Genomic DNA, 142,905 nt, shown 5'->3' on the forward strand with positions numbered 1-142,905 from the left:
CCCTTCCTAGGAGCTCGGTGTTAAGTCCAGCTGGGAACGCTCCCCCACCCCTCAGTGTAACCTAGCCTCTAATCTGGAGAATTTATTTAGTTTTATTTACGAGACATGCTTTTTGGCTGATTAGCTCTTCCACATCCTACTGAGCTGCATGTTCTCTAACATGACCTGGATAACAAACCAACCAGCCAAGTCCCAGAGGTGGGAGTGGAAGGGTCTGGGGCCAAAGAAAATCAGAAGCAACTGCCAATCATCACGGTTCCAACAGGCAGCACGCCCCGCGCGAGGTGCTTGGCGCACATCGCACGCACCCCTGCAGTCCTGCGGGACGGGCCTCCTCACACCCGCCCACTTCACAGATGAAGAACCTGAGGTCGTGGGGCTCGGGAACCTTCCCAGGATCATGTGCTAGTAAGTGACGGGTCGGGGCTGGGACCCCTGGTCTGAATTCATCTAGAACCCACGCTGTGCCCACCCATCCCAGCCTGTGGCCCACCTCCTGACCCAGAGTCCACTTCTCTCCTCAGTGTCCTCATGGTGTCTCTCGGGTAAGAGAAAGGATCCTGAGGCCCAGATCTAAAAGCAGGCTTAAGGATGGAAGGTGACAAGAATCAAACACAACTTCAGTACTGCCTGTGAGCTTTATTGATCTGGGCTCAACCTGCCTGAGTCCCAGGATCCTTGAGAACAGAGATCCCAGCATTTCTGCCCAGTCCCAGCACCTTTTTGCCTGACAGCATCCTTACCCTCATCTTCCCTTGTGTGCCCTCCTGTCCAGCTCTGGAACTTGACCTGCTGGCTTGCTCATCAATGCTGCCCCTTCTGAAGTCTGCAGCCTGCCCCCAGTAGAATTGCCCAGAATCACCTGTCTCCCCTAACAGAATTCCTACTCCTTGCAAAAGTCCCCTGAAGGTTTGTCCCTCTCCCTGGAACGTCTCCGATGGCTAAAATCTCTTCAAAATTGAACATGACCTTTAGATATTTGGTCATCCTATTGGATGTCTTCAACATGTTCTCCATGTGTTTTCCAAGGGAGTGGTGAGTCGAGTCTGATTTGGCCCATAATCTACCAATTCTTGGGATATTACCCTTAAGTTAGAGAGAGGGTTTTCGAAAACACTTGATATTTACATTAAGATTTTAATGGGAAGTCTTCTTTGAAACTGGCCCCTGGACACATTCACGGATGAATCAGCTTACCTAGGTGATCAAAACCCAAAGCTTCCTTTATTAGTCCACTCAGGGTGCCATAACAGAATACCATATTGTGTGTGGCTGAAGCCTCACACATCTATTTTTCATAGTTTTGGAGACTGTGAAGCCAGAGATCAAGATGCCAGCATGGTTGGTTCCTGGTGTGAGCTCTCTACCTGACTCATAGATGGCTGTCTTCTCCCTGTGCCCTCACATGGCAGAGGGAGAGAGGGGAAGCAAGCTCTCTAGTGTCATTTTGTATAAGAGCACTGATCCCATACTGAGGGCCCTGCCTTCATGACCTCATCTAAACCTTTTACTTCCCAAGGGCTCCATCTCGAAATACATCACACTGGAATGGATGACGAGGGGATTCCACAGTGCTTATGTCTCACCCAGGGAAGCGAATGCTGCCAAGGCCATCCATGGTGGAGCTACTCCTACCCTGAGATGCCGCCTGGTCCTAGACCCTGAGTCATTAAACCCAAAATTCCTCAGCGTCTGATGAAGGCCCAGTTTAGGTGCTGCCAGGTCAAACTTGGAGCAGGAGAGAGCCTAGAACAGCAGACAACAGGGCAGGATGTTGGCGGAGGATCAACCAACCCCACTGGGCCAAGGAGACGACAGGCACGTCCATCCTGAACTCCTTCCTGACACTCCCCTGCAGCCCTCCCTCCATTGCCTGTGTGCCCAGCGTCTCCAGTGACACCTCCATGTCTGCAGCTCTTTCCACATGGCCCAGATCTCCCCAGATGCAGGGTTTCTGTAGACCAATCAGGAGGTCACAGGCCCTGGCCTCAGCTCCCTGAAAGACCCTCATCCTGACTCATCAGCTGCTTTGAGGACTGTGTCCTTCATCTGCAAGCTGGAAAGTCACAGGCTTTGTCCTTTCAGAACGTCTGGAGGAGCCCTCTGGGCACAGACTGAGAGAGCACCCGAGGGCCCCTAACCATTTCTGGATCAAAGGCAACGTCCTTCCCCTCCTTGCACATAGGCACACATTGGACAGGGAGAGGCCCAATCACTCCTTCTGTCTCCCAGAGACTCTGAATCAGTTTAAAGGCAGTTGGAGGGCACCCCTCAATTTGCACTGGGCTCACCCGTCCCCTGGGGTGAGAAGGCAGGACCAAGGATGGTTGAGAAGGACGGTTCCTGGCTCCTCACTCCCGATTACAGGCCCCTCTGAGAGCTGCCCTTCCAGCCACTGTGCTCAGGTAGGGGGTCTCCCAGATCAGCAGTGCCTTCCACCCTGGCCGATGCCCCCCTCAGGTGGCACTGAGGGCTCTCAGGGCCCAGAGTCAGCCTCTGGACAGGAAGGGGCCATCCCCAGGCCCTGCCTACAGCCCCCTACTTACAGTCCTCCACCTCCTGCCTGCTCCCAGGACACATGACTGTGCAGGGGAGTGGGACAGAGAGGAGGCGCCCCTGCCCTTCTGGGGGCCGCCTTGCCCTGGAATTTAAGTGGAGGACACCCCCCCTGCCTTTCCCCACCCCCACCCAGGGCATGAGGGCTGTGGAACTCCTGCTGGCCTGCCCTCCTTCCATCGGCCATCACACACCCCCGGGTCACCAAAAGTCTCTCAGTGCCTACACCAACCCCAGCCACTGTTGGCTGGCAGGGGACACTGATCACAGGCAGGTGGACAAACCCCCCCACCCCGGAGTCCTGCACTGAGGTCCTGGCAGGGGCTTCTGACCTCACGCCTGGACCCTTCTGTGGCCGGCTGGTCCTTGGGACTGCACACGTGACCTCCCTGAAGGATCTGGGTCCCCTGAAAACACACAGTGCTACCAGGGATCCTGTGGCTTCGGGTCCTGCCTGCGGTCCCCCCCATCCAATGTGCAACCACTTATTCCTGGGGGCTCCCCCAGTTTCCTGGGACCCAGCCAACCACTGGCCGTGCCCACAAGTCCTGTCACCTGGCTCCGTCCAGCCCAGGGTACCACACAGACCCTCTTGGACCCTGCTCTAACCATACTCCAGTGCTGACTCGAGGTCCCAGGCCACTGTCACCTCCCCCTACTCCCATCCCCAGTAGACCCTTCCCTCAAATGCCCACAGCAGAGGCCAGACTCAGCTGAAACTTTCAATGAAATCTATTGAAGAGAAACATTGACTGAGACCACTGAAGAGAGGGAATGACCACACAGACAGGAACTTCTAACGGCCACTAAAGCCCACAGGTCTTGGCCCCGCCCCATTTGGTGTCTAACATGGAAGGACTCATGGTGGTCGGTGGGGTCTCTTGCAGGTGATGGGGGGCCCAGGGAGTTGCTTTGGGCTGGGCTGGCCCTTCCCTCCACCCTGCTCCCCACCTGGGGTGAGGTGGCTGCCTGGCCTGGCCTCTACCTGCCTCCAGGCCAGGGGGGCCCTGGGCCTGCTGAGCCTATTGACCCGAGGAGGACTTGGGAGGGCTCATCTCCACAGCCCTGTCCTCATTTCCCGGGTCCTCTGGGATGGGCTTGAGCCCCTCCTCTGGTGGCCCCTCACCCTCTTGATCTCCTGCAGGGGCAGGCCCTCTGGCCCATAGGCAGGACCTCCTAGGGCTGCCCTGGGAGTACTGCCCATCTGGATAGGTGTGGGGGCCCCCAGGGCCTCTGAGGTTCCTGCCTGACCTAGGCCCATAGAAGTGGGGTTGTGGTCGTGATGGACCTCATCGTCTAGCTCCTCCACCTCCTGCTCCTGCTCCTCCTGCTCCTTCTCCTCCACCTTGCTGTCCTCTACCTTAGCTTTGGCTCTGGCATCAGTATGGGCATTAGTCCAGGCACCAGCCCCTTCCTCTGCCTGGGATCTCTCACTCCTGGGTAGACTGGCCTCCCATGTCTCAGACTCTCGAACAAGCTCCAGCACCTCCAGGAAACTTGGAGACCTCCCAACCATTCTCAGCTTCTTCAGTGCTTCATCCAGTGGCCCACTGAGGTTGGCTCTGGTGAGCACCTGCCTCAGATGAACGTGGTCAGCTGAGGCTCTGGCCAGAGCCCCTCTCTGGATGGCTTTCTGCAGCAGGACTTCCAGCCGCAACACGAAAGCAGAGAGTCCCTCTCCTGACTGCTGTTGAGCAGTCAAACAGTTCACACAGATGGTCGCCTGGGACTCATTGTCTCCAAACACCTGAATCAGAGCCTCCAGACAGTCCTGGGCAGTCCTGCCAGGGTTCTCTGCCAGGAGCCTGCGCACGAGCTGCAAGGCCGTCCCCCGAAGACCTTCCATCAGCCTCCGCCTCCTCTCCCTTTCAGCAACCCCCTGCCACACGTGCAGCATGTCAGCGGTGTGGTCTAGCCAGGCCTCAAAGGACTCCTCCTCGGGGGCTGGCTGCTCTCTTCCGGAGAACATGCCTAGGCGCTGGTACCGCATGGTTTCCACCCAGGGCTGGATGGCCTGACCGATGGATCGGAGCCAGCACATCCTACGTAGCCCCAGCCCCAGGGCGCCAGCCACACTCTCCACCGTCTGTCCCTGTTGCTCCAGAAAGTGGAGCACACGACGGAGAAACTCCTCTCCTGAGCAACTGGGCACAAAGACCATGTTCTATGGACCCCCAGTGCCCGAGATTTCTCTGGGGACCAAAGCATAGTTGACTTCCTGGTCAAGCTCCACCAGGGCCGGAGTGGCATTATCCTCCTCTCGAAACACTTTGCCCGGTATGGTCAAGTGGCCAATGGGCCACAGGGTGCCCTCCAGGGACTCTTGGAGTTCGGCTTCATCACAGTCCTCCGGGATGCCCAGGATGAGCAGGCCCCTGCGAGCGCTGACGCCCATCCACCTGCACCAGTCCCGCAGCATCCTCACTGCCATCGCTCGAATTTCCGCCTGGGCGGGGCTAATACTAAGGGTAGGAAAGGTTCCCGGTGCAGACCGGGATGGCACTCAGGGGTTGGGTGAACTGGGGCAAGAGACTAAGACTCAAGAGAGAAAGACCCAGGACTCCACAGCCTGTGAATGCGAACCGGACAAGAGCGAGGTTAAGGCCGCCCCGCCCCCGCCCCCGCCCCCGCCCCCACCCGGTGCTGCCCCTCCTCCCCCCACCGCGCCTCTGCGGTCCAGGGTAGACGCCCCCCCCCCCGCTCTCCGCCTGCCCCTCGGGGACCACAGCCCCTCCCCACGCCGTCCCCGTCCCCGTCCCCGTCCCCGTCCCCGCAGGCTGTGGCAGTCCCGCCGAGGCTGGCGGAGGGCGGTGGGGGTCTCCCGGGGCCAAGCGCACCCTCCCGGGGTCTGGTACCTTCGTCTCGGTCGGGCTCCTTCCTGGCCGAGGTCCCAGCAGGAGGGGCCCGGGGCAGCTCTGAGTGCCCACAGGGTCCGGCGCCCCACTTTCCCCCGCTGTCTCCCGCTCCCGGCCCCTGTCTCCCCGCCGCACGTGGACCAGCGCTCCAGCGCCTGCTCGCCACCGCTCACTGCAGTGGGGACCCAGGGCGGGGGCGCAGTGGCAGCGGAGCGCGGACCCTCCGCGTCGCCCTGGAGACCGCAGGGCCATTGGAGTGCGCAGGTCACGCTGCCCGGCTGCCGCCACCGCCGCAGACGCCCTTGGAACCGCGGGTGATGTCACCTGTGCCTTCCCCCGCCCCCGAGGGGGTGCGGGCACAGGTGGGGACCCCCGGGGCCCAGGACCCGGCCCTGTCTCCTGCCCCTCCCAGAACGTGTCCTCAGGGAGCCAGCATGTCGAGGGGTGCATTCGCCAGGGTTCCCACCACCAGAGAGCAGCTGGGCGCCAGGAGGTGCGTTCATACCGGGGCGGGGGGGGGGGGAGCAGTGGAGTGGAGTATCCCTCTGGGCCTTTTTTACCTGCTCTTCCCCTCCCCCTCCCCACCCAGGACGGGTCCTGTCCTGTCCCAAGGCTAGGTGAGGAGCACCTCGTCCAGGTGTGATTCCCCAGAGCAGATGTCACATAGGTGCATGCGTGTTCACACACACCACCCCAGTGGAGGGTCCACCGTCCCCACGTTGCCCTCCCAGCTCGCCTGGGGGGCCTGGAACCGCAGGCACCACCACTGTGGGTGCTTGACCGGCAAAGGAGTTTCGCTGCCCCAGTGCCAGTGGCCAGCCCTAAAAATGATGACCTAATGTCTGGGTTTGGCCTGTCCTTTCCCATTTTGTGCGCTGCAAGTCCAGTGTCGGGAAACTACTTTCGCCACTTGGAGCCCAACCCCTTGGACCTTTCTGCCTTTCCCTGGGAACAGTGGGCTGTGGGTTGTGATGTATCTGTGGGGTCCCAGATGGAGGTGTCAGAAGGAGAGATGGTGTGATTGACCTTCAGGCAGAGGACATGGTGGTGCGCGTGCTCCTGCCTACTTTTTGAACTACATACTTGCCTTGTGTGGGCAGGGCTCTCCTCCACCACACAAGGAAGGGCTTGTGTGATGCCCAGGCAGGATGCACTCACCCAGCCAGGACTGAGAATCCACCTTGTACTGGGTGTGGGACAGAACCGCGTAAGTGTCTTCTCACCCCATATTGTGATGGTGTATTCTGCTTGCCTGCCTGCCAGTTGTCAGAAACCGAGTAGAAATGATCCCTAAGGGCTTTTCCCTGCTCAATCTGGATAATCATTCCTACAATGTCTTCATAAGAGTTATTTCATTTACCCCCCCCATCAGAACCCTGGGAGGTGGGTATTAACATTATCCTTATTTGACTCATGAGGCTCAGAGGACTTGAGGGACATGTTCAAGGTCATGCACCTTTCTGCAGGTAGAGCTGAAGATGGATCCAAAATTGGTCCCCATTGCCTTTTGAGTAGACTTGGGACCTTTTCTTCTCTGGTTGTTTTATCCACATTAGAATTTACTTCCCTTATTTCTGTCTATTCATAGTCCCTGTGAGAAGGAAAAATCATCCTCACATTTACTCAAGAGGAAATTGGCTCAACTTCACATGTGTAGGTTTCCTTTCAGCTCAATCACACAGGAAGATGGGGAAATCATCTAAAATTGTCTCCCTCCAAAGGTGATGATTTGCTTTTTGTGGCATATGGAATTAGACCTTGTCAGGAACGCTTTCAAAGTCTACCATGTGTGTCTTTTCCCCTAAAAACATCTAAGAGGTTACTCAGAATCCATCTCTCATAAAATACTTGCTAGCCAATTTCCAAATCACCATTTTGTGATCCTAGAAAGGCAATGAAATAGCATGATGATCTAGAGGACTACATCCTGGTCCCAGTTTTGCCTGAGGGCTCAATCATCTACTCAACTTACAGAGGCAGAAAGTGAAGCTCAGGATGAAACACAACCAGCCCAAAGTAACAAAGTGAGTAAATGGCAGTTAAGAGACATTGAGGAGAGATGACAGTACAGCTAAAGCAGAGGGGGGCATCCAGAATTTCTCTGGGAAGAGGCATGTAGAGGTCCAAGCCAGGTGCACTGAGGCAGATCTGTGGATGTCCTGGATGTCAAGAAGAAAGGATTTGGGGACTCCAAGTTCAAAGTGAAAGATTTTAATATGTTCAGTTTGAAAGTTTTTGCAATTGGGGTTAACCTTTGTATGATTATGGAGCTCCTCCACTCTGTGCCCAAAGGACAGTGAAGAATATTGTCTCCTCCACTCAAACAGAAGACCATTAAAGCCAGTAAAAATGTCTTATTTGCTTTTATGTCCCCATTGCCTTGCATAGTACTAGCACAAAGGCACCAAAATTGGGTAACTGATGGATAAACGTCTCTTATAAGGTGGAAAGTTTAATAGACAGTGAAGAAAGCCATCTCCACTGGGATGACCTTCCCCTGGCTTAGACCAGTGGCAGAGTCGTCCAGGGGGCAGATTACTGGAGAGTCTGTTCTGCTGAGTCTGAGATAGGCCTGGGAATTTTTTACAAGAGCTTCTGGTAATTCAATACTTTCAAAAATACATTCTGCAATATTTAACATCCAAAATGTATAAGGAAAAGTGTAACCAATACTCCTATGTGTAGTACCTAAGAAATAAAACACTGCCACCAAAGGTTCACCCCCTTGTGTACTCCTTCCCAACTGTCTCGCACTCTCTGCCCCACAGAGGGAAGCACTGGTCTGCATTTGCATTTCTTTGTCCTTCCACTGCAAATAAATCCTTCAACAATTGGTAGTATTGTGTTCTCATGTTTTAAGCTTTACATAAATGGTATGTTCTCCATATTTATCCATTTTATTAGCCAACCATTATGTTTGTGAAAATCACCATTTTGATACATGCAAATCTGATTCATTAATTTTCACTTCTGTATAGTATCCGTTATGGTGAATGGATATGTGTGTACCAAAATTTATTTATCAATTTTTCCCATTGACAGATATTTAAGTTGTTTCCCATTTTCAGCTATCACAAACAGTGCAGCTCCGAATATTCTTGGAGAGTTTCACTGGGCTTGTACCTAGCAGTGGCATTGCTGGGTCAAAGACTGTCTTCAGTTTTAAGAGAATGTCTTCAGTTTTAAGAGATATCGCCAAATTGTTTTCCACTTTGCTATACCAATTTATACCTCCATCAATCTCCATATCATCATGAACATTTTATATTGTGTGACTTAAATATTGCCAGTTCTGAGGGATGTCAATTGTTATTTTATTGTACCTTTATTTTGAATTTCTCTAATCATAAATGAGGTTTAATACCTTAGTTAGGGGGCTACTTCTGATTCTTTTTGTTTGAAATTCTTAATAATGTTTTTTCCCATTTCTTAGTTGGGAAGTTTATCATTTTTAATGCTTCATAGGAGTTCTTTACATGATCTGGATACTTCTACCTATTAAGTTACTGTTGCTGTGTGACCAATTACCCAAAACATACTGTCTTACGGAAACCATTTTACTCTGCTGACAAATTTGTGAGTCAGGAACTGGAGGAAAGTTTAGCTGGGAAGTTCTTTCTTGGGATTTCTTATGTGGTTGCAAATGTGATCTGGGAATTTAATGATCTGAAGGCTCAGCTGGGCTGGACACCCAATATAGTTCACTCACATGGCCGACAGAGTCACGTTTTTGGTACTCACAGCCAAGAGCATCCTAATTTTTACAGACACCCTCTGAATCACCATTCTTGGGTCAGTGAAGTTTTTGATGTGGAGTATAAGAAATTTCTGTGTCTTCCTAAAATCACATGGTGAAGTTCTAACCCCCAGTACCTCATATTGTGACCTTATTTAGACATGTATCCACCATTACAGTATCATACACAGTAGTTTCACTGCCCTAAAAGTCTTCCATGTTCCTCCTATTCATCCCTTCCTCCCCACTAAACTCTGGCAACCAGTGATCTTTTTACTATCTCCATAGTTTTGCCTTTTCCAGAATGTCATAGATTTAGGAGTCATACAGGATGTAGCCTTTCACATTGGCTTCTTTCACACAGTAATGTGCAATTAACGTTCCTCTATATCTTTTCATGGCTTGATAGCTCATTTTTTTTTTGTGGTTCTAGAACTTCATTTATGACACTCAGCAGTTAGTTCTCATCCACATTAACTGTCTGTAGATTTTATTTTTTTTTTATATTTTTTGTTTTTTGGTATGTCTTGTAAATTTTTCTGGATATCGAGGCATGATGTACTGGGTAAAAGGAACTATTCTAAACAGGCCTTTACTAATATGGTGGTGAGGTGTGAGGGGAAGGGAAGTATTCTACAGTCCTATGATTAGGTCTCAGTCTTTTAGCAAACCTGTGCATCTGCACTGTGAACTTCATTGCTTATCAGGTAATATTTTTCCCCTTTCAGTGAGACAGAATGGCTAGAGTGGGCTGGACTTGGGTATTTCCTTTCCCTCTAGGTCAGATAGACTCTCATAATACACCAGCAGATGAGGAATGGGCTTGTTAAGAAGAGCAGAGCGCTCTGGCTATTTGAAAAGTATTCCTTTTGCCCTACCCCTGCCAGAAAAGCAAAGGGATTTTTCTCAGATATTCACTGTGGGAACCTGGGCGGAGGTAAATATTACATTTCCATGGGGGCCCACCTATGAATGGTCATAGAAATATGGACGCTAAAGGTGATTCTGGTGAGGGTTCACAATGAAAAAGGAGAGCGGGAGAGAAAACAAATATCTTCTTTGGGAATACATAAATAATCATGATAAAATGTTGGCAGAAATATGGATGGTAAAGGTCATTCTGGTGATTTCTCAGACCAAAAGGAGGAAGAAGTTATTGAGTACTAAAGGAAAGGAGATGTTTGTTATAAAGGGGCAAAAAACTTAGTCGAATTGTGGCCCAGTGTTTCCTGGAAAGAGAATTTTCAAGCAATACGATTGGACATTTAGCAGAAGAGATTTCTGAGTGATGTGGCTTGGATCCTCACTGTTGCTTAGAGTAAAATTCAAGGAGAGAGAGATGAAAGCAAGCAGGAATTACTGAGAAAAAGGGAATCAGACTTGGCAATTTATTACCCAGAGATGGGCTCTAGGTCCCTGTACCCCAAAGAGACCTGGGAGCCACCTGATTTGTGCACGTGCACAGAGAGGGCTGGTCATTTGTTGTCAAGCAGAGGTGGACTGATCACAGGCAGGTTGACAAACCCCCCCACCCCGGAGTCCTGCACTGAGGTCCTGGCAGGGGCTTCTGACCTCACGCCTGGACCCTTCTGTGGCCGGCTGGTCCTTGGGACTGCACACGTGACCTCCCTGAAGGAAAACACACAGTGCTACCAGGGATCCTGTGGCTTCGGGTCCTGCCTGCGGTCCCCCCCATCCAACGTGCAACCACTTATTCCTGGGGGCTCCCCCAGTTTCCTGGGACCCAGCCAACCACTGGCCGTGCCCACAAGTCCTGTCACCTGGCTCCGTCCAGCCCAGGGTACCACACAGACCCTCTTGGACCCTGCTCTAACCATACTCCAGTGCTGACTCGAGGTCCCAGGCCACTGTCACCTCCCCCTACCCCCATCCCCAGTAGACCCTTCCTTCAAACGCCCACAGCAGAGGCCAGACTCAGCTGAAACTTTCAACGAAATTTATTAAAGAGAAACATTGACAGAAACTACTGAAGAGAGGGAATGACCACACAGACAGGAACTTCTAACGGCCACTAAAGCCCACAGATCTCAGCCCCCTCCTCCTCCCGGGGTCCCTCACCAGGTGTCTCAGCTGCCCCCCACCATGCTGTGGCCCTCCCCGCGTAGTCTCCCTTCCTGAGGGCCCCACGGTCAGCCTCTGGCCAGGACGGTGGACCCCAGCAATGACCGCTGCCCCCAGGGCACCCCTCCACCTCTGGCCCACGTGCTGGGGCCTGGCCCTGCCCTCTGGCCCCCACAGGACAGTCCAGGACACTGGAGAACACGGCGGGGAACGCTCCCCCAAGCCCAGGACAAGGGGTCACGAGGAGCAGCGATGGCAGATCACAGCACGGTCCCCGAGGACCCTCCGCAGCCCCCGACCTTCCCCGGCCCAGTTCTTCCTTCCCGAGGCCACCAGGTGGGCGTCGTCCATCTGTCCTTCCCGCCGTCTCCTGGGACCGGGCTGGGGTCTCCGGGCTGGGCTGGGGGTACTGCTCAGAGAAGAACACACACACATCTCCACAAGAACAAGCAGCGGTTGGCCTAAATCTACTCCGACACAGCGGACGTGGAGCTCACGACACTGGGCCAGAGCGAGCAGAGCCTTGGTGCCCTGAGCTCAGGGCACGTGGCCGGGCCCAGAGGTGGCGGCCCGGGTAGGAGGGACACCCGGCCTGGGTCCACGGGCACCTCAGGGCTCTGCACGGGAACGGGGGCTGGTGTGGGGGTGGTGAGGAGATCACTATGGGGCCACAGAGACACAGGCTTCCTATGGGCTTCCTAGTACAGGGAGCAGCCTGCCCCAGGGGACGGTGACTAGGGGCCCCTCTCGGAGGCCCAGGCACCTTGACATGGCCCCTGACATCTCCCAGGGCAGTGTGGGGGCAGACGTCTTCAGGTGGCCCTCACCAAGGCCGGGGCTGGGCTCTCAGGGGTGCTCCGAGGACGGCCGCCCGAGTTGGCAGGGTCTGGCGGTGGCCTTGGCATTGGCAGCTGGTGAGCTGTGGTTGGCCAGGTCAGTCCCAGGTCGCCTTGCCTGTTCTCTGCACGTCTCCAGTGGCCATACACAAACACAAGAACGAAACACCCCTCCCTCCCACCAACGAATCCTCCACCCTCCTGCTTCTCCACCACTACCTCCTCCTCCTTCTCCACCTTCACCTCCGCCTGTCTCCTCCTCGTCTTCCTCCTGCTCCTCCTCTGTCTCCTACTCTCCCTCCTCCTCCTCCTCCTCCTGCTTTGGAACAAGTTTCCCTGCACACCCACTCACACCAAAGCCTGTTGTGGGGTACTGGCCCACCAGGTACCCAGGAGCCCTGCCTGCCAAGCTGAGCTGCAGCTCTTGTCTGCGCATCTTCTCCTTACAGTCTTGGTGCTCCTTGCCCCCACGGCCCTTCCTGGGGGCAGGGGGAGGAGACTGCCTGTAGGCCGGTGCTAGGTCCCCGGGGCCGCTGGGTCTCCTGCCCTCACTGGCGCAGAGGCTCCAGGGTGCTGCCTTCCTGGGGCCCCCCTGGAGCAGTGTAGATGATCCTGAAGATGGGCTGGACCCTACGAACCCCTCTCCGGGGCATCGCCCCTCTGCCACGCAGCTCTTCCTCACCGGTGCTGGCTCCTTCTGGCAGGGATGGCCCCGGGGAAGGCTCCTCTAGGCCCCGCGTGGCCTGGGGGCCTGTCAGCATCATTAGCTGAGAGCCCACGGGGTGGGTGTTTGGGGGTGGCCAGAAGATGGGGCCGAGGCCAGAGCCCTTGGCCGCACCCTCTTCAGCCTCTGCTGCACTGGGGTCTCTGTCTGAGGCTTGGGCAGCCTGTGTGCTGGATGTGGCGGCCCTCTGTTTGCGTCGCCAGTACCTTCCTGAGCTGGTTTTGGCTTGGATGGAGTCCTTTCCGGCTGGTGGAGGCCGACGGGGCTCGGCCTGGGCCTGGCTGCCCTGCCCCTCTTCCCCACTCAAGCCCCTTGCTATTTTTGTGCACTGCCCCTTTCCCTCATTAAAAATTTTCCATTGCCTGCAAGGGGAGAGGATGCCTGGATCTGTTGAGCCTAAGCTTCCTAGGGCTCGGGATGGCTCATAGCCCCAGCCCCTGTCCCGTTTCCCGACTCTTCTGCTGCAAGCTGAGGACTCTGCTTTGGTGAAGGTTGGTTCTTGGCCCGAGGACACGCCCCCTGGCTGGGGCCTTCCTCCCCGGTACTGTAGCAGCAGGACAGTCGCCTGCGCTTCAGTGTCGGGACAGCCCCTTTCTGGATGGTCTGAGCGCTCTTCTCACTAAATGGCCCTGCCTGTAGGATGACCTGAGGTGTTGGGACAGTGGCCTCAGCCACTACGTGCCTGCCCGGTGCCTTGCGGCCCCTTCCTACTTGCTTCTGCCCCTCCTTGGTCACAGCCATGGTGGTCTCCCACTCCTCTTCATCCCGAATGAGCTTCATTAACTCCAGGAAGGTGGGAGCGCACCCTCGCTGATCCAGGAGCTCTAGCTTGCCCCGGAGGGCAGCAGTCATGGAGGCCCGAGCCAGGATGTGTTTCAGGCGAATCATGTCTGTGCTTCTCACTGACAAGGGGCTGTGCCGCACGGCTCTCTGCAGCAGGGGCTCTAAGCGCAGCAAAAACCCCGAGATTTTCTCCCCAGACTTCTGAAGGGTCTGGAGGAACTTAAACTGTGAGGTTCTATAGTCCTCTTTATTCCCGAAGATCTGCTTCAGGGCGTCCAGGCACTGCTCCACAGTCATGGCGTCATCATTGGCCTGGAGCACCCGCATGACGGACAGGGCAGAGCCGCGCAAGCTCTCCACCAAACGGCGCCTCTTCTCTGCCTCAGACACTTGCCACATCTGCATCATCTCAGTGACCTGCTCCAGCCAGGCTTCAAAGTTCTCTTCGCCCGGGCTGGGGCTAGCGCTCCCTGAAAACACTTTCAGTTTCCGGTACCACATGCTTTCTGTCACAGGCTGCCAAACGGGTAGCTTGACTTGAGCCAAGCCGTCTGGCTCTATGCCCTCGGTGGGGGTGGTGTACCCCAGGGTCTTGACCACATCGACCATTCTCCGGCCCTCGTCTTTCAGGAAGTAGTTCAGTCTATGGAGAAATTCATCATCCGGGCTACGGGGTTTCACCACCACTTCCCAGGCACCTCCCTTTCCTAGTATCTGACTGGGCATCATAGCATAATTGATGGTGTCAGCTAATTCAATGAAAACTGCCTTAGCATTGTCTTCCCTTCTGAACATTCTGCCCAGCACCCTGTAGTTGCACAAGGGCTGTAAGCCTGCCTTCAAGGTCTCCTTAATTTCAGCCTCACTACACTCCACAGGGATCCCCACGATCAGCAGGGCCTTCCTGGGGTCCAGGTCCATCCCCTTGCACCAATCCTCCAACAGTGACAAGGCCATCGCTCCCGCTTTCTATGGACCGATCTAACACCGGGGGCAGGAATCAGCTCACAGTGTTGGACCAGGACTCAAAAAATCCTGAGCCAGTGCCAAGTATGAAGGCAGAATCGTCCCAGGTTTCCACAGCCTGCAATGCAAACGGGATGAGAGCATCATTAATGCCCACCCTCCCACCCCCACCAAAAGCCCCTCCTCTTCCCCCACTTCCACTCACAGGGATCCCTGCTTCTCAGGGCTTCCCCAATCATTTGGTGGAGGGGTCTCTTCAGGCCAAGTTACCCCCAACTCATCCCCTCCCTGCTGACCTCCTCTTGCTGTGGGTTCCTCCTCAAAGTCCGAGAACTCTGCTGTGTGTACTGGAGGTGCCTGTGGTGGAAAGGCTAGAGTCAAGAGGTGGGGCCAGATGCCGAGGAACACTGCCAAAGCCCTCCAAGCAGGAGTGAACAGGAGGCTGTCCCACTCCCTGGCTCAGGGCTCTGCAGGCCCAGGGCACCTGATACCCTCTTCACTGGGGCGAAGGTCGGAGGATGGAGACGTGGCGTTCCCTCCTTTCTCAGAAAATGCCTGACAAATGAGAAAGATGGCTGGAGTTCTGCACCATGCAACGAAACTGGTGGGTGTGGAGAAGGTGTGACAAGCGGCAGTGTTGCCATGGATACGAAAAACAGCGGGGACCCCGAGTTTCCGTCACAGAGGAGATTCAGGTCAGGGAGCAACAGGTGATGTCACCAGCCTCCGACCAAAGAAGTGTCTTTTGTTGTTGTGGGGGGAGGGGAGCTGGAGGGTGGGCAGCAAGGACCAAGTGCTGAAAAACACAAGAGCTTATGGTTTCAAATTGTGTAGACACTAGAATCAGGGACCGAAAAGGGACCCCAAAAGGGTCTCCAGGACCACACTGCAGGAAACAGACAACTCTCACCCTAGGTGTGACCTTACCCTGCAGACCACCCCTCCCCTCCTGCTTTTTGTCAGTTTTACAGAGGCCCCTCCCAACATAGGTCCACTTCACAGCTGCTCACCTGCTGCTTAGGGCCCCCCTGACAGCTGCGGGGATTCCACCCACACACTCAACAGTACGCCTGCCCTCTAGCTCTGACCACAGTCAGGCAGTTCCTGGTCCCGGGGTGCTGGGTACTGCTTCATTGGATCTGTCCAAGGCAAGGTAGAAGTATTTCACTATGATTCTGCCACAGACACCCCTGCTCAGGCCGCGCCAATTCTGAGTCTACAGAGGTGCCCACAAGTACCCTGGTATAAGGAGCCAAGAAACGGCTCAACTGGCAATCGGTATTAGAACAGAAGGGACCTTACAGTAAGATTACTGCCCCACCCTCAGGTCCACCGCCGCCCGCAAACCTTGCCCCCACTGTCAAGTTCCACCCCTCCCCAAGCCCTATCCCTGCCACCGAGTCCCGCCCTCACTGAAGCTCAACCTCTGTCTTAAGTCCCACCCCTCCGGAGCCCAACCCCTTGAGGCCAAGCCCCACCCCCACAGAAGCTCCATCCCTGCCCCCGCCAAGTCCCACCCCTTCCCAAGCCCCACTCCCCTGAGCCCAACCCCTGACGCCAAGCCCCACCCGCATGGAAGCTCGATCTCTGCCGCTACCAAGGCCCACCCCTTCCCAAGTCCCATCCCCTCCCAAGCCCCACCGCCACAGAAGTTCGACCCCTCCCCAAGCCCCACCCCCACCCTAGCCCAACTTCTGCCACCAAGCACCGCCCACACGGAAGCTGGATCCCTGCCCCAGCCAAGTCCCATCCCCCTCCTAAGCCCTACCTCCACCTATGCCCAAGTCTCAAACCCCTCCACAAATCCCTAAAGAAGCCCTGCCCCCACCCAAGCTATGTCGGGGCCTCTTTTTAAGGCCTTTCCCTGCCCCAAGCCCTGCCCACACCCGAGTCCAACTCCTGTCCCGAAGCCTCCCACCCTTATTCCCCTGCGCTCCGCACACACACCTAAGCCCACCTTCCTAAGTCACCCCACCCCTCCACACACCCCCTACCTCAAACACCCCCTATTCCATTGCAGGAATACATCTGGTCAGTAGAAGCTGGTGGAGGCCAGGAGAGGGGTGGGACTGAAGACACTTTCCCTCCAGGGTAAGGCTCAGAGCCACTTGTCCTGACCGCAGTGGCTCTGGGCGGGGTTAGGTGTGGAAATGGCAGGGAGCTGGTGGGGTGCCATGCCTGACCCAGCGGGATCCTACTTCCAGCCCCTAGCCCCTGGGATGCCAAGCAAGATGGCGAGGATCACTGGGAGGAATCCCATGCGGTTTGGGTTGCTCTCTGTGCCCCGGGCCACAACTCATACCTGCTGGAGATGCCTCCAGACCAGAGTGCCGCAGCACCGCAACCACCCTGCGCCTGTCGCCTCCGCTGCCGCGGTGCAGGCTGGGCCAGGAGCTGGTGGCGGGAAGAGGTTGTGAGGTGACAGACTCCCCCCCCCCCCCGGGACTGCACACAGCCCGCTCGCGGCTGCGCCCTAGCAGCGTGTCACCCACCACCCTCTCGAAGGGGGAACTCCGTGCCCCGCCCTGCGCCCCTGTCCCTGCTTTTCCCCCGGGCGACAGGGAGTGGGAATCAAGCTGGGGGCGCCTTACGTTACCGAGCTGGGCCGAGTCCAGACTTGGATTAGCTCGAAGAAGCCCGCCAGGCCTGCCACGTGCTGTACCAGGCCTAGCAGTCCTTGCAGTTCCTGTTCCTCGTGTCTGTTCCCCATTGGACGGGATCTGTGGCGTGACAGTCACCAGCCGCTGTCCCTATTTGAATACTCCACGCAGTCTGCACAGAGCTGAGTGCAAAAGTAAAGCCCTAGCGGGTGCTCACTAAAGGAAATCCAGATCCCAGTTTATCAGGCTGTTTTCTAGGTAAAAGAATACAGCTGCTTTCTGTGAAACACAAAAGCATGAAAATTTGCAGGGTTCACCAAAAGGTAGAAAACTATCAAAGGAGTTCACTCTCCCATTATACTCTCGACTTCACGACCAAGCATTACCCATCTAGTACCCAAACTGCTTCCCGCCCTTTTCCAGAGGCGATTTCTTCCACAAAAGGACGGCTGCAATGTTTGCCCAGGGGCCCGCGAGACACTAATGCGCTGCTCCGGATAAGGGCGTGGGTGAATCTCAGTTTAGTGCCCTGGAAGGCATGCACAGTCCCCGGGAGATCTCGATAAGAAGCCAAGCTCTGAGTCAGGAGGGCTGGGGCGGGACTGAGATTCTGCGTTTCTCGAAAGCGTGATGACTGATGCGGCGAATCCTTGACGGACGCTTTGAGCATCACGGCTCCGAAGCCTGTAGTCACTTTTCAAGCTGTGGGACTTTGGTGACAGAATAAATTTCTTTTGCTTTATTTGGGACACAAAAGAAGAGGCTTTTTGGTAAAGTCTTCATAAAAATATGAAAAGCAAACCAAATTTTAAATTAAAGATTACTAAGCAAGATATCTGCAGACTCCCCTTTGAGCACAGATACGCGCTACGTCTGGGAAGGGGAGCACAGACCTGAATACGCCTTCCTTAATTAGAAGGAACTATTGAGAGGCCGGTTAATCACTCCGGTTCCTGTGCCAAGCAAAAGCGCTTACCTGCTGCTGCCAGAAAGTCGCAGACCCCAAGTAGGGGTCTACCTACCCTACCTACTTTTACCTGAGGACTCTCACAAGCCCCCACTCAGCCCCCTGGCATTACAGGTATCACGAGCTGTCACAGAGGGTGATACCATGGGAAGACGTGTTCTGACTGTGATCCTAGAAAAGTGGAGGTTAAGAAACACCTCTAAAAACATATATTGGTTTCAAGTGTACAACTTAATGATATTTGTATATGTTGCAAAATAACCACCGTAATAAGTCTATTTGACATCTATCGCCACACATAGTTTTTTTTTTCCCTTGCGATGAGAATTTTTAAAATCTCCTCTCTCAACAACTTCCAAATATACAATATAGTACACTATTATTAAGTATAGTGTCCATGCTGTCTATTACTTCCCCGGGACTTTTATTTATTTTATATGCATGTTTTTGTGTGCCCATATGTGTACGTAACATTTCCTACCCCTGATGGTATTACCAAATGAGATTATAAAATCACCCCAAGGAGCTCCATTATTATTGGTTTAGAGATAATTAAGTGCTTTTATAAATTGAATACTCAAAATTCTCAGAAATTAATGAAAGGGAACTCATTCTCACAAAACTTTATTTCAATAGTAATTATATTCCATGTGTAGTACATCAGCCTTAAAGATACTTTCCAAGATCTTTTGGTAACTGAAAACCGTAGACTTTGAGAAAAAATAAACCTTAGATTTAGACTAAATAAAGTATAGAAGGTATGCAGAATGCGTTTTTGTTAAAGAAAAAGAATAATTTTGTCCGAAAGTAAAATGACTGGTTGTTCCAGAATGAGAAAGATGAATGTGTAGGACAAAACCTGGATGGATGTGGTTCTCAGAAAAGGGATTTTATTTCTTGTGGTCAATGGTAGTTAAAGTTCAATGGCTTTATTTATAAGGTTTTAAAGATGAGCTATAATATCAAATAGCACACTGATGCAAAACTAGAATTTCGTTTTCTCTGTTAATAAGGTGACATGTTTCTTAGATTATTGGTGTGCTCTCAATAAGAGTTAATGAAAAGCTTTTCTTTGCTTCTTGAGTAATCTGCCTAGAAAGCAAGGATTCTTTCTTACCAGAATAATTTTCTTTGCTTTATGTTCACTTTATTATAGCCTTAATTACTTGAGAACCAAGTCTCACTTTTGAAAGAACTAAGGTTCTTTATAATTGCGTTGCCTCCTCTATTTACTTTTAAAATATTTTGTCACTTTGGTAAAGTAGATAGACAAGTAGTGTTTCTCGCTGAGCTATCATCTTATTTAAAGAAATATTCAAAGCTTCTGACAACTTCTTAATTTTACCTTCCACACTCAAATCCTTAGTGATATATCCTTGGTCTCAAGTTTTATTTGTGTTTTCCAAGAGGGATCCTGGAAAATCACAAAAGAGATTTCACTTTATAAAAACAGAGGTGCTACATATAATTAGGCTAATTTGATATGTCGAGTTTCATGGGCGGCTTTATCAAATCACACACCTGGCCACACCCTTTCAGCGTCTGCTGCGTTGGGGTCTCTAAGGCTCGGGCAGCCCGTGTGCTAAATATGGTGGCCCCCTGTTTGGGTCACCAGCACCTCCTCAGAGCCCCGTGCTTGGCCTTCACTGAGCTGCTTGTGGCTTGGTTGATGGAGTCCCTTTCAGCTGGCAGAGGACAAGGAGGCTTGACCTGGGCTTGGCTTCCCTGCCCCTCTGCCTCGCTCAAGCCCCATGCTGTTTGTGTGGACTGCCCCTTCCCCTTCTTCCAATAACTATTTTGTCTCCTGGGCCCACAGTAAGAAGCCTTGCCTTGTTCTCCTGAGCCTACTTCACCTTAGCTTGGGATGGGTCTTGTCCCAGACCCAGCTCTCATTTCCCGACTGAATGGCAGTTTGTCTCTCCTGCTTTACCAAGAGCAGGCTTGCCGGGTTGCTGCACCGTGCCCTCATGTGGCCGTCTTCTCCACGGCTATTGCAGGACATGTGGTGTTTCTGTTTTCCTGAGCCTGGAGTGCTGGCCCTTGGCACAACCTCCTTTCAGTGGTGGCCTCTGCCCCCTCTGCGTCAGGAACCTTGGGAAGGCCTGGCCTGCTGGGCACATCCAGGGACAGGGAAGGACACTGCCCTGGAACCGCTGGCTCTGGCAGATGAACTTATGCCTGCTTCTGGCCACTCCAGCCTCTCTCTGGCCTGAAAGTGGTCTCCCAGTCCTCCTCCACATGCAGGAGCCTCACCAGTGCCAGGAACCTAGGAGGCTTCCTTTGTTGTTTCATCAGCCTGTTTTGAAGTTTGTCAGTAAGGGTGGCCCCACCCTGATTTTCATTCCTTCGTAAGAGTGTTTTTTCTCCTTCAGCTCTCTGGAGCAGGTGTTCCAAACGTAACACAAAGATAGAGACTTTCTCACCTGCCTCCTGATATGCCTTACAAAATTTCACATGGGCAATTTTACGGCTCTCCACAGGTCCAAACGCCTGCCACAGTGTTGCCAGGCACTCCTCCACAGTTAGGGCAGCATTGTGGGCCTGGAGCCCACTGACCACCTGGAGGGCAGGGCCCCGCAAGCACTCCATCAGCCAACGCCTCTTCTCCCCTTCAGGCACCCTGTAGCACCTCAGTGGTGTGTTCGAACCAGGCTTAAAATACCATCACCCCTGGGATGTACATGGTGTTCCCAGAAAATACTCTCAGTTCTCGGTACCTTTGTTCTAGCAGAGGCTGTGCGGCTGTCCCCGGGGCCTGGGCCCAGGTCCAGAAATCAGGTGACATGGCCACTCTCGGAGCAGGACAACTGGTGTCTGATCCAAGGACTCTGTTCATGTCTGACATTGTCCACCTCTCCTCCTCTAAGAAGCGGTTCAGTCTATTGAGAAAGTCGCCATCTGAGCTACAAGGTTTTGCAACCACTTTTTAGGGCCCTCCCTTCCCTGGTATTTCCCTGGGGTTCAAAGCATAGTCGGTATCTTGGCTAAGCTCTAGGAGAAACCCTTGGTCATTCTCCTCCCTCCTAAATATCCTGCCAATGACCCTACACCTGCCCAGGTGCCTGAAAGTGTCCTGAAGAGTGTCCTCAAACTCATCCTCACCACAGGCCTCAGGAATCCCCAGAATGAGTATGGACCTCCAGGTGTTCAGATGTCCCCCCCCCCCACCCCGCCCCGACACCAGTCCTGCAACAGGCTCAAAGGCATGTTTCCTAACTCTGCGGAGTCTAATTTAGGGGAGAATCATCGGTGTGTGATGCACATAAATCTGGGCCAACTCCCAGAGCAACAGCAGATGGCCCAGGACTCCACAGCCTGTGAATGCGAACCGGACAAGAGCGAGGTTAAGGCCGCCCCGCCCCCGCCCCCGCCCCCACCCGGTGCTGCCCCTCCTCCCCCCACCGCGCCTCTGCGGTCCAGGGTAGACCCCCCCCCCCCGCTCTCCGCCTGCCCCTCGGGGACCACAGCCCCTCCCCACGCCGTCCCCGTCCCCGTCCCCGTCCCCGTCCCCGCAGGCTGTGGCAGTCCCGCCGAGGCTGGCGGAGGGCGGTGGGGGTCTCCCGGGGCCAAGCGCACCCTCCCGGGGTCTGGTACCTTCGTCTCGGTCGGGCTCCTTCCTGGCCGAGGTCCCAGCAGGAGGGGCCCGGGGCAGCTCTGAGTGCCCACAGGGTCCGGCGCCCCACTTTCCCCCGCTGTCTCCCGCTCCCGGCCCCTGTCTCCCCGCCGCACGTGGACCAGCGCTCCAGCGCCTGCTCGCCACCGCTCACTGCAGTGGGGACCCAGGGCGGGGGCGCAGTGGCAGCGGAGCGCGGACCCTCCGCGTCGCCCTGGAGACCGCAGGGCCATTGGAGTGCGCAGGTCACGCTGCCCGGCTGCCGCCACCGCCGCAGACGCCCTTGGAACCGCGGGTGATGTCACCTGTGCCTTCCCCCGCCCCCGAGGGGGTGCGGGCACAGGTGGGGACCCCCGGGGCCCAGGACCCGGCCCTGTCTCCTGCCCCTCCCAGAACGTGTCCTCAGGGAGCCAGCATGTCGAGGGGTGCATTCGCCAGGGTTCCCACCACCAGAGAGCAGCTGGGCGCCAGGAGGTGCGTTCATACCGGGGGTGGGGAGCAGTGGAGTGGAGTATCCCTCTGGGCCTTTTTTACCTGCTCTTCCCCTCCCCCTCCCCACCCAGGACGGGTCCTGTCCTGTCCCAAGGCTAGGTGAGGAGCACCTCGTCCAGGTGTGATTCCCCAGAGCAGATGTCACATAGGTGCACGCGTGTTCACACACACCACCCCAGTGGAGGGTCCACCGTCCCCACGTTGCCCTCCCAGCTCGCCTGGGGGGCCTGGAACCGCAGGCACCACCGCTGTGGGTGCTTGACCGGCAAAGGAGCTTCGCTGCCCAGGTAGCCAGCCCCAAGGAGGGTGCCAGGTTTTGCTCACTCTAAGTCCAAATCTCAAGCGTGGGCTTCTGCTACTTAGAGCTCAACCCCAGGGCCTGTGTCTTACTCTGTGTCCTTGGCAAGTCCTTGCCCCTTCTCCAGGCCTTAGCTTAGCAAAAGGACAGAATTGGGGTCTCTGCCTGATGGTGTGTACGGGAGAGCTGGTCTGTTGGGAGTTGGGCGCTCAGTGTGTTCCCTGCCCCCTGTGCCCTTACCAGCCTAATAGACTCTGAGACATCAGTCTCTCTTGGTCTCTGAAGGCAGCATGGGTGTTGGGCCTCCTCAGAGACCTCTTGCTGGCTTGCCCCTGGTCTCCCATCTTCCATAGGTCCTTCCCCTTTTCCATTGGCACCTAGGCTAGAGAGTGCACCAGACAGTGCTGGCTGGGCTGGAAAGAGAGCCTCCAGTCCCTGTGGGTCTCACCACCCTGCACCTTTATGGGAGTCTGGGGCCATGTGGACAATGTCTCCACCCATCAGGTGGCACACGGGTTCTCTCAGGGTCACACGTCTGGGTGTTGTTGCTGCCCCTGCCCCCATTCTCTTTCCTTGCCTGGCATCCAGCCAGACATCCTCTTCTGAGACTTATTTTTCCTACTCAAGGTTTACTGGTCGAGGCTTCCCCAAGCATCCAGCTCACTCATGCTCCTGGTTGAATCACAGCCCCAGTTTATTTGTCTATGACCCCAAGGATGGGCATTTAGATGGTTCATAGTCTTTGGTGGTTACAGACGCTGCTGCCACTAGCAGCCTGCACATGCCTGTCAGGGCCACTTGCCAGCTCAGAAGTGGTTTTGCTGGGACTGTGTATTCTGTGGTTGTGCCCATGACCAGGAATTGCTAATCTGCTACCTCTCATGAGTGGCTGAATCCATGTTCACTCCTGCCAGCGGCATGGGAGCCGTCTGGTCCTGTGTACCCCACAGCCTCAGCAGCCTTTGGCCTTGTCCAGCCTTGAGCATTGGCCTACCCCACAGGGAGAAGCACTGCCTCGTTACTGTATGCCCTGCATTCCCCTGGTCCGCGGTGAGGTCGGGCATCATCTCAGAAGTTCGCCAGCCATTCCCGGGTCCTCTTCTATGAATCTCCTTTGCTTAGTTCCTCCCCAACACTGAGAAGCGTTGTTGGCCTGTTTCTAGAAGGTTCCTAGCATCAAGGCTGAAGGCACTCTCATTTCTTTTTACACTAACCCATTGCCCGGAAGCAGGCTACATTGGAGCTGGCCTTATAGTTGGATCTTAGCTTGGCCATATGCGCTCACTCTCCCAGCTTTCCTACCTCCTAGGTGCTAAATGCTGGGTAAATGAAGAAACATGGGGGTTCTGTCCCAAACCAGCTTTCCCAGTTGGTCTTGTGCATGGCTCCCTCCCTTTCCCACCCTTGAGTGCCAAGCCTGCCTGTTCTCAGCCAGGCAAACTGCTCCTGTTATCACTGGCCTCGAGAACTTCTGTCTGCCGAATCCCGGCATTAGTCCTGTCATGGCCTGCACCCCCACATTGTCCTCTTTCTTGGTTTCCAACATGATCTGTCTGTGATCCTTCCTCAGAGAGGGTGTTCCCCTAGGAACATATGTGGGACCCATGTCACCAACTGGCCAGCTGCTCTTCAGGAAGACTCTCAACTCGTGTCCCCTCTTCCCAGCTGTGTCTCTTCCTGCTCTCCTTCCTTCCATAGGGGGGCTGACTCCAAGTCCAGGACTCTCGGGCTCTGCCTCAGGGCACTCTTTCCTCTCTCTGCTAGGGTGGGCTGTGATGTCTCCACCGCCTTTCCTTTGTCACCTCTCAGCTTTCCTTTGACTCTGCCTCCCAGCACAGTTGACCCTCCTTCCTTCTCAAAAGCCTTTCTTTTCCCAGCCTCTGTCACACCCTCCACCTTCAGGCTGACCTCCTCCCTCTCAGCCAGCCTGAGATCCCTGCAACAGCCTCCTCCACTACTTAGAGTTCAGCATGCTGGAGGCGAATTCCGAGTCTCAGCTGCTGGACCCTTGGCACCTCTGACACCACTCTCATCCAGGGGATTGTCTGCCTGCCGATGGCTGCAAATGGTCTGTCTCTGGGTGGGACCTCTTCCCTGAGCTTCATGTGTGCTCATTCAACTGCCCACTTGGATGCCCACGGGGAACTCCAGAATGAAGGTGTCCAAACCGGAGCACTTCATCCCTCTCAGTATGCTGGCTTCTTCCCCAGGTTTCCCCTAAGGGCTCTGCCTTCTACCTGGCTGCTGAAGCAAAGAAGCCAGGATCCTTTCTCCTCTCTCCTTTGCTCCTCGCCCCCAGTCTAACCCATCATCTGATTTTATCTACTCTAGTCGGTGACTGCTACCCCTCTCCACATCTCCATGGTCCTTAGCCCTGTCTCCTCCTCTCCCTGCCTTCACTCCCCTTTCTCTACTTCACTCCCACCCACGTGACTGCTAGGGCCGACTCTCTGCAACACTACCAGACTGCACTCCCTGGTGGCAGATCCTCCCTGTAGCTCCCCATCTCCTTAGAGTAAACCCCATAGTCCCCCTCCTGGCCAACAGCCCCTCCCCCCTGGGGTTGGCCTCCTTCTATGCTCTTCTTCCCACGCCACCCACTCCCAGCCCCTCTCACCAGACTCCTGCTGCACTGGCCAGCTTGCTTGGCCCCGGAGAACGCCCAGCTCGTTCCCATCTGTGGCCTTTGTCGTTCCTCCTCCTCTGTGTGGGACAACCTGCCCCAAGTACTTCCTACAGTGGCCTCCTCCTCCTCACTCAGGTCTTAGCTGAAACGTCCCCCCACTCTTGGAGGCCTCCTCTGACTGGTTACCCATATCAGGAGCGGGCCCCGGAGCACCCTCCACTCATATTCATGAGAGCAGAGTTGATTTATGTGTCATCATCTGATAGATGCTAGTTTGGGCTTTTGCTTTTGGGCTCAGGGCCTCCCTTCTCCCCTCCGATGGCAAACCCCACCCCGCCAGGAGAAGGAGCTTGGCTGATGCTTCTCACCCTGGCATCTGTAGTGCCTAGAACAGAGCCTGGCCCACAGGAGGCCCTCGGTGCCTCCTTTCTAGCAAGCACCTGAATCCGTCAACCTGGTCCCATCTACCTAGGACCTTTACCCCAAGGGCTGCAGGGAGCTCCGATGGGTTTGAAGCAAGGTGATGGTGAGGAATGGATCTAGTGTGGTAAACCGGATGGCAGGGAGGGGAGCCTGGAGCAGAGAGGGCTTCTGCAGCAGTTCAGGCCAGAGAGGGAGAAGGCCCAGGTAAAGTTCAAGCAGGGTTCCAGATTTCCCACTTGTGTGTGGACCTGGGGACGAGAGGGCCCTTCTCTGACATGAGGAATGAGACAGCAGTTGCCTTTTCTCTTGCCTTATGGGAGAGAAGGTGTTGAGAAGGGGATGACAGGGTGGGGATGAGTTCTTGTGGCCATGCTCGCATGTGAGAGTCCTGTGTAACACCCAGATAGGCACACACTCTGCCCCCTTCCTCCCTTCTCCACCACCCCACCCCCACCGCGGCCCCATGGGCGGCTGGTCTCCCTGGCACAGGTGAAGGAATTGTAATTGTGCCAAGCCATTGTGCTTGGTTCAGCCTCCAGGGTCTTTTGGCTTGGCCCCCTTGACTGCCAGCACGGGGCCCTGTGCAGAGCACAGCACCCAACTGATGTTGACCACGTGGAGGAAGACGCACAGAAGCACTTTGCTGTGAGTCTGTGTAGAGATGCTAACTGTTGGGAGTAAAGCCCAGGGAACAGCCAGTCTCACTGACCTCAGAGAACACGGGCAGGTGTGGCAGCAGAGAGAGTCTTGATGTTTCTCTCCACTTGTCTGCCTCCCAGCTGGGTGACCTGGGAGGTGTCCCTCAACCTCTGAGGGTTCAGTGGGAGCGTCATTGGCTCACAACCTGGGAAGGGCTTTTCTGCACCATGATTGCTGGGGGCTCAAGCACAGCCAAAGAGGCCCCTCCTGTCTCCTGTCTGGGAGTTGTCCCACTTCCATGCATTTGCCTGTACTCCCAGAGCCAGCCCACTCTGGTCTCTGACTCCCTTTTTATAGGCAGCAGTCTTGACTGCCTGTGTGGAGCACAAGCCTCCTGCTCTTTCTAGCTGTGGTGATGTGGTTCCGGCCATTCCCTCCTACTGCTTACTCAAGTCTCTTCTCTTCCACGACTGCTTCTGCGGTAAATCCAGCCCACTCCGCTCTTTCACCTGAATAATTGTTCCCAAAGCAGATTTTTCATCTTAAAGCCTTAGTATCATTCGGTACATGCTTGCTTACTACATTAAAGCCAATTAGTACCTGGGTAGTAATGATGCAAACTTAGGTTATCTTCATAACAAACTTGATATTTAAAAATTATTTTTCATATAATTCTGCCCATGGCTCATTCCCTTGATGTCAGAATTCTACATTTCTACAGGGGCTACAAGATAGAACTCTAGACTGCAGAGCAACCATGTCACTGTGGCATCAGATTGAACAAATGAGTGGATCCGAAAGAGACTATGTGTGGGAATCACACACACGTGTATGTGCACTATAAATAAAGGGAACAGCAATCATAACTATGGGAGGATGATCAAAAGATGCTATTAGAATATTTAGCTATTTGGAGGAAGAATCAGTGAAGATCCTGAACACATGCCATACTCTGAAATATCTATCAAAAGGATTAAAGGCTAAATATAAAGAAAAATATTAAAATAAAATACCAGTGAATACTTACATCCTTCTGGATAGGAAAGAATATTCTGAGCTTAAAAGCAATGAAAGAAGTTACAGAGCAAAAATCTCAATAAATTCAACAATATAAAATTAAAGAAAAATCTTTACATCAGGCATCATAAGCACAACAATGTAAGTGGTGGGTGGAGCAAAACATCTGAAACAAATGTAATGGACAAAAGGTTAATATATGAATTGGTCTTAAAATGTGAGAATAAAAGTACTAAGCCTCCAACAGCTAAGTGGGTAATTGATAGGTAAGGGCAATTCACTAAAGGAAAAATACAAATAGCCATTAAGTCCTGCTGTAATTAGTCACAAAAGAAATGCAAATAAAGAGACGATAGCTTTTCCCATTCATAAAAGAGCAATTAAAATGGTAATTTGAGTGAAAACAAAGGAGCACTTTCATTTGCTGACAGTAAGAAAGCAAATTGGTATTGTCTGCCAAAAGTCCTGCTACAGAAGATCAATAGTCTTAAAGATGTTCACATTCTCTGACCCTGTAGTAATGATATTTCTGAGATCATCTGAAATGCAAATAAATATTCATGTAAAAATACTTAATCAAAATGTTACAAAAGCATTAAATTGTGCTAGATATGATATGATAGCATATGATAGAATATATCAATCATGCAAGAATAAAGAGTTGAAGAATCCAGGGGAAAAATCCAAAACATGAAATTAGGCACATATATAGCATAACCTTAACTATGAAAAACAGCTAAAAGAAACATGAATTCTTATTATGTACCAGGCACTGGGCTGAGCCGCTGGGCCTGCACTCAACTCCACTGCATTCTGAGTCCTCACAGGAGCACCGTTATGCCCCCTCCTCTCCAGTTGAGAACACTGGGCACAGGAAGGTTCAGAGTCTTGCCCAGGTCCCCCAGCTCCTCAGTGGAGGCCCTGGGATCCAGACCAGGCTGGCAGACACCACAGTTCAGGCCCTGGAAACACAGCTGTGAGCCTGGCTGGAGACGCGTGGTTAGCAGTGACAGACCCGGAAACACAGCTGGGGGATGCAAGGCAGACTGCGAATGGTCACAACGGGGTGGTGGCCCTGGTCTTCCGCTGCCACCTGCTCCCAGGCACGGCCTGTTGCCCACCCTCTGCTGGGGCAGGTGTTGGGGTGTCTCTCTGGCGTCTCCTGGGCTGTCACCCTTTCCTGGTCCTCAGGGCCCCGCTGGGTATCTCCTTGTGCGTCATTGTCTCTGCAGACGGCCCAGCTGGCTCTCAGGCAGCGCCAGCTTGTTTCACCCAAGGCTCCCTCGTCCAAGTGTGAGGACCAGCCGGGGTGGCCAGGTCCTCCCTCCTCCTGAAAATGGGAAGGAAGACAGCGAAAGAGGGTTAAGGGCTAAGGCGGAAACGAAACAGGCCATTGGGCTCACCTTACTGAGCCCCTGTCCTGGAAAGCACACTTGATGCCAGACCGGGGCCAGCAGATGTGGGCTCTGACCCCCGCTCCCAACCCTGGGGGACCCCGTGCCCTCCTCGGCCTGCCGTCTGGTGCTGCAGCTGCCCTCAGGCCACGAGATGAGGAGACCAGTGCCAGGGCCCTGTGGAGGGAGGCCAGGGGTGAGGTGGGACACCCAGAGCAGGGCGGATTTGGGGGTGTGGATGTGAGGCACAGTTCAGGGAAGACCTGGGCCCCACCCCTCCCCCACCCTTCTTGGGAGTCAGGCCCCACAGTGGAGGCCATGGAGCAGACTGAAGGGGCCTGGCACAGTCTTGTAGTCGGAGGGGTGCCAGGACAAGTGGTGGGGGGCAGGATGAGGCTGTGCAGGGAGATCCCCCTGTGGGGCTGGGGTGGGGCTGAGCTTGACTGAGGGACGCCTTTGACCATCTCATTCCAGAGCCTGCGGGGTCCTTCCTGGGGCAGGAACTGGTTCTGGGGGAGGCCTGGGAAAGGCGCCAGATCTGCAGCAGGGCCTGGGGTGAGCAAGGCAGAGCCGCTGCCCACACGTGGGCTCCAGACCCCTTGGCCCCTGCCAAGGGGTGTGGGCCGCTGCCCCTCAGCCTGCAGCACCCGTGTGGTTTGAAACGAGGAGGTCCTGTCCCCCGAGGCTGCACTTGGTGTTCCCAGGACTGTGCCTCCTTGACCCGAAGCCAAGCTCATGGCCTGTCCTTGGAGGCCCTCAGCCTTGCTGGGCACAGCCCCCAGGGCAGCTCCCCCACAGCCTCCCATCGGCATGTGTATCTGCATCCTTGGTGGCTCTGGGACAGCTCCTCCCTCTCCTGGGGCTCTAGTGGCACAGCTCCCAGCTGGGCCTGTGTCTCAGACCCTGTCCCTGTCTCTCAAAGATTTCCCGAGGGACCTTAAGTTCTTGGTGGCTGTCTCCAGGCCAAACTTGGTGCCCACCCTCTCCCCACTGACGTCTGTGTGCGTGCCTGTGGAGCAGGGCGGTCTTCCATTCCTCTGTTATTCAAGTACAAAGGGGTGGGGACAGCATCCGCACTGCCTTAGCTCAGAGGCACTGTCTGTCCAGCCCACCTTGACCAGAGCCGAGGCTCCCCTTTCATGTTGCCTTCGCCCCATAGAGGGCCCAAGTGTCCCCTCTGTTGTGGGGGCTCAGGAGTGCAGGGGTCATTGGGCAGTGGGGGCAGGGCCTCTCCCTAAGGCCTCAGAGAAGCCAGCTGGGCCCTGCCACTCATAGGAAGAGCCCGCCCTCCTTCCCCAGGCTGGCAGAACCAGGTTTCTCTTCTTTCGCTTCTTTGTCTCCAGCTGTGTTGGGCTCACCCCTTCCTCCAAGACCCTTGCTCTGCATGCAGGACCCAGTCCTCTTCCTTCTCTCCAGTCTCTCTGCCTTTGCTGTAGCCCTCAGCCTAGTGACTTGGGTGACTTGGGGCTGGCAGTGGGGCCAGGGGAGGGGAATGCTCCAGAGGGAAGGCAGAGGACTTCACAGTGGGACAGAGAAACACTCAGATTTCATTCCTACATGAACTTGTCCCACCTTCCCCCAGCCACCTACACAGAGGCACCATGGTCTGCCCTCTAGTAAGTATGTACATCAAGCATTTTCTACCTTGTCACTGATACTACTCTCCCCTTTCATCCAGAGCCTCCTCTGGACCACGCCTTGCACCAATTGCTGGGGGTTCCACAGTGAATGCCCGCTCCAGTGGTTCTTGCAGGCTATAGGGGGAAAGGACAATAACTCAAGGAAGAAAAAAGTCTATATAATTACAAATCATGGTCAATGTTCAGGCCATATGGGCATCATGGTAGAAGTGAAGAATTTATAGTAGAAAGACTTTGGAGAAATGACTGTTTGGGTGTAATGCACATTTCTGTGGTTAGATGAACACAACATAATCTGCACGTAATTCGAGTCCTGGATCCTGGACATTGTTATGCTTCAGCTTTCTCTTTGGAATGCTGGGAATGAATGCTGGCACCTACCACATAGGCTTAGGGTGATGATTAAAGTAAATGACATGAGTAACACATCCAGCACGGTGCCTGGCCTATAGTCCTGCCCAGTAAATGTCAATGACGATGATAATGACAAGGAAAGTTTATGTAAAGAGTTGTTATCTATGCCAGGGTGGTATTTCTAGTCCAGTTACTAGGGTCAGGTGAGTGCATTTCCCTTAGTTAGCAAATGAAATGTTTTCTAAGTTAAAAATTGATTTTTGCCTACTCTTTCTCAAAAAATGTGTATCTTAAAATTATTATAAAACATACCAAAAAGTATACAAATCATGACTATCAGATCAAGGATTCTAAAGTAAAGTATAATTCGTACTCGGGAGAAAACATTTAAAGAAGAAATAGCACCAATATCACACAACCTCCTCAAAGAACAGAAAAAGAAGGAGAATGCTGTCTGACTCATCCCAGGTGGTCAACAGAATGTCGCCAATAAAGCCTGGCTCAGGTATCTTAAGAAAGAAAACCACAGACCAATCTCCACCAGGAACATCCTAAACACAGCACTCACATTCCCTGTCCAGTGAGTTCCTGAAGAACCCACCCTTGATGAAGAAGTTGGGTCTTCTCCAGGAATGTAAGTTGGCCCACCATTGGAAAATCAGTGTGATTCATCACATCAGCAGGACCAAAAATAGAAATACTGTGATAATCTCAATATATGTCTATTTCTTCAACAAAAGTTTTAATGAAAATTTTCAAAAACACAAAAAACTCAGGAGAAGAGCACAGTGAATTCCCATTTAACAATGATTAAGATACTGGGTTTTTTTAAATTTCATTTTTCTTTGTGGATATATTTTTAAAGTAAATCCCAGACTCTTAAAATTCTCTTCTTTCCTCTATTCTGTTTCTTTCCTTCTTCACACCCTCCCCTCCCAAGGTCTCAAACATTTGTTACAATTCAGTTAAGATATTGTTCTTCATTGAGTGTACATTCATGATTTAATGCTCATGTACTGTGTGTGCTGGCCCCTGAGCTAGACTCATTAGCAGAAAGAGAGATCCCCAAATTGGAAAGACTTGGTACCAAATGTGTGGGTCCTTGCCTGATGATTGAGAAAGAATGAATTCTCAGCAGAGGCAGAGGGACAAAGTGAAAGGTTCCTTTATTGGTCAAAAGAGGGAAAGGGAGAGAAATTGCTCAAGTAGGGAGCCATCAGCCAAGATGGCGGATCGAGACAGCTGCAGCTCCGGATTGGGCCATGTAGGGCTTTATCTGGGAAGCTTCTGCCATCATATCCTCATTCTGGGAGTGCTGGAGCCAATCTCCTTTTTTTCCCTGTCCTATTATGGCTTTGTTGGCTGTTGTGATGGCACTGGTCAACTGTCATGGTGCTGGTCGGTGTGTCATTCAACATGCTAATGCATTACATTGGGTGTTCAATGAAGCTTAAGGTCTACTAGAAGTTGAATTCTCCACCATCTTGGGCAATATTGGTTCCAGCTAGTTCTTGTTTCTTCTCTTTACAGCTTTCTCCTGAGACTTAGATAAAGGTAATTGGTTTTTAATTGAGGGAGGGGCAAGGGTATGATCTTGGGGGCAACAGCCTCATTAACATGAGGAGATGGTGAACTCAAGTCCCCCAAAGACCGTCTCCCTAGATTCCACCCTGTCATGAAGGCTTCAAAAGGAAAGGGGGGAGTAATCTCAGTTAATCATTGAGATAGGGCATCGGGGTCATCACCACCCTCCACTGTGTGCAGGCTTGTTGTGTAGGCTTGTCAACTCCTTGTGAATTTTCCCTAGATGCTATCTTGTTCACATGGTTTGTTCATGAGATTACTGAAGGGGAGGCCAGGGAAGACTTCTGATCATCATGCAGTCAGCCCTTTCCTGCTGGTGACAGTTACAGTATCTGTAAAAGGACTCAGGAATGTGCATCAGACAGTGAGTCTGTGACTCTATTGTCTGTATCATCAACTGCTTGGGCTTGCTATTTCATGACTCCGGGAGGCCTGGAAGACTTCCGCTTTTCTATAAACAATAGGCAGGGGTTGGCGGGGGTGGGGGGGGGGCCGCAGGGTTCTGCTCTGTCTCAGGCTGGGGACACAACAGTTAGTACGACTCACAGGCTCTCATTGTCCACTAGGTTGGGAGCCCCTGCTCCATTCTCCCATAAGTTTCCATGCCTCTAGCAGTAATAACACAGTTGCACAGCATTTTCTTTATGTGTGTTGGTCCCAGTGGACTATCTGAAAGTAGAGGCTGCTACACCTTTTCTGTCTGCATACCTGGGCCTAGTGCAGATTTGGCAGGAGAGTACTCGTAAATGCTTTTAGAAGAATAAAGGATGTTTATTTGAGGGGACAAAAAGGCTGAAGGAAGCTGTTTGTTTCTGTTTGGTTTGGTTTTTAGTGGAGTTTAGTGGAGCTCTGAGCAAGATTTTAAGGCAAAGGCTAGAGGTTAGTGAAGGTGAGAGGTTCAGGATGGTAGAAAGAGGCCAGTAGCATCAGTGATGTTACACCCTGAAATATAATCTGTTAAAGGGGTGAGGTCTGGAGTACAGAGCTCTGGAAGTTGTTAAGGGGGTTGAAGGGGGCTCTCTGACATCCTAATTTCTCCCTGCTCCCACTTGTCCTTATAGCAGTCATGTGTTATTATTAAGTGTGTCATTCCACACGAAAACCCCTTCATGTTCAAAGTCTCATTTTATCCTTTCCAATGCCACTGAGGGTACTTGAGTCTAACTACCCAAGTGTCTTGCCCATGTCTCACAATTATTAAGTGGCAGGGCCAGAATGTCCACCCATGTCTCTCCAAAATTCACTCTCAGACACTGAGATATACCTGGATTGCAAGGGAGAAATCTAACACAATCTGCCTAGAGACAAAAAAAAGGAGGCATGGGAGACAGATATCTTATCCGGACTAATGCTCAACACGGCCCACCCTTTCCCCTCTCCAATCTTTCATTTCCAATAGTGAAATGCCAAGATGATGGAGAGCAACCTTAGGAAAAGTTTACCAAGAATAAGGAAGTGAAATGATACTCTTCAGTGAAGGTCACTGCAGGAAGTCAAGATGCAACTCTATGATGATAGAATGGGTGGTTTTGTAGTACAGGAAGGAATCTGGGAGTTAGCCATTCCTCACCCAAGACACTGGTGTTTTTACACGAGTCAATGGAATGCTGAAGGCATACGGAGGATAATTATTCAAAGCAAATAAATAGTAAATGGCATCCTGGTACTTAAACCAGGCAGTGTGAAAGCATGATCAGAGTCAATAAAATCTTGAAGACTTTGTTTGTCAACCTTAGATAAAAGACGGAAAATGTATGATTAGAAACAGAAATAAAAATTGCAGAGCAGGCAGTGAACCAAGGTAGGTAGAAAAGTTACAATGATGTAGGGAGAGTCTATATCTCTATTTCTAACCAGATCTCTATAAGTATATCTTTATATCTATATCTGCATCTCTATCCAGGCAGCCGTCTACTTATCTGTCATCTATCTATCTACCTGAGTAGAGAGAGAAGGATGAAAGGAACTGGTACCCCCAACTGAAAGTGGTACATTATGTCTGAGTAGTGGAATTATGTGGGAATTCCATTCCCTTCTTAAATTATATTTTTCATGAAAGTTTTTACACTGAAGATTCATTTATTATTTTAGTAATTGGGACAAAGACTTAAAGGTAGAAGTTCGTTTAAATCAGAGTGCCTCCTATTAGATTACTAGTGGAAAGTAGAATGCTTTTCATTAGCCAACTTCTGGAAGGCTAACCTTAAAAATTCATTAAATGTCCTTGGTACATTATAAGAAATAAGAAACTTGCTATAATGATCTATAGATAGGAGTCATCCGATGCAAGTGTTTTCTGTAGTTGGATGAGAAGTGAAAGGCACCAGTTTAATTTACCCTTAAAACTTTGATACTGAAGGCTCTAGCTCAGTGCTAGAAAAGTCAAAAGATGATATAATTCAATCTTGATTATTCGTCAGGCAGATACTCCATTCTTACCCTTTGTTCTTTTTTTTCATGATTTTTTTCTCTTTTTCACATTTTTGGTCCTTTCTTAACATCCATGGACTACATTTGTGAAACCAAGACACTAGTGTCAGGAAGCCAGTAGATGGAGATGTTGAGCTGCGTCTGTTGATATCAGCCAGGCTGTCATTCCTTGACAAATACAGTGGTTCCCACTTCAGTGGGGTTGAGAGCAACCTGGAGAATTAGTTTAAAATGGAGATTCCCAGTGCCCACCCACAGAGTTGATTCTATAGGCCTTGGATAGTGCTAAGGAATATGGATTTCAGCATGCCCTCTGTCCTATGATCCTGATGCAGGCTGGCCCACGAACCACACCTTGAGAAACTCTGATGTAACTGGCAGTTGTCCCCTGGGCGGGCATATATGGAAACGCTAAGAGAAAGAGCATGAATCAAGAAGGGAACCGAGTAAAACCAAGTCCTGGGGAGCTCTGCCATATAATTTCCCACTGGAGGGGGCAGACCTACTGAAGATACTGAGAAGTGACCAGAAGGACAAGAGGTAACAGAAGAATGTGTAGTTGTGGAAGCCAAAAGAAGATAGAAGGAGGGGAAAGAAAACCAAGGGAGTAGTCCACAGTATTGAATGCTGCTGTGAATTGAGTGAGATGAAGACCAGAGAATATTCATTTGATTTAGCCACATGTAGGCATTTGGTGACTTTTGGGTGAGGGCCATTTTAAGAGATGTGAGGGCCCACATTGGCTTACAGTATGTTAGAGAACACCTGGGAGGTGAGAAAATTGAGGTAACAAGCACAGACAAGTCTTGGTAGACCTTGGACTGCTAGGAGGAGGAGGACGGGGGAGGTAGATTGGTTGGGTGTAGGGCCCAGGGACATTCATTTGAGTTGAAGGAGATTTGAGTATGTGCAAATGTTCATGGGACGGGTGGAAAAGAGAAAGAGAGGCCCAAGACAGAGGACGGAGAGAAATTATGGATGAAATATTGGATGAGGTTCCTGGAAGACAGGAGGCCATGGGACCTAGAACACAGGGGCAGGGCCCTCTCTCCTCTGTGGGACAGGTTTGATAGCAGAAGTCTCTAGGGTTTCTGTCTGAATTGTTTGCTCAGAAAAATAGGTTGAGTGAGTGGCCGAGCATGGCGGAGGATTTGTGAAGGGAGGGAGAAGGATTAAATGTGGAGCAGAGTGGAAAAGGTTGAAAATGGCAAGTGGAGCGAGTGGGTTGACCACATGGAAATGGGATAACTTGGGGGCAATTTGAGGGCCTAGTTGAGGCTGTAAATCGTCAATCCACTGTGGTACACGTTGACCATATTAGGCACTTCTCTGCACCGTGGCAGGAGCCAGCAAAGGAAGAGAGAGCTGCGTTTTCAGAGAAATTGGATTTTACCCAACAAATGCAGCAAAAGCCCAGGAAGTTATAGAGAAGGGGCTGACTGAGATGCTAGACTTTTACTCATGAGAAGACAGGAGGGGCCCTTCGATAGAGGAAAAGGAAAAAGGGCAGTGGAGTGGAACTTCTGATGAGGCTGGCAAATGGTTACAGTGGGGACAACCAGTCTAAAAGTGAGCTGGAAGGATAGGAGGTCGTGGTTCAAGTGCAGGATATCTGAAGGAAGGGTTTGGAAGATGGAGCCACTTCCAAGCGTAGCCCTAGAAGTTGATGGACTTTGAATGGAGTAATGCAGGAGCAGTTTTTAAAAGACGACATTAAAGGAACTGAGATACCAGGGAATATGGGCAGGAGTTGGGGTGAGAAAATGTTCCAAAGTGTTCAGTGAATGTACACAGGTCACCAACAGGTAGATGGGAAGGCTGCTTCAGAGGTCTTCCTAGAAGATGAACGTGGCAAATTATGCCTTTGGTTCTTTTAAAGATAATTGTTAAAATATCAGTTAGCTCTGTACAATTGTGTCCCTGTCAAATCTTCTGAAGGTGGCTCATTTGTTTTGATGAGTGCAGTTATGCATGGAGAAGCAACAGCAGCAAGAGAAGGTCATGTTGTTTGTGCATTTAAAGGCTAGACAGACCAGAAAGGGAAGATTCCAGGCAATGGAAAGGATGGAAACTGGAGGAGAGGAGATGTGTAGTGGGGAGTGAGCAAGTAAGAGAGATAGTGGGGGAGAGCAGGCAACCACCACAAGGCTCTCCTTTGGGGACTTGGGGGAGAAACAGAGCTCTGCTTACAGGGGAGGTCTAGGAGGTTTTGCTTGGTGGCTTAAAATAAAAATAGTCTTTTAGCTATTGTTTTTTTTTTTTCCCCAGGGCTTGGCAGGGATGAGTCATCATGTCTGCTCTGAGTGTCGCCGTCACGTCACCTGGGGTTGCTCAACTTGAGGGTAGAGAGGATTCCCATTCAAGACGTCTCGCTCACATGGCTGGCAAGCTGAGGCTGGTTATTGCCTGCAATCTCAGCTGGGGCTGTGGGATGGGAGCATCTGATTCTGTCCCTGGGTTTCTCCATGGGCTACTTGGGCTTCCTCAAAGCATGGTTCGTAGGTTGCAAGAACGAGTGTCCCAGAAGAGCAGGGTGAGATTTCATGACACTTTTATGACCTAGTCTCAGAAGACACAAATTGCTGCTTATGCTATACTGTCTTGGTCAAGGCAGTTTGAGGCCGCCTAAGTTCACAGAAGGGTATGTGGGTTCCACTCCTTGATGGAAGCAGAGCCAAAGTCACACTATGAGAAGAGCATGTGGGAGAGGAGCTGGTGCTGTGGCCAGCTTTAGAAAATGCAATCTCCCACAAGCAGTTAAGTGGTCAACAATAATAACGGTATAACTTTTTGAATAACATAATTGAAAAGGTGGAACTAATTAGTACATATTAAAAACTACAGCATGATACTAGAAAATACACATTCTAAGGGATACAAAAAGCATTTACAAAAATCGAACATGTATTAGGTCACAAAGAAAACATCACTAAGTTCAACAAAATAGAGATGTTACAAACCACATACTCTGATCATAGCACAGTATAACCAGAAATTATAAAAACTAAAAGATCCCTTCTCCGAAGACACTGAAAAATCTTCCATTAAAGAAATACCAGGTCAAACTGGAGATATGTGCAGAATTTATACAAATTATAGGAAGACTACTACATTTCAGAACAAATGAGCTATATTTAAAGCATTGGTCAGAGTAAATGCAGTCTTGAATACTCACATGTACGAAAGTGAAAGAATAAAAATAAATGAATGTAATTTTCAATTCAAGAGCTCAGTATGAAACACCAAATTAAGACAAAAGAAAGCACAAAGGAGGAAACAACACTAATATATAAAAGTAGACGTTAATGAGGGAGAAAAAAACCTAGATCAAGTGAATAAGTCAAAATTCTCTTTAAAAATGAATGAAACAAAGCACTAGGCAATTTAATCAAGGGAAAACCATACATATGTATGGTACAATGGAAATAACAATACAGAAGAAATTTTGCAAATCAAAGGGTTTACTTTACACGTGTCTACTGAGATGAATCTGAAAAACTAGATGAAACACATAATTTTTTGAAAAAACAAAATTTGCTGTAATTGACCCCAATGGGAACCAAGAGCTTCTTGAAGAGATAATGTCTAAGAAGAAAGAGAATTATGAAGAATTTAACCTACATGAGATCACTAGGCACAGGTAGTTTCATAGGGAATTCCTTCAAACTTTTAGGACCATACAGTCCCAACACTATGTGAGTTGATTTAGGGCAAAGAAAATGAAGGAAAACGTTGGATTTATGCTGACAGTGTCAGCGGCATAAATTACAATTATTGTTCAGTGTCCCTTAACAAACACTAATGTAGAAGCCCCAAAATAAAATACTACCAAACAGACTCCAAAATCACGAGAGGAAAATACACCAGGTTCCAAGCAAGGTTTATTCTGGGACTGCAAGGTGCAACATTAAGAAATCTTTTAATTTAGCATTTTAATAGGCCTAAGGGAAAAATTATGTAATTATTTGCAGAGATGCTGAACAAATCTTTGACAAAATCGGACAAAATTATAATAAAATGGAATCATACATAATTGGGAAAACCTGAGGCATTCCAACCACAGTCAAGAATAGTCTAAAAATGCCCAAAATGTCCATTACCACCTAATACTGTCCTGGAGGTTTTAAGCTATGCAATGAATGAGATGACCGAAATAGAGACTAACAAATGGAGAAGAAGGAAAATTATCTCTAGTCCCAGATAACATGATAATATACCAAAAGAACCCTAGGGAATTGGGGGTAAAACTAACTGAAACACTAAAAGATTCTACAATGATGTAGGGTATAAAATGAAGATGCAGAAATCAAAATTCGCCACATGCACACGCACAAAAATGAGTTAGAAGATACAATGAAAGGCAAAACAAACTTCATTTATAAGAGCAGCAAAAAAGGAAAACATATTCAGGAATAAAATGAAGGCTTATCCAAAATCTACATTTTAAAATGCTGTAAAATGCTTCTTAAAGACACAAAAGTAGAGCTGGACTAGTGGGAAGAAATGCCTTGTTCCTTGTTAGGCCTTTCCAATCATCCTCCATGTGTTAGTTCTCGCGAAGCTCATTTATAGATTTAATGCAATCTCAATACGAATATCAAAAGTTCTCCCTACTTCACAATGACACCTGCACCCCAATGTTCATAGCAGCACTATTTACAATAGCCAAGACGTGGAAACAGCCTAAATGTCCATCAACAGATGACTGATAAAGAAGATGTGGTATATTTATACAATGGAATACTATTCAGCCATTAAAAAGAATAAAATAATGTCATTTGCAGCAACATGGATGGACCTAGAGAATGTCATTCTAAGTGAAGTAAGACAGAAAGAGAAAGAAAAATACCATATGAGATCGCTCATATGTGGAATCTAAAAAAAAAAAAAAAAAAAACCCCAAAGCATAAATACGAAACAGAAATAGACTCACAGACATAAAATACAAACTTGTGGTTGCCAAAGGGGCGGAGGGTGGGAAGGGATAGATGGGATTTCAATATTGCAGAATAGATAAACAAGATTATACTGTATAGCACAGGGAAATATACACAAGATCTTATGGTAGCTCACAGAGAAAAAATGTGACAATGAATATATATATGTTCATGTATAACTGAAAAAGTGTGCTTTACATTGGAATTTGACACAACATTGTAAAATGATTATAAATCAATAAAAAAAAATGTTACAAAAAAAGTTCTCTTTTGCCCTGCTGGACATATCAAGATGATACAATACCTATGGAAAAATGCAAGTATAGGTACAAAAATGATGAAAAGAAAGAGCTTCGAGGGAGAACTGCCCAACAAGATATTACAGTATGTGCCAAAGCCTCTATAATTATGATAGTGTGGTGTTTGAATATGAGTAGACAGACAAATCAATGGAAACAAACAGAAAGTCCAGACTAGATCCAGTAACATATGGAAATCTAGGGTATGATAACAGTGGTATTCTGAATCAGTGTAGTGTGGGCAAACACGGACGTTTTACTAAATGAACCGATCATGAGGAAATTAACACTTTCTACCTTAAGTTTAACATTAACACTATTCAGTTAACGAAGATGTGAAGAGCAAATTTCCCCATAGGGGACATAATACAATTGGATCTCTATCTGATAACAACCCCCCCCCCCAAAAATCAGTTCTACATGAACAAAGATTTTAAAATGCAAAATAAACTTTAAACACGTGACTTGCAAGAAAAAAAAGGAGAAAGATGTTATGCCCTGAAATAACTAAAGTTATTTTAGTTTATTTTTCTTTGGTGGGGGGGGGAGATAATATGGTTTAATTATTTCTTTTTAGAAGGGTTATTGAACCTTTTAGAAGAGGATTGAACCTATGACCTGGTGCATGCAAAGCATGCAGCTCTACCACTTGAGCTATAAATAACAAAGAAAGAGACAGGAAACCACAGGCATAAAGATTAGTATCCCAATATATAAATGACTTCTATAAATTTATAAGAAAACCGTCTTACCAAAGAGAAAACTCGCCAAACTCACCGAGCGAGACCTGTCGTGGAAAAGGAAATTGAAATGGCCAATAAGCATCAAAAGAAAAAAGAGCTCAACCTTATAAGTGACTGGAGAAATGCAAAAGAATACCCCACCCCACCCCCACACACGTAATTTTACACCCACTAAAGTGGCAACCTGAAGTCTGACTGCACCAAGTATTTGGTGAGTCTAGGCAGCCAATGAGCGCTCAGCCAGCCGGTGGAGGAAGGGAGGAAACAGTTTCGCCGTACTCACTAGCCTACGACGACGACCCAGCCGTCCACTCCCTTAAGCTTGCAAAACATGTTGCGCGTGGGCCAGACATTAGAATATCCCCAGCATCACTGCTTTTCGGGGCTCTAAAGCAGAAAGTATCCCGACGTGCAGGAACCAGAAAACGGAGGAGCGAACTGAGGCGTGGTTCCACAACGGTCTAGGATGCGGCGGGGGAAATGAAAGCACTGTGGCTCCAGGTCCTAATACAGATAGCGCTGGTGACACCACGTTGAGTGAAAAGAGCAAGGGGCAGAATACCAGAGAGAATGGGCTGCAATTTAGCGTCACACGCAGACAGCGCCAGAGTAAGCAAGGATGGTGAAGGATGCACACACGTGTCCTTAAAAGACGAAAACCCAAACCTGGAAAACGGAGGTGGGAGGGCTACCCCAGAACGCGCCTGCGGATGGGCTATTCCTCCGCAAGGGGAAGGGGTGAGTGGAGAGGACCCCAGGAGGAGGGTGACTAGGAGTCACCAGGGGGGTGGAGGCTTGAGCACCTGTTCTTGGCTCCCGTGTCCTCTTGTGACTTCCCAGGAAGAAGGCCCGGGAAACGCCCTCTGAACGGAGGTCCTGGAACCCCCGGCGCGGGTCCCCAGCCCGGGCACCTTCCGCGGAGGGCGGTCCGGCCAGGGGGCGGGGGCTCGGGCGAGGCCCCGCCTCCCGCGTGCGCGCTGTGCCGGCCAATCAGCGCCGCTCCCGCCCAGGAGAGGCCGGCCGGCTCTTGAGGGCTGTCGGGAGGCCCTCAGAGGAGCGTCGCGGAGGTCGCGGTGTGGAGGTCGTGGTGCGGCCGGGGGCGGGGGCGGGGGCGGGGGCGGGGGCGGCGGCGGGTGGTGGGATGGAGGGAGCGGCAGAGAGACGGAGGGGCCGCAGGGAGCGGGGACGGAGGGACCGTCAGGGAGGCCTGGAGCAGCAGCGGCGGCGGCGGGGGTGGGGTGGGGGTGGGGGTGGGGGTGGGTGGAGGCCGGCGGGCCACACTATGCGACCTGGGCCGGCCGGGCGGCGGGGGGATGGGGCGTCTCCTCAGACGTGAGGGGACCCGGCTGTGGAGCGGGGGCGGCCAGGCTGGCCGGTGAGGTGGCGTCCCCCGGGGCTGCCACAGGACGGGGCGAGGCCCCTGAGGGCGGGGGCGGGTCGGACGGTCCCCACGTCCCGGGAGGGTGCGGGCGGGTGCACAGGGGCCGTCCGCCCGCGGCCCCCGTCCTTCCTGCCCGGTGGCCCGGCGGGTCAGTCCGGGCCCGCGAGGTCGTCCTGGGGCCCACTCGGCGTGTGGGGAAGCCTCCCCCTCCTACCTCCCCGCCCCGACCTGACCGTCCCGGGCCAGGCGCAGACTGGTTTATCCCCCATCCGTCCCGAGGGACCCTTAGTTGGGTCCTGCCCGTGGCCGGGCCTCCCGCCGGGAACCGAGGGCCAGGGGCGGCCTCTGTCCTTCCCTCCGTAGGGGCCAGAATCTGGCGGAGGGGCCCGGCACTCAGATGTCCGCGGGCGCGGGGTGGGTTGTGTGTGGGGCGCAGGCGCCAGCCCTCCGTCCAGCCGCGGAGGAGGGGCTCGCAGTCACCACCTGCTTTGTCCGCTCCTGGTCCAGCCGGAGACACGCGGGCACGCACACTCTGATGTGCGCAGAGGACCCTTGCCGGGCATCGCTCGTTGACCCTGTGCCCGTTTCTTTAAGTTTGTGCTCACAAGGTGCAGGAGAGCTGTCTCTGCCTGGGAAGAGACACTTAGGGATGGCGCCGGCTGAGAGGAAGCGCCTGGGGAGGGCTGCGAAGGCCCCGATAGAGGCTCAGGGTATGGCAGCCTGTGACTTCGGGAGACAAGAGAGAAGAGAGCCGCGTGGGCCAGAGGGTGTTCCGGAAGGTACGTATGGTCCATCGGACACCTTTGCGGATAACAGCGCACCGGGGCTTTCATATGTCTGCTTTAACAGCCCTTGGTGGCACTAAGCCTGAAACTCTCCCCACTGAGGTTATTTCTCCGTGAAAACTGATCAAAATATCATACTTCATTTTAAAAATGTTTTCCATTTTTATTTCAATGCAGGAAACAACCGAGTCATTGATAACTATGGGGAAATAAGTTCTCCAGGAACATTTGAGGAAGATGTGGGGTAATGTGTTTAATACTGTTTTTGCTTGCCCGATAAGATACTTTAAGAAAAGTAAAGGTGGGCTGAGGTAACAAGTATTGTATGCAAGACACTTGGCATGACATATTTCTGTCAAAACAGGCGGGATATTTTAGGTACCCTTAACTAAAAACTTAATGTAATTTCTTTACAGGAATGAATTACAGAATATGTTGGAAAGTTTTGAAGGTACGCTTTAGGAGAGACTGTGGTGAAAATAAGTTGTTTTAAACCTTTATAACATTTGTAATAGGAAGTGTTAATGCCCTGTTCTCAGATTCAAGATTTTCCGTAAGTATTTAGTGGGATTTGGCTTCAGAGATTTCCTTAGTTTCCCTTTCTATTGCGGATGTGGAGAGAATAATGCTTACCCATGGTGAGGTAAGAGCGATGCTTTTATTTTATACATGGGTCCGTTTGATGGACTCTGGGATATTAGAAGAATTCGAATGAAATCATCTCTTTCCCACTTGGTATCTCAGAGTGAGGTATATATCAGTTTTTAATCCGAATTTTTAATTTTCTCACTCTAGCTATTTTCTGGGACTTTACCAGTTCTTTTCCTTGGTGCAGAAGTTTCCCTGAAGACTGTAAAATAAGCCTTTCTTGTTATATTTACATTACCTGTGTAGTGGAGAACTAGAGGCAACTTTGCTAGCATGCTGGCGATGTACAATCAGAACCATAAACTTAAAAGTTTTAGATTGTTCTGTCAGATATCAGATACACTAACTGGGTTATAGGGCGAGACTCTTATTAACAAAGGGTCCGAGTCAGGTGTGAGACCTCTGAATGGATCATTCATACAGGCAAGGTGCTTAAGTGTGAGCTGTCTCATAAATTGATTCTTATTCAAGGTAAACTGGATGTCTAAAATATTTGTGTAATAGTGCAGCCTGTCCTGATCCCTGGAAAGTAACTATTCGTGGTAGAGCCATAGCATACAATCAAATGCTTAGGAAAGCATTTTTAGAAGTATTAAACATTTTACAAATCGCAAAGCTTCTTTTTTAGAATGATATGAGAAAAAGTCCTTTTTTTTTTTTCTCTTTAAAAATGGATATAGAAGGTGTTTCTGAGTAAATTCCTTTTATTTCCTTAAACTCTCCATGGTCTTTGTCTTTAACTCAGATATACTTAAAATCTTCACTGGCTAACTTTGAAAAATAATTTTCTTTCCTTTCCATTTACTTATTTTTTTCTCTTTTGGACACTTTAAAAACAGAATGATACTGTGTGTTTCATGTATTGAGTTCCAACAGTAATCCATCTGAATGGATGTCCTTCGATTTGGAGGATATTTTATAAATGTATTAAAAACTAGCCTTTATAACTGTTTTCTCACAAGAAAACGGAAGACTGTCTTTGAGATCCTTTTTACACATTTTGGAAAATAGTAACTTTTGTTTCTTTGCTCTTTTTCCATGACACATTTTTTTAAAGACGTGCAGTTATAAAAATTTGAATTGAGGTACTAGTAACTGAAAGATTTCACAGAAAGAAAGGAAGGGTAAAAAAATCTTGATTTTTGACATGATACCTTTTTTAAAATGCTAATTGTCTTTCCAGCACTGCTGAATCAGCGTTAAGTGTTAAGAACTGCCTTTATATGTGTTTAATATAGGTGACATTAAAAAGGTTCTTCATGCAAAGAGAAAAAGATTCTTAATGAATACCAATGCTTCTGTCAAAACCATTAACCAGAAAATTGAGCATGTTTGGAAAAGCCAGGAAGAACAAAGGTAACAAACATTGTTGGTTTTTAGAGCCAGAACCTGTGTGTCATTTCTTACTTCCTGTGAGTACAGATCAATTAAAATAATACTGTTAATACTGTTATCCCCTGTGTATTGGAGTCTCTGTTGGAAAATATATGTGGCTTGATTTTTATCTAAGCAAATAATTCCTTTAGTCTTATAACCTCATAAATTAATTGAAAGGAGAGGTATTACTAGAGGTCAACTAAGACAACTATTTTTCTCCTTTCAAATTGTAATTGAGTCTTCTTAGTATTTAAGAAAAATTTGCTTTCCTTCTTGGAGTATGCTAGCTAAATAAAAGACAAATGTCTTGGGATAGTTAGCTGTATTCACTTATGTAGAAAAGGTGAATCTTATATTTAAATAATTTTAAACTTTACCTTTATTGGGGTCACCATTCTTTTGTACAAAATCTTTATTGTGGCAGGGTGGGGGGAAAGTGAAATATTCCCGTTTGGAAAGCTTGTAAGTGGATATGATATCCTCATTGAGTCTATTTACCATGTCACAACCAGTATGTTATTCAGTAAGAGAAAATGGAAAAAAAAAAAAAAAACCCTTATAGATAAAGTGCATTTTTTTGGGAAAATTTATAGTGCAATAAATCTTCCTTAGTTTTCAAGCGCTAAGGTGTATGAGATAGCATCCATCTTAGATAGTTCAGGACAAATACTCAAGGAATGAGAGTAAAACATCCATTTTATTTTGCTGTTCCCCATCTGAAGATTTGAGCTGTGGTTACCCCCTTCTCCCTTTATAGTATAATTTATGAGAAATCAATTTTGTTTTGAATGTGTTTACTTTTTGCTTAGTGATATGAAGTATGACATTGCTCATTATTACGTTTTACAGGCAGAAGCTTTATCGCGAATATTCTCAGCAGTTTTTGACTTTGTTTCTGGAGTGGGACATGGGTGTGCAGAAAACCAAAGAAGAAGAGGAAAAACTAGCTGTTAGTATCAGGCTTCACTTCATAATTAATGTACTGTAACCAAGTCTCAAGTCATAATGGAGAGCCTGGCCATGTCTTAGACCCATAGACCTGAGCCAGGGCCCCGTTCCCATTGCTGGCTATGTGGTTGGGCCCCGATCAGAGAAAATCAGAGAAGTACAGGCACACACGACACTCACAGAAGCCCCTAGCTTTACTCCGTCTCTTGGTTGGAATTCTTGCAGGTCCAAGTGACAGAAATTTGCCAGAGTACAGAAGAAGAATTTCCTGGTTTATCCAAAGAAGTCGAGGGGAGTTTAGCTCCAGATATAGCTGGATGGGCTGGGGAAAGGTTGTTCCAGCAGTGTCATCTGGGCTCTGTCTCCATCTCCCTAGTAGGCTTTCTCCATGGGATCTGCAAGAATGTGTCTTGTAATCCTAAATTCGCTATCTGTGTAGTAAACCCCCAGTGGGCTGAGACAATCTTTCTCAGTAGCTTGGCGGGAAATTCCTCCGGAAGACTCTTACTCATCTAGTTTGGATCACTTGCTTATTCCTGAACCAGTCACTGCAGTCAGGGCATGGTTTACTCTCAACGGGCTGACTTGTATCACATTTGGGGGTAAGGATGGTGGAGGAGATGTTGCCTTTTGAGGGCACAGGAGAAGATCTGGAATTGTTTCCTGACAGCGGGTCCGTGTGTGGACTAGGGAAATAGCATTGCCGAACAGCATTACAGTCCAACTTAGATGAGTGCCATAGTGATCACGAATTTAAAGTGAGACTTGTCTGCATGGTTGTGGCTGAGCAGCTGGAGAATTGGATTTTCCAGGGTTAGGATGAGCCAGGCATGTGGACAGAGTGAAAAGGGGGCAAGGTATAAATGCAAGGGTATAGGTATAGTGAGTGACCATGGCTCTAGCTGGGGAGGAGGAATCTGAGGACAGGGGGTGGAGAGAGGGGGCAGTGAAAAGTGCTCAGTGCAGATGTCAGGTCCTGATAGAGTACTGAGCTGTGGTACAAAAGAGAGTGAGCTACAAACATAGGGAGGTAGAGGTTGCACGTTGGGAAAAGTGGGGAAACAGTATAGTACAGTGGTCAGGACCCTGGGCTCTGGAACCCGTGATGTTTGGGGTCCAATTCTGATTCGTCCAGTTACTGGCTGTGGAGCCATGGGCAGATTATGTATCTCTGTGTCTCAGTGTCCTCGCCTATGGAGGGGACATAATAAGGCTACCTACATCATAGGTTTGTTTTGAGGGTAGATGAGTTCCTATGTGATAATTTTTCTTAAAATCTTCCAGAGCAGGACCTGACATATAGTTCCTACATGAGTTTGCTGTTCTTCATATTATATAGATATTGCAGTTGTTGGGGGTGACAGGATCAAGGGAAAGAAGATGTAAGTGAATGGCTAAACTAGGAGAGAGGACAAAATTGTTTTCGGAGGTTAGGTCAAAGAACTCACAGAGTTTTGCATTATGGAAAGGTTCATCTGCGGAAACAGACTCACAGACGTAGGAAACAAACTTATGGTTACGGCGGGGGCGGGGGGAAGGGGTGGGAAGGGATAAATTGGGAGTTCGAGATTTGCAGATACTAACTGCTATATTTAAAATGGATAAACAACAAGTTTCTACTGTGTAGCACAGGGAACTATATTCAGTATCTTGTAGTAGCCTATAATGAAAAAGAATAGGAAAAGGAACATATGTATGTAACTGTATGACTGAAACATTATGCTGTACACCAGAAATTGACACAACACTGTAAGCTAACTGTCCTTCAATTAAAGAAAAAAAAAAAAACAAAAAACAACAACAACAACAACAAAGAAAGAAAGATGAGAAGGCAAAAAACAAAAAAAGAGAAAGGTTTATCTTGTGCGGATATTGAATGACCAAGAATTATTACATGTTTGAATATTGTTAGGAAAGAATTTTTCTTAATTCTTAAATAGGGATAATTGCATAATTTAATTTATTTTTGGTAAGGAGGTGGTTGTAAGGGCCATTTGTGGATTTTGAAACTACCAAGAATTAAGACGCATGTTTTGAACATGGGTAAGAAAGGAAATTTCCTGTGTACAGCATTGTACTCCTACTCCTGGATACGCTACAGCGTGCTCACCACCAAAACCAGTTTCTATCCGTCAGCATATAGTTGATTCCCTTTAATGTTATAAGCCAATTTTACCTCAATAAAAAGTAAATTTAAACAGGAAAGAAAGAAGGAAAGATCCTTCTAAATGACTGATGGATAGTATTATTACATGTGTTTGTATAGTGGTGGTAAACACAAATGTCTAAGCTTTGTTGTAAAAGTTAGCACAGAAAATGTTTAAAAATACCGACTTAAAGAATAATCCTTTTAACTTAGTGTAGAATTATGTTTTGCTAAATATTGAATTAACCACATTTTATCCCAACTTGTTTTTCTTTTTTTACTTGTAGAACTTGTTTCGTGAGCAACAAAAGATTTTTCAACAAGCTAGAATTGTTCAGAGCCAGAGACTGAAAAAAATTAAAAATGTATATGGCCAGCTCTTAAAGGTCTGTTGTATCGGGTTAACCCAATTCATCCTTATAGAGCATAATGTCTACTTTGAAGTAGAAGTTAGATTGTTTCATAATTTATGGGAACAATACCTTGGTTATACGTTTTAAATTCTTAACCATTTTCCATTTGGATTTATTGTTCCTGGTTTACCATGAATGCTAAATTTATTTTTAGGATTTGTTAATAGTTTTGTGATATTATTTAAAATAGGAAATGGTAAATTAAGAATGTTGCCTAGAAATAGACATATTGTGATTAAAATCGATACTTTAATCATAATTTTGTAGTCAACAGTCAGTTTTTTTTTTTTTTCTTTTTTGGAGATCAGGGATAACTGTATCATGGAAAGTAGGAAGTCTGCGATTAGGTTCTCATGTCTTCTACTTCTGTTTGCTTCACTGGTTTATGTAAGATAGGAGGTAGCAATTGTGATTATTGAATATCTCTTTTATTTTCAAATATATTATATGAGTGTTTTATGGCATATTTGCTTTTAGAATGACTCCAGTGGCTAAAAATGGCTTTATATGCAGGCGTATAGTCATAAGCGGTGGCCTGGATGCATAACAGTGTGAAAAAGCCAGAGGAGGGCCAAAAGTTTGTGAACTGAGGATCACCTACTGTCCCCTTCTCACATGAGCAGACTGTCTTCCCGACATCGTCCTCTGCTTCATACAGAGGAACTTACGTACTTATTTGCACTTACTTAGGAGGCAGTGGAATCCCGGATATGCCCCTTCTTTTTTTTTTGATGGGATGTTCCATTTAGTCATCTCGCTCAAATACATGTTAATACGTCACTCTTCTAAACCAATTGAGATGGTTTAGGTAAACTAGCAAAAAAGGCTTTTAAAACAGATACTCTTTAAAGAACTTTAGAATCATATATCTACAAAGGAGTTATTTTAAAGGCATATCTAAGTAGACAAGATGTTGCTCTAATGCTCCCTGAGAACCATTTACTGATTGGTGTGCAGATCTGATAAAGTACCCAAGAAGATTGCTTCTAAAGGTTATTACTAAAGGCCAGCACTTATGGTAGTAACTTTAGTGTTGTCTTTGGCTCCTCCAAGTCCCTTGTCCTTCCCACCCAGCAATTACTAGGCCCTACAATTTTCACCTCTGCAACTGTACTTTAATTTCTTTCTTTGAATTCCCGCTGCTGCTGCCCTGGTTCAGGACCTCACCATTACTTGCTTGTACTATTACACTGTTTCCTGATTTCTGTCTTCTCCAATCCATCCTTCGCAGTCCTGCAACATGACCTTCCAACAGGTATCCCTTCCCCCCTGAAAACCAGTCATTAGCTTCCCAGTTTAAATCCTTAGATAGTCAGCGTGTCCCCCATAACAAGACTCCTCTCTTTGTAGTTCCATACTTACATTCTTTCTTTCCTCCCACCCCTCCAGAGTAGTTGCTTTCTCTGCACTAAGTCACCATTACCTCCTGGCTTTGCTTATGCTCCTGCCCTAGATTACGTTTAATTCCCTCTTTCCGTTACCTAGTGAAATCTTGTTCTTTCGTCAGTTAAATCAGAATCAATCATATTTTCCACTGCATGGCCACGGCAAGATGTGCTTCCTTAATTGTTGTAATGTTTTTGTGTTATTTTTTATTCACATGTTTTTAATTATCACTGGAATGAGGAAGAGATCCTGTATTCGTTTTTTAATTCCTCCACAGCACTTAACAGAGTACTTTTCATATATGATGCACCAGATCCCTATTTGTTGAATGAACAGTAAAGATTTAGAACATAGGTGTGTTTTTTGTAACTTAATGAGGTCATATTACAGATCATTTTTTCTTTCCAATGGAACCATGTTACGTTGATTATTAGCCAGTATGAGTGCATTGTTACCTCGTGTTTAGAAAGCTTATGAGAGAGTTTTCAAATTATGGCATTTCATGATATGCAAATGGCAGTCTCCTCCTCCTCCCCCTCCCCCTCCTTCTTTTCTTTTCTCCACCTTGAAATGTTAAATGTTCATTGACCCATTGTTTGAGCAAAGCGTACTACTGTCGTACCTTGTACCTCTACGATACTAATAATATTTGACACAAATACGACATCTAAAAGATTTCTCAAGTGGGTATTTTGATCTTCATGTATTTGTTATAATGTTTTTACTTGGAATAAATAATGAGTATCCTCTGAGTATTAGGACTTGTTACTTTTGAAATTTAATGGTACGTGTTTAGAACGTGAGATGAAAAGTGGTGCTTCATCACTGAACTAGGCTTTTTGTTTTAGAGTATGGAGGAGTTAGAGAAGGATCATGAACATCTTCTTACTGATGAGCAAAGCAAAGTTAGACAAGAGATGGCCAAGCTGCAAAACAAAATTATGCTGGAAGCTGTAAGTAGTGTATACTTGATATTAAGGACTATGGAGGGATGTGAGCATTCGGGTGTTTTGTTTGCCAAAGTATATGTCACAGTTACCTAAATAACATGCAAGTGTTTAATATTTCCTTTCCTGAAACAGCAGCAGCAAGAGCTGGCAATGGTTCGGAAGTCTCTTCAATCCCTGTTATTCTGATGACTTTGAAGAAAGAATTTGAACCTAAAGTTAGTTATATGATACAAGTGTAACATTAGCTACATCAAATACAAGTGTAACATTAGCTACATCAAACCACGTTGCCGTGGCTTAAAATTTTCTAGTTGAAGTCAGTACATCTTGTTTATCATTTGCTTGTTAAGTGAGTGTAAGCATCCTTTTCTGTTAACCACCAAATGAATCCTAAGCAGTTACGTGGGTGGCGGCAATTCCACAGGTACATGTATCCAGCTTTCAACCCTGTGGTAGCAGTGGAGTTGTTTTCTCCCTAACACTGTCAATTAACTTTTAGGTTTTGGCCCCAGCAATTCTGTTATCAACCCCAAAAGATAGAAAGCACAAGTGTAGAATGTTACGGTGTTCTTCCTTAAGGAAAAAGAAAAATAAAGGCAAGAAAATCTATTTTATCTGTGCCCGCCCCCACCATGTCTTTACTCACTGGTTTACAGAGCCAATTCCAGGGGGAAAATGATTTGAAAGGAAAATCTACTCTATTGCCTTATAGAAATTATTAAAGGCATCTGAGATTCTGTTTTTGAATAAAGTGGACTGCTAAAAATCTTTAAGAGAGCAGACCTAGATATGTAAGTGTCCGTGCTGAGACATGGGTTTGTGAATGTGTCATTTCCACAAAGACATCACAATGTCATTTACTTGGCGTTGGTCCACTATTAAATGACACCTGCCCTTAGCATGGATCAAAAGTCTTTCATTAATATATACACACTCTTAATTACCTGTGGTTTATGTATTTCACACCTGTCTTAAAGATGCATTACCTAGAGTGCTTTGTGTTCAAGGTTAATATTCATTGACTATGTGGAACATTGGTTTTGTTTTCATCTAAAAACTTGAATAATTAATTATTGTACCTTTCCTCATGTAACGGGCATTTTAGAAAAATCTATGACAATGTTCAAAATCTTCATTTGGGAACATTTGATTTAATGAATATGGAATTGTTTCAGAATATATTTGGAATAAGTCAGTTAACTGTATTCTTATTCTGAGTTACTGAAATTGTTTTCAATGTGTTATTTTATTTTAAAGCTACTTGGAGGAGAGGAGTGAATCTCTCTCTCTCTCTCTCTCTCTCTCTCTCTCTCTCTCTCTCTCTTTTAATGTGTTTTTAATGTACTTAGTGATTGAACGGCTGACGCTTATTTTATTCTGTCACCACTTCAAAGGGTTAAACGTGTACTTGAAGTAACTTGTGGCTGATAGTTGAAAAACAAGATTTTTCTTTTTTAATAACCATTTTGTTAGGAGACAGATTTTCTTACATGTGTACTGTGTTTATGTTAACGTTTTATCTTTTAATGGTAATGTTTAACGTCCACTTTTTTGTAACAATAAAGTTTAAATTCAGAATATCAAAGAACAGGCCCCCTAAGTCAAGTGCAAGATTCATTTTTCTCCTGAGCTGGTCAGATGCATTTTCACTAAATACAGATTACCGAAAGTCCCATGTAACCCTTTAAAACTCTAATTGGTAGAGTATAGCTCCTATTTCCTTTTGTTCCACAGTAGCTAAACACCTTCTTTGAAAAATGACTAATATCAAGGAAGTCATTTCTTCTAATATCGCTTGACTTGACAGTTGTAGTATTATAAGCCATTCAGTCATGCAGTGTCACGACCTCACATTTCAGTTTGTAGCAGTCAAAGAAGGCATCACGCTCAATAGGGCTAACATCCGTCCTGTCCTGAACGCTTATGTAATCCGTCAGCAGCGAAACCATGAGTGTCTGATGAGGAATTCTCAGAGACACAGAGATTGCTCTTCTGACTACAGTGGTTCCCTTTCTTATCCTCAGGGTTGAAAATTTTCTTGGTCATGTTTCTAATTAATGTGCAGATTATCGTACTTTCACTCTGATCGTACCCTAAATGTGTGAACCTAAATGTTGACGGTTACTGGGGGCTTTATAACTGAGGGAGATGCAACAGAATGCAGGACTTTTGTTTCACATTCACGTATGGCCCCACTTGATGGTATTGTGGCCTCCTGCCAAGGGGGAGTTCCCTCACACATAGGTTCCCCTAATGCTTCTCCTCTTCTCCGTGGGCTACTAGTCAGTCACTAAGTTTGTGAACCTGATCAGGTGCTTGATGACATGGTATCTTGAAGACATTAAGGTGAAGGTGTCTTGAAGTTCGCGGGCAGAAAGCACTAAATATGTCATGGAACAAATGGTGCAAAAAGACAATATAAAAAGTATGATTGCCTGTCTTTCCCAAAGCAACAGCTTTTCCCCCAAATCAAACATTAATCTACATTTTTTTTTTTTTTGCTGAAAATACTACATTTTAGAGCACTTTCCTGTATTTCATATTTGAACCTCGTTGGAGCTGTATGAAATACGCAGGGCATTCCACAATCACAGAAGCCAAGTCACAAGAGGTAAAAGTGCTAGGCTGAAATGCTAATGCTTGAAAGTCATGGAAACCCGAGTGGAAATTTTGTGGCTTCATTTTAGTGAAGAAAATTAGGTTAAGCGACTTATTGCAGGTCACACAACAGGTATGTGGGGCCAGAATTTGATTCTACCAAACAGCCTGATTCCAGAGCCTGTGTGTTTAACTATTGCTCTTCAAGCAGAATCCACACTGACTAATAAAGGGGATTGAAAACTGGAGAACTATTAAGTGGCAAATATGTAACAGCGTAAGTAAAACCATAAGTACTTTAGCCCAGTCAAACAAACTCTTGTTCCACATACATTTTTTTTTAAATTTTCTCTTCACAGACAGTAAAATACCCTTGTCGTTAAATTGTATTACCTAATGGCCCAAAGAAAGGAATTCTAGCCACAAAACTCCTCTTATACCCATTGCCGAATGGTTTGCTAGTAAATACAGTGTGAATGTAATAACCTTACTTAGCATGTATGCTTTATACCTGTCCCCCAACTTGTCCTTGTTCACATCGGTATTCTAATCACTGGAAGTTGGTATTGAGTACCACACACTCTGTAGAATGGCCACTTATTTTTCGGAATTGGATTCTGCGAATGTTGTGCTCAGTGACTTCTCACAAATAATATAGCTGGATACACTACCTTAACTAATCAAATGTACAAATCTCAGCCCCAATGGGGAACCACTAAGTAGAGACTCTGTCACTAAAGTCAGAAATAAAAAACAGATGCCCGGTATCTCATTCCTGTTTAACCTTCTGGTGTAATTAGACAAGAGAGAGGAAACACACACACAATATTAGAAAGGCAATATAAATTGAAAAAAACAACACTGTGAAAAATGGGAGATATTAGTAGAGTAACAGGCAATAAAACTAGCCTGCAGAAATCAGATGTTCTCATATATAGAAGAATAACCAGCTAGAAAATAAGAAGGAAGATTCCATTGACACTGGCACAAATAAAATACCTAGGTAAAACAGTTAACAACAACAACAACAACAAAAATAGCCAAAATATAAACAAGGACTACTCGAAATCATTCGGAAAGACACAGGAATAGACTTGAACAGATGGAAAGACATGCTACACTCTTGGATCAGAAGACTCGATGTTATAAAGAGTCAGTTCTTTGGCAGTAAATTTATAAATTTAAAACAATCACAATAAAAATGCCATGAGATTTTTTTTTCTGGAGCTAGACAGGTTCATTGTAATCACCATTTGAGGAAATAAAGGAGCAAACAATAGACAGGAAAACCCTGAAAAGGAAGACCAAGGAGGGGAGCCACACCTACAGATACTAAAACCTGTGATAAAATCTGTGTAACTAAACAGTGTGGTATTGGCGCCTGAATTGAACAACGAAACATATGATAACATGTCTAAATAGACACAAATATATATAGAAATGCAGTCTATGTCACATCAAGGCGGGGAATGGACTTTAAAAAAAAATGGCATGGGAGTAACTGAATAGCCATGTGGAAAAAGATAAAATTGGACCTATTCCTTACACTGTATACCAGAGTAAATTCTAAATGGATCAGCGATCCAGGTGTAAAAACTGAAACCATGCAAATATTATTTTACAACCTAGGATTCTTTTATATTCTAAAAGAGCTACTTAAAATTGAGAAGAGGCCAAAAACGCAATAGAAGAATAATACAAATTGTGAATAAATAATTCACAGAAATGAGTATGATTTTTAAATGTATGAAAATGTTACTCCTAATAAAAACATATCCAGGCCTTCCAATATCATAGGCTGTTTCCCGCCTCCCCACCCCAGAGCTAGACAAGTTGATCTTACAGTCCATCTAGGGGGGAAAAAATGGCATAAATGGACAGGAAAATCTTGAAAGGGAACAACAACGAAGGGAGCCATCGCTACCGAGATGGTTCCTCACTTACTGGATTGAAAAAATGTTTGTCAGCGCTGGCCAGGGTGTGAGGAAGCAGGCAGTCTCATCTATTGTTGGTGGGACTGCAAAATGGTACAATCTCAGTGCAAGGGAATTTGGCAACAGCCAGCAAAATATATACCCATTTATCCTTTGATTCAATCATCTATTTGTAAGGACCTCCCCCCCTTCCCCTACCCATCTCAGAGAGATACCAGCAAAATACAAAATGCTGTATGCTCAAGGCTATTTAAGGAACACTGTTTATTAGCTTTTTTATTAGTAAAATTCTGGAACCTACCTAAACATTCACCAATAGGGAATGGTTGAAGAATCATAGTAGGTAGATAACTCTCTTCTCTAGTATACATGATCTTCAGAGTATATTATGATGTGAAAAAAGAAAAGTACAGAACAATGTATATAATGCTACCATTTATCTGAGCAAAGAGGAGAGAGAGAGTGTGTGTGTGTGTCTGTATAAATGTGTGTATATATATTTATATTTATATTTAAAGCAGGATACACGAAGAAAACAAATGGAAATGGTTACAAACGTGGAAGAGGAGAGATCAGAGTAGAGAGTACAGAAATGGAAGCTAGACTTTTCTTAAAGTAACGAACGTGTGGTTTGGGTTTTAGAATCAATAAGTGATTTGTGGAATGATAAAACAAAAAGACAAGCTTTAAAAATTAAAAACCAAAATGAAACAAATGGGTCTGTAGTTTTGTACCAAGTTGATGAATTACTCTTGCGGAATTTAACTCTTTCAAATGAATTTAAAACATGGTAAGTTGACTGTATATCCCAAATGGGAAAAATAGCATAAGGATAAAAAGAACCACAGTGCATCTTGAGCTATATTAAGTATTCATATTGCTAGTAATACTATTGCAGTTGTAGGCCCCTGACTGTGGGAACAAAGGAACGAGCCTTGGGCTGGAATGGTAAACAAGTTATAAAAAGCTGCAGACTCAGAGGTGAGAAGGCTGGTTAGCCAAGGACGGGTAAGGTCCCCAGAGGGGGGCAACCTAAGACAGGCACAGCCGCCTGAGTCCAAGAAGAATATTGTGAAGCAGCCGTTTCTCATACGTTCCGCCCTGATAAGTTGTAAGGCTTGCTGGTGCCAACACGAACATGATTTGCCAAAACGTAAAGGGTCTTCTGACGTTGAGCCAGACGCTGCCTGTTAACCATTTCCCTTGTCGTTCTTCTTTGCTATATAAGACTGTAACTTAATAAAGCTTCAGAGTAGCCATCAGCTCTCTCCGTGTGTATGTGTACATGATATCGCGACACCAACAGCAATTGTTATTTTTGATATGTATGCATAGAAATACAGTAAGAATGAAGGGGGGGATAAGTAATTATGTGGGTGTCCTTAGATGTTCAGTGTAAAAGAAAAGAGATAATACCAAATTGAGTAAATTAATCTTAAATTCGAACGGAAGTAGCAGGATCTTGTGAAATATCAAGTGTGAATTCATTTCAATATGAACTGAAACTGTCAGTGTGGACTCTCACAGAAATGTATTTCTTAGCTGTGTCCCCTGCCAAGGCCTAGAAGCAAGGATCTAGTTGCAGTGAGTACCCTTAGTGTCCACATTACGATCTCTAAAACCAACCAGAGCTCCTTGGGGAAAGAGCTGGTTCCAGATCTGAGATGGAACATGGACAAGATGAGCCTGGAACATCTTATGTTACCCCAAAGCTAGGATATATGTTGAGGTTGTGTCAAAAGAACACAAGAGGCAGAGTGAAAGTGCTCCTAATGGCTAAAGGAAGAAATATGTGAGCATCAAAGGAGTAATAAATGCAGAAATGCAGTGGTTTGAGTCCCCAAATGCATTAACACCCATGAGTTCATTACAATACAGAAAAAAAAAAATTCCTTGGTCACTTTAAGTGATTGGAGCTGGATCACCAGCCCATCATTCTGAAGGAGGAAGAATAGAGCGTTAGTTCTACATTTCTTATATGAACCATATTTTAGAAAAATCAAGTAGGTATAAAGTTATGCTTTATAGTAGAATTCCAGGCAAAAAATATACAAAAACAATACAGTTGGGAAAAAATCATCATTTTCCAACACCTAATGAATTAATGGATCTAGGTAATAGCAACCCTCCCTGGCTGCTAAATCCATTATGTAGAGGTTGATATGTCCACTGAACCTGCACCATGATTTTCTTGGGGCAAGTCCTGATTTACATTGGTTGTCCTGTCATCATTACTCATACTATACCTTCCTTCACCCTCTCTTCAAAATAGTTTCCATTTAGATGATAAAGTGTATGATCAATCCAGTGATAGGAAACTTTGTAATGAATGGGGCAGGCTTACAACACCTGAGCTCACTGCTCAATTTTAATATCACAATAAAAAGAGACACAAAGACACTATCTCCTGATGGGCTGTGTATGCAATAGGAAATACGAAGCACCATGTGTGACGTGCTTTTGCCAAACCTAAATCTGATGGAGTCTCAAGCTCTATCAGTTCAGAGTATACACCAGTGAAAGAAGACCATGTTAAGAAATACAGCACGGGAGTGATCTGCCATGTCCAGGATTTCCAGACTCCAATGAGACAATGACCTAGTCTCTTCAACAAATAAACGACAAGAAACAAGAGAAGGGAGGACTGTTATGGATTAAGGGAAATTTATAAAACATGTCAAAGAAATGTAGCCTGGATATCTGGTTAGAAGTCTTATTTGAGCAAGACACTTATGAAATAATCAGAGAAATACATTGACCAGATATTATATAACATTAGTGAACTTGTTATTTTATGTATATTGATAGTATTCTTATTTTGTAGGGTGGGTTGTGAATAAAAATATATCTAGGAGTGGAGACGGGGCAGTGGCAGATTTGGAGGGGGGTAATAGGTGAAACAGAATGAACTGTATTTTGATCATTGTTGAAACTGGGTGACGAATACATGGAGATCATTATACTATGCTACCACTTTTGTGCATGTGCCATGTTACAAGTTTCAAAAAACACTCCTATTTTCCTTCTCCATATACGCAAAGCCTCAGAAAACCTCTCAGTCCTTCTCTGCTCTTTTTGCCAGCATGGCGCACGGTGGGGAATGTGTGGGCTTTGGAGTCAGACAAACTTAGACTCAACACTAGGTGATCTAGAACACATTACTTAACTTAGCTGGTCCTCAGTGTCTTCCTCTGCAAAATAAGATAACCCTCATCTGCCTTGCAGAATTGGTGTAAAGATTAAATATCCAAACCACTCATTAATGACAGTCATTATTATCTTTCGATTAGTCCCTAACCTAGTGCCTGGACCATGGTAGGTGCTCAATAAATCTCTGTTTAGGGACTAAATGAATTCATTATGTGTGAATTGTTAGAACAACTGGAAATTGAATCATGGTGACATTCTATTTCATTCCTCTTAAAATGATCATTCTCTTCTTCCTTTTGCCCGCAAACAATGCTTCAACAGTGATAAACACCATAATTACTAAAAATACAGGGTTATATATCTTGTAGAAATGACCTCTGTGTTCCTAATATATGGGAATATGATATGCACTACCTCTGTTCTCAGTTGTAAAAATAACCTTTCCCCAGTTAGTGGGTTTTACTTTACTTAAAAATGTTCCACTTCCTTTTAATATATTTGTTTCAGAGAGGGCTCTCAAAGTAAAGATGATGGAAACAATTCTAGTACCAGCTTGACGCTTGGTTTAAGTGTTACCAGGCTCCCTTGAAGAAAGAAAGTTCACAAGAAGCCATGGCATATTGTTGACTTTTGTTTTCAGTGCTCAGTCCTGAGCCAGTCTTTTTCCCCGATGTCTGGCTTACTGTGACCCCCACCCCCTACCCTGCAAACACCTCCACCCCTCCTCACACACCTGCTTCTTCCCTTCCCCCCTCCTTTCCCACGTTTAGAGAACACACGTACACACACACACGCACAGTTTTCAAACTTGTTGATTTTATTTTAATCACCACTATGCCTGAACAAGGTTGGTGCATGGTTTTGTCTCTAAGCAGTTAGCCATGTCTCAAGCGGCCAGACCTCAGAGACTTGGCTGATAGTCCTGAGGTCTCCGGCCTTGTTCTGAAGTTAGCTGGCTGCTCAGGTCATCACTCGAAGTGGTGGAGATCTCCACGCTCTCTTGGACCTGCTTTGGCTCATTTTGATTCAGTTTCTCATTCTGTCTGTGATAATGGCCACATCGTTTTGACCCTCTAGCTTTCTTAAGTTTTCTTGAAGGGCTCGGGGTTTTTGGAAAGGCTTTTCTTCTCGAACTCCTTTGAAAGGACCTTTTTATCCTCATGGTTGTCTGGGCCACCTGGAAAAGTAACAGGCTGAGCAGGGTGTTGATTTGGGTTGGGGGGCGGGTGGGGTGGGGGGGGAAGAGGGTGGAGGTGGAGGGGAACAGGGGATTCAGGAAAAGGAATGCGGTCTCAGGAGGGGGTTTGTGCCAGGTGAGGATGGGGTAGGGGTCTTGTGGGAGGGTAGTCAGTGTGGAAGAAGTGGTGGAGCATGGGTGGGGTCATCTCACCTTCACACTGCCTCTGGACTGGTGTTGGCAAGTGGACTTCCTCTTCTTCCTCCTTTTGGTGCTTTGGGGTAGGTTGTTCCACAACTGTGCCCAGTGCTTGTGGTTTCCTAGTCACCTTCACCATGACAGTGCTTCCCAGTGGTTTACTGCAGGCCTCCTAGACCCCCTATATACGCCCCTCCCCAGGATAGAGGCCACACCCTTCAGCTTTGTTTGGTCCCACCACCCTCTCCCATCCCTATCGGTGTTTCTTTGTTTGGTCAGCAAGGCTCTCCCCCAGCCAATGGTAGCACTGGAAGGGCTTAGACATCACAAAGCACTATCCAGAAACAAAATGTATATACAAAACAGAAGGAGACTCACAGATATACAAAGCAAGCTTGTGGTTACCAAAAGGGGAAAAGGAAGCAGTGAGGGACAAATTAGGAGTGTGAGATTAACACATACAGATTACTATGCAGGCACTATCCAGGCTTGTACATGTGTCATGGTGAAGGTGACTAGGAAACCACAAGCACTGGGCACAGTTGTGGAACAACCTACCCCAAAGCACCAAAAGGAGGAAGAAGAGGAAGTCCACTTGCCAACACCAGTCCAGAGGCAGTGTGAAGGTGAGATGACCCCACCCATGCTCCACCACTTCTTCCACACTGACTACCCTCCCACAAGACCCCTACCCCATCCTCACCTGGCACAAACCCCCTCCTGAGACCGCATTCCTTTTCCTGAATCCCCTGTTCCCCTCCACCTCCACCCTCTTCCCCCCCCACCCCACCCGCCCCCCAACCCAAATCAACACCCTGCTCAGCCTGTTACTTTTCCAGGTGGCCCAGACAACCATGAGGATAAAAAGGTCCTTTCAAAGGAGTTCGAGAAGAAAAGCCTTTCCAAAAACCCCGAGCCCTTCAAGAAAACTTAAGAAAGCTAGAGGGTCAAAACGATGTGGCCATTATCACAGACAGAATGAGAAACTGAATCAAAATGAGCCAAAGCAGGTCCAAGAGAGCGTGGAGATCTCCACCACTTCGAGTGATGACCTGAGCAGCCAGCTAACTTCAGAACAAGGCCGGAGACCTCAGGACTATCAGCCAAGTCTCTGAGGTCTGGCCGCTTGAGACATGGCTAACTGCTTAGAGACAAAACCATGCACCAACCTTGTTCAGGCATAGTGGTGATTAAAATAAAATCAACAAGTTTGAAAACTGTGCGTGTGTGTGTGTACGTGTGTTCTCTAAACGTGGGAAAGGAGGGGGGAAGGGAAGAAGCAGGTGTGTGAGGAGGGGTGGAGGTGTTTGCAGGGTAGGGGGTGGGGGTCACAGTAAGCCAGACATCGGGGAAAAAGACTGGCTCAGGACTGAGCACTGAAAACAAAAGTCAACAATATGCCATGGCTTCTTGTGAACTTTCTTTCTTCAAGGGAGCCTGGTAACACTTAAACCAAGCGTCAAGCTGGTACTAGAATTGTTTCCATCATCTTTACTTTGAGAGCCCTCTCTGAAACAAATATATTAAAAGGAAGTGGAACATTTTTAAGTAAAGTAAAACCCACTAACTGGGGAAAGGTTATTTTTACAACTGAGAACAGAGGTAGTGCATATCATATTCCCATATATTAGGAACACAGAGGTCATTTCTACAAGATATATAACCCTGTATTTTTAGTAATTATGGTGTTTATCACTGTTGAAGCATTGTTTGCGGGCAAAAGGAAGAAGAGAATGATCATTTTAAGAGGAATGAAATAGAATGTCACCATGATTCAATTTCCAGTTGTTCTAACAATTCACACATAATGAATTCATTTAGTCCCTAAACAGAGATTTATTGAGCACCTACCATGGTCCAGGCACTAGGTTAGGGACTAATCGAAAGATAATAATGACTGTCATTAATGAGTGGTTTGGATATTTAATCTTTACACCAATTCTGCAAGGCAGATGAGGGTTATCTTATTTTGCAGAGGAAGACACTGAGGACCAGCTAAGTTAAGTAATGTGTTCTAGATCACCTAGTGTTGAGTCTAAGTTTGTCTGACTCCAAAGCCCACACATTCCCCACCGTGCGCCATGCTGGCAAAAAGAGCAGAGAAGGACTGAGAGGTTTTCTGAGGCTTTGCGTATATGGAGAAGGAAAATAGGAGTGTTTTTTGAAACTTGTAACATGGCACATGCACAAAAGTGGTAGCATAGTATAATGATCTCCATGTATTCGTCACCCAGTTTCAACAATGATCAAAATACAGTTCATTCTGTTTCACCTATTACCCCCCTCCAAATCTGCCACTGCCCCGTCTCCACTCCTAGATATATTTTTATTCACAACCCACCCTACAAAATAAGAATACTATCAATATACATAAAATAACAAGTTCACTAATGTTATATAATATCTGGTCAATGTATTTCTCTGATTATTTCATAAGTGTCTTGCTCAAATAAGACTTCTAACCAGATATCCAGGCTACATTTCTTTGACATGTTTTATAAATTTCCCTTAATCCATAACAGTCCTCCCTTCTCTTGTTTCTTGTCGTTTATTTGTTGAAGAGACTAGGTCATTGTCTCATTGGAGTCTGGAAATCCTGGACATGGCAGATCACTCCCGTGCTGTATTTCTTAACATGGTCTTCTTTCACTGGTGTATACTCTGAACTGATAGAGCTTGAGACTCCATCAGATTTAGGTTTGGCAAAAGCACGTCACACATGGTGCTTCGTATTTCCTATTGCATACACAGCCCATCAGGAGATAGTGTCTTTGTGTCTCTTTTTATTGTGATATTAAAATTGAGCAGTGAGCTCAGGTGTTGTAAGCCTGCCCCATTCATTACAAAGTTTCCTATCACTGGATTGATCATACACTTTATCATCTAAATGGAAACTATTTTGAAGAGAGGGTGAAGGAAGGTATAGTATGAGTAATGATGACAGGACAACCAATGTAAATCAGGACTTGCCCCAAGAAAATCATGGTGCAGGTTCAGTGGACATATCAACCTCTACATAATGGATTTAGCAGCCAGGGAGGGTTGCTATTACCTAGATCCATTAATTCATTAGGTGTTGGAAAATGATGATTTTTTCCCAACTGTATTGTTTTTGTATATTTTTTGCCTGGAATTCTACTATAAAGCATAACTTTATACCTACTTGATTTTTCTAAAATATGGTTCATATAAGAAATGTAGAACTAACGCTCTATTCTTCCTCCTTCAGAATGATGGGCTGGTGATCCAGCTCCAATCACTTAAAGTGACCAAGGAATTTTTTTTTTTCTGTATTGTAATGAACTCATGGGTGTTAATGCATTTGGGGACTCAAACCACTGCATTTCTGCATTTATTACTCCTTTGATGCTCACATATTTCTTCCTTTAGCCATTAGGAGCACTTTCACTCTGCCTCTTGTGTTCTTTTGACACAACCTCAACATATATCCTAGCTTTGGGGTAACATAAGATGTTCCAGGCTCATCTTGTCCATGTTCCATCTCAGATCTGGAACCAGCTCTTTCCCCAAGGAGCTCTGGTTGGTTTTAGAGATCGTAATGTGGACACTAAGGGTACTCACTGCAACTAGATCCTTGCTTCTAGGCCTTGGCAGGGGACACAGCTAAGAAATACATTTCTGTGAGAGTCCACACTGACAGTTTCAGTTCATATTGAAATGAATTCACACTTGATATTTCACAAGATCCTGCTACTTCCGTTCGAATTTAAGATTAATTTACTCAATTTGGTATTATCTCTTTTCTTTTACACTGAACATCTAAGGACACCCACATAATTACTTATCCCCCCCTTCATTCTTACTGTATTTCTATGCATACATATCAAAAATAACAATTGCTGTTGGTGTCGCGATATCATGTACACATACACACGGAGAGAGCTGATGGCTACTCTGAAGCTTTATTAAGTTACAGTCTTATATAGCAAAGAAGAACGACAAGGGAAATGGTTAACAGGCAGCGTCTGGCTCAACGTCAGAAGACCCTTTACGTTTTGGCAAATCATGTTCGTGTTGGCACCAGCAAGCCTTACAACTTATCAGGGCGGAACGTATGAGAAACGGCTGCTTCACAATATTCTTCTTGGACTCAGGCGGCTGTGCCTGTCTTAGGTTGCCCCCCTCTGGGGACCTTACCCGTCCTTGGCTAACCAGCCTTCTCACCTCTGAGTCTGCAGCTTTTTATAACTTGTTTACCATTCCAGCCCAAGGCTCGTTCCTTTGTTCCCACAGTCAGGGGCCTACAACTGCAATAGTATTACTAGCAATATGAATACTTAATATAGCTCAAGATGCACTGTGGTTCTTTTTATCCTTATGCTATTTTTCCCATTTGGGATATACAGTCAACTTACCATGTTTTAAATTCATTTGAAAGAGTTAAATTCCGCAAGAGTAATTCATCAACTTGGTACAAAACTACAGACCCATTTGTTTCATTTTGGTTTTTAATTTTTAAAGCTTGTCTTTTTGTTTTATCATTCCACAAATCACTTATTGATTCTAAAACCCAAACCACACGTTCGTTACTTTAAGAAAAGTCTAGCTTCCATTTCTGTACTCTCTACTCTGATCTCTCCTCTTCCACGTTTGTAACCATTTCCATTTGTTTTCTTCGTGTATCCTGCTTTAAATATAAATATAAATATATATACACACATTTATACAGACACACACACACACTCTCTCTCTCCTCTTTGCTCAGATAAATGGTAGCATTATATACATTGTTCTGTACTTTTCTTTTTTCACATCATAATATACTCTGAAGATCATGTATACTAGAGAAGAGAGTTATCTACCTACTATGATTCTTCAACCATTCCCTATTGGTGAATGTTTAGGTAGGTTCCAGAATTTTACTAATAAAAAAGCTAATAAACAGTGTTCCTTAAATAGCCTTGAGCATACAGCATTTTGTATTTTGCTGGTATCTCTCTGAGATGGGTAGGGGAAGGGGGGGAGGTCCTTACAAATAGATGATTGAATCAAAGGATAAATGGGTATATATTTTGCTGGCTGTTGCCAAATTCCCTTGCACTGAGATTGTACCATTTTGCAGTCCCACCAACAATAGATGAGACTGCCTGCTTCCTCACACCCTGGCCAGCGCTGACAAACATTTTTTCAATCCAGTAAGTGAGGAACCATCTCGGTAGCGATGGCTCCCTTCGTTGTTGTTCCCTTTCAAGATTTTCCTGTCCATTTATGCCATTTTTTCCCCCCTAGATGGACTGTAAGATCAACTTGTCTAGCTCTGGGGTGGGGAGGCGGGAAACAGCCTATGATATTGGAAGGCCTGGATATGTTTTTATTAGGAGTAACATTTTCATACATTTAAAAATCATACTCATTTCTGTGAATTATTTATTCACAATTTGTATTATTCTTCTATTGCGTTTTTGGCCTCTTCTCAATTTTAAGTAGCTCTTTTAGAATATAAAAGAATCCTAGGTTGTAAAATAATATTTGCATGGTTTCAGTTTTTACACCTGGATCGCTGATCCATTTAGAATTTACTCTGGTATACAGTGTAAGGAATAGGTCCAATTTTATCTTTTTCCACATGGCTATTCAGTTACTCCCATGCCATTTTTTTTTAAAGTCCATTCCCCGCCTTGATGTGACATAGACTGCATTTCTATATATATTTGTGTCTATTTAGACATGTTATCATATGTTTCGTTGTTCAATTCAGGCGCCAATACCACACTGTTTAGTTACACAGATTTTATCACAGGTTTTAGTATCTGTAGGTGTGGCTCCCCTCCTTGGTCTTCCTTTTCAGGGTTTTCCTGTCTATTGTTTGCTCCTTTATTTCCTCAAATGGTGATTACAATGAACCTGTCTAGCTCCAGAAAAAAAAATCTCATGGCATTTTTATTGTGATTGTTTTAAATTTATAAATTTACTGCCAAAGAACTGACTCTTTATAACATCGAGTCTTCTGATCCAAGAGTGTAGCATGTCTTTCCATCTGTTCAAGTCTATTCCTGTGTCTTTCCGAATGATTTCGAGTAGTCCTTGTTTATATTTTGGCTATTTTTGTTGTTGTTGTTGTTGTTAACTGTTTTACCTAGGTATTTTATTTGTGCCAGTGTCAATGGAATCTTCCTTCTTATTTTCTAGCTGGTTATTCTTCTATATATGAGAACATCTGATTTCTGCAGGCTAGTTTTATTGCCTGTTACTCTACTAATATCTCCCATTTTTCACAGTGTTGTTTTTTTCAATTTATATTGCCTTTCTAATATTGTGTGTGTGTTTCCTCTCTCTTGTCTAATTACACCAGAAGGTTAAACAGGAATGAGATACCGGGCATCTGTTTTTTATTTCTGACTTTAGTGACAGAGTCTCTACTTAGTGGTTCCCCATTGGGGCTGAGATTTGTACATTTGATTAGTTAAGGTAGTGTATCCAGCTATATTATTTGTGAGAAGTCACTGAGCACAACATTCGCAGAATCCAATTCCGAAAAATAAGTGGCCATTCTACAGAGTGTGTGGTACTCAATACCAACTTCCAGTGATTAGAATACCGATGTGAACAAGGACAAGTTGGGGGACAGGTATAAAGCATACATGCTAAGTAAGGTTATTACATTCACACTGTATTTACTAGCAAACCATTCGGCAATGGGTATAAGAGGAGTTTTGTGGCTAGAATTCCTTTCTTTGGGCCATTAGGTAATACAATTTAACGACAAGGGTATTTTACTGTCTGTGAAGAGAAAATTTAAAAAAAAATGTATGTGGAACAAGAGTTTGTTTGACTGGGCTAAAGTACTTATGGTTTTACTTACGCTGTTACATATTTGCCACTTAATAGTTCTCCAGTTTTCAATCCCCTTTATTAGTCAGTGTGGATTCTGCTTGAAGAGCAATAGTTAAACACACAGGCTCTGGAATCAGGCTGTTTGGTAGAATCAAATTCTGGCCCCACATACCTGTTGTGTGACCTGCAATAAGTCGCTTAACCTAATTTTCTTCACTAAAATGAAGCCACAAAATTTCCACTCGGGTTTCCATGACTTTCAAGCATTAGCATTTCAGCCTAGCACTTTTACCTCTTGTGACTTGGCTTCTGTGATTGTGGAATGCCCTGCGTATTTCATACAGCTCCAACGAGGTTCAAATATGAAATACAGGAAAGTGCTCTAAAATGTAGTATTTTCAGCAAAAAAAAAAAAATGTAGATTAATGTTTGATTTGGGGGAAAAGCTGTTGCTTTGGGAAAGACAGGCAATCATACTTTTTATATTGTCTTTTTGCACCATTTGTTCCATGACATATTTAGTGCTTTCTGCCCGCGAACTTCAAGACACCTTCACCTTAATGTCTTCAAGATACCATGTCATCAAGCACCTGATCAGGTTCACAAACTTAGTGACTGACTAGTAGCCCACGGAGAAGAGGAGAAGCATTAGGGGAACCTATGTGTGAGGGAACTCCCCCTTGGCAGGAGGCCACAATACCATCAAGTGGGGCCATACGTGAATGTGAAACAAAAGTCCTGCATTCTGTTGCATCTCCCTCAGTTATAAAGCCCCCAGTAACCGTCAACATTTAGGTTCACACATTTAGGGTACGATCAGAGTGAAAGTACGATAATCTGCACATTAATTAGAAACATGACCAAGAAAATTTTCAACCCTGAGGATAAGAAAGGGAACCACTGTAGTCAGAAGAGCAATCTCTGTGTCTCTGAGAATTCCTCATCAGACACTCATGGTTTCGCTGCTGACGGATTACATAAGCGTTCAGGACAGGACGGATGTTAGCCCTATTGAGCGTGATGCCTTCTTTGACTGCTACAAACTGAAATGTGAGGTCGTGACACTGCATGACTGAATGGCTTATAATACTACAACTGTCAAGTCAAGCGATATTAGAAGAAATGACTTCCTTGATATTAGTCATTTTTCAAAGAAGGTGTTTAGCTACTGTGGAACAAAAGGAAATAGGAGCTATACTCTACCAATTAGAGTTTTAAAGGGTTACATGGGACTTTCGGTAATCTGTATTTAGTGAAAATGCATCTGACCAGCTCAGGAGAAAAATGAATCTTGCACTTGACTTAGGGGGCCTGTTCTTTGATATTCTGAATTTAAACTTTATTGTTACAAAAAAGTGGACGTTAAACATTACCATTAAAAGATAAAACGTTAACATAAACACAGTACACATGTAAGAAAATCTGTCTCCTAACAAAATGGTTATTAAAAAAGAAAAATCTTGTTTTTCAACTATCAGCCACAAGTTACTTCAAGTACACGTTTAACCCTTTGAAGTGGTGACAGAATAAAATAAGCGTCAGCCGTTCAATCACTAAGTACATTAAAAACACATTAAAAGAGAGAGAGAGAGAGAGAGAGAGAGAGAGAGAGAGAGAGAGAGAGAGAGATTCACTCCTCTCCTCCAAGTAGCTTTAAAATAAAATAACACATTGAAAACAATTTCAGTAACTCAGAATAAGAATACAGTTAACTGACTTATTCCAAATATATTCTGAAACAATTCCATATTCATTAAATCAAATGTTCCCAAATGAAGATTTTGAACATTGTCATAGATTTTTCTAAAATGCCCGTTACATGAGGAAAGGTACAATAATTAATTATTCAAGTTTTTAGATGAAAACAAAACCAATGTTCCACATAGTCAATGAATATTAACCTTGAACACAAAGCACTCTAGGTAATGCATCTTTAAGACAGGTGTGAAATACATAAACCACAGGTAATTAAGAGTGTGTATATATTAATGAAAGACTTTTGATCCATGCTAAGGGCAGGTGTCATTTAATAGTGGACCAACGCCAAGTAAATGACATTGTGATGTCTTTGTGGAAATGACACATTCACAAACCCATGTCTCAGCACGGACACTTACATATCTAGGTCTGCTCTCTTAAAGATTTTTAGCAGTCCACTTTATTCAAAAACAGAATCTCAGATGCCTTTAATAATTTCTATAAGGCAATAGAGTAGATTTTCCTTTCAAATCATTTTCCCCCTGGAATTGGCTCTGTAAACCAGTGAGTAAAGACATGGTGGGGGCGGGCACAGATAAAATAGATTTTCTTGCCTTTATTTTTCTTTTTCCTTAAGGAAGAACACCGTAACATTCTACACTTGTGCTTTCTATCTTTTGGGGTTGATAACAGAATTGCTGGGGCCAAAACCTAAAAGTTAATTGACAGTGTTAGGGAGAAAACAACTCCACTGCTACCACAGGGTTGAAAGCTGGATACATGTACCTGTGGAATTGCCGCCACCCACGTAACTGCTTAGGATTCATTTGGTGGTTAACAGAAAAGGATGCTTACACTCACTTAACAAGCAAATGATAAACAAGATGTACTGACTTCAACTAGAAAATTTTAAGCCACGGCAACGTGGTTTGATGTAGCTAATGTTACACTTGTATTTGATGTAGCTAATGTTACACTTGTATCATATAACTAACTTTAGGTTCAAATTCTTTCTTCAAAGTCATCAGAATAACAGGGATTGAAGAGACTTCCGAACCATTGCCAGCTCTTGCTGCTGCTGTTTCAGGAAAGGAAATATTAAACACTTGCATGTTATTTAGGTAACTGTGACATATACTTTGGCAAACAAAACACCCGAATGCTCACATCCCTCCATAGTCCTTAATATCAAGTATACACTACTTACAGCTTCCAGCATAATTTTGTTTTGCAGCTTGGCCATCTCTTGTCTAACTTTGCTTTGCTCATCAGTAAGAAGATGTTCATGATCCTTCTCTAACTCCTCCATACTCTAAAACAAAAAGCCTAGTTCAGTGATGAAGCACCACTTTTCATCTCACGTTCTAAACACGTACCATTAAATTTCAAAAGTAACAAGTCCTAATACTCAGAGGATACTCATTATTTATTCCAAGTAAAAACATTATAACAAATACATGAAGATCAAAATACCCACTTGAGAAATCTTTTAGATGTCGTATTTGTGTCAAATATTATTAGTATCGTAGAGGTACAAGGTACGACAGTAGTACGCTTTGCTCAAACAATGGGTCAATGAACATTTAACATTTCAAGGTGGAGAAAAGAAAAGAAGGAGGGGGAGGGGGAGGAGGAGGAGACTGCCATTTGCATATCATGAAATGCCATAATTTGAAAACTCTCTCATAAGCTTTCTAAACACGAGGTAACAATGCACTCATACTGGCTAATAATCAACGTAACATGGTTCCATTGGAAAGAAAAAATGATCTGTAATATGACCTCATTAAGTTACAAAAAACACACCTATGTTCTAAATCTTTACTGTTCATTCAACAAATAGGGATCTGGTGCATCATATATGAAAAGTACTCTGTTAAGTGCTGTGGAGGAATTAAAAAACGAATACAGGATCTCTTCCTCATTCCAGTGATAATTAAAAACATGTGAATAAAAAATAACACAAAAACATTACAACAATTAAGGAAGCACATCTTGCCGTGGCCATGCAGTGGAAAATATGATTGATTCTGATTTAACTGACGAAAGAACAAGATTTCACTAGGTAACGGAAAGAGGGAATTAAACGTAATCTAGGGCAGGAGCATAAGCAAAGCCAGGAGGTAATGGTGACTTAGTGCAGAGAAAGCAACTACTCTGGAGGGGTGGGAGGAAAGAAAGAATGTAAGTATGGAACTACAAAGAGAGGAGTCTTGTTATGGGGGACACGCTGACTATCTAAGGATTTAAACTGGGAAGCTAATGACTGGTTTTCAGGGGGGAAGGGATACCTGTTGGAAGGTCATGTTGCAGGACTGCGAAGGATGGATTGGAGAAGACAGAAATCAGGAAACAGTGTAATAGTACAAGCAAGTAATGGTGAGGTCCTGAACCAGGGCAGCAGCAGCGGGAATTCAAAGAAAGAAATTAAAGTACAGTTGCAGAGGTGAAAATTGTAGGGCCTAGTAATTGCTGGGTGGGAAGGACAAGGGACTTGGAGGAGCCAAAGACAACACTAAAGTTACTACCATAAGTGCTGGCCTTTAGTAATAACCTTTAGAAGCAATCTTCTTGGGTACTTTATCAGATCTGCACACCAATCAGTAAATGGTTCTCAGGGAGCATTAGAGCAACATCTTGTCTACTTAGATATGTCTTTAAAATAACTCCTTTGTAGATATATGATTCTAAAGTTCTTTAAAGAGTATCTGTTTTAAAAGCCTTTTTTGCTAGTTTACCTAAACCATCTCAATTGGTTTAGAAGAGTGACGTATTAACATGTATTTGAGCGAGATGACTAAATGGAACATCCCATCAAAAAAAAAAGAAGGGGCATATCCGGGATTCCACTGCCTCCTAAGTAAGTGCAAATAAGTACGTAAGTTCCTCTGTATGAAGCAGAGGACGATGTCGGGAAGACAGTCTGCTCATGTGAGAAGGGGACAGTAGGTGATCCTCAGTTCACAAACTTTTGGCCCTCCTCTGGCTTTTTCACACTGTTATGCATCCAGGCCACCGCTTATGACTATACGCCTGCATATAAAGCCATTTTTAGCCACTGGAGTCATTCTAAAAGCAAATATGCCATAAAACACTCATATAATATATTTGAAAATAAAAGAGATATTCAATAATCACAATTGCTACCTCCTATCTTACATAAACCAGTGAAGCAAACAGAAGTAGAAGACATGAGAACCTAATCGCAGACTTCCTACTTTCCATGATACAGTTATCCCTGATCTCCAAAAAAGAAAAAAAAAAAAAACTGACTGTTGACTACAAAATTATGATTAAAGTATCGATTTTAATCACAATATGTCTATTTCTAGGCAACATTCTTAATTTACCATTTCCTATTTTAAATAATATCACAAAACTATTAACAAATCCTAAAAATAAATTTAGCATTCATGGTAAACCAGGAACAATAAATCCAAATGGAAAATGGTTAAGAATTTAAAACGTATAACCAAGGTATTGTTCCCATAAATTATGAAACAATCTAACTTCTACTTCAAAGTAGACATTATGCTCTATAAGGATGAATTGGGTTAACCCGATACAACAGACCTTTAAGAGCTGGCCATATACATTTTTAATTTTTTTCAGTCTCTGGCTCTGAACAATTCTAGCTTGTTGAAAAATCTTTTGTTGCTCACGAAACAAGTTCTACAAGTAAAAAAAGAAAAACAAGTTGGGATAAAATGTGGTTAATTCAATATTTAGCAAAACATAATTCTACACTAAGTTAAAAGGATTATTCTTTAAGTCGGTATTTTTAAACATTTTCTGTGCTAACTTTTACAACAAAGCTTAGACATTTGTGTTTACCACCACTATACAAACACATGTAATAATACTATCCATCAGTCATTTAGAAGGATCTTTCCTTCTTTCTTTCCTGTTTAAATTTACTTTTTATTGAGGTAAAATTGGCTTATAACATTAAAGGGAATCAACTATATGCTGACGGATAGAAACTGGTTTTGGTGGTGAGCACGCTGTAGCGTATCCAGGAGTAGGAGTACAATGCTGTACACAGGAAATTTCCTTTCTTACCCATGTTCAAAACATGCGTCTTAATTCTTGGTAGTTTCAAAATCCACAAATGGCCCTTACAACCACCTCCTTACCAAAAATAAATTAAATTATGCAATTATCCCTATTTAAGAATTAAGAAAAATTCTTTCCTAACAATATTCAAACATGTAATAATTCTTGGTCATTCAATATCCGCACAAGATAAACCTTTCTCTTTTTTTGTTTTTTGCCTTCTCATCTTTCTTTCTTTGTTGTTGTTGTTGTTGTTTTTTGTTTTTTTTTTTTTCTTTAATTGAAGGACAGTTAGCTTACAGTGTTGTGTCAATTTCTGGTGTACAGCATAATGTTTCAGTCATACAGTTACATACATATGTTCCTTTTCCTATTCTTTTTCATTATAGGCTACTACAAGATACTGAATATAGTTCCCTGTGCTACACAGTAGAAACTTGTTGTTTATCCATTTTAAATATAGCAGTTAGTATCTGCAAATCTCGAACTCCCAATTTATCCCTTCCCACCCCTTCCCCCCGCCCCCGCCGTAACCATAAGTTTGTTTCCTACGTCTGTGAGTCTGTTTCCGCAGATGAACCTTTCCATAATGCAAAACTCTGTGAGTTCTTTGACCTAACCTCCGAAAACAATTTTGTCCTCTCTCCTAGTTTAGCCATTCACTTACATCTTCTTTCCCTTGATCCTGTCACCCCCAACAACTGCAATATCTATATAATATGAAGAACAGCAAACTCATGTAGGAACTATATGTCAGGTCCTGCTCTGGAAGATTTTAAGAAAAATTATCACATAGGAACTCATCTACCCTCAAAACAAACCTATGATGTAGGTAGCCTTATTATGTCCCCTCCATAGGCGAGGACACTGAGACACAGAGATACATAATCTGCCCATGGCTCCACAGCCAGTAACTGGACGAATCAGAATTGGACCCCAAACATCACGGGTTCCAGAGCCCAGGGTCCTGACCACTGTACTATACTGTTTCCCCACTTTTCCCAACGTGCAACCTCTACCTCCCTATGTTTGTAGCTCACTCTCTTTTGTACCACAGCTCAGTACTCTATCAGGACCTGACATCTGCACTGAGCACTTTTCACTGCCCCCTCTCTCCACCCCCTGTCCTCAGATTCCTCCTCCCCAGCTAGAGCCATGGTCACTCACTATACCTATACCCTTGCATTTATACCTTGCCCCCTTTTCACTCTGTCCACATGCCTGGCTCATCCTAACCCTGGAAAATCCAATTCTCCAGCTGCTCAGCCACAACCATGCAGACAAGTCTCACTTTAAATTCGTGATCACTATGGCACTCATCTAAGTTGGACTGTAATGCTGTTCGGCAATGCTATTTCCCTAGTCCACACACGGACCCGCTGTCAGGAAACAATTCCAGATCTTCTCCTGTGCCCTCAAAAGGCAACATCTCCTCCACCATCCTTACCCCCAAATGTGATACAAGTCAGCCCGTTGAGAGTAAACCATGCCCTGACTGCAGTGACTGGTTCAGGAATAAGCAAGTGATCCAAACTAGATGAGTAAGAGTCTTCCGGAGGAATTTCCCGCCAAGCTACTGAGAAAGATTGTCTCAGCCCACTGGGGGTTTACTACACAGATAGCGAATTTAGGATTACAAGACACATTCTTGCAGATCCCATGGAGAAAGCCTACTAGGGAGATGGAGACAGAGCCCAGATGACACTGCTGGAACAACCTTTCCCCAGCCCATCCAGCTATATCTGGAGCTAAACTCCCCTCGACTTCTTTGGATAAACCAGGAAATTCTTCTTCTGTACTCTGGCAAATTTCTGTCACTTGGACCTGCAAGAATTCCAACCAAGAGACGGAGTAAAGCTAGGGGCTTCTGTGAGTGTCGTGTGTGCCTGTACTTCTCTGATTTTCTCTGATCGGGGCCCAACCACATAGCCAGCAATGGGAACGGGGCCCTGGCTCAGGTCTATGGGTCTAAGACATGGCCAGGCTCTCCATTATGACTTGAGACTTGGTTACAGTACATTAATTATGAAGTGAAGCCTGATACTAACAGCTAGTTTTTCCTCTTCTTCTTTGGTTTTCTGCACACCCATGTCCCACTCCAGAAACAAAGTCAAAAACTGCTGAGAATATTCGCGATAAAGCTTCTGCCTGTAAAACGTAATAATGAGCAATGTCATACTTCATATCACTAAGCAAAAAGTAAACACATTCAAAACAAAATTGATTTCTCATAAATTATACTATAAAGGGAGAAGGGGGTAACCACAGCTCAAATCTTCAGATGGGGAACAGCAAAATAAAATGGATGTTTTACTCTCATTCCTTGAGTATTTGTCCTGAACTATCTAAGATGGATGCTATCTCATACACCTTAGCGCTTGAAAACTAAGGAAGATTTATTGCACTATAAATTTTCCCAAAAAAATGCACTTTATCTATAAGGGTTTTTTTTTTTTTTTCCATTTTCTCTTACTGAATAACATACTGGTTGTGACATGGTAAATAGACTCAATGAGGATATCATATCCACTTACAAGCTTTCCAAACGGGAATATTTCACTTTCCCCCCACCCTGCCACAATAAAGATTTTGTACAAAAGAATGGTGACCCCAATAAAGGTAAAGTTTAAAATTATTTAAATATAAGATTCACCTTTTCTACATAAGTGAATACAGCTAACTATCCCAAGACATTTGTCTTTTATTTAGCTAGCATACTCCAAGAAGGAAAGCAAATTTTTCTTAAATACTAAGAAGACTCAATTACAATTTGAAAGGAGAAAAATAGTTGTCTTAGTTGACCTCTAGTAATACCTCTCCTTTCAATTAATTTATGAGGTTATAAGACTAAAGGAATTATTTGCTTAGATAAAAATCAAGCCACATATATTTTCCAACAGAGACTCCAATACACAGGGGATAACAGTATTAACAGTATTATTTTAATTGATCTGTACTCACAGGAAGTAAGAAATGACACACAGGTTCTGGCTCTAAAAACCAACAATGTTTGTTACCTTTGTTCTTCCTGGCTTTTCCAAACATGCTCAATTTTCTGGTTAATGGTTTTGACAGAAGCATTGGTATTCATTAAGAATCTTTTTCTCTTTGCATGAAGAACCTTTTTAATGTCACCTATATTAAACACATATAAAGGCAGTTCTTAACACTTAACGCTGATTCAGCAGTGCTGGAAAGACAATTAGCATTTTAAAAAAGGTATCATGTCAAAAATCAAGATTTTTTTACCCTTCCTTTCTTTCTGTGAAATCTTTCAGTTACTAGTACCTCAATTCAAATTTTTATAACTGCACGTCTTTAAAAAAATGTGTCATGGAAAAAGAGCAAAGAAACAAAAGTTACTATTTTCCAAAATGTGTAAAAAGGATCTCAAAGACAGTCTTCCGTTTTCTTGTGAGAAAACAGTTATAAAGGCTAGTTTTTAATACATTTATAAAATATCCTCCAAATCGAAGGACATCCATTCAGATGGATTACTGTTGGAACTCAATACATGAAACACACAGTATCATTCTGTTTTTAAAGTGTCCAAAAGAGAAAAAAATAAGTAAATGGAAAGGAAAGAAAATTATTTTTCAAAGTTAGCCAGTGAAGATTTTAAGTATATCTGAGTTAAAGACAAAGACCATGGAGAGTTTAAGGAAATAAAAGGAATTTACTCAGAAACACCTTCTATATCCATTTTTAAAGAGAAAAAAAAAAAAGGACTTTTTCTCATATCATTCTAAAAAAGAAGCTTTGCGATTTGTAAAATGTTTAATACTTCTAAAAATGCTTTCCTAAGCATTTGATTGTATGCTATGGCTCTACCACGAATAGTTACTTTCCAGGGATCAGGACAGGCTGCACTATTACACAAATATTTTAGACATCCAGTTTACCTTGAATAAGAATCAATTTATGAGACAGCTCACACTTAAGCACCTTGCCTGTATGAATGATCCATTCAGAGGTCTCACACCTGACTCGGACCCTTTGTTAATAAGAGTCTCGCTCTATAACCCAGTTAGTGTATCTGATATCTGACAGAACAATCTAAAACTTTTAAGTTTATGGTTCTGATTGTACATCGCCAGCATGCTAGCAAAGTTGCCTCTAGTTCTCCACTACACAGGTAATGTAAATATAACAAGAAAGGCTTATTTTACAGTCTTCAGGGAAACTTCTGCACCAAGGAAAAGAACTGGTAAAGTCCCAGAAAATAGCTAGAGTGAGAAAATTAAAAATTCGGATTAAAAACTGATATATACCTCACTCTGAGATACCAAGTGGGAAAGAGATGATTTCATTCGAATTCTTCTAATATCCCAGAGTCCATCAAACGGACCCATGTATAAAATAAAAGCATCGCTCTTACCTCACCATGGGTAAGCATTATTCTCTCCACATCCGCAATAGAAAGGGAAACTAAGGAAATCTCTGAAGCCAAATCCCACTAAATACTTACGGAAAATCTTGAATCTGAGAACAGGGCATTAACACTTCCTATTACAAATGTTATAAAGGTTTAAAACAACTTATTTTCACCACAGTCTCTCCTAAAGCGTACCTTCAAAACTTTCCAACATATTCTGTAATTCATTCCTGTAAAGAAATTACATTAAGTTTTTAGTTAAGGGTACCTAAAATATCCCGCCTGTTTTGACAGAAATATGTCATGCCAAGTGTCTTGCATACAATACTTGTTACCTCAGCCCACCTTTACTTTTCTTAAAGTATCTTATCGGGCAAGCAAAAACAGTATTAAACACATTACCCCACATCTTCCTCAAATGTTCCTGGAGAACTTATTTCCCCATAGTTATCAATGACTCGGTTGTTTCCTGCATTGAAATAAAAATGGAAAACATTTTTAAAATGAAGTATGATATTTTGATCAGTTTTCACGGAGAAATAACCTCAGTGGGGAGAGTTTCAGGCTTAGTGCCACCAAGGGCTGTTAAAGCAGACATATGAAAGCCCCGGTGCGCTGTTATCCGCAAAGGTGTCCGATGGACCATACGTACCTTCCGGAACACCCTCTGGCCCACGCGGCTCTCTTCTCTCTTGTCTCCCGAAGTCACAGGCTGCCATACCCTGAGCCTCTATCGGGGCCTTCGCAGCCCTCCCCAGGCGCTTCCTCTCAGCCGGCGCCATCCCTAAGTGTCTCTTCCCAGGCAGAGACAGCTCTCCTGCACCTTGTGAGCACAAACTTAAAGAAACGGGCACAGGGTCAACGAGCGATGCCCGGCAAGGGTCCTCTGCGCACATCAGAGTGTGCGTGCCCGCGTGTCTCCGGCTGGACCAGGAGCGGACAAAGCAGGTGGTGACTGCGAGCCCCTCCTCCGCGGCTGGACGGAGGGCTGGCGCCTGCGCCCCACACACAACCCACCCCGCGCCCGCGGACATCTGAGTGCCGGGCCCCTCCGCCAGATTCTGGCCCCTACGGAGGGAAGGACAGAGGCCGCCCCTGGCCCTCGGTTCCCGGCGGGAGGCCCGGCCACGGGCAGGACCCAACTAAGGGTCCCTCGGGACGGATGGGGGATAAACCAGTCTGCGCCTGGCCCGGGACGGTCAGGTCGGGGCGGGGAGGTAGGAGGGGGAGGCTTCCCCACACGCCGAGTGGGCCCCAGGACGACCTCGCGGGCCCGGACTGACCCGCCGGGCCACCGGGCAGGAAGGACGGGGGCCGCGGGCGGACGGCCCCTGTGCACCCGCCCGCACCCTCCCGGGACGTGGGGACCGTCCGACCCGCCCCCGCCCTCAGGGGCCTCGCCCCGTCCTGTGGCAGCCCCGGGGGACGCCACCTCACCGGCCAGCCTGGCCGCCCCCGCTCCACAGCCGGGTCCCCTCACGTCTGAGGAGACGCCCCATCCCCCCGCCGCCCGGCCGGCCCAGGTCGCATAGTGCGGCCCGCCGGCCTCCACCCCCACCCCCCCCCCCCGCCGCCGCCGCTGCTGCTCCAGGCCTCCCTGACGGTCCCTCCGTCCCCGCTCCCTGCGGCCCCTCCGTCTCTCTGCCGCTCCCTCCATCCCACCACCCGCCGCCGCCCCCGCCCCCGGCCGCACCACGACCTCCACACCGCGACCTCCGCGACGCTCCTCTGAGGGCCTCCCGACAGCCCTCAAGAGCCGGCCGGCCTCTCCTGGGCGGGAGCGGCGCTGATTGGCCGGCACAGCGCGCACGCGGGAGGCGGGGCCTCGCCCGAGCCCCCGCCCCCTGGCCGGACCGCCCTCCGCGGAAGGTGCCCGGGCTGGGGACCCGCGCCGGGGGTTCCAGGACCTCCGTTCAGAGGGCGTTTCCCGGGCCTTCTTCCTGGGAAGTCACAAGAGGACACGGGAGCCAAGAACAGGTGCTCAAGCCTCCACCCCCCTGGTGACTCCTAGTCACCCTCCTCCTGGGGTCCTCTCCACTCACCCCTTCCCCTTGCGGAGGAATAGCCCATCCGCAGGCGCGTTCTGGGGTAGCCCTCCCACCTCCGTTTTCCAGGTTTGGGTTTTCGTCTTTTAAGGACACGTGTGTGCATCCTTCACCATCCTTGCTTACTCTGGCGCTGTCTGCGTGTGACGCTAAATTGCAGCCCATTCTCTCTGGTATTCTGCCCCTTGCTCTTTTCACTCAACGTGGTGTCACCAGCGCTATCTGTATTAGGACCTGGAGCCACAGTGCTTTCATTTCCCCCGCCGCATCCTAGACCGTTGTGGAACCACGCCTCAGTTCGCTCCTCCGTTTTCTGGTTCCTGCACGTCGGGATACTTTCTGCTTTAGAGCCCCGAAAAGCAGTGATGCTGGGGATATTCTAATGTCTGGCCCACGCGCAACATGTTTTGCAAGCTTAAGGGAGTGGACGGCTGGGTCGTCGTCGTAGGCTAGTGAGTACGGCGAAACTGTTTCCTCCCTTCCTCCACCGGCTGGCTGAGCGCTCATTGGCTGCCTAGACTCACCAAATACTTGGTGCAGTCAGACTTCAGGTTGCCACTTTAGTGGGTGTAAAATTACGTGTGTGGGGGTGGGGTGGGGTATTCTTTTGCATTTCTCCAGTCACTTATAAGGTTGAGCTCTTTTTTCTTTTGATGCTTATTGGCCATTTCAATTTCCTTTTCCACGACAGGTCTCGCTGGCTGTCATGACCTTTTTTCAGTTCGGTAGGATGGCTTTCTTAGAGCTTTGTAAAAGCATTGCGTATATTCCAGGTATCAATTTTGTGACTTTGCCTTCTTATTGTAATAAGATATAAATAATGCAATTTTTTACCATTTGAACCGTGTCTTAGGTGTAGAGTTCCGTGGTATGAAGTACAATTTCTTTGTTGTACAACCATCACCACCATCCTTCTTTAGAATTTTTTCGTCTTTCCCAGCTGAAACTCTCTGCCCAGTAAACATTTATTCCCCATTCCCTCCTCCTCTCAAACGCTGGCAACCACCTTTTTACTCTCTATCTCTATGAATTTGATTCCTCTGGGTACCTCATCTATACGCCATTTATCCTATTGTGGCTAGCATATTTTACTGAACATAAGGCCTTCAAATTCATCCATATTGTAGCATGTGTCAGAATTCTCTTCCTTTTTAATGGCAAATAATAATCCATTGTAGGCATATACCACTTTTTTTTTTTTTTTTGCCATTCATCTGCTGATGGACACTTAGGGTACTTCCTTTTTATCTATTGTGAATAATGCTGTAGGAACACAGGTTTTGGAGACAAAAGCCACATTTATGGATGGAGGGGTTCCTTGAGCTGTAGCACCAGCCCTGGATCGTCTATTCTTACTGCATGTTAACAGGAATAAATGAACCCCCTGTTTGTCTAATCCATGATGCAATCGAATGCAGTCGAATGCAATCCATAAGGATAGAGCAGTGCATAAATGAAATTTATTTTTACCCAGCTTGCATTAGGTATGGCAGACTAGTACAGTGACATTTAAACCCCAAACATGCATAATGACTCAAAACTAGTTCACTTACTTCTCCTGTAACATTACCGGGAGAGTGAACAGGTCCTCCTGGTGAGCTTTATCCACAACACTTCTATAGGGACGCAGGCCACGGGAAACTCTGCCACCTTCAACATGTGGCTTCCATAGCTGTCCCGAAAGTGGCTTCCTTTGCCCTTTGCTAGAAGGGGAAAAGAGCACGGAGGTGCTCCAGGTACGAGGTTTTTACGAGCTAGGCCTGACAGTGGCACACGTCATTCTCACTGGCATCCCATTGCCTGGATCTCAGTCACATGGTCCCGCTTAACAGCAAGGAAAGCTGGGAAATGACACCTAGATGGGGCCCCAGGAAGAAGAGGAGAGCGAGGATTTAAGTGGGGAGCCAGGTGTCCCTGTAATCTACGCCTTTCCAAAATTAATATAAAACTTGATTGTGTTGGGTTTTTCAAAAGAGAAACTCACAAAAGTGTTCTAAGCGTGAACTGAAAATCCAGCACGAAATTAAACAAGGCTTTGCCACTTATAAACTGTGAGACGTTGAACTAATTTCCTGACTTCCCTAAGCCTCGGTGACTTTCTCACCATCTTAGAGGCACAATAATAGCATTTGTCTAATAGTATTTCTGGTGAAATTAAGTGAAGCAATACATAAAAGCTCTTATGACTGGGACATGATGCTGTACACCAGAAATCGACCCATTGTAACTGACTATACATCAATTAAAAAACAAATTGGCATGGCCACGTGACTTTCTTTGGCCAAGAAAACATTAGTGGAAATGTTACGTATCACTCTGAATGAAAGCATTTGAAAGGCGGTATGCAATTTCTCCATATTCTTTTCTCATGCTCCAGAAATTATGGGAGCACAGTTCATAAGGAGGTGCCACAAGACGAAAAAAAGCTGGTGTTCTGAGCTATGACATAGCCCTAGAATAGACTATGATTGAATAAGATATAAACTTTTGTCTTATTAAGCCATGAAAAAAGCTCTTGTAGACACTCAATCATATAAAGAAATCACTCAAATGTTGATAATAGTATATTAACGTTTATAATTAATTATAATTTATATCATATTATACTTATGCTTATATTGCGATGACTATTATATTGTCATTATTGTGGCCACTTTTTTAGTGTCTGGTATACAACTTCCCAACTATCGAACATTGAGCGTGAACTGGTGCCTGCTGTATATTTCAGGGCACAAAGAATTAAATCATTAGGATTCGTATAACATCTTTATTAAGAAATGTGGATCTTGGCTGGGAACGATAACATTTATTTCAAATACAAGAATTATTTAGAATATGTCAAATATCACAGGCATTCTTATTCTTTAAGGCAATATTTCTCCAAAAAAATAGTGAAACACAGCAACAGATATTAGAACAAAGGGAAAACACCCTGTGAAGACTGGTTGACCACTCTCTCTTTCTGTCTTTCCACTCTCTGCCTTCCTTTGGCTTCCCTAGCTGCGTATTCTCCTAATACCCTCTTTCATTCTGGCAACTTCTCGTTACCATTGCTAGCTCTTTCTCCTCAAATGAGCCCTCACACGATGGCATGCCTCAGGACTTGGCTTTACCGAATTCTCTTCTCAATTTATACTCTTCCCCCAAACACTTCCATATATGCCCACGATTTCAATTACCATTTACATCAGATGACTCCCAAGGTGTGGTGCATGGAACCCCCCCCCAATATCAGACTCATGAGAAGGGGAGTGTTAAAATCCAGATTCCTTGGCTCTATCCAAGGTCTACCCAAGCAACTCTGTGGATGGGTGCTGGGAATCTGCATTTTAAATAAAACCTCCAGGTTGCTCTCAACCCCATAAAGTTGGAACCACTGTATTTGTCAAGGAGGGACGGCCTGGCTGACATCAACATCGTCCATCTGGCGGCTTCCTAACACCGTTGTCTTAGTTTTGTGAATGCAGTCCATGGATGTTAGAAAAGTATTTTTTTTAAACCTGAAAAGCAGGAAAGATATAGGAACAAAAGTCATCAATGGAGCATCTGTTGCAGGAATAACCAAGATTGAGTTATAACCTCTCTTGCCCTTTCTAACACCAAAGTTAAACTTGTCTGTATTAAACTTTTAAGGGGAAGTCAAATTGATGCCTTTCAAGTCTCATCCAACCACGTGAAAACAGAGGTATTGGATGACTCCTCCCTGTAGATTGTTACACCGTGTTTTGATTTGTTACAGTGGCGCCCAGAGGATTTAATGAATTTTCAAGTCATCCTTCCAGAGGTTAGCTACTAAAGAGCATTCCACTTTTCAAAAAAATAGTTTAACATGGAGCCAGTCTTTGTTAACCTAAATTCTACTGTTAAGTCTCTGTTCTAATTATGAAAGCAATAAATAATCACTGTAAAATAATTTTTTGAGTATAAAATTTATGAAGGAAATTAATCCAAACTTCTGACCACTATGCAGAAATGCTGCCCATTTTTGGATTAGGTTGTTTGTTCTTTTCTCATTAAGTCGTATGAGTTGTTCATATATTCTGGAAATCAAGCCCTTGTCAGTCTCACCTTTTGCAAATATTTTCTCCCATTCCGTAGGTTGCCGTTTTGTTTTGCTTATGGTTTCCTTCGCTATGTGAAAGCTTGTAAATTTAATTAGGTCCCATTTGTTTATTTTTGCTTTTATTTCTATTGCTCGGGTAGACTGCCCTAGGAGAACATTGCTGAGATGTATGTGAGATAATGTTTTGCCTATGTTTTCTTCTAGGAGATTTATTGTGTCTTGTCTTGTGTTTAAGTCTTTAAACCATTTTGAGCTTATTTTTGTGTATGGTGAGAGGGAGTATTCTAACTTCATTGATTTACATGCTGCTGTCCAGTTTTCCCAACACCGTTTGCTGAAGAGACTGTCTTTATTCCACTGTATGTTCTTGCCTCCTTTGTCAAAGATTAATTGACCTAAAGTTCGTGAGTTCATTTCTGGGCCCTCTATTCTGTTCCATTGATCCATATATCTGTTTTTGTACCAATACCATGCTGTTTGGATTACTGTAGCTCTGTAGCATTGTCTGAAGTGTGGGAGGGTTATTCCTCCAGCCTCATATAATGCCATTTGCAGCAATGCAGATGGCCCTAGAGATTATCATACTGAGTAAAGTCAGAGAAAAACAAATATGCTGCTTATATGTGAAATCTAAAAAATACAAATGAATATATTTACAAAACAGAAACAGACTCACACACACAGAAAAGAAACCTATGGTTACCAAGGTGGGGGGGTGGCAAGGGATAAATTAGGAGTATGAGATTAACAGATGCACACCACTATATATAAAATAGACAACAAAGATTTACTGTATAGCACAGGGAACTTTAGTATCTTGTAATAACCTATCATGGGAAAGAGTCTGAAATACATATGTATAACCGAATCACTCTGCTGTACACCTGAAACTAACAGAATATTGCAAGTCAACTATATTTCAATTTAAATAAATAAATACATTTTAAAAAGAGAAATGCTGTACAGTTTGAAATTGGGCTATATTTTTTACTTTCATCCTTCTCCCTTCCTCTCTCTCCCTCTCTCTCTCTCTTCTCCCTACATTATTTTGTTCTAATATTTCACATTTTTGTACCTACCTTAATTTGCTACCAGCTCTGTAATACCTTTTTCCTTTCTGTATTTAATGACACAGTTTACTTCTTCCATCTGAGGTTTGCAAACAGTTTCAATACTTTACTCGTCTGATCACACTCTCACACTGCCTATGTCAAGTCATAGGTTAATGCCAAGCCAAGGCTTTATGTCTTACTTCTAATTCTCTTCCTCATAAAGCTCAGCACTTCACTGGCCCTTATAAGAACACCAGTTTGTTGGGTGAGGGATGATTGATGATGAGCATGCAAAGGAGTAAGAATAGTCTCTTCAGCAAGTGCTTCTGGGACAACTGTATATCTACATGCCAATGAATGGAGTTGGACACTTAAGTCACACCATACAAAAAAAATGACCCAACAGCTAAATATAAGAGCTGAAGTTATAAAACTCCTAGAATAAAACATAGGCGTAAACCTCCATGACCCTGGACTGGGCAATGATTTCTTAAATATCAGACCAAAAGCACAAGCAACAAAAGAAAAAATAAATAAATTGGCCTGCATCAAACTGAAGACCATTTTGCATCAAAGGACATCATCAAGAGAGAGAAATGATATCCTACAGAATGGGAGAAAATACTGGTAAATCAAATATCTGGTGAGACTCTAGTAACCAGAATATATAAAGAACCCTTGCAACTCCAGCCAAATCAGAATAAACAAACAAACAACATAAATGGAAAAGGGGCCTGAATGCATATTTCTCCAAAGAAGATATGCAGACGTCCAGCAATCACATAATGATATGCTCAATGTCGTTAGTCATTAGGAAATGCAAGTCAAGCCACAGTAATAACTGCTGGCCCCCATTGAGAGGTCTGCACTTTACAAAAGGGAAAACAACAAGTGCCGTGGAGAATGTGGACACATTGGAAGCCTTATGCCCTGCTGGTGGGAATTTAAACTCGTACTATGGCTGTTGAAAATGGTTTGGAGTTTCCTCCACAGCTTCAACATATAACTAGCGTATTATATGAGAGTGATTCCACCCCCACCCCAAGTTTAAAACAGACACTCAAAAAGCACACAGACATGTGTGTCCATAGTAGGACTCTACAACACAGCCAAAGGTGGAAGCAACCCCATCTTCCATCAACACAAGACTGGATAAACACAAGGTGGACTATCCATGCCATGGACGATTATGAAGACACGAGGGGAAAATGTTACAGCGTGGATGAGCTTGGAAATCACTATTCCAAGTGGAACGAGCCATATCTGACAAAAGGTCAGATATGGGGTGATTCCACTGAGATGAAATATCCCAAATAAGCCAATCCATAAAGACAGAAAGTAGATTGGTGGTTGCCAGGGGCTGGGGGGAGGTGGAATGAGGAGTGACGTCTTAACGGGTACAAGATGTCTTTTAGGACTTATGGAACAGTTTTGTAAGAAGACAGAGGTGCTGGCTTCCCAATGTTGTGCATTTGCTTAATGCCACAGAAAGGAATAGTTTATAACATGGCGAGTATACTGGTGTGGGAATTCCAATTAAAATTTTTTTAATTAAAATATAACACTTTCAGACCACTGTAATAAAATCTTCAAGTAGTTTGGGGTGGGGGGAGTAAGAAGTCAACTTTTTACTTTATTCACTTAATAAACAATATTAACCTTAGCAGTACATGTATGTGAATATGCAGTACGTGAAAAAATACTGTACTTTTTAGAAGGAAAAAAGAACTGAAAAGCACGGCACTGTTTGACATTTTTACAAACGTATTTAATGTCTACCTGAATAGGAAAGGGCTGGATTTTCTTTCCTGCTTCTTCATTCTACCTGTTACAATCTGTGGTTTCCGTGGAAGGGAACCAAGCAATCCGGATTCACTGATACCGAGTAGGGAAAGGAAGACCTCACTGGTCCACCAACAGGTCCTCAGGGAACAACCCCCTCCCCTGCCTCCCAATGCAGGGTTCCCAAAGTGACCACTGGGAAGTGCTGAAGTCCAGTGTACTTCCATGATGTTTAATCAACCCCTTGAGAGCAGAGACACTACTAATTGACCTGACCCAAAAAAAATGGAGAGTAGGGACCAGAAACGTTAGGGCACAAGGTGAAAGTCACACGACTGAGGAGAGGCGGAGCTCAGATTCAAACCCATATGTGTGTTTCAGAGAGTCTTTCTGATTAGAAAAGATCAACCCTGAGTGCACCCCACTGTTTGCCCTCCCTGAAAACTAGGATCCTAAGTGTATGCGTCTCAAGTGGGAACAAAAGCTGTTTCCTTTCACTGTCCTCTGTCCGTAAGCCACTTTGTGAAAACTGCCCTGCCCCTACGGCCTATTCTGTGAGAACACCGGCTCTTGTGTCTGAGAGTCCATTTGTTCGTCTGTCCGTTCATTTATCCATTCATTGGATTGGTCTGGTTGTAACTGACTGAGAGCAAGATCGACGCTCTGCATCTGATGTACTAGTACTTCCTGGTTTCCATAGAAAGCTAACATCAGGGAGAACGTTGTGATGACATTCTGGTTTCCATGACAACCGAGGTAAGCCACTCTGTCCTGCAGGCAGAAACAGTTAAGAAGGACATTTACAGACTGGAGAGATGGAGTAACTGTAGAAACATCGAGCCTAGTAGGTGTCTGCTATCAATGTGAGTTGTCTGTCGTGTGTGTGTGTGGTGTGTGTGTGTGTGGGGTGTGTGTGTGTGTGTGTGTGTGTGTGTGTGGTATGTGGTGTCAGTGGTGTGGTCTTTACTTGTATATTAAGAGCTCTAATCCCTCCTGTTTTATGAGAGAGGATGGCAGGTCCTCCTCTTGTCGGGGGCTAAGGTGATTGAATAACCTGTCTTAACCCAGCCCCGCTTCAGTGTCCTAATGTGACATCCGTTGTGTGAGGAGCTTGTCACCTGAGCTCTTGAAAGCAGAGACCCCCAAGTATTCCTCATCCTACACCTCTGCTTAGCAAGGACTGCCTGTCACATGAACCCTTAAAGATGTGAGTTTACTCACCATTTACACCTACTTCGAGGAAAGCATGTACTGTGCATGATGTGAGGGAGAAAAGTGGACGTCAGCAGTGAAACAAATGGGTAGGATTGGAGGAGGTGATGTAGCTTTGTGTAAACCAGGGCATAATGTCGTGCTCACACTGAGCAGCTGGTACGCACAAACCAAGACACATGTTCTCTGCAAGTCACATTTCCTGTTAGCCCACTGCTAATTACGCTCAGGTAAATTGAATTAAGATCAGTGACTGGCTCCTTCTTTGTTCTATAAGTGTAAATACGATCTCCTTCTCAAAAGGTTCTGGAGTTTGGGGTTGTATGTTTGGGAGTGGATGCCGCTGACATTACTGTTTGGGGAGTGTTTTCTGTGTTCCTAAAAAAAAAGGGCCACAGCAGTAAGAGGACGTACAGTTGCACTGTTTGTCAGGGATGTGCTTTCAGGAGAAGCGGATTTCAGGTAAAGGATGTCCACACCTCTCACTCAGTTCCAGTCCTGTGTGCTGCTGAGTGGTGCTGAGACCAGGCTCTGCCAACCCCATTTTCCCTCCACCCTCTGGCTCCCTGGGAGGGCGGGCCAGTGGGGTCTCCGGAGGGCGGCAGGTGGTCTGGAAGGGAGGCACCTGGCTGTACCTTCCTCTCTGTTCCTGCCCCTCTCAGGGTCACCCCGATAATGGCCCTTCACACAACGGGGACATGGACATGGGATTTCAGTAGGGACAGTCGGTCTGTAAATGTGGATTACCTCCAAACTCCAAGGACTGTCTCCATCGCTGCGCATGGGAAGACCAGCACCAGCAGACTGGTGGACTCTCTCCTAAGGGATCTGGGTCCCAGGGGTGAGGTGGGCCGGGGGTGTGGGCAGGGGCCTCCCCTCAGATCCTGACCCTCTGGTGCAAGATTGTCAGTTTTTACCATCATCATTGGGAGGGGTCTCGGGGTTCACGGACCCCTCCCCTGACCTCCTTGAGAAGTCTCACAGAGCTGGGCAGTCCACTTTGCTCAGAAGTCTGAGCCCAAGCTCTGAGGTCTCCTCCTCCAAGGTCATGGGTTCTCAGAAGTGCCGGCTATCTTCCCTCAGTTTTTCCAGAACTACAAATGCCCTACCCTTCCTACCCTGGTGCCCTCCTTCTTGTCTCATTGCTCCCTTCTTGTCCTTTTTGCCTCCAAATAATTCTATCAAGCTCTCTCTACTTGAAATAATAAGAGGACCCTATGTAATAAGGAGGTTTCTTTTATTGTCTTTGCTTTTAAGGTGTTTCCTTTCACTTTGGTTTCTGGACGTTTTACTGTTACTGTTTGTACGTGTATTTGCATGTCTCCTCTGTGTGTGAGACAGAGACAGAGACAGAGACAGAGACAGAGACAGAGAGAAAGAAGAAGAGAGACTATATTATGCATGAAGGTTTGGCACATCAAATAGGCCATGTGATACACTTCGCGATTTTTGAAAAAGTGTCTGCTTTTTGCTCTTTCTGTATGCACAATCTGTACCCCACCCCCCTCTGTCTTCTTGGACTGTGATTGAATCTCTCTTCTGTGGTTCATTCTACTAATGACTATTTCCTTTAGTCTGTATAAAATACACCTCCAAGACACGTCAAACATTTCAAACATCTCCCCCTTGCATTCTATGCTATGGTATGGTATGGTACCCCCTTTCTACACTTGCTCTCCTTTCCTTCACTCCTGTCTAACGTTTCCTGCCCTATCTCCTCGAAATCTTTATAAAGTAAGATTTGGGTGCATGTGTACATGTAACTGTGTCCTCCCTGTACCATTTTACAGCGTGGTTTGAAAAATCCCGTCTGCCCTTGCCACCCACTTCCATCCCTGCTCCTCTTCTCTTTTCAGTGGAACCACGTCATGACCAGTCTTTCTACCATTTAGACAAGGAAACATTCTAGACTTTTCCCCGCACTTACATGTCTTCCGCGTCCTGTGATAAGGTATATATAGCATTGTTCTCTGCGTGAATATGTGTTTTACATAAGGCACCTACTTTGGACTTTATTGGTCTCTAGGCGTATTTTTCTATCTGAACTTTTCCTATGCCGGTACATGAAGGTCTGCATCAGCCTTTGTGTTGAACGTGTAACACACCTTTGTTGGCTCAGAGTGCACAGGTTTCTTAGCCTTTCCCCACTGGGTAGCAAGCCCCTGGTGTACATGCAATGTTGTTGTGACGAGCTACAATGCAAACACTTACCTTGTGAACAAGGGCACCACTTACTCTCTGTGCACGACACAGGGAAGCCAGTAGGTGCTGACATACACGTCTCATTCACTCTCCTGGACTTTAGTGATGACAGAGGTCTCATCTGCACAGAGAGAAGAGGCTGCCCTTCCTCCACTTCTTCACCCTAATGCCCTGCATGATTTTGGTAGTGTTATAGAGGACTCTGGGGGTCTCCCTGAGGCAGGTTAATAGGGACAGAGCATCGCTGAAAGAAAGTTCTTCTGCTGGACAAGAGGAACCCCCTGAGTCTGCAAAAAGAATGGGAGAGGATTCACTCTAGTCTTAACATAAGGCTCTGGTGAGAAACCTTGACCTTTGTGTCGTCCTTTGCTCAAGTGCTCACACTTCCCCTCCTCTGAGCAGATGGCTCTTGAAGGTGTGTGCCTCCAGGACTAGGTGCTAATGGGCCTTATTTGTTAAGGAGCAGTTGCAAGGCAGAGCCTTGTTGCCTTGAAGGTGTATGTGTCTTTAGAGTCACAAGTGACCATCTGTAGGTGAGAAACACCTCTAAGTTCTTTTTATTCCTTTGAGAAAACTGAGGGCAGTTCATGATTTTTCAGCTTGGAATATTTGCCACTTGAATAAGATGTACAGAAAAAAACCCCAGATCTCCAGGTAGGTGTGACCTCTATGAATGTAAGAAACTAGTGATCCACAAAAGAACAAAAGATAGAAATTCTCACTCAACCATCCTGCAAGTGGAATTCAAACCCAATGAAGTCTTGAAATAAGCTTTAAAATAGTGTATGAAAGTTGATGGTGAATTTGTCTGGCAATGAAGAGGTGCCCCCCCCAACCACAAGAATGTATTTTCTTTATGGCAGAAATTTTGTAAACGGGGCCTTTATAAGAATAAAAGGAACGGCCAAGTCATCCTTTTATGGAAATACATGTTGGCGGTCACTTCACGAAACCTGCTGCCTAAGAGAAGGAACAATGAAAAGGTAGCCATTGTAGGGAGGAGGTGTCTGGGTGAAAATGAGACAATTTCTGCCTCTGGGCAGTAGTGGTGGTGGTGGGGCTCATAGGGAGGAAAGCGTCCTCATTTCGAGACAGCTCCTTCGGAAGGTTGTTTCCTCTTCATTGTTCTTCAGAAGTGATCACAGCCCTCACTGGGGAAATGAGTTAAAGGATCGAGCTTCCTAAACAGTTCTTCCAAACATTATGGCTGTTGGTTGGAGAAAGAAAACCTCTATGCCATCCAGTTGTCTGGTTGCTCACCTAAAGAACAAATGGATTAGATCAAAAGTTATACCAGGACCTAGAAAATTGAAGCTAGTCCATTTGAGGACAATTTCTTGAAATTGATGATGAGGTTATAGATTGCGGGGTTGCTGTTTAGACTGTCCCCCTTCTATTTCCTTCTGTGTTTTCTCTCTCTGCAGGCACATTGATTGGAATGTAAAGTAAAACATTGGATGCATTTTCATTTCCAAGCCCAATGAGAATTTAGGGTTACTTTACAAGTTAATTCAGTATTGTTCAGTGTTCTGTTTTACCACATTGCTCCTGGTGTGCAAAAGAGGATCAATATTTACAGGTCATTATCTATCTGTCTATTATCTATCTATCTATCATCTATCTATGTATCTATCTATGTATTTATCTATCTGTCTATCATCATCATCTCTATCTATCATCATCCATCCATCCATCCACCTACCTGCATACATCTTTAGAGAGAGAGAAGAGAGTTGTATTCCTGTTAGCACAAAATATGAACAGAAAACCATCTGCAAGAATATGTACCTAATCTTAATGGGAGCTATTTGGGCAATGGGCCAAAGCATTTGATGGGAGGACCATTTAATATTTATTATTTTCATTTAACGCCCTTCCCTTCTGATGTCCCTCCAAAAGATGCATTGCTTTAGTAGTCAGGAAAAAAAATAACTACAGCTTTCATCTTGGTGTCCTTTGAAAGGACTCCATGAAAGTGTCTCATGCTTGGAAAGATGTACACAAAGGTAAATACAAGAGAATATTGAAAAGGGCCGTACAATTTTTAAAACCTTGTTAACAGAGCACATACGTATCCATAGAATAAAAATTCTACGGTCTGGGGTCTTATATGTCTGCGTGATTAGATGAATGGTGCTGAATGTTTCCTCTTTTATACTTTTAAGCATCGTTTTAGACTTTCCCACGTGTGCTTTTAAAATAAGGAATGAAAAGGAGCTGAAAGGGACATCTATCCCGGAAGCAGAAACACTTGCATGCATGTGTAGAGGCAGAGAGCATGGATGATGTGCATCTTTGTGGGGCAACTTGGTGTCTGTCCTCGAGCTGAGAGTGTCAGTGTCAGTGTCAGTGTGTGTGTGTGCACACACGTGCATGTGTGTGTGTGTGTGTGTGTGTGTGTGTGTGGTGTGTGTGTGTGTGTCTAAGTGAGTGTATGTTGTCCTGGGGTTGCTTTCTGTTTGGGGTCGAGGTGACTCTGGCACTCCTCTTCTGTGTGACGGGCTGGCAGGGCCTGCTGCAGGGAGACTGCAGCAGCCGAGACACCTGGTTTTCCTTCTCCGTTTTGTTCTGTGTCTTCACATGACACCTGTGCTATGAGCGCTGGAACACACAGTTCTCTAGAGCACAAGACTTGAAGCCTGGTCCAAGGGAAAGTTTGTGCAGCTTATGCCCAGAGTATGTCTACTTAGCCATCATACCTTTCACATTCTGTCACTGAGTGTATGTGAACAAAGTCATACATACCTGGATGTATTAGGGAATTAATACTTCATCTTATGAAACATACCATGTTTTTTATCTCATCTATAAGTGATAAAATCTATAAGTGAATTATGATACGTATTTGTACAATGTATACAGAACAGTAGAAACTACCAGCAGCACATTTCTGGGTGGGAAGAGAGACTGAGAGAACAACTCCGTCTTCTGCATTGCGCACCTCCAAACGGTTGAAATTTATGTAAATCAGTTTTTAAATATCAGGGCATCCACACTGTAAAGAGAGTCAGGAAAATGATTGTGAAAAGCAGGCATTCACATGAAACGGTGACGGAATGTGGTCTTGAGGGAGGAAGTGTGGCCCCTGGTAATAAGAGCAGGTAAGTGCATGTGGATGCATAGGGACTGCGGGGGAAGCCCATACACACACCATGCTAGTGACAGGGGGCATCTACAGGGGGCTGTCACCTGTATATAGCGGGCGCTGACCCCCAGTGCCTGCATGCTGGAGGAGATCACCTGGGGCCCCCTGGGTGCACAGGCAGTGAGTGCGGGCAGCACTAGCACCCTAGGGAAGACCAAGTGAAGCATCCCCCTAGGAAGGGCCCCAAGGAGCACAGAGGGCACAGGACATCCAGTAACACAAATGAGATCCCTTCCCCACACAGATGCTCTTTAGACACGGTGGTAACAAAAAGGGCAAGACGTGGGGTTTGGAGGGCTACAAAATTCCTCTGGCATCTCCCGTAACTGTTCCCCACACACGTGCCGTGCCTCCAGCCCCACCCCGTCCCACTTGGATGCACATGCTCTATATGTCTTTGCTTTATCTCTTATCAATACTCTTTGTCAACATTCTTCTAATTTCTCAAAAGGCATTTCCCCCCACCCCCTGCTGACACTTTTCTTCTTTTCCTCCTCCATATTCCAGCATGTCCACTATAATCCATCCAAAACAAGAGCTCCAGGGTCCCTAGGAGATTCCAGTGGAGAAGGACAGGCGGCATGCACTGTACGCGCTTTTGTAGTCCTAAGCCAGAGGGTGTGCTGAAGAACACGGCTCTGGGCAGGACCCACCGTAGCTGTGGCTTTGCAGCCAGACCCCTGAGCCTAGGTTAATTACCACTGGGCACCCAAGTCAAATCATGATGGATGCCGAGTATGTCCTGTGCAATTGGAAAGGCCACTTTTGGCCAGCAAAGGTCTTGTCCAGGTCCAAGACCTCAGCAGGAAACAAGAGGGAAAGGGCCTTTCCTCTAGAAGTTCAAATACTCTCAGTGGATGAAAATGTCAAAGTGAAAAGCACAGATATAAAGGCCCTAAACGAGTCTCAGATTGAATCCATCACCTCCTCACTGGCAGCCCCGTCCAAGACCAGTGTCCCACCAGGAGAGGAGGTGGCTTACAGAAGCGCTCTGACGGCGGCACAGGAGCTTCTGAACCAGAGAGCAAATCTGGGTCCTGTGAGGGCGTCGGGCGCTCCGGAGTCCACGACGCGGTCTCCAAGGGGACCGAAAAAGCGACCTCGTAAAAAGTATCAGAAGCCCAGAAGGCACTTCCTGAGGAGTCCTAGGAAACGTGAGAACCCCAAATCACCCTTGGTACGACGTTCCAAGAGGGAGGATGCCCCTGACCATGACAAACTTCAGGTGCACACTACCATCGGCTGTATTCCAAGGGAAAGGCAAACAGAGCCCTCAGGAAGCTCCAGCATGTGCCCAAACTTCCCGCCCCTGCCAGAAGATGACCACAAGAAAGAGGGCAGGGAGGAGAGTGACACCTCAAGAGTTATGTCCTTGCCTTGCACAGTCAGGGAGGAGGGGACCGGTGCTGAAGGTGGAGGCGTCCTTCCATCCCTGCCACCGGGTTTCCTTCCCACTGTGCGCATGGCCCGGGAAGTCTTCTGTGCACAGGCCCTGGCTGTCTCCGCTGAAGGTGCTACCTTCTCCGGGACTGCTAAGGACCCTGGACAGGGCACCTGGAACCCAGGTTTGGAAGGCGAAGCAGCAGCCTCCAGCGGCCCTAAGCCCAGGCTGCGTTACTCACTCCGACTAGCAAGTAGAAAACGGAAGCTGCAGGTACCAGAGTTTGAGGGAGGGCTGCAAGAATCTCAGCCTTCAGTGGACTCAGAGGCTAGTAGCCCCACCAGTGCCGCTGAGAAGGGTGTCGGCGAGGCCACGGGACAGCCGCCAAGCCTGGCTTCCCCACAGGAGCCGTCTCCCATTGAAAGAGGAATGATGGTCTGGTTTAAATTTCAGAATCACCCCTTCTGGCCGGCTGTGGTAAAGAGTGTCAGCCAAACGGAGCAGACTGCCAGGGTGCTCCTGATTGAGGCGAACATGCACAGTGAGAGGAGCGGCATCCGAGTTCCTCTTCGAAGACTGAAACACCTGGATTGTAAAGGGAAGGAAAGGCTAGTGAAGAGAGCTGGGAAACTGTACGGGCAAGGTGTGAACTGGTGTTTCTCACTGATTTCCCACTACCGAGAAGGGCTCGGTCGTGGGACTTTTGCTGGCTCTTTCCTGGACTATTATGCTGCGGACGTCAGCTACCCAATGAGGAAAGCCATCCAAGAGGGGGACCTGGAGATTGAGTTCCCAAAGGTGAATTATGCCGACCTGGAAGATTCCGAGGAGGAGACCTCCCTGGGCGGGAAGAGGCCCTGCAAGAAAATCCTCCCTGACCGGATGAGGGCCGCCTGGGACCGAGCCAACCAGAAGCTAGTGGACTTCATCGTGAAAAGGAAGGGGGCCGACCACCATCTTCTGGACATTGTCAAAGGCAGGAAGCAGTCCCGCTGGCTGACATCCTATCTGAATTCCAATAGGTATGTCATCTGTGTCGAAACATACCTGGAAGATGAAGATCAGTTGGATGCAGTGGTGGGACACTTGCAAGAAATCTACAAACAGGTCGACAAGAAGGTGCTGGCTCTGACACGAGATGACAAAGTGAGTTTTGTCCTGGAAGTTCTTCTGCCAGAAGCAATCATCTGTTCACTTGCAGCACTGGATGGATTGGATTACAAGGAGGCAGAAGCAAAGTACCTGCGAGGGCCACCTGTGCATTACCGGGAAAAAGAGCTCTTTGATGAAAACATCTTAAAGGAAATGAGAAGGAGGTCAGCGAGGAGGAGCAGGGTGAAGTAACTCTCCCCCCGCGCCCACACCTTGTCAGGGAGACTTCTCATCATGCACATCATTAGCGAGCATCCCTGTCTGTCTGAAAGGCGTGATCCTCCCAATGTCTGTGGCGCGTAAACACCTTCTGGAAATCCAAGGCCTCGGGAACGCGCTGAATTCCTTCTGGATCCATCCCGAGCACTTGAGGGTGGCATGGTCATCATCATTCCTCGTTCCCAGACCCCTCACACTGCTCATTTATTAAGATGCTGCAGATAACCGGACTTGCCTCTACTTGCCCCAATGTGTAGTTTTCCAGATATCTTCATAAAACTGCTTTTGACTTTTTTTTCCCCATAGTTCAAAATAGGATGCACATTCTTTTGTTACGTGAAAAAGCCCTGGTTTCAGATACTAAGCAACCGTCGTTTTCAAAACCTAAGGTGTATGTTTTACAGAAATGTCACATGGGTTTCTCATTCTTCCTGTGATGGAGTGGTACAGACGACTGATTGGATTCCTTCTCAAGATCATCCCTGACTTTTCCCGACTGTGCTTGCTCGTTTGGAAAAATAGCCCTGAGAGGTGAAGCCAGTGACAGAGATGTTCCCTATATATTGTTGCAACCTTCCAACGGTTCTTGGAAAAGCGATCTGAAATCCAGACAAGGTCAGTGGACCATCTGCACGTGGTCCTCATGGGAGTGAATGCAATCTCAGCATGCAGTCAACGTTGTGTCACCCTGTGCAAGACTGTTAACTCTACGTTAGTTTCCCTGAGATTGCATTTCTGGGAGTATCTCTTCTTCAGCGGCTGAGTGGTTTCCCAAAGCCGACAGGCTCCTGGCCATCCTCCTAAGTGACAGGGACTGGATCTGCTACACGTAGCCGTCTGTCCCCATGTGGAAGACAACTAGGGCCATCATATACACAGTCCAGCTACTCTAGACCCGGGAGTCCAGGCTGACTGTCAGGCACCCATCTACTTGGCATAAATTGTAGGAAAGCAAGCTCTTTGTTCTGGACCTGTGTCCCCTAAACAACAACAACAACAACAACAACAACAACAACAACAACAACAACAACAACAACAAATCAGTCGTTTGTCTCAAACCAAGCAAGCTTGATCTTTGGACTTACTCGCTGACTGGCTCTGACAGGTTCTGACACTGTAAATGCAGACCAGTAAGTCATTCCAGGCTGCGTGAGCAGTGGTAGATGGACCAGGATCTGGGAAGTGGGAACTGGGTTACAGAAGAGTCTCCATTCGGCTAAACACAGTTTTTGTTGGAATACAGGGAAACGTGCGTGATTAAGAGGTAAATTCTGAAGCCCATGAACTGTCATCCTAACTTGAAACAGGAGGTCTTGTTGTTGTTGTTGAGAGGAGAAACAGATGTTAAACAAGCTAGCTTCCTTTTTAAAAGCTGATGTGAAAATAAACATTAAAGGCTTAATGTGAACCTGAGTGTGTTTTTATTCTTAGATTCAACTGTCACTCACAGGTCCAGGTTAAGTGTTCATGTGGCCTCGTGATGTGTGTGTGTGTGTGTGTGTGTGTGTGTGTGTGTGTGTGTAAAATTTGCACAGGTCAGCTGTTTTGATTCACGGTAAAACCATGGTATCGTTTACCTCAAACCTCTGCTTCATCATATTTCAGATTGTACAACTACATAGTTGGAATGTCTGAAAAATTATATGTGTGTGTGTGTGTGTGTGTATACTTTCAGGATTTTGATGGATTAGTTGCCGTCTTTGAAAGTTCTCCAGGAACTTTCTTCTCACTGTAAGGAAATATTCACTTTCATACTCATTTTTTAAATTTTAGTCAGGGCCTTCCAGATCATATGTACTTCAGGCCCACCAGAACCCGTCTGAACTCTGTCTGACAGAGGCCAAGACTCCTGGGGCATTTCTGCCTGGGCCAAAGCACATGACTTCCTCATGGTCCTGGGAAGTGTTTGGAAACACACCACCTCCATGCTCTACATGGAACTTACACCCTGAAACACCACACTTCATTTCTTCTATAACACTGTGTTTCTCTGAGTCAAATATACCTCCCAGCTTCAGCTTTCTCAGGGAGACAGGTCTGTCTCTACGTTTTCCTATTTTCTTCACTACTTCATTCTTACATTCATTCCCTTCACTCATTCATTCATCCATTCAAAGCATTGTGAGTTGGTAGAGCTTAAGACTCTGCTCTGAGGATAAATTCCAGGTGCCACAGGAAGAGCTCACTGTCCCGTGAGCTAGGGGACCATCTAATCTCCAAGATGATGGGGATGCACCACTCACCTTCTCAGTGAGAAATATTTATCAGCATCATGGACTGATGGCCTACATATGAAAGCAGAACCCCGTGGATCCCCACATCGGTGAGTTCATGGGTGTCTGTTGGTTTATAGAGAAGGGAGAGTACCGGGGCCCTCTCGTGGGGTTATTTGCCTCTCTGGGACATGCATCTCTTCTCTTTCCATTTGGACCGGGGCGCATTTGGGGTGTAGAGCCGGATTTGTGGCTGGCTGTGTGGACTCTGAGATCCCTTCCCATCTGAGCCTTTGTTAAGGTGGCTCTAAGACCGCCCATCAGAGGTGTGTGTATTTGATGGGAAAACCCAACCTTTTGGTCACCCATTGGAACCCACTGCATTCAGGACATCGCTCCTGCAGTCATAAGTCAGAAGGCTGAACGTTGAGCTCTGAGCCTCATTTTTGGCTGGCAAAGGTGAGTGGAGAAGGCATGCACAGCATTTACAGGTCTCTGCATCCGTGGCTGAATCTGACAACAAAAGATTGGAACCTCCCAGGCAGGTTCATCAGATCCCATCCTCAAGGAAGTCACAGCCCATGTACTCCAAATAGGAAGGTCCTGTCTGGGGCCCTAAGGGTGACCTGAGAGTCTGGGAGAGCCAGTCCAATGCCCCCGGCCCCTGGCCAGCCTTCAGTCTACACCCCACTCCCCTGCCCTTCTGCCTGACTTTGGGAGCACAGCCCCATTAGAGCGGGACCACACCTGACCCCGAGGCAAGCCATTCCCCACACCTCTCCAATCACCTTCCTTGTCCTCATCAATTCTGTGTCCACCCTGAGACTCCTCTGGGCCACAGAGGGCTCTCAGGGACACTGCCTCAGTCCCAAGTCAACCCAGAGCCTGCCTCCTTGCCCTGGACGATCTGCCAAGCTCACTGGCCCAGAACTGTAACCGCCCTGAGCCTCCCCTGGTCCCTAGAGGGGCCATCAAGGTCACTGCCCAAATGCCATATCCACCCTGAGCCTCGCAGTTTGGAGGGGTTGCCTCTGCCACGGCAGGCCAAAGGGCCCGCAGGCCATCACCCCCATGCCAGTGCCAAGGCTGTGGGCTGGACCTACGGTCAGTTGCATTGCACACTGGGGATCAAACACACCCACCCTCGTCCTGCCTGGCACAAGGACTTCTGGCCTTACTGGCCAAGCCTGAGATGACCTCTGGGCAGTTTCATAATCAGTTTCCCAGTGATTGTACTAGTAATCCTCAAAGTTTGGGGGGCCCCTTAGGGGTGCTCAGAAAATGTCGTCCTTCTGCAACCAGAGCACCCTGGGGTACCCAGCATCCACCTCCCCCCATCATACTGTAATTAATACTGCTTTGTGGTGTCTAAGCCCCTCCCCCAGGGCTACATTGGCTGGAAGGGGGCCTTGCTGGGCAGTCAATGCCTAAGGGGGTGGCTGCTCATTGTCCTGGGGAGAGGGAAATGAATGAAGGCCATGAACCTAGGATAGACCACTAGGAGTCAATGACATAGTCATGGCAACCCTAAAACCACAACTTACTGGCACAGTGACTGAAGAACCAGCCCCAAGCAACTAGGGAGGAAGAAAAGGAAGGTGCCCCCTCAACCCAGGTCCACAGGTACTTTCAAGGTGAGGTGACCTCACCCAAGCTCTTCCTCCTCTTCCCTGTTGACTCCCCTCAAGGCTCCTTCCTTGCCCTTCCCTGACGTACACTGCCTCCTCAGCCCCCACCCCTTCACTTGAAGCCTCTGTTTCTCCAAACCAAATGGCCTTCGTGCTCACTTTGCTGTCTTTCCAGAGGCCCAAGACAACCATTTGAGTCCTAAGAACTATACCATCAAAACCATGCATTGTTATAAATTCATGAACACCATCCTTGTGCACTTTCTTATAGTTGCATGCTTGAGACACCAGTGATCTAATGCACATGCGTGGTATAGAATGAAGCTTGTTTATTTGCAAAAGCCATGTTAACTCTGAAAAATAAAAACCGTGAGAAGTTTGCACAGTCTCAGTGGAAACAGCTGGAAAATCATGACTGGAGACAGGTCATTTTGTGTCCTTCCATTTCTTCCTAAGAGAATCTCGATTGGAGGAAGGAGCATATCAGCCAGTCCTTTAAAGAAGGGGTGTATTTGTTCCTAGTAGTCTCTTCTCTTCATTGTTCTTTCTTCCCCCAACCCAACCCCCTCTTTTCCTACCTTCTTTTTGACTGGGTACTTTTTACAACCACTTCTTCGCTCCCTGTTTTGTTTGGGGGGTTAACAGGTTCTATGGGCCCTTGGGAAGGTAGACAGACACAAGACCAAGGAAGTGGAGATGAGTTTAGACAGTAAGAGGAGGAAAAGGATTGGGGATTCTTTGAGGGGAGAGTAGGAAGAAAATGTGTGACATTAGTAAGCAGATATCTTGACTTTAATCTAGACTGAGAGGTTTGGCTATATCCATAGCAGATGACAGTAATGGCAGTAAAAGATGAGGAACTAAGGTTGACTTCAATGTAAAATATGGTAGCAATTCACTCATAATGAATTCACTTAATCCCAAAACAAAGATTTATTGAGCACCCACCATAGTCCAGGCACTAGGTTAGGGACCAATCAAAGGATAATAATAACTGTCACTAACAAGCGGTTTGGATATCTAATCTTTACACAAATTCTTCAATGTAGATGAGGTTATCTTATTTTATAGGACAGGACACTGAGGACCAGCAAAGTTGAGCAACGCGTTCCAGGTCACCTAGTGTTGAGTCTAAGTTTGCCTGACTCCAAAGCCCACACGTTCCCCATTCCTGTACAACCTATGGCCAAAAAGAGCAGGGAAGGACCGAGACATTTTCTGAGATTTTGAGTATATGGAATGAGGAATTTGGGAGTGGTTTTCGAAAGCTTTCAAACAGGCATAAACGTGGAGAGAACAGTATGATGATCACCCAGCTTCATCTATTATCAAGATAGAGTTCATTCTGTTTCACATATTACCCTTTGTAACTCTGCCCCTGCCCCATCCCCACTCAGTTATTTTAAAGCTAATCCTAGACATCCTTTTATTCATAGCCCCTTCGTACGCATACTGGTTTCTTAAAACAACGTCATGCATGACCAGGCATAGCAAGTCATCAATAATTCTTAGCATTATCTAATGTCTGGTCAATATTTACATTTCCCAGATGATTTCATAAGTGTCTTTTTATTCTCAGCTGGTCCAAATCAGGATTCAAAAAGGGTCTGCACCCTCCATCTCTTGGCATGTTTTGTTAGTTTCTTCTAGTCTGTTACCAGTCTCTCTCCTCTTGCTTTTCCTTGCCATTTATTTGCTGCTGAGGAAGTTAGGTCATCATCTCCTAAAATTCCAGAGATCTTGAATTTGGCTGATTGCATTCCCCCTTGTGTTTCTTAACATGTTCTCCTAGCCACAGTTATTTTCTGTAAACTGATAGGCTTCAACAGATTCAGGTCTGACTTTTGGGCAGGAATACATCAGAGATGTTGCTCTGTACTTCCATTTGCATCCGTGTCCCATCGGGAGATACTTAAAGACTCCCTGTCCCATTTTTGTGACATGGGTTCAGTTGTTATTAGCCTGCCCCATTTGTGTCAAAGTTCCCAGTCACTAGGGGGATCATTTATTACCTAAATGGAGACACATTTGAGAATGAAGAACGGCGTGGTATTAGTAACGATGCCTGGACAGACAATGCAAACCATAAGGAAGACCATGGTGTATACTAAATGCAGCACATCAACATTTCACTTAATGGGTGTAGCAACCATTGGGGATTATTGTCTAGATCCATTATTTCGTTAGCTGTTCAAAATGGTGGTTTCTTATAACTTATCATTCTTCCTGGATTTATTGGCTGGAACTCTTACCATAAAGAAAAACTCCTGGTTATTTGGCTTTCCTGCAATATAACCCACACAAGAAAAGCAGAATTACTGCTTTATTCTTTCCCTTTCAGAGTGATGGGTTGCTGTCTTCCAATCTCTTAAAGTGAACAAAGATCATTTGGTGGTTTGTTTGTTTGTTTTTTTTTTTTTTTTTTTTTTTTTTTTTGGTTTTGCCAAAAACTCTGGTTTATTAGCTGTATGGGTGATTCAAACCAGGTATTATTCCATTTGTATGTCTTTTCTAGAGAAACGTCCCTTCAAGTCCTTTCTCTACCTTCCAGTTGGCTCATTTACCAAAAGTCACACGCCTAGGAAACGGCAGCAGTTGGCCTTGAACTCTGGATCCCATGCTTTACCTACTGTGCTGTCAAACTGCACACAAAGGCAGCATTGTAGACTGTCCTCTAGGATAACAGCGTGGGGAGCTAAGGATACACCCACTCCAAATCCCCAACATTCCACCTCTCTTGCATTTGTAAGCCTTTTTGAAACTAATTTAAAAAATCTCAGACCCACTAATAACGAGGTCCCCAAGGATATGAATTGTTACACAGAATATCATTTTTCATCTGTCGTCTGTATCTTTCAAGTTTTGACTGTGTCTTCATGGTTGGAGTAGTTGTTGAGTGATTCCACTCTTCCTCTTCCCATATCCTTCATAATTTGATACATTTTGATAATATCATCTCAGCTTCCTTTGTCCCAGACTCAAGATATGTAAACTCTTCAGTTCGTCCTTAAAGAAACAAAAGGGCGAATGACACTAGGAGTTTAATCTCAAATCTATTGTATGAATGATGCAAATATGAAAGGAAGGTTCCTAGTTCAATCTCTATATGTGCCTTATGGTTTCACTTAGAGAAAAGCTGTACAGTAATCCCTGTCAGAATTCCTAGCTCCTTCACCTCACTAGTCAAGCCCAATGAAAATGGGAGATAACTTCATGTATTTCCACCTTTGTTACTGAAAAAGAGTGCAAAACTCTGATAAGGAGTCCCAGGGAGGAGTACTGGCTTTGGAATAATTTTCCTCTAGCAACATTCAGCTGTTAAAAAAATAGGCATGGAAAAATCATTTCAATTTGTCTCTCCAAAAAAATGGGAGTGAATTCTAGCCTGTAAGACACATTATGGATGCTCAGGAAATGTTAGTACTTTTTTCTTTTCCCTCCACAAAGTACCACACATTCTAACCTGAGTATTTCTCCATGCAGCCTGGAGGTCTTGTATTGTCTGCCGCTGACCTTGCAAAATACTGGATGCTGTTATTCACAAACCCTTTTCATTTGTGGGTTTCAATTCACTTTGCTTTTCCTCCTAACTGTCCCCGAAACAACTCAGTTGAGAGATCTCTTTGTCCACATCTGGTTTTACTCTCATCTCTAACCCCTAAATTTCTAACAGTTTCATAACAAGAGTATCCCTTTAGCATCTGAAGACTCCCGGGGCATTCAAGTGAAGCTGTAAAGTAGGTAGAAGATACAGAGATCTGTAGCTCACCCTGGGTCATTACCATATACAGCAGTCTTTAGCATAGAAACAGTTGTTCAGAAAATACAAAAGGAGAAGGGATGCAACTATAGACAACGGTAGCATTAAAGATGAGGAGGAAGAAGCAGTCTAGGAAAGAGCCTGAGGAAAGCATTCAGCATCATAGGACAACCCGAAAAGAGCGTGGGATAAATGAAGATATAGCAAGAAGACAGAGGCTGGTACTAGCACAGAAACAGACAGATAGACCGATGCAACAGGAGAAAGAGTCCCAAAGTAAACCCACCCATATACGGTCAACTCACATTCAACAAGGGTGCCAAGAACACAAAAAGGCAAAAGGATGGTCTCTTCATTAAATGGTGTTGGGCAAACTGGAAACCCACATGCAGAAGAGTGAAAGTGGACCCTTATCTCACGCCATATACAAAAATCCACCGAAAATGGACTAAAGACTTGAATGTAAGACTTGAAACTGTAAAACTACCAGAAGAAAACATAGGGAAAAAGCTTCTTGGCATTGATATGGGCAATGATTTTTTTGATGTGTACCAAAAGTACAGACAACAAAAGCAAAAATAGACAAATGGAATTGCATCAAAGTAAAAACCTTCCGCACAGAAAAGGAATCAATCCACAGAGTGAAAAGGCCACCTACAGAAGGGGAGAGAATATTTACAAACCATATATCTGATAAAAAAAAAAAGTTCATATCCAAAATATATGGGGAATTCATACAAGGTGGTAGCCAACAAGCAAACAAAGGAAAAAACTAACAACCTCCCCCCACCCCAGAGACCACCCAAGTAAAACATGGTCAAAGAAACTGAGTAGATATTTCTCAAAAGAAGACATACAGATGTCCGACAGGTATACAAAAAGATGGTCAACCTCACTAATCATCAGGGAAATGCCAATTTAAACCCCAAGGAGATACCACCACAAACCTCTTAGGATGGCTGTTACCTGAAAATGAAAGTTAACAAGTGTTGATGTGATGTAGCTAAAAGGGAACCCTTGTGCACTGTTGGTCAGAATGTAAATTGGTACAGCTCTTATGGAAAAGGTAGGTGGTTCCTCAAAAACTTAAATATAGAACTACCATGTGATCCCACTTCTGAGCACTTATCCAAAGGAAATGAAATCAGGATCTGGAAGAGATACCTCCACTTCCATGACCATCGCAGCATTATTCACAGTAGCCAAGACACGGAACCAACGACCTAAATATCCCTTGACAGATGAATGGATAAAGAAAATGTGGTATATACATACAATGGAATATTATTCAGCCTTTAAAAAGAAGAAAAAATCCTGCCATTCCCAACAACATAGATGAACCAGAAGGCCACTATGCTAAGCGAAATAAGCAAGACACAGAAAGACAAATACTGCATGATCTCTCTTGTATGTGGCTCCCAAAAAACTCAAACCTGTAGAAGCAGGGATTAGAATGATGGTGGCCAGGGGCTCGAGGGAGGGGGAAATGGGGAGATGTTGGTCAAAGGGTAAAAAATTTCAGTTATGCAAGATGAGTAAGTGCTGGGCATCTAATAGACAGCAATGTGACTCTAGTTAGCCATAATTTAATGTATACTGGAAACTTGCTAAGAGGGTAGATCTTGAGTGTTCTCAACACAAATAAAATGGTAACTAGCTGAGGTGATTGATGTTAATTAGCTTGATCTTGTCGATTATTTCACAATTTATACATATATAAAATTATCAAATTTTACAACTTGAACATACACAATATTTTAATTTGTCAAGTATGCCTCAATTTTAAGAAGTAAAAATTTTAATGACGGAGTGTTCAGCATTTCAAATGTGGTAAGGAAGTTATGCAAGACAGTTAATGATATGCAGTTGAAAGTTAGTGATTACCTGAAACAACGTTCATAATGGGACCAAACTCCAGACCACATCAATATGTTAAGAAGCAAACATGAGGAGAGGCAGAAACTGCAAATGTAGGCTACTTTTCCATTCGCTTGTATGTCATGGAGCAAAGGAAAAAGGATAGCTTTGAGGGATGAGGATGAGAGAAACCAATGTTGTTGGTTGGTTAGTGGTTTTTTGAAAGAGACTAAAGCATGTTTATATATTGATGGCGATTTGTCCATGGACACCCAAAAACTGGTTAAGAGACTTAATTATAAGTGCTACTGGAATTTTCCCTGGTTTTTAAGTGAAATTGACTTTAAAATGTTTAAGCATTTGCTTAGTATGATGGTTATTTTTTTTTTCCTGATTACAGGAGTAATCCGTGATTGTTGTAAAAATATTCAAACCTAACAGACGTTCATAAAGTAGAAATTTGATGTTTTCTGTAATCTCAGAGAGAACTGCCATTAACAATTTGATACACACTATTCAGAGATTTCTCCCCACCTTTGCATACACTGCAGTTTACCCATGTGTGACCCTGCGTCTTTTCCCCTAATGGTATAGTTAGATAATAATTAAGGATGGAACTAATGGTAAAAATAAGCCACGCCTGTTGATAGCTCTGCATCTTGGATGCTTAATTCAGGATTAGCTATCCTCCATTTTCAGGAATTTTATTGACAAACCCCTCACTATTGTTTTGTTTGCTCTTCCACCTTAGAATTATCGTCACTGAAATTCAGGTAGCTTGAATGATCGTCTTTGTGATGTCTTCCTTTTGACGGGCAACCACGTGGGCCCATGTGGTAAAAATGAGTATTAAAATTTACATTTAGCATCAGCACTGGAATTTGACACAACAATGTAAAATGATTATAAATCAATAAAAAATGTTTTTTAAAAAAGCACTTTAGAAATATTCAGAAGAACAATACTGCACTGCTCACTTTCTTCAAAAATCCCTGCACTCCACTTAGTGCTAGTTCCATCTCTTGACCCCTTTTCTTCGTTTTGTAATATTATTATCCTCTGCACTGTATTATGGCACTTTCCCCTGTGCCTGAACATATATACCACGTAGAAGAGAATGACGCAATTTCCCTAATACAAAATTAAATGCACTAGTTGAACTGTCTTTTACAGGTCAAAATTTATCCCATAGATTAATATTAAAACAAATATATCCAGTGTAACATCTGACATTTGAAACAGGTTTCTCAATATTGGGAAAGAAAGGTTACTACTTTGAATTTTTATAAGTTTCTATAAGGTGAAGCTTCCCATACTGAGAAGTGTTTTTATTTTCTGCTTGTTTGGTGACCTCAGTGTGTTGATAAAATTTGGCTCATAGGAGGCCACAGTCATAAATTCAATCTTTACGTGAGAAGAAAACTTATGAAAGAACACATCATTCGGATGTCACACCTTAAGTCCACAGAGGTGGCTAATGGGCTCATAATTACTTGTCCGTAGTGTTAAAAAATCTTAATGAGGGCATCAGTGAGCAACAACTATCATTTCTTTAGCACTTCGCATGTGCCTACGCATTTTGCCCTCATTGTTTCATCTGGCGCTCACGATAATCATATGGCACAGGGAACACCATCATTTACTGCCCTACAAACAAACAAGAATGACGCTGTTTTCATGAACACAGATGGTTCTAGATTTAGTCAGCATTGATACACAATTTGTTCCTTTGCTTGTTTGGGATGAGCACTGCTGAGAAAATCCTGATTCACATGGATAAACATATAGTGGGCTGCCTGGTAGAATTTTACACTTTAGGCACAAAGTCGGAAAGCAAAAAACAGCGGGGAGGGTGGATGTGTGGACAAGACTGAAGGGCAGAGCTACACTCCTTCTAATCAGTGATGTGGATATTTTGCAGAATTGCCAGGGTAAGCATACTTTAGATACCTGGGCAACAGTGTACTAACTTGGCAACCCATGTGTTTGTTGATGGCCTTCCATAGAGTAAAATGTGTATGGAATAGACCCCATTGTTATCTGTCAACTGTTTGCTGGTATGACACGCTGTGTGTAAGTAAGACTGGCCCAGACCTCTATGGCCCAGCATGACCTCTGAGTAAAGCCACCAAGTTCTGTGGAAATCCGGAAAGGACAGCTCTGGTCTGGTTACTCTTTAGGCCGTGTGGTCCAGCTTACTGCACTATCGCATGCTGTCTGCAGTGGGAGAGATGCAAAGTCACAGCGTGATGCTGACCTTTTCCTGTATCCCTTAGGGGCACCAGCATCCTGTCACTTAAACAGCCTTCTGGCAATAAGGAGCTGTAAGAAGTCAGCGACTAGCCACTGTGGAAAACAGTGTGGAGATTCCTCAAAAGACTAGGAATAGACTTACCGTATGACCCAGGAATCCCACTCCTGGGCATATATCCAGAACGAACCCTACTTCAGGATGACACCTGCACCCCAATGTTCATAGCAGCACTATTTACAGTAGCCAAGACATGGAGACAGCCTAAATGTCCATCAACAGGTGACTGGATAAAGAAGAGGTGGTATATTTATACAATGGAATAGTACTCAGCCATAAAAAACGACAACATAATGCCATTTGCAGCCACATGGATGTCCCTGGAGACTGTCATTCTAAGTGAAGTGAGCCAGGAGGAGAAAGAAAAATACCATATGAGATCACTCATATGTGGAATCTAAAAAACAAAAACAAACAAACAAACAAACAAGCAAAACAAAGCATAAATACAGGATGGAAATAGACTCATAGACATAGAATACAGACTTGTGGTTGCCGGGCGGCGGAGGGTGGGAAGGGATAGACTGGGATTTCAAAATTGTAGAATACATAAACAAGATTATACTGTATAGCACAGGGAATCACAGAGGAAAAAATGTGATAATGAGTGTGTATATGTCCATGTATGACTGAACAATTGTGCTGAACACTAGAATTTGACACAACATTGTAAAATGATTATAAATCAATAAAAAATGTTTAAAGAGAAAAAAGAAGTCAGCGACTAGTGTGTTTGAAAAGTTTCCTTGTCTTGGCACCCTAATGTTTGAGTGTGACTTTGCTTAAGACGTGCACAACCAGGTGGTGAGAAATCCTTTTAATTGATGACTCGTGATATAAAGCGCTTGGTCCTGGGACACCGGGCTGGAAAAGACTCACACAAGGGGTGGGTTTTCCTCTGTGATGTCATCACACAATAAAAATGTTTGGCTGTTTTGCTCAAGGGAAACTATTGAGACCGTGATATGTGTTCATGTTGTATTCAGGGAGACCAACTACTTTCCTATAAAGGAAGTTCTTTAATTATTGCTTTAACTGTTGTTATACATGACAATCTTCTGACATTAAGGAATTTCAGCATTAGAAACCTTAATAGGCTCCTCAGTCATGAATTGGAAAAGTCTGAGAATCAGTATTCCTATATTAAGCAGCACATTAAATGCTCTCTTTATCCTTATCTGCCTGAATCTTGAATCAAAGTTGTAACTAATTCTCCGCCTTAAAAATAAAAGCTAAAACATTTAAAATTTATTAGTGAAATAAATATACAGTGATTTTTTCATCAAGTTACATTCACGTGAATTCACAGATGGATAATTCACTTACTTTCTTATACGTACCTCGTATGACCAAAAGTGAACTGCATCTTCAAGTCACTGTGTTTACTGGCCAGGTTCTTTTATTTTTAGACTAGTATTTTTATAATTTTTTTAGACAAGTATATTGTTCCATTGGCAGCAGTGGTAAGTAAGCAATTGCCTGCTGAGGTCTTATTTATTTTAACAGATGTCAGGTAACACTATGCTTAAGAATCATTTCATCATTATGAAATCAGCATAATGAGACAGCAGCAGCCTCAATTTCTAAAACCTGTACAGTAAATGCTTCTGAAGTGTAATTAAAATTGCTTCTCATAACCTGCAAATCATTGTATTGTGTGTAGAAATGGCCCACACTCCTACACACAGTAGAAGCTCTTGGAAGCTGGAGGCCAAGCTGCCAACAAACGACAGCCTCAAAAACACAACTAGGTACCTCAAAAGGAACTACACTTTTCTCACTCCTCACCCCCCACCCCAAAAGAAAAGAAACAGTGGAAGATGTCTAAATCTTTTTACTCTGCCACAGGACTACAGACAAGCTTGTTATTACCATGATGAAATGATCGCCAGCTTGCAATGGATAACATCAAATTTGATGGGGGCAGTGCTAGTTGAGGTGGAAATTTGATGCATCAAGAACTGTCAACCACTACTCAGGAAACAAAGGCCATCAGACAGGACAACCAAGCACAGGGTTCTAAGACCACTCCGTGTGAGAAGCAAGCAGACCTATGTATCTGTAGGTCCCTGAGAAGAGCACATCATTTGTATTCATAATGATGACTGTGGGTCACCAAGCAAAGATTAAATTTGCATTGATTACACTGTGCTTAACAAAGGGATGTGGATTACACATACATTTTCCAAAGTGGTTATAAAATACAGAATGTTAGGGCTTAAGCGAGTAACCTAATCATCCAAGGAAGAAGAATCATCATTGGTACCACCTCCACATAGGAAAATGCAGCGTTATCCAATTTGGTATTTTGCTGGGATGTGTTATCCTCATGTTTGCTCTTCAGTTCTTGGTGGTTCTGAACAATTGTGTTGCATTTTTCTGCGTCTCGGTCGGCTTTATCAATTGGCTAGTATTACACTAGCACACAAGAATGTACATGAAGGAAACCCTGCAGTGAATCTTTTGATAATTCGGAAAATCTCACCGTTTGTAGAATTTAACTTTTAAAAACTCTCTATCTGGTCTGTGCTAAGTCCGCGGACCATTGGAGCACCCCCGATTATCCTTTACTTTGGCATAACTACACTATTCCTCAAATAAATTAATAAATTTATATTCGTTCTTAGTCCATTCAGAAGTCTTCCATTCTTCCTGTGGTGGTGAGATGTAATTATTAACTCCCTGAGGTGACCAGTGAAACAGCTTTTCAGTCAATATTCTAAAAAGTGTCCGGAAACTAGAATATTTATTTGATCTGCTAACCCCAAAAATATACTTTCAAGGCTACAAAGCAATCCAAATTTAATACATAGAGGTGATCATTCAAAATATCTGAATATCTACATTAGAATCTCCTTTATGTACTTAGAGATGTATTACCATATGGAACTGGTAATACATAGCTAAAGTATTAGGTAGGAAAAGATTCCAAGGTCAATTTTGTAAAGGCGTGAACTGGCCTGGTTTACCCCAGTTGTGGGCACTATGGTGAACTGAGGATGCAAGCCCTGTCTACATAAGTCAAATTTGAGTTTTCTGTAAAACGCCATGTCAAACAAAGGCAGTGTGCCTTTAGGCATCTCTAGGACATCTGCAGGGGACAAAGCTGTTCACTAGTTTTTACAGTGGTGATCATTTTGCAATATATACAAATATGGAATCACTACATTGTACACTTGAAACTAACATGTTACATATCGGTTATACCTCAATTTTTAAAAGAGGGGGTGGGTGGGAGGCAAGAAGGAGTCATTCAAGTGAAGTCAGGGAGATAACATGAAGGTTTGTCCCTACTGGGTCAGGAAAATCCCCTGTTCAAAAGGCAAAGGCAGGAGGCTCCTTTTTCTCCTGGACTTCAGTTGCTGGAGGAAACCACCTGCCCTCCGGCTTGTGGGTAAACTTTGAAAAGCCCTATCTTTGAGGATTCCCCTACAGTTTGTATGAACCACAGTTTTCTATGTGCCTCTCCTCAACTATGGTGTTTATTTCAAGACTTTTATATCCTTAGAAATAAACTCAAAAGAATAAGGTAATTATCTGACAGAATGAGATGACTACATGATAATGACTGATGGACCCTTCGGGTAGAAGATCCGTGGCTTCTTTGCACAGCAGAAAGTTGACAGAAGCTGGAGTCAGAAGGGCTGGTTTCCGTGGCTTTCAAGCTTTAGCATTTCAGCCTAGTCCTTTTACCTCTGTGACTCAGTCTCTGTAATTGTACGGAAATGCCCTGCATAGTCCATGCAACTCCAGTGAGGTTCAACTATGAAATACGGGGAAGCACTCTAAGATGCACTATCTTCAGTGAAAGTTTGTTAGGCTAGGGTTTGAGATTTAAGGGATACCAAGAAAATAGCTGCTGCTTTAGAAAAGATAGACCTGTAAAAACCTTTGACATTTTGTTTTTGCTTCTAAAGGTCATGGCATCGTTTGTATGATGGCATATTCAGGGTTTTGTGCCTGTAAATGTCAAGACATCTTCATTTTGATAGTCTTCAAGACATCACGTCGTCAAGCACCTGATCAGGTTCACAAGCTTAGTAACTGACTAATAGCCAAAGGAGAAGAGGAGACACCCCCAGTGTAATCCTCAATATTTAAGTTCACAGGTAGGATCAGAGTGAGAGTGCAGCACTCTGTACATTTAATCAGAAATATGGTCAAAAAGTCAATTTCAACCCTGAGGATAAGAAACGGAACCACTGGAATCAAAAGAGCAATCTCTGTGCCAAAAAAGAAATCCTTATCAGACATTTGGGGTTTCGCTGCTGAAGGATTAAATAATAAAATCAGGACATGAAGGATTTTTGCCATGCTCATTTTGATTGCAAAAAAGGGTGACACTTATTCTGATGATTGTAAATTGAAGTATTATATCATGGTACTACATAAGTGCATGGCTGCACTTGTTGACTCAAACGATATTGGAAGGAATTACTTCCTTGACATTAGCCACTTTTGCAAAGTAGGTGTTTAGTTACTATGGAACAAAAGGAAACGTGCATTAGTCTACCAGCTAGAATTTAGAATTTAGAAGCTCTAACTGCAATTGTCTAAAATTTGTATTTAGTAAAAGAAATCTGTCTTACCAGTTTGGAGAGGAAAAAAAATGAATCTTGACATTTGCTTTAGGGTTACTTTTCCTGATATTCTGAGTTAAAATTTCTTTGTCACAAAATAGTGGGCATTTAATGCCCCCTTTTATGAAAAAATCAAACAGTGGCTAGGGACAGGTGACATGAAAGACAACTGCTCACTGAAAAAGAAAAATAGTACCCAAAGGTGAACTCTACTGTAAAGTATGCACTATGGGTGATAATAACGTGTCAATGTAAGCTCATCACTGTGGGTGTTTGGTGACAGGAAGTACGTGGGAAGTCTCTGTAACTTCCACTCAGTTTTACTGTGAACCTCAAACTGTTCTAAAAGATAAAGTCTGTGTATGCATATATATATACACATACATACATACATACACACACACACACACACACACATATATAGAGAGAGAGATCTATTAGACTATATACATATGATTATAATGTATATAAATAATATACATACTGGCACATTTTATATAAATATATAAGTAATGGCAAAATATTTCTCCCCTTGAGCATATCAGCCAAAAATGCTTCAGGTAGGTATTTACTCATTTGAGGTTGTAAGGGGATGAGAGAAATGTCAAATGTTTGATCACTAAGTACATTATGTACTGATCATTGCCTCTGCACTCTCACATAAAATTAGGTTAACACTAGAACTCCCACAAGGACCTTTGGAATACTTACTTTGCCTATGCGTCTAATGGCAAAATTCTCAAATGAAGACCTTCTGAGAAGTCCGAAATAGAGCTTTACATGTATATACCAACACATGCTTTGGGTTAAAAGGAGAGTCCTTTACAAAAAAAAAAAAAAAAAGAAAGAAAGAAAGAAAGAAAAAATGCAAAATTGAGCAATTAAACTCTCTCTGTAATGTCAAATAGTGGATAACGGTGGAGGACTCACTTACTCCTATATAGATTATTAGAGTTAGAAAAAGAGAATCTATACTGGCTTGTTTTTAAAAAGTTGGAAAACATTGAAACAAAGAGAAGAGTGGTATTAGGGGCCAGGATTAAAGTGAAAAACACACAGAAAAACAAGAAAAAGTCACTCCTCCCCTCCAAATGGGAATATTTTGTTTTGAATGATTCATGAAAGCAATTTCAGTAACTCAGAAAAAGAACACATTTAACTGACTCCTTTCAAATATATTCCAAAACAATACCATGTTGATTAAATAACATGTGTCCAAATGAAGAGAGTGTTATGTCCTTAAATGTAAAAAAAAAAAAAAAATGCCCATTACAAAAGGAAGGGCACAAGAATTAATTATTCAAGTTTTTAGATGAATTCAAAATCAATGTTTCACATAGTCAATGAATATTAAACTTGAAAACAAGCACTCTAGGTAATTTGTATGTAAAGACAGGTGTGAAACACTTGAACTGTAAGTAATTACGTGTATGTATATATTAATGAAACACTTTCAATCTGTGCTAGGGCAGGTGTCATTTAATACTGGACCAACACCAATTAAATGACATTGTGCTGTCTTTGTGGAAATGACATATTCACAAACCCATGTCTCAGCACTGATATTTATGTAGCTAGGTCTCTTCCCTTAATGGTTTTTAGCAGTTCAGTTTATTCAAAAACAGAAACTTAAGATGCTTTTAATAATTTCTATAAGGCAATAGAGGAGATTTTCCTTTGAAATAATTTTCCCCAGTGGAATCGGCTCTGTAAACGAATGAGTAAATACAAAGTGGTGCACAGATCAAATGGATTTTATAGTCCTTAATTTTTTTCCTTAAGGAAGAACAATGTAGCCTTCTTTCTATACCTGTGCTGCTGAACCTTTGGGGCTGATACAGATGCACTGAGGCTAAACCTAAAATTAAATCATCTTTATTGCTAAAAGTCATTTGACAGTGTTAGGTACAGAACGTCAGCATTACTGACAGAAAGGGCTGAAAGCTTGATACATATAATTTGGGAATTGCTGATTATAGTCACAAACTGTTTCTGTTTCATATGAATTTAAACAGAAAGGAGGGTCTTGCACTTCACGAACAGGCTATGATAAACAGGCTATACTGACTTGCGCTACAATGTTTAAATGACTGTAATGTGATTCAGTGTGGCTGATGTTACATTTGTGTCATGTAATTTAGCTTCCACTTCTTTCTTCAAGGTCCTCAGAGTAACAGGGTTTGCAGATAACTTTCAACCACTGCCAGGTCTAGGTGTTGCTGTTTCAAGAAAGGAAATATTAAATATTTGCACATTATTTAGGTAATTGTTATATGCATTCTGTAAAACAACAACAACAACAACAACAACAACAACAATAAAAACTTTACCCCAATGCTCACATCCCTCCATAGTTCTTCATATCAAGTATACACTACTTACAGCTTCCAGCATAATTTTGTTTTGCAGCTTGGCCATTTCTTGTCTAACTTCGCTTTGCTCATCAGTAAGAAGATGTTCATGATCCTTCTCTAACTCCTCCATACTCTAAAACAAAAAGCCTAGTTCAGTGATGAAGCACCACTTTTCATCTCACGTTCTAAACACGTACCATTAAATTTCAAAAGTAACAAGTCCTAAGACTCAAAGGATACTCATTATTTATTCCAAATAAAAACATTACAACGAATCATGGAGATCAAAATACCCACTTAAGAAATCTTCTAAATGTCGTTTTTGAGTCAAATATTATTATTATAGCGGTACAACAGAAGTACCCTTTGCTCAAAACTGTTAACAAACAGTTAAGGTCACCGTGGAGCAAAAAAAGAAAAAAGAGAATGACAGTCCCACAGAATGAAATACCACAATTTAAAAACTCTCTCATAAGCTGTCTAAACACCAGGTAACAATGCACTTATAATAATCAATGTAACATGGTTCTGCTCGAGAGAATAAAATGATCTGTGATATGACCTCATTAAGTTATGAAAAACAAACCTACGTTTTAAATATTTATTACTCATTCAACAAATAGTGATCTAGTACATCCAATCTGAATAGTAGTCTTCCAGGGCCGAGGGAGGGGGAGTTTCCAGGCCTACCTGGGTTTTTTAATTTTTTAAATTAGAGATTAAAAAAATCAAACACAAACACTTTATAGCAATTAAGGAAATACAACTTGCCAAATCCACGTAATGGAAAATAAGATTGATTCTGATTTAGTTGGCAGAAAGAATAAGATTTCGCTAGGTAAAGGAAAGAGAGAATTAAACGTAATCTAGGGCAGGAGCATAAGCAAAGCCAGGAGGTAATGGTGACTTAGTGCAGAGAAAGCAACTACTCTGGAGGGGTGGGAGGAAAGAAAGAATGTAAGTATGAAACTACAAAGAGAGGGTTTTGTTATGGGGGACACGTTGAATACCTGAGGATTTAAACTTGGGCAGCTAATGACAGGTGTTCAGGAGGGAAGGGATACCTGTTGGAAGATCATGTTGCAGAACTGCGAAGGATGGATTGGAGAAGACAGAAATCAGGAAACAGTGTAATAGTACAAGCAAGGAATGGTGAGGTCCTGAACCAGGGCAGCAGCAGCGGGAATTCAAAGAAAGAAATTAAACAGATACAAACTACTATACCTAAAGTAAGTAAGCAAGAAGGATTTACTGTATGACACAGGGAACTATATTCAATGCCTTGTAGTAAGCTGTAATGGGAAATAGTCTGGAAAAGTATAGATATACATATAACTGAATCACTTTGCTGTACACCTGAAACGAACACAGTACTGTAAATCAACTATACTTCAATAAAAAAAAAAAGGAAGAAAGAAATTAAAGTACAGTTGCAGAGGTGAAAATTGTAGGGCCTAGTAATTGCTGGGTGGGAAGGACAAGGGACTTGGAGGAGCCAAAGACAACACTAAAGTTACTACCATAAGTGCTGGCCTTTAGTAATAACCTTTAGAAGCAATCTTCTTGGGTACTTTATCAGATCTGCACACCAATCAGTAAATGGTTCTCAGGGAGCATTAGAGCAACATCTTGTCTACTTAGATATGCCTTTAAAATAACTCCTTTGTAGATATATGATTCTAAAGTTCTTTAAAGAATATCTATTTTAAAAGCCTTTTGCTAGTTTACCTAAACCATCTCAATTAAAGAGAGTGACATTAACATCATGTTTTTGAATAAGATTATCATTAGAAAAGAACCCTTCCCAGCCCTGCCCACCACCAAAAAAGAAGGGTAATGTGCAGGATTCCATCTATTCCTAGATAAGCATACACAGTGTACACATATCTGTGGGGAGAAAAGGGCAATGTGCTAATGTGCAAATACCTCAGCAGATCATTCTCAACCCACAAACATTTAGTCTTCCTCTGGGTTTTTCATTCAGTTGTACACTTAGACCTCATATGATTATAAGTTTATACAGAAGGTCATTATTAGTCACATATTCTAAAAGCAGATATGGCTTAAACACTCATATAATACATCTGAAAATAGAAGAGTTATTCATTAATTACAACTGCCTGCTTCATATTTAGCAATAACTGTTAACATAAGACAAGCAAAAGACATCTAGGAATGATTTATAAACTTCCTACTTTCCACTATATATTTGTTGCTGATCTCTTAAAAACTGATTGTTGAACAATAAGGTTATGATTAAACTGTAAATAAAGTATCAGTTTTCTTCATGCTACATACACGCTTAGATAAAATTCCCAGTTCACAGTTTCCTGTTTTAACTGACTCCCCCAAAACTATTAGTGAATCCTAAAACCAAGAACACATTTACTAATTTTGTTAAATCCAGAACAATGAATTCAAAGTGTAAAACGGTTAACAATTTAACAGAACAACCTAAACGTTCATTTCCCATACATATGGAAAGAAACATACGATCTTCTACTTTTATACACAGATTATTTTTATAAGAATCTAGTCTGTTACCAAACAAAACAGACCTTTAAGAACTGCTCGTATAAATTCTTCATTTTTTTCAGTCTCTGGTACTGAACAATTCTAGCTTGTCGAAGAATCTTTCGTTGCTCTCGAAACATGTTCTACAAATACAACAGAATAGAAAAGTGATAAAATGTGGGCAACATTTAATATTTGGAGAGCATAATTATACATTACACTTAAAAGGAACACTCTTTAACTCAATGCTTGTTAGCATTTCCCGTTTTAACAACTTTTATGACCAAGTTTAGATAATTGTGCTTACTACTTCTCTACAAAACCATATCATAATCCTATCTTAACAGTCATTGAGTAGGAGAATTTCTTTCTTACCAATCTTGAAAACATGTTTTGATTCTTGATTTCAAAACTCACAAATGACCCTTCCAATAATGTGTTTACCACAGGTAGGCAAAAGCCACATAATGATCCTTCCAATCAGTAATTACAGAGGACCATTCTTTCTTAACAATACTCAAAACATGTATTACTTCTTGATCATTTCAATGTGCACATAGATGGCCCTTCCAATAATGCTAGCCTTTCTGCCCTTTGACCTCATCTCCAACAATAATCTTGACCTCTTCCCTAGATTAGCCCCTCACTAGTCATTACACAGTCATACCCTGGATTCTGTCTTTCCCAGTAACTGCAACATCTACATGATCTTAACAAGAGCAAAGACTTACATGGGAACTATTCGTCAGGTACTTTTCCAAACCATTTAAAATAAACTTCTTATATATGATCTCATTTAAAACTCAAAACAGCAATTCTCCAATGAAGACATAATGTATGACCAATAGGCACATGAAAAAATGCTCAAGATCACTAATTATCAGAGAAATGCATGTCAAAACTACAATGAGGTATCACCTCACACCAGTCAGAATGGCCATCATTCAAAAGTCCGCAAATGAGAAATACTGGAGAGGCTGTGGGGAAAACGGAACGCTCCTACACTGTTGGTGGGAATGCAGGTTGGTGCAGCCACTGTGGAAAACAGCATGGAGATTCCTCAAAAGACTAAAAATAGACTTATTGGATGACCCAGCAATCCCACTCCTGGGCATATATCCAGAGGGAACCTTAATTCAAAAAGATACCTGCATCCCCAATGTTCATAGCAGCACTATTTACAATAGCCAAGACATGGAAACAACCTAAATGTCCAACGACAGATGACTGGATAAAGAAGATGTGGTATATTTATACAATGGAATACTACTCAGCCATAAGAATGATAAAAATAATGCCATTTGCAGCCACATGGATGTCCCTGGAGAATGTCATTCTAAGTGAAATAAGCCAGAAAGAGAAAGAAAAATACCATATGATATCACTCACATGTGGAATCTAAAAAAGAAAAAAAAAGACAAATGAACTCACATATAAAACAGAAACAGACTCACAGACATAGGATACAGACTTGTGGTTGCCAGCGGGGAAGGGAGTGGGAAGGGATAAACTGGGAGTACGAGATTTGTAGATACTGACTGGTATATATAAAATAGATAAACAAGTTTATTCTGTATGCCACAGGGAACCATATTCAATATCTTGTAGTAGCTTGCAGTGAAAAAGAGTATGAAAATGAATATATGTATATCCATATATGACTGAAAAATTGTGCTGTGCACCAGAAATTGACAGAACATTGTAAACTGACTATACATCAATAAAAAAAAAAAATTCAAAAAAGCCCCACCAAACCTCAAAACAGCTCTACGAGGTAGGGACTCTTAGTGTGTCCCCTTTCATGGATGAGGAAACTCAGGCAGAGAGGCAAACAATCTGTCCTTGGTTTCACAGCTACCGCTGGTCAAACAGAATTGCATCCCAAACATGTATGGTTCCAGAGTCCAGGCTCTTGACCACTGCACTATGCTGTTTCTCCATGTCTCCCAGCGTTCAATCACTACCTCCCAGTTTGCAGTTCATTCCCTTCCTTGCTACATATAGTTCAATCAATACTCTGTCAGGATCCTAAGACTTTTCACTGTCCCCAGCCCCGACTCTCATGACCTCCCCTTTCCTCCTTCCCAGCTTAAATTCCATGGTCAATCATCATACCTATGCCCTTGCACACGTACCTTGGCCCCTTCTCACTCTGTCAATCTGCATGGCTAAACCCCAATCTGGGGAAAACCCACCTCTCCAGCTGCTCTGCCACAACTATGCCAAGTCGTCTCACACTTTAAATTCACGGTCACTATGACACTAACCTAAGTTAGATCCCTAATGCTGCCTGGCAACAAGATTTCCCTAGTCCTCTCGGGGGAAACAATTCTAACCCCTCTTCTCTGCCTTCAAAAGGCAACAACTTCCTCCACCGTCCTAACTCCCAACTGGTAACCTTACTATTTCCACTAAACAGACAGAAGCAACCCAAACAGAACATTCAGGCTCCCATCACTACATCTTCCACTCTGGGTTCATGGGCTCTACCTTCTCTCCTGTATTATTGCCTGAGCTACTGCTACTCGAGACTTTGATACAACGAGCTAATGTGAAAGCTAAGGCTGATACCAACAGCTAGTTTTTCTTCTTGTTCCTGGGCTTTCTGCACGTCTATATCCCACTCCCGAAACAAAGTCCGAAGCTGCCGAGAATACTGGAGATGAAGATTCTGCCTGTAAAACGTAACAATGAGCACTGTCATACTTCATAAGATATGAGAAAACATTAACCACACTCAAAACAAAACTGACCTGACACAATTTACACTATACAAGGAGAAGGCAGTGACAGCATAACAGCAGCTAAAATAGTCTCATGGGGAACAGAAAGGTTAAGTAGATGATTTACTCTTTAATTCCAAAACGACTATTCCTAACTGAATAATACAAATGCTATGTCACGTGCTCTCTACCTCTTGAAAACTAATGAAGATTTACTGTACTATAAATTTCCCATAAAAATTCATTCATCTGAAAGCAGTTTACTTTTCACTTCTTCTTACTGAATAACTTGTGTGTTCTAATACAATAAGTAGATTCGATGAGGTTACTACATCCATTCATCAGAGATGTCCAAACGGGAATATTTCACTCAAATACTTCCCCTCTTTGGCACAACAATGATTTTGAAAAAAGAACTGTGAACACAGTTCAGCTAAAATTGACGAATTTTTCACAATATAAGATTAACCTTTTCTACATAAAAATACAATTAACTATCACAAGGATAATGATTTAAGACATTTACCTTACGTTCAGCTAGTATGGGTGTAGAATGAATATAAATTAATTTCATCTGACAAAAACTCAATTGTTATTTGAAAGGGGGGGAAAGGTCATCTTTCGTGGCTTCTAGGAAATATATCTCAATTCTGTTAAGGAGTGAGGTTACCAAACTAAAGAATTTATCTGCTTAGGGAAAAATCAAGCAAAATGTGTTTTTCACTGAAAAATGCAATATGATAGTATTTGTCTTAGGTTATCTGCACCAGTGAACACTAAGAAATTATACAAATGTTGTTGTGGCTGAAAAAAACCACCAACTTTACCTTTGTTCTAGTTGTGTTTTCCAAACATGCCCAATTTTTGCATTAGTGGTGCTGATAGAAGCTTTCATATTCATCTCAAACATTTTTCTCTTTGCAAGAAGAGCCCGTTTAATGTCATCTGCATAGAAAATATTTATTCATTAAAGATTAATGTTGAAAATTATTTTCTTCCCATATATTCAAATCAAAATGGGTAAATGCCGCCTCAGCAACATGCAAAGACATTTAAAAGGTATAAGACAGGCATCATTTCAAAAATGATCACTGTTAGTATCATTTTCACTTCCCACATCAACAACTCAAAAGGCAAGTAACGGAAACCTGTAACGTCGAATCACACTAAATACCTGTCTAGAAAAAAAAAAAAGTATCTGAGGGCAACGGATGTAATCCAGGGATAAACATTTTCATTTATAAAAGCTATATAGTTTAAAACAGTGTTCTCTAGTTGTAAATATCACTCAAACGTACCTTGAAATCCTTCCAGCATCTCCCGTACTTCATTCCTGTGAAGAAGTTATATCAAACATTATTAAATAAAGATACATGAAAGACCATACTTGTTATGAAAGAAATGCCCCATGCAAGGACTTCACAGAGAATACTTGTTACATGAGCCAAGTGGACTTTACCTAGCAGGTGAAAATTGCCATAAAAACATTACCGCAAGTCTTCCTCCAATGTTCCTGGAGAAGGATTTATTCCCCCATAATTATCAGTGACTCGGTTGTTTCCTACATTGAAATAAAAATGGAAAACACTTTAAAACGAAGCATGGTATTTTGATCAGTTTTCACGGAGAAACATCCTCAGTGGGGAGGGTTTCAGGCTTAGTGCCACCAAGAGCTGTTAAAGCAGACATATGAAAGGACTCACGTATGTGCAGGTCAGATGAAGTCAGATCAGGGACCGGGTCCCTTTTATGGAGACACTGTTACAAGCCTTTCAAGGTTTAATGTCAGCATAAATCATGTAGCCCAGAAGAGATATTTGGGAAAGAAGGGCCTGCAAGCATGGGGAAGAGCTGCCATGTAAGCTTCTGCAATCCGGGTGTCCGATAGGAGGATGGAGTGGGCAACCCCCAGGACCCGACACTGCTTTGCAGGCACATGGATTTCACTGGCTACAATGTCGAGGACTCAGGGCAGTGACCTGAGGGACACGGCCCCTGCCCCCGTGCGCTGTTATCCGCAAAGGTGTCCGATGGACCATACGTACCTTCCGGAACACCCTCTGGCCCACGCGGCTCTCTTCTCTCTTGTCTCCCGAAGTCACAGGCTGCCATACCCTGAGCCTCCATCGGGGCCTTCGCAGCCCTCCCCAGGCGCTTCCTCTCAGCCGGCGCCATCCCTAAGTGTCTCTTCCCAGGCAGAGACAGCTCTCCTGCACCTTGTGAGCACAAACTTAAAGAAACGGGCACAGGGTCAACGAGCGATGCCCGGCAAGGGTCCTCTGCGCACATCAGAGTGTGCGTGCCCGCGTGTCTCCGGCTGGACCAGGAGCGGACAAAGCAGGTGGTGACTGCGAGCCCCTCCTCCGCGGCTGGACGGAGGGCTGGCGCCTGCGCCCCACACACAACCCACCCCGCGCCCGCGGACATCTGAGTGCCGGGCCCCTCCGCCAGATTCTGGCCCCTACGGAGGGAAGGACAGAGGCCGCCCCTGGCCCTCGGTTCCCGGCGGGAGGCCCGGCCACGGGCAGGACCCAACTAAGGGTCCCTCGGGACGGATGGGGGATAAACCAGTCTGCGCCTGGCCCGGGACGGTCAGGTCGGGGCGGGGAGGTAGGAGGGGGAGGCTTCCCCACACGCCGAGTGGGCCCCAGGACGACCTCGCGGGCCCGGACTGACCCGCCGGGCCACCGGGCAGGAAGGACGGGGGCCGCGGGCGGACGGCCCCTGTGCACCCGCCCGCACCCTCCCGGGACGTGGGGACCGTCCGACCCGCCCCCGCCCTCAGGGGCCTCGCCCCGTCCTGTGGCAGCCCCGGGGGACGCCACCTCACCGGCCAGCCTGGCCGCCCCCGCTCCACAGCCGGGTCCCCTCACGTCTGAGGAGACGCCCCATCCCCCCGCCGCCCGGCCGGCCCAGGTCGCATAGTGCGGCCCGCCGGCCTCCACCCCCACCCCCCCCCGCCGCCGCCGCCGCTGCTGCTCCAGGCCTCCCTGACGGTCCCTCCGTCCCCGCTCCCTGCGGCCCCTCCGTCTCTCTGCCGCTCCCTCCATCCCACCACCCGCCGCCGCCCCCGCCCCCGGCCGCACCACGACCTCCACACCGCGACCTCCGCGACGCTCCTCTGAGGGCCTCCCGACAGCCCTCAGGAGCCGGCCGGCCTCTCCTGGGCGGGAGCGGCGCTGATTGGCCGGCACAGCGCGCACGCGGGAGGCGGGGCCTCGCCCGAGCCCCCGCCCCCTGGCCGGACCGCCCTCCGCGGAAGGTGCCCGGGCTGGGGACCCGCGCCGGGGGTTCCAGGACCTCCGTTCAGAGGGCGTTTCCCGGGCCTTCTTCCTGGGAAGTCACAAGAGGACACGGGAGCCAAGAACAGGTGCTCAAGCCTCCACCCCCCTGGTGACTCCTAGTCACCCTCCTCCTGGGGTCCTCTCCACTCACCCCTTCCCCTTGCGGAGGAATAGCCCATCCGCAGGCGCGTTCTGGGGTAGCCCTCCCACCTCCGTTTTCCAGGTTTGGGTTTTCGTCTTTTAAGGACACGTGTGTGCATCCTTCACCATCCTTGCTTACTCTGGCGCTGTCTGCGTGTGACGCTAAATTGCAGCCCATTCTCTCTGGTATTCTGCCCCTTGCTCTTTTCACTCAACGTGGTGTCACCAGCGCTATCTGTATTAGGACCTGGAGCCACAGTGCTTTCATTTCCCCCGCCGCATCCTAGACCGTTGTGGAACCACGCCTCAGTTCGCTCCTCCGTTTTCTGGTTCCTGCACGTCGGGATACTTTCTGCTTTAGAGCCCCGAAAAGCAGTGATGCTGGGGATATTCTAATGTCTGGCCCACGCGCAACATGTTTTGCAAGCTTAAGGGAGTGGACGGCTGGGTCGTCGTCGTAGGCTAGTGAGTACGGCGAAACTGTTTCCTCCCTTCCTCCACCGGCTGGCTGAGCGCTCATTGGCTGCCTAGACTCACCAAATACTTGGTGCAGTCAGACTTCAGGTTGCCACTTTAGTGGGTGTAAAATTACGTGTGTGGGGGTGGGGTGGGGTATTCTTTTGCATTTCTCCAGTCACTTATAAGGTTGAGCTCTTTTTTCTTTTGATGCTTATTGGCCATTTCAATTTCCTTTTCCACGACAGGTCTCGCTCGGTGAGTTTGGCGAGTTTTCTCTTTGGTAAGACGGTTTTCTTATAAATTTATAGAAGTCATTTATATATTGGGATACTAATCTTTATGCCTGTGGTTTCCTGTCTCTTTCTTTGTTATTTATAGCTCAAGTGGTAGAGCTGCATGCTTTGCATGCACCAGGTCATAGGTTCAATCCTCTTCTAAAAGGTTCAATAACCCTTCTAAAAAGAAATAATTAAACCATATTATCTCCCCCCCCCACCAAAGAAAAATAAACTAAAATAACTTTAGTTATTTCAGGGCATAACATCTTTCTCCTTTTTTTTCTTGCAAGTCACGTGTTTAAAGTTTATTTTGCATTTTAAAATCTTTGTTCATGTAGAACTGATTTTTGGGGGGGGGGGGTTGTTATCAGATAGAGATCCAATTGTATTATGTCCCCTATGGGGAAATTTGCTCTTCACATCTTCGTTAACTGAATAGTGTTAATGTTAAACTTAAGGTAGAAAGTGTTAATTTCCTCATGATCGGTTCATTTAGTAAAACGTCCGTGTTTGCCCACACTACACTGATTCAGAATACAACTGTTATCATACCCTAGATTTCCATATGTTACTGGATCTAGTCTGGACTTTCTGTTTGTTTCCATTGATTTGTCTGTCTACTCATATTCAAACACCACACTATCATAATTATAGAGGCTTTGGCACATACTGTAATATCTTGTTGGGCAGTTCTCCCTCGAAGCTCTTTCTTTTCATCATTTTTGTACCTATACTTGCATTTTTCCATAGGTATTGTATCATCTTGATATGTCCAGCAGGGCAAAAGAGAACTTTTTTTGTAACATTTTTTTTTATTGATTTATAATCATTTTACAATGTTGTGTCAAATTCCAATGTAAAGCACACTTTTTCAGTTATACATGAACATATATATATTCATTGTCACATTTTTTCTCTGTGAGCTACCATAAGATCTTGTGTATATTTCCCTGTGCTATACAGTATAATCTTGTTTATCTATTCTGCAATATTGAAATCCCATCTATCCCTTCCCACCCTCCGCCCCTTTGGCAACCACAAGTTTGTATTTTATGTCTGTGAGTCTATTTCTGTTTCGTATTTATGCTTTGGGGTTTTTTTTTTTTTTTTTTTTTTTAGATTCCACATATGAGCGATCTCATATGGTATTTTTCTTTCTCTTTCTGTCTTACTTCACTTAGAATGACATTCTCTAGGTCCATCCATGTTGCTGCAAATGACATTATTTTATTCTTTTTAATGGCTGAATAGTATTCCATTGTATAAATATACCACATCTTCTTTATCAGTCATCTGTTGATGGACATTTAGGCTGTTTCCACGTCTTGGCTATTGTAAATAGTGCTGCTATGAACATTGGGGTGCAGGTGTCATTGTGAAGTAGGGAGAACTTTTGATATTCGTATTGAGATTGCATTAAATCTATAAATGAGCTTCGCGAGAACTAACACATGGAGGATGATTGGAAAGGCCTAACAAGGAACAAGGCATTTCTTCCCACTAGTCCAGCTCTACTTTTGTGTCTTTAAGAAGCATTTTACAGCATTTTAAAATGTAGATTTTGGATAAGCCTTCATTTTATTCCTGAATATGTTTTCCTTTTTTGCTGCTCTTATAAATGAAGTTTGTTTTGCCTTTCATTGTATCTTCTAACTCATTTTTGTGCGTGTGCATGTGGCGAATTTTGATTTCTGCATCTTCATTTTATACCCTACATCATTGTAGAATCTTTTAGTGTTTCAGTTAGTTTTACCCCCAATTCCCTAGGGTTCTTTTGGTATATTATCATGTTATCTGGGACTAGAGATAATTTTCCTTCTTCTCCATTTGTTAGTCTCTATTTCGGTCATCTCATTCATTGCATAGCTTAAAACCTCCAGGACAGTATTAGGTGGTAATGGACATTTTGGGCATTTTTAGACTATTCTTGACTGTGGTTGGAATGCCTCAGGTTTTCCCAATTATGTATGATTCCATTTTATTATAATTTTGTCCGATTTTGTCAAAGATTTGTTCAGCATCTCTGCAAATAATTACATAATTTTTCCCTTAGGCCTATTAAAATGCTAAATTAAAAGATTTCTTAATGTTGCACCTTGCAGTCCCAGAATAAACCTTGCTTGGAACCTGGTGTATTTTCCTCTCGTGATTTTGGAGTCTGTTTGGTAGTATTTTATTTTGGGGCTTCTACATTAGTGTTTGTTAAGGGACACTGAACAATAATTGTAATTTATGCCGCTGACACTGTCAGCATAAATCCAACGTTTTCCTTCATTTTCTTTGCCCTAAATCAACTCACATAGTGTTGGGACTGTATGGTCCTAAAAGTTTGAAGGAATTCCCTATGAAACTACCTGTGCCTAGTGATCTCATGTAGGTTAAATTCTTCATAATTCTCTTTCTTCTTAGACATTATCTCTTCAAGAAGCTCTTGGTTCCCATTGGGGTCAATTACAGCAAATTTTGTTTTTTCAAAAAATTATGTGTTTCATCTAGTTTTTCAGATTCATCTCAGTAGACACGTGTAAAGTAAACCCTTTGATTTGCAAAATTTCTTCTGTATTGTTATTTCCATTGTACCATACATATGTATGGTTTTCCCTTGATTAAATTGCCTAGTGCTTTGTTTCATTCATTTTTAAAGAGAATTTTGACTTATTCACTTGATCTAGGTTTTTTTCTCCCTCATTAACGTCTACTTTTATATATTAGTGTTGTTTCCTCCTTTGTGCTTTCTTTTGTCTTAATTTGGTGTTTCATACTGAGCTCTTGAATTGAAAATTACATTCATTTATTTTTATTCTTTCACTTTCGTACATGTGAGTATTCAAGACTGCATTTACTCTGACCAATGCTTTAAATATAGCTCATTTGTTCTGAAATGTAGTAGTCTTCCTATAATTTTGTATAAATTCTGCACATATCTCCAGTTTGACCTGGTATTTCTTTAATGGAAGATTTTTCAGTGTCTTCGGAGAAGGGATCTTTTAGTTTTTATAATTTCTGGTTATACTGTGCTATGATCAGAGTATGTGGTTTGTAACATCTCTATTTTGTTGAACTTAGTGATGTTTTCTTTGTGACCTAATACATGTTCGATTTTTGTAAATGCTTTTTGTATCCCTTAGAATGTGTATTTTCTAGTATCATGCTGTAGTTTTTAATATGTACTAATTAGTTCCACCTTTTCAATTATGTTATTCAAAAAGTTATACCGTTATTATTGTTGACCACTTAACTGCTTGTGGGAGATTGCATTTTCTAAAGCTGGCCACAGCACCAGCTCCTCTCCCACATGCTCTTCTCATAGTGTGACTTTGGCTCTGCTTCCATCAAGGAGTGGAACCCACATACCCTTCTGTGAACTTAGGCGGCCTCAAACTGCCTTGACCAAGACAGTATAGCATAAGCAGCAATTTGTGTCTTCTGAGACTAGGTCATAAAAGTGTCATGAAATCTCACCCTGCTCTTCTGGGACACTCGTTCTTGCAACCTACGAACCATGCTTTGAGGAAGCCCAAGTAGCCCATGGAGAAACCCAGGGACAGAATCAGATGCTCCCATCCCACAGCCCCAGCTGAGATTGCAGGCAATAACCAGCCTCAGCTTGCCAGCCATGTGAGCGAGACGTCTTGAATGGGAATCCTCTCTACCCTCAAGTTGAGCAACCCCAGGTGACGTGACGGCGACACTCAGAGCAGACATGATGACTCATCCCTGCCAAGCCCTGGGGAAAAAAAAAAAACAATAGCTAAAAGACTATTTTTATTTTAAGCCACCAAGCAAAACCTCCTAGACCTCCCCTGTAAGCAGAGCTCTGTTTCTCCCCCAAGTCCCCAAAGGAGAGCCTTGTGGTGGTTGCCTGCTCTCCCCCACTATCTCTCTTACTTGCTCACTCCCCACTACACATCTCCTCTCCTCCAGTTTCCATCCTTTCCATTGCCTGGAATCTTCCCTTTCTGGTCTGTCTAGCCTTTAAATGCACAAACAACATGACCTTCTCTTGCTGCTGTTGCTTCTCCATGCATAACTGCACTCATCAAAACAAATGAGCCACCTTCAGAAGATTTGACAGGGACACAATTGTACAGAGCTAACTGATATTTTAACAATTATCTTTAAAAGAACCAAAGGCATAATTTGCCACGTTCATCTTCTAGGAAGACCTCTGAAGCAGCCTTCCCATCTACCTGTTGGTGACCTGTGTACATTCACTGAACACTTTGGAACATTTTCTCACCCCAACTCCTGCCCATATTCCCTGGTATCTCAGTTCCTTTAATGTCGTCTTTTAAAAACTGCTCCTGCATTACTCCATTCAAAGTCCATCAACTTCTAGGGCTACGCTTGGAAGTGGCTCCATCTTCCAAACCCTTCCTTCAGATATCCTGCACTTGAACCACGACCTCCTATCCTTCCAGCTCACTTTTAGACTGGTTGTCCCCACTGTAACCATTTGCCAGCCTCATCAGAAGTTCCACTCCACTGCCCTTTTTCCTTTTCCTCTATCGAAGGGCCCCTCCTGTCTTCTCATGAGTAAAAGTCTAGCATCTCAGTCAGCCCCTTCTCTATAACTTCCTGGGCTTTTGCTGCATTTGTTGGGTAAAATCCAATTTCTCTGAAAACGCAGCTCTCTCTTCCTTTGCTGGCTCCTGCCACGGTGCAGAGAAGTGCCTAATATGGTCAACGTGTACCACAGTGGATTGACGATTTACAGCCTCAACTAGGCCCTCAAATTGCCCCCAAGTTATCCCATTTCCATGTGGTCAACCCACTCGCTCCACTTGCCATTTTCAACCTTTTCCACTCTGCTCCACATTTAATCCTTCTCCCTCCCTTCACAAATCCTCCGCCATGCTCGGCCACTCACTCAACCTATTTTTCTGAGCAAACAATTCAGACAGAAACCCTAGAGACTTCTGCTATCAAACCTGTCCCACAGAGGAGAGAGGGCCCTGCCCCTGTGTTCTAGGTCCCATGGCCTCCTGTCTTCCAGGAACCTCATCCAATATTTCATCCATAATTTCTCTCCGTCCTCTGTCTTGGGCCTCTCTTTCTCTTTTCCACCCGTCCCATGAACATTTGCACATACTCAAATCTCCTTCAACTCAAATGAATGTCCCTGGGCCCTACACCCAACCAATCTACCTCCCCCGTCCTCCTCCTCCTAGCAGTCCAAGGTCTACCAAGACTTGTCTGTGCTTGTTACCTCAATTTTCTCACCTCCCAGGTGTTCTCTAACATACTGTAAGCCAATGTGGGCCCTCACATCTCTTAAAATGGCCCTCACCCAAAAGTCACCAAATGCCTACATGTGGCTAAATCAAATGAATATTCTCTGGTCTTCATCTCACTCAATTCACAGCAGCATTCAATACTGTGGACTACTCCCTTGGTTTTCTTTCCCCTCCTTCTATCTTCTTTTGGCTTCCACAACTACACATTCTTCTGTTACCTCTTGTCCTTCTGGTCACTTCTCAGTATCTTCAGTAGGTCTGCCCCCTCCAGTGGGAAATTATATGGCAGAGCTCCCCAGGACTTGGTTTTACTCGGTTCCCTTCTTGATTCATGCTCTTTCTCTTAGCGTTTCCATATATGCCCGCCCAGGGGACAACTGCCAGTTACATCAGAGTTTCTCAAGGTGTGGTTCGTGGGCCAGCCTGCATCAGGATCATAGGACAGAGGGCATGCTGAAATCCATATTCCTTAGCACTATCCAAGGCCTATAGAATCAACTCTGTGGGTGGGCACTGGGAATCTCCATTTTAAACTAATTCTCCAGGTTGCTCTCAACCCCACTGAAGTGGGAACCACTGTATTTGTCAAGGAATGACAGCCTGGCTGATATCAACAGACGCAGCTCAACATCTCCATCTACTGGCTTCCTGACACTAGTGTCTTGGTTTCACAAATGTAGTCCATGGATGTTAAGAAAGGACCAAAAATGTGAAAAAGAGAAAAAAATCATGAAAAAAAAGAACAAAGGGTAAGAATGGAGTATCTGCCTGACGAATAATCAAGATTGAATTATATCATCTTTTGACTTTTCTAGCACTGAGCTAGAGCCTTCAGTATCAAAGTTTTAAGGGTAAATTAAACTGGTGCCTTTCACTTCTCATCCAACTACAGAAAACACTTGCATCGGATGACTCCTATCTATAGATCATTATAGCAAGTTTCTTATTTCTTATAATGTACCAAGGACATTTAATGAATTTTTAAGGTTAGCCTTCCAGAAGTTGGCTAATGAAAAGCATTCTACTTTCCACTAGTAATCTAATAGGAGGCACTCTGATTTAAACGAACTTCTACCTTTAAGTCTTTGTCCCAATTACTAAAATAATAAATGAATCTTCAGTGTAAAAACTTTCATGAAAAATATAATTTAAGAAGGGAATGGAATTCCCACATAATTCCACTACTCAGACATAATGTACCACTTTCAGTTGGGGGTACCAGTTCCTTTCATCCTTCTCTCTCTACTCAGGTAGATAGATAGATGACAGATAAGTAGACGGCTGCCTGGATAGAGATGCAGATATAGATATAAAGATATACTTATAGAGATCTGGTTAGAAATAGAGATATAGACTCTCCCTACATCATTGTAACTTTTCTACCTACCTTGGTTCACTGCCTGCTCTGCAATTTTTATTTCTGTTTCTAATCATACATTTTCCGTCTTTTATCTAAGGTTGACAAACAAAGTCTTCAAGATTTTATTGACTCTGATCATGCTTTCACACTGCCTGGTTTAAGTACCAGGATGCCATTTACTATTTATTTGCTTTGAATAATTATCCTCCGTATGCCTTCAGCATTCCATTGACTCGTGTAAAAACACCAGTGTCTTGGGTGAGGAATGGCTAACTCCCAGATTCCTTCCTGTACTACAAAACCACCCATTCTATCATCATAGAGTTGCATCTTGACTTCCTGCAGTGACCTTCACTGAAGAGTATCATTTCACTTCCTTATTCTTGGTAAACTTTTCCTAAGGTTGCTCTCCATCATCTTGGCATTTCACTATTGGAAATGAAAGATTGGAGAGGGGAAAGGGTGGGCCGTGTTGAGCATTAGTCCGGATAAGATATCTGTCTCCCATGCCTCCTTTTTTTTGTCTCTAGGCAGATTGTGTTAGATTTCTCCCTTGCAATCCAGGTATATCTCAGTGTCTGAGAGTGAATTTTGGAGAGACATGGGTGGACATTCTGGCCCTGCCACTTAATAATTGTGAGACATGGGCAAGACACTTGGGTAGTTAGACTCAAGTACCCTCAGTGGCATTGGAAAGGATAAAATGAGACTTTGAACATGAAGGGGTTTTCGTGTGGAATGACACACTTAATAATAACACATGACTGCTATAAGGACAAGTGGGAGCAGGGAGAAATTAGGATGTCAGAGAGCCCCCTTCAACCCCCTTAACAACTTCCAGAGCTCTGTACTCCAGACCTCACCCCTTTAACAGATTATATTTCAGGGTGTAACATCACTGATGCTACTGGCCTCTTTCTACCATCCTGAACCTCTCACCTTCACTAACCTCTAGCCTTTGCCTTAAAATCTTGCTCAGAGCTCCACTAAACTCCACTAAAAACCAAACCAAACAGAAACAAACAGCTTCCTTCAGCCTTTTTGTCCCCTCAAATAAACATCCTTTATTCTTCTAAAAGCATTTACGAGTACTCTCCTGCCAAATCTGCACTAGGCCCAGGTATGCAGACAGAAAAGGTGTAGCAGCCTCTACTTTCAGATAGTCCACTGGGACCAACACACATAAAGAAAATGCTGTGCAACTGTGTTATTACTGCTAGAGGCATGGAAACTTATGGGAGAATGGAGCAGGGGCTCCCAACCTAGTGGACAATGAGAGCCTGTGAGTCGTACTAACTGTTGTGTCCCCAGCCTGAGACAGAGCAGAACCCTGCGGCCCCCCCCCCACCCCCGCCAACCCCTGCCTATTGTTTATAGAAAAGCGGAAGTCTTCCAGGCCTCCCGGAGTCATGAAATAGCAAGCCCAAGCAGTTGATGATACAGACAATAGAGTCACAGACTCACTGTCTGATGCACATTCCTGAGTCCTTTTACAGATACTGTAACTGTCACCAGCAGGAAAGGGCTGACTGCATGATGATCAGAAGTCTTCCCTGGCCTCCCCTTCAGTAATCTCATGAACAAACCATGTGAACAAGATAGCATCTAGGGAAAATTCACAAGGAGTTGACAAGCCTACACAACAAGCCTGCACACAGTGGAGGGTGGTGATGACCCCGATGCCCTATCTCAATGATTAACTGAGATTACTCCCCCCTTTCCTTTTGAAGCCTTCATGACAGGGTGGAATCTAGGGAGACGGTCTTTGGGGGACTTGAGTTCACCATCTCCTCATGTTAATGAGGCTGTTGCCCCCAAGATCATACCCTTGCCCCTCCCTCAATTAAAAACCAATTACCTTTATCTAAGTCTCAGGAGAAAGCTGTAAAGAGAAGAAACAAGAACTAGCTGGAACCAATATTGCCCAAGATGGTGGAGAATTCAACTTCTAGTAGACCTTAAGCTTCATTGAACACCCAATGTAATGCATTAGCATGTTGAATGACACACCGACCAGCACCATGACAGTTGACCAGTGCCATCACAACAGCCAACAAAGCCATAATAGGACAGGGAAAAAAAGGAGATTGGCTCCAGCACTCCCAGAATGAGGATATGATGGCAGAAGCTTCCCAGATAAAGCCCTACATGGCCCAATCCGGAGCTGCAGCTGTCTCGATCCGCCATCTTGGCTGATGGCTCCCTACTTGAGCAATTTCTCTCCCTTTCCCTCTTTTGACCAATAAAGGAACCTTTCACTTTGTCCCTCTGCCTCTGCTGAGAATTCATTCTTTCTCAATCATCAGGCAAGGACCCACACATTTGGTACCAAGTCTTTCCAATTTGGGGATCTCTCTTTCTGCTAATGAGTCTAGCTCAGGGGCCAGCACACACAGTACATGAGCATTAAATCATGAATGTACACTCAATGAAGAACAATATCTTAACTGAATTGTAACAAATGTTTGAGACCTTGGGAGGGGAGGGTGTGAAGAAGGAAAGAAACAGAATAGAGGAAAGAAGAGAATTTTAAGAGTCTGGGATTTACTTTAAAAATATATCCACAAAGAAAAATGAAATTTAAAAAAACCCAGTATCTTAATCATTGTTAAATGGGAATTCACTGTGCTCTTCTCCTGAGTTTTTTGTGTTTTTGAAAATTTTCATTAAAACTTTTGTTGAAGAAATAGACATATATTGAGATTATCACAGTATTTCTATTTTTGGTCCTGCTGATGTGATGAATCACACTGATTTTCCAATGGTGGGCCAACTTACATTCCTGGAGAAGACCCAACTTCTTCATCAAGGGTGGGTTCTTCAGGAACTCACTGGACAGGGAATGTGAGTGCTGCGTTTAGGATGTTCCTGGTGGAGATTGGTCTGTGGTTTTCTTTCTTAAGATACCTGAGCCAGGCTTTATTGGCGACATTCTGTTGACCACCTGGGATGAGTCAGACAGCATTCTCCTTCTTTTTCTGTTCTTTGAGGAGGTTGTGTGATATTGGTGCTATTTCTTCTTTAAATGTTTTCTCCCGAGTACGAATTATACTTTACTTTAGAATCCTTGATCTGATAGTCATGATTTGTATACTTTTTGGTATGTTTTATAATAATTTTAAGATACACATTTTTTGAGAAAGAGTAGGCAAAAATCAATTTTTAACTTAGAAAACATTTCATTTGCTAACTAAGGGAAATGCACTCACCTGACCCTAGTAACTGGACTAGAAATACCACCCTGGCATAGATAACAACTCTTTACATAAACTTTCCTTGTCATTATCATCGTCATTGACATTTACTGGGCAGGACTATAGGCCAGGCACCGTGCTGGATGTGTTACTCATGTCATTTACTTTAATCATCACCCTAAGCCTATGTGGTAGGTGCCAGCATTCATTCCCAGCATTCCAAAGAGAAAGCTGAAGCATAACAATGTCCAGGATCCAGGACTCGAATTACGTGCAGATTATGTTGTGTTCATCTAACCACAGAAATGTGCATTACACCCAAACAGTCATTTCTCCAAAGTCTTTCTACTATAAATTCTTCACTTCTACCATGATGCCCATATGGCCTGAACATTGACCATGATTTGTAATTATATAGACTTTTTTCTTCCTTGAGTTATTGTCCTTTCCCCCTATAGCCTGCAAGAACCACTGGAGCGGGCATTCACTGTGGAACCCCCAGCAATTGGTGCAAGGCGTGGTCCAGAGGAGGCTCTGGATGAAAGGGGAGAGTAGTATCAGTGACAAGGTAGAAAATGCTTGATGTACATACTTACTAGAGGGCAGACCATGGTGCCTCTGTGTAGGTGGCTGGGGGAAGGTGGGACAAGTTCATGTAGGAATGAAATCTGAGTGTTTCTCTGTCCCACTGTGAAGTCCTCTGCCTTCCCTCTGGAGCATTCCCCTCCCCTGGCCCCACTGCCAGCCCCAAGTCACCCAAGTCACTAGGCTGAGGGCTACAGCAAAGGCAGAGAGACTGGAGAGAAGGAAGAGGACTGGGTCCTGCATGCAGAGCAAGGGTCTTGGAGGAAGGGGTGAGCCCAACACAGCTGGAGACAAAGAAGCGAAAGAAGAGAAACCTGGTTCTGCCAGCCTGGGGAAGGAGGGCGGGCTCTTCCTATGAGTGGCAGGGCCCAGCTGGCTTCTCTGAGGCCTTAGGGAGAGGCCCTGCCCCCACTGCCCAATGACCCCTGCACTCCTGAGCCCCCACAACAGAGGGGACACTTGGGCCCTCTATGGGGCGAAGGCAACATGAAAGGGGAGCCTCGGCTCTGGTCAAGGTGGGCTGGACAGACAGTGCCTCTGAGCTAAGGCAGTGCGGATGCTGTCCCCACCCCTTTGTACTTGAATAACAGAGGAATGGAAGACCGCCCTGCTCCACAGGCACGCACACAGACGTCAGTGGGGAGAGGGTGGGCACCAAGTTTGGCCTGGAGACAGCCACCAAGAACTTAAGGTCCCTCGGGAAATCTTTGAGAGACAGGGACAGGGTCTGAGACACAGGCCCAGCTGGGAGCTGTGCCACTAGAGCCCCAGGAGAGGGAGGAGCTGTCCCAGAGCCACCAAGGATGCAGATACACATGCCGATGGGAGGCTGTGGGGGAGCTGCCCTGGGGGCTGTGCCCAGCAAGGCTGAGGGCCTCCAAGGACAGGCCATGAGCTTGGCTTCGGGTCAAGGAGGCACAGTCCTGGGAACACCAAGTGCAGCCTCGGGGGACAGGACCTCCTCGTTTCAAACCACACGGGTGCTGCAGGCTGAGGGGCAGCGGCCCACACCCCTTGGCAGGGGCCAAGGGGTCTGGAGCCCACGTGTGGGCAGCGGCTCTGCCTTGCTCACCCCAGGCCCTGCTGCAGATCTGGCGCCTTTCCCAGGCCTCCCCCAGAACCAGTTCCTGCCCCAGGAAGGACCCCGCAGGCTCTGGAATGAGATGGTCAAAGGCGTCCCTCAGTCAAGCTCAGCCCCACCCCAGCCCCACAGGGGGATCTCCCTGCACAGCCTCATCCTGCCCCCCACCACTTGTCCTGGCACCCCTCCGACTACAAGACTGTGCCAGGCCCCTTCAGTCTGCTCCATGGCCTCCACTGTGGGGCCTGACTCCCAAGAAGGGTGGGGGAGGGGTGGGGCCCAGGTCTTCCCTGAACTGTGCCTCACATCCACACCCCCAAATCCGCCCTGCTCTGGGTGTCCCACCTCACCCCTGGCCTCCCTCCACAGGGCCCTGGCACTGGTCTCCTCATCTCGTGGCCTGAGGGCAGCTGCAGCACCAGACGGCAGGCCGAGGAGGGCACGGGGTCCCCCAGGGTTGGGAGCGGGGGTCAGAGCCCACATCTGCTGGCCCCGGTCTGGCATCAAGTGTGCTTTCCAGGACAGGGGCTCAGTAAGGTGAGCCCAATGGCCTGTTTCGTTTCCGCCTTAGCCCTTAACCCTCTTTCGCTGTCTTCCTTCCCATTTTCAGGAGGAGGGAGGACCTGGCCACCCCGGCTGGTCCTCACACTTGGACGAGGGAGCCTTGGGTGAAACAAGCTGGCGCTGCCTGAGAGCCAGCTGGGCCGTCTGCAGAGACAATGACGCACAAGGAGATACCCAGCGGGGCCCTGAGGACCAGGAAAGGGTGACAGCCCAGGAGACGCCAGAGAGACACCCCAACACCTGCCCCAGCAGAGGGTGGGCAACAGGCCGTGCCTGGGAGCAGGTGGCAGCGGAAGACCAGGGCCACCACCCCGTTGTCACCATTCGCAGTCTGCCTTGCATCCCCCAGCTGTGTTTCCGGGTCTGTCACTGCTAACCACGCGTCTCCAGCCAGGCTCACAGCTGTGTTTCCAGGGCCTGAACTGTGGTGTCTGCCAGCCTGGTCTGGATCCCAGGGCCTCCACTGAGGAGCTGGGGGACCTGGGCAAGACTCTGAACCTTCCTGTGCCCAGTGTTCTCAACTGGAGAGGAGGGGGCATAACGGTGCTCCTGTGAGGACTCAGAATGCAGTGGAGTTGAGTGCAGGCCCAGCGGCTCAGCCCAGTGCCTGGTACATAATAAGAATTCATGTTTCTTTTAGCTGTTTTTCATAGTTAAGGTTATGCTATATATGTGCCTAATTTCATGTTTTGGATTTTTCCCCTGGATTCTTCAACTCTTTATTCTTGCATGATTGATATATTCTATCATATGCTATCATATCATATCTAGCACAATTTAATGCTTTTGTAACATTTTGATTAAGTATTTTTACATGAATATTTATTTGCATTTCAGATGATCTCAGAAATATCATTACTACAGGGTCAGAGAATGTGAACATCTTTAAGACTATTGATCTTCTGTAGCAGGACTTTTGGCAGACAATACCAATTTGCTTTCTTACTGTCAGCAAATGAAAGTGCTCCTTTGTTTTCACTCAAATTACCATTTTAATTGCTCTTTTATGAATGGGAAAAGCTATCGTCTCTTTATTTGCATTTCTTTTGTGACTAATTACAGCAGGACTTAATGGCTATTTGTATTTTTCCTTTAGTGAATTGCCCTTACCTATCAATTACCCACTTAGCTGTTGGAGGCTTAGTACTTTTATTCTCACATTTTAAGACCAATTCATATATTAACCTTTTGTCCATTACATTTGTTTCAGATGTTTTGCTCCACCCACCACTTACATTGTTGTGCTTATGATGCCTGATGTAAAGATTTTTCTTTAATTTTATATTGTTGAATTTATTGAGATTTTTGCTCTGTAACTTCTTTCATTGCTTTTAAGCTCAGAATATTCTTTCCTATCCAGAAGGATGTAAGTATTCACTGGTATTTTATTTTAATATTTTTCTTTATATTTAGCCTTTAATCCTTTTGATAGATATTTCAGAGTATGGCATGTGTTCAGGATCTTCACTGATTCTTCCTCCAAATAGCTAAATATTCTAATAGCATCTTTTGATCATCCTCCCATAGTTATGATTGCTGTTCCCTTTATTTATAGTGCACATACACGTGTGTGTGATTCCCACACATAGTCTCTTTCGGATCCACTCATTTGTTCAATCTGATGCCACAGTGACATGGTTGCTCTGCAGTCTAGAGTTCTATCTTGTAGCCCCTGTAGAAATGTAGAATTCTGACATCAAGGGAATGAGCCATGGGCAGAATTATATGAAAAATAATTTTTAAATATCAAGTTTGTTATGAAGATAACCTAAGTTTGCATCATTACTACCCAGGTACTAATTGGCTTTAATGTAGTAAGCAAGCATGTACCGAATGATACTAAGGCTTTAAGATGAAAAATCTGCTTTGGGAACAATTATTCAGGTGAAAGAGCGGAGTGGGCTGGATTTACCGCAGAAGCAGTCGTGGAAGAGAAGAGACTTGAGTAAGCAGTAGGAGGGAATGGCCGGAACCACATCACCACAGCTAGAAAGAGCAGGAGGCTTGTGCTCCACACAGGCAGTCAAGACTGCTGCCTATAAAAAGGGAGTCAGAGACCAGAGTGGGCTGGCTCTGGGAGTACAGGCAAATGCATGGAAGTGGGACAACTCCCAGACAGGAGACAGGAGGGGCCTCTTTGGCTGTGCTTGAGCCCCCAGCAATCATGGTGCAGAAAAGCCCTTCCCAGGTTGTGAGCCAATGACGCTCCCACTGAACCCTCAGAGGTTGAGGGACACCTCCCAGGTCACCCAGCTGGGAGGCAGACAAGTGGAGAGAAACATCAAGACTCTCTCTGCTGCCACACCTGCCCGTGTTCTCTGAGGTCAGTGAGACTGGCTGTTCCCTGGGCTTTACTCCCAACAGTTAGCATCTCTACACAGACTCACAGCAAAGTGCTTCTGTGCGTCTTCCTCCACGTGGTCAACATCAGTTGGGTGCTGTGCTCTGCACAGGGCCCCGTGCTGGCAGTCAAGGGGGCCAAGCCAAAAGACCCTGGAGGCTGAACCAAGCACAATGGCTTGGCACAATTACAATTCCTTCACCTGTGCCAGGGAGACCAGCCGCCCATGGGGCCGCGGTGGGGGTGGGGTGGTGGAGAAGGGAGGAAGGGGGCAGAGTGTGTGCCTATCTGGGTGTTACACAGGACTCTCACATGCGAGCATGGCCACAAGAACTCATCCCCACCCTGTCATCCCCTTCTCAACACCTTCTCTCCCATAAGGCAAGAGAAAAGGCAACTGCTGTCTCATTCCTCATGTCAGAGAAGGGCCCTCTCGTCCCCAGGTCCACACACAAGTGGGAAATCTGGAACCCTGCTTGAACTTTACCTGGGCCTTCTCCCTCTCTGGCCTGAACTGCTGCAGAAGCCCTCTCTGCTCCAGGCTCCCCTCCCTGCCATCCGGTTTACCACACTAGATCCATTCCTCACCATCACCTTGCTTCAAACCCATCGGAGCTCCCTGCAGCCCTTGGGGTAAAGGTCCTAGGTAGATGGGACCAGGTTGACGGATTCAGGTGCTTGCTAGAAAGGAGGCACCGAGGGCCTCCTGTGGGCCAGGCTCTGTTCTAGGCACTACAGATGCCAGGGTGAGAAGCATCAGCCAAGCTCCTTCTCCTGGCGGGGTGGGGTTTGCCATCGGAGGGGAGAAGGGAGGCCCTGAGCCCAAAAGCAAAAGCCCAAACTAGCATCTATCAGATGATGACACATAAATCAACTCTGCTCTCATGAATATGAGTGGAGGGTGCTCCGGGGCCCGCTCCTGATATGGGTAACCAGTCAGAGGAGGCCTCCAAGAGTGGGGGGACGTTTCAGCTAAGACCTGAGTGAGGAGGAGGAGGCCACTGTAGGAAGTACTTGGGGCAGGTTGTCCCACACAGAGGAGGAGGAACGACAAAGGCCACAGATGGGAACGAGCTGGGCGTTCTCCGGGGCCAAGCAAGCTGGCCAGTGCAGCAGGAGTCTGGTGAGAGGGGCTGGGAGTGGGTGGCGTGGGAAGAAGAGCATAGAAGGAGGCCAACCCCAGGGGGGAGGGGCTGTTGGCCAGGAGGGGGACTATGGGGTTTACTCTAAGGAGATGGGGAGCTACAGGGAGGATCTGCCACCAGGGAGTGCAGTCTGGTAGTGTTGCAGAGAGTCGGCCCTAGCAGTCACGTGGGTGGGAGTGAAGTAGAGAAAGGGGAGTGAAGGCAGGGAGAGGAGGAGACAGGGCTAAGGACCATGGAGATGTGGAGAGGGGTAGCAGTCACCGACTAGAGTAGATAAAATCAGATGATGGGTTAGACTGGGGGCGAGGAGCAAAGGAGAGAGGAGAAAGGATCCTGGCTTCTTTGCTTCAGCAGCCAGGTAGAAGGCAGAGCCCTTAGGGGAAACCTGGGGAAGAAGCCAGCATACTGAGAGGGATGAAGTGCTCCGGTTTGGACACCTTCATTCTGGAGTTCCCCGTGGGCATCCAAGTGGGCAGTTGAATGAGCACACATGAAGCTCAGGGAAGAGGTCCCACCCAGAGACAGACCATTTGCAGCCATCGGCAGGCAGACAATCCCCTGGATGAGAGTGGTGTCAGAGGTGCCAAGGGTCCAGCAGCTGAGACTCGGAATTCGCCTCCAGCATGCTGAACTCTAAGTAGTGGAGGAGGCTGTTGCAGGGATCTCAGGCTGGCTGAGAGGGAGGAGGTCAGCCTGAAGGTGGAGGGTGTGACAGAGGCTGGGAAAAGAAAGGCTTTTGAGAAGGAAGGAGGGTCAACTGTGCTGGGAGGCAGAGTCAAAGGAAAGCTGAGAGGTGACAAAGGAAAGGCGGTGGAGACATCACAGCCCACCCTAGCAGAGAGAGGAAAGAGTGCCCTGAGGCAGAGCCCGAGAGTCCTGGACTTGGAGTCAGCCCCCCTATGGAAGGAAGGAGAGCAGGAAGAGACACAGCTGGGAAGAGGGGACACGAGTTGAGAGTCTTCCTGAAGAGCAGCTGGCCAGTTGGTGACATGGGTCCCACATATGTTCCTAGGGGAACACCCTCTCTGAGGAAGGATCACAGACAGATCATGTTGGAAACCAAGAAAGAGGACAATGTGGGGGTGCAGGCCATGACAGGACTAATGCCGGGATTCGGCAGACAGAAGTTCTCGAGGCCAGTGATAACAGGAGCAGTTTGCCTGGCTGAGAACAGGCAGGCTTGGCACTCAAGGGTGGGAAAGGGAGGGAGCCATGCACAAGACCAACTGGGAAAGCTGGTTTGGGACAGAACCCCCATGTTTCTTCATTTACCCAGCATTTAGCACCTAGGAGGTAGGAAAGCTGGGAGAGTGAGCGCATATGGCCAAGCTAAGATCCAACTATAAGGCCAGCTCCAATGTAGCCTGCTTCCGGGCAATGGGTTAGTGTAAAAAGAAATGAGAGTGCCTTCAGCCTTGATGCTAGGAACCTTCTAGAAACAGGCCAACAACGCTTCTCAGTGTTGGGGAGGAACTAAGCAAAGGAGATTCATAGAAGAGGACCCGGGAATGGCTGGCGAACTTCTGAGATGATGCCCGACCTCACCGCGGACCAGGGGAATGCAGGGCATACAGTAACGAGGCAGTGCTTCTCCCTGTGGGGTAGGCCAATGCTCAAGGCTGGACAAGGCCAAAGGCTGCTGAGGCTGTGGGGTACACAGGACCAGACGGCTCCCATGCCGCTGGCAGGAGTGAACATGGATTCAGCCACTCATGAGAGGTAGCAGATTAGCAATTCCTGGTCATGGGCACAACCACAGAATACACAGTCCCAGCAAAACCACTTCTGAGCTGGCAAGTGGCCCTGACAGGCATGTGCAGGCTGCTAGTGGCAGCAGCGTCTGTAACCACCAAAGACTATGAACCATCTAAATGCCCATCCTTGGGGTCATAGACAAATAAACTGGGGCTGTGATTCAACCAGGAGCATGAGTGAGCTGGATGCTTGGGGAAGCCTCGACCAGTAAACCTTGAGTAGGAAAAATAAGTCTCAGAAGAGGATGTCTGGCTGGATGCCAGGCAAGGAAAGAGAATGGGGGCAGGGGCAGCAACAACACCCAGACGTGTGACCCTGAGAGAACCCGTGTGCCACCTGATGGGTGGAGACATTGTCCACATGGCCCCAGACTCCCATAAAGGTGCAGGGTGGTGAGACCCACAGGGACTGGAGGCTCTCTTTCCAGCCCAGCCAGCACTGTCTGGTGCACTCTCTAGCCTAGGTGCCAATGGAAAAGGGGAAGGACCTATGGAAGATGGGAGACCAGGGGCAAGCCAGCAAGAGGTCTCTGAGGAGGCCCAACACCCATGCTGCCTTCAGAGACCAAGAGAGACTGATGTCTCAGAGTCTATTAGGCTGGTAAGGGCACAGGGGGCAGGGAACACACTGAGCGCCCAACTCCCAACAGACCAGCTCTCCCGTACACACCATCAGGCAGAGACCCCAATTCTGTCCTTTTGCTAAGCTAAGGCCTGGAGAAGGGGCAAGGACTTGCCAAGGACACAGAGTAAGACACAGGCCCTGGGGTTGAGCTCTAAGTAGCAGAAGCCCACGCTTGAGATTTGGACTTAGAGTGAGCAAAACCTGGCACCCTCCTTGGGGCTGGCTACCTGGGCAGCGAAGCTCCTTTGCCGGTCAAGCACCCACAGCGGTGGTGCCTGCGGTTCCAGGCCCCCCAGGCGAGCTGGGAGGGCAACGTGGGGACGGTGGACCCTCCACTGGGGTGGTGTGTGTGAACACGCGTGCACCTATGTGACATCTGCTCTGGGGAATCACACCTGGACGAGGTGCTCCTCACCTAGCCTTGGGACAGGACAGGACCCGTCCTGGGTGGGGAGGGGGAGGGGAAGAGCAGGTAAAAAAGGCCCAGAGGGATACTCCACTCCACTGCTCCCCACCCCCGGTATGAACGCACCTCCTGGCGCCCAGCTGCTCTCTGGTGGTGGGAACCCTGGCGAATGCACCCCTCGACATGCTGGCTCCCTGAGGACACGTTCTGGGAGGGGCAGGAGACAGGGCCGGGTCCTGGGCCCCGGGGGTCCCCACCTGTGCCCGCACCCCCTCGGGGGCGGGGGAAGGCACAGGTGACATCACCCGCGGTTCCAAGGGCGTCTGCGGCGGTGGCGGCAGCCGGGCAGCGTGACCTGCGCACTCCAATGGCCCTGCGGTCTCCAGGGCGACGCGGAGGGTCCGCGCTCCGCTGCCACTGCGCCCCCGCCCTGGGTCCCCACTGCAGTGAGCGGTGGCGAGCAGGCGCTGGAGCGCTGGTCCACGTGCGGCGGGGAGACAGGGGCCGGGAGCGGGAGACAGCGGGGGAAAGTGGGGCGCCGGACCCTGTGGGCACTCAGAGCTGCCCCGGGCCCCTCCTGCTGGGACCTCGGCCAGGAAGGAGCCCGACCGAGACGAAGGTACCAGACCCCGGGAGGGTGCGCTTGGCCCCGGGAGACCCCCACCGCCCTCCGCCAGCCTCGGCGGGACTGCCACAGCCTGCGGGGACGGGGACGGGGACGGGGACGGGGACGGCGTGGGGAGGGGCTGTGGTCCCCGAGGGGCAGGCGGAGAGCGGGGGGGGGGGGTCTACCCTGGACCGCAGAGGCGCGGTGGGGGGAGGAGGGGCAGCACCGGGTGGGGGCGGGGGCGGGGGCGGGGCGGCCTTAACCTCGCTCTTGTCCGGTTCGCATTCACAGGCTGTGGAGTCCTGGGCCATCTGCTGTTGCTCTGGGAGTTGGCCCAGATTTATGTGCATCACACACCGATGATTCTCCCCTAAATTAGACTCCGCAGAGTTAGGAAACATGCCTTTGAGCCTGTTGCAGGACTGGTGTCGGGGCGGGGTGGGGGGGGGGGGACATCTGAACACCTGGAGGTCCATACTCATTCTGGGGATTCCTGAGGCCTGTGGTGAGGATGAGTTTGAGGACACTCTTCAGGACACTTTCAGGCACCTGGGCAGGTGTAGGGTCATTGGCAGGATATTTAGGAGGGAGGAGAATGACCAAGGGTTTCTCCTAGAGCTTAGCCAAGATACCGACTATGCTTTGAACCCCAGGGAAATACCAGGGAAGGGAGGGCCCTAAAAAGTGGTTGCAAAACCTTGTAGCTCAGATGGCGACTTTCTCAATAGACTGAACCGCTTCTTAGAGGAGGAGAGGTGGACAATGTCAGACATGAACAGAGTCCTTGGATCAGACACCAGTTGTCCTGCTCCGAGAGTGGCCATGTCACCTGATTTCTGGACCTGGGCCCAGGCCCCGGGGACAGCCGCACAGCCTCTGCTAGAACAAAGGTACCGAGAACTGAGAGTATTTTCTGGGAACACCATGTACATCCCAGGGGTGATGGTATTTTAAGCCTGGTTCGAACACACCACTGAGGTGCTACAGGGTGCCTGAAGGGGAGAAGAGGCGTTGGCTGATGGAGTGCTTGCGGGGCCCTGCC

General features: G+C 45.4%; 6 protein-coding genes, 1 long non-coding RNA gene and 2 pseudogenes across 11 annotated transcripts; 3 read left to right on the forward strand and 6 right to left on the reverse strand.

Annotated features, from left to right (window-relative positions):
• Nucleotides 1–3,607: 3,607 nt before the first annotated feature.
• On the reverse strand, nt 3,608–4,987 carry PNMA6A (PNMA family member 6A). Its single transcript, XM_074359015.1, is given in 1 exon segment — nt 3,608–4,987. A coding segment is annotated over 1 exon segment (1,380 nt).
• A 6,118-nt stretch (nt 4,988–11,105) lies between these two features.
• On the reverse strand, nt 11,106–14,529 carry LOC141576340 (paraneoplastic antigen-like protein 5). Its single transcript, XM_074359263.1, has one exon. The coding sequence runs from the start codon at nt 14,527–14,529 to the stop codon at nt 13,195–13,197; it is 1,335 nt and encodes a 444-aa protein (XP_074215364.1). The 3' UTR covers nt 11,106–13,194.
• A 5,425-nt stretch (nt 14,530–19,954) lies between these two features.
• On the reverse strand, nt 19,955–21,312 carry LOC141576339 (paraneoplastic antigen Ma3-like; annotated as a pseudogene).
• Nucleotides 21,313–28,289: 6,977 nt separating this feature from the next.
• On the reverse strand, nt 28,290–41,534 carry LOC141576435 (uncharacterized). The gene is made up of 4 exons (XR_012504844.1): nt 41,398–41,534; nt 40,604–40,638; nt 30,252–30,361; nt 28,290–28,543 (listed from the first exon to the last, which is right to left on the reverse strand). It is a non-coding gene; the product is annotated as an uncharacterized LOC141576435 (long non-coding RNA).
• A 360-nt stretch (nt 41,535–41,894) lies between these two features.
• On the forward strand, nt 41,895–52,200 carry LOC105062789 (synaptonemal complex protein 3). The gene is made up of 8 exons (XM_010947147.3): nt 41,895–42,754; nt 42,938–43,004; nt 43,177–43,211; nt 44,647–44,764; nt 45,635–45,734; nt 48,167–48,265; nt 50,527–50,631; nt 50,761–52,200. The coding sequence occupies exons 1-8, from the start codon at nt 42,373–42,375 to the stop codon at nt 50,812–50,814; spliced, it is 960 nt and encodes a 319-aa protein (XP_010945449.2). The 5' UTR covers nt 41,895–42,372; the 3' UTR covers nt 50,815–52,200.
• Nucleotides 52,201–67,810: 15,610 nt separating this feature from the next.
• LOC141576299 (synaptonemal complex protein 3-like) lies at nt 67,811–78,377 on the reverse strand. 2 transcript variants are annotated; one of them, XM_074359146.1, is made up of 9 exons: nt 78,303–78,377; nt 77,262–77,446; nt 77,012–77,078; nt 76,805–76,839; nt 75,252–75,369; nt 74,283–74,382; nt 71,752–71,850; nt 69,386–69,490; nt 67,811–69,256 (listed from the first exon to the last, which is right to left on the reverse strand). In XM_074359146.1, exons 2-9 carry the CDS (start codon nt 77,389–77,391, stop codon nt 69,203–69,205), a joined length of 708 nt encoding a protein of 235 aa, XP_074215247.1. In that variant the 5' UTR covers nt 77,392–77,446; nt 78,303–78,377; the 3' UTR covers nt 67,811–69,202. The 2 variants fall into 2 exon arrangements, with proteins under 2 accessions (XP_074215247.1, XP_074215246.1); XM_074359145.1 differs by lacking the exon at nt 78,303–78,377 and having other exon boundaries at nt 77,262–78,166.
• A 14,457-nt stretch (nt 78,378–92,834) lies between these two features.
• PWWP4 (PWWP domain containing 4) lies at nt 92,835–94,835 on the forward strand. The gene has a single exon (XM_010947148.2). The coding sequence runs from the start codon at nt 92,835–92,837 to the stop codon at nt 94,833–94,835; it is 2,001 nt and encodes a 666-aa protein (XP_010945450.2).
• Nucleotides 94,836–113,070: 18,235 nt separating this feature from the next.
• Nucleotides 113,071–122,017, reverse strand: LOC105062788 (synaptonemal complex protein 3). Of its 4 annotated transcripts, none has more exons than XM_074359147.1 (9): nt 121,889–122,017; nt 120,848–121,032; nt 120,294–120,363; nt 120,101–120,135; nt 119,630–119,747; nt 118,655–118,754; nt 116,124–116,222; nt 113,594–113,698; nt 113,071–113,430 (listed from the first exon to the last, which is right to left on the reverse strand). In XM_074359147.1, the coding sequence occupies exons 2-9, from the start codon at nt 120,975–120,977 to the stop codon at nt 113,377–113,379; spliced, it is 711 nt and encodes a 236-aa protein (XP_074215248.1). In that variant the 5' UTR covers nt 120,978–121,032; nt 121,889–122,017; the 3' UTR covers nt 113,071–113,376. The 4 variants fall into 4 exon arrangements, 3 of the variants coding, with proteins under 3 accessions (XP_074215248.1, XP_074215249.1, XP_010945448.2); XM_074359148.1 differs by having other exon boundaries at nt 121,895–121,974; XM_010947146.3 differs by lacking the exon at nt 121,889–122,017 and having other exon boundaries at nt 120,848–121,793.
• Nucleotides 122,018–142,262: 20,245 nt separating this feature from the next.
• LOC141576337 (paraneoplastic antigen Ma3-like) overlaps nt 142,263–142,905 on the forward strand; it is a 1,359-nt pseudogene continuing 716 nt past the window's right edge.

This window comes from Camelus bactrianus, chromosome X, assembly GCF_048773025.1.
Source record: "Camelus bactrianus isolate YW-2024 breed Bactrian camel chromosome X, ASM4877302v1, whole genome shotgun sequence".
NCBI classification, from domain to species: Eukaryota; Metazoa; Chordata; class Mammalia; order Artiodactyla; family Camelidae; genus Camelus; species Camelus bactrianus.

Coding starts and splice junctions, on each gene's coding strand:
- LOC105062788 (XM_010947146.3), bottom strand. CDS start 121,229: ATGTCCGCGGGCGCGGGGTGGGTTGTGTGTGGGGCGCAGGCGCCAGCC. Junction 120,136..120,293: donor ACATTGGAGGAAGACTTGCG/GTAATGTTTTTA, acceptor ACTTCTTCACAG/GAATGAAGTACGGGAGATGC. Junction 116,223..118,654: donor AACAAGAAGAAAAACTAGCT/GTTGGTATCAGC, acceptor TTGTATTTGTAG/AACATGTTTCGAGAGCAACG.
- LOC141576299 (XM_074359145.1), bottom strand. CDS start 77,643: ATGTCCGCGGGCGCGGGGTGGGTTGTGTGTGGGGCGCAGGCGCCAGCC. Junction 75,370..76,804: donor TATGTTGGAAAGTTTTGAAG/GTACGCTTTAGG, acceptor TGTTTAATATAG/GTGACATTAAAAAGGTTCTT. Junction 69,491..71,751: donor TATATGGCCAGCTCTTAAAG/GTCTGTTGTATC, acceptor TTTTTGTTTTAG/AGTATGGAGGAGTTAGAGAA.
- LOC141576340 (XM_074359263.1), bottom strand. CDS start 14,529: ATGGCCTTGTCACTGTTGGAGGATTGGTGCAAGGGGATGGACCTGGAC.
- LOC105062789 (XM_010947147.3), top strand. CDS start 42,373: ATGTCCGCGGGCGCGGGGTGGGTTGTGTGTGGGGCGCAGGCGCCAGCC. Junction 43,212..44,646: donor TATGTTGGAAAGTTTTGAAG/GTACGCTTTAGG, acceptor TGTTTAATATAG/GTGACATTAAAAAGGTTCTT. Junction 45,735..48,166: donor AAGAAGAGGAAAAACTAGCT/GTTAGTATCAGG, acceptor TTTTACTTGTAG/AACTTGTTTCGTGAGCAACA.
- PWWP4 (XM_010947148.2), top strand. CDS start 92,835: ATGGATGCCGAGTATGTCCTGTGCAATTGGAAAGGCCACTTTTGGCCA.